We start from the raw sequence: 144,179 nt of genomic DNA, 5'->3' as shown, positions 1-144,179 counted from the left end.
GTCAAAGAATTTAATATTAATGGAAGGGTACGGGAGGGGGCTACGTTTGAATATCATAGCAGCACATTTAGCAACATTAATTTTTATTTTCCAAGTGATGAGCCAGTGCTCAAGGCTAGAGAGATAACTCTGAATGTTTCGGACTAAGTTTTCCAGGCGTTTGTGTTGAGCTAGGATGGCCGTATCATCTGCATAAAGTGCAAGAGTGATACTTGGTGATTTTGGTATGTCATTTATGAAAATGTTGAACAAAATTGGGCCTAAAAGTGACCCTTGGGGGACGCCGCTTAGTATAGGACGGGGTGTCGAAATGATAGAATTAACTCGTACAGAAAAAGATCTATTAGTGAGGTACGAATTAATTATATGAATTAAATGGGCCGAAACGTCAAGTCGTATGAGCTTGATAATAATTCCTATATGCCAAGTCCTATCAAATGCTTTGGCTATGTCAAGAAATAAAGCGCCAGTAAGCATTTTGTTACGAAACCCTTCGTGAATGAACTCCACTGTCCTCAGCAGCTGGTGCGTGGTGCAGTGTTTTGCTCGAAATCCAAATTGTTCATCAATCAGAACGTTGTGATTTCGGAGAAAATCATTCAGGCGTTTAAGTAACACAAACTCGTATATCTTAGATAACGAGGATAGGAGGCTGATAGGTCTATAATTTTGAGGGTTAGAAAGGCTCTGGCCTGGTTTTGGAATAGGCACAATAAGTGCTTGTTTCCAGCTTTGAGGAAAATAGCAATGCTGTATCATAAAATTTATAAGCATTACTAAGAAAAATAGATAATGGGTGGGTAAATTTTTAATCATACGATTAGAAATAGAGTCCATACCAGGGGCTTTTTTGGGTTTGAGCTTGGTAATGTATTCACTTACCTCGCTCATGGATGTATATTGTATTTCTCTCGCAAAAGGCGAGGAGAGGAAACGTTCAACATCCTGTGGGAAAGAACTTGCGCTGTTCGCAAAAATTCCTTCATTATGTGGTGTAAATTGAGTTTGAAGAGAATCCGCAATTAATTCGGATTTCTCAGCGTCTGTGTGAGCCACCACCGCGTCCGTAGCTAAGGACGGAATGCTAGACTTGTGTTTGCGTAGGCGGGCTGATGCGCGCCAAAGACTGTTATCATTGGTCGTTAGGGACTGAATGTAATTCGTGTATTGTGATTGGAAGAACTGGTCACATGATGCCTTGATCTCATTTTGGAGAGCACGGAGTTAAATTTTTAGACCTGGATTCCTATTTCTTATTATATTATATAATATCTATTATTATAAATTACCTGATCACATTAAAGATAAAATCAAAATTAAAAACCGCCTTCGCAGAGACTGGCAAAATACACGTTCGGAAAATTTTCGAGTGCAACTGCGAAGGATCCAGAATGAGATCAAGTCTGACATTAAGAAATACACAGACGAAAAATACGCAAACTATCTTAAGTCCTTAAAGACTTCCGATAATAGCCTCTGGGTTGCTAGCGCACGGCTTCGCAAACCAAAACACGACATTCCCCCCCTAATGGGCACGGTCAATGACCGGATGGCATTAACAGACACCGAAAAGGCTGAACGCATAGCAGACAGCCTTCAAACACAATTTTCACCTAACACTGGACTCATGTTCGATTCCTGTGCAGAGCACACGCATGAAGTCCAACACCAAGTTGAAGAATTTCTCTCCTCAGATACAAACTCTGAGGATCCCATCACCACAACAATGACTGAGATTGCTGCTTTGATTAAAAATCTCACCCCTGCAAAAGCACCCGGCCTGGATAGGATTTCTAATCGCATGATTAAAAATCTACCAGTTAAATTCATATTTTACCTAGCAGTTTTGATAAATTCAATGCTAAGGCTAAAATATTATCCCCATAGCTGGAAGAATGCATTAGTCATTCCTATTCTAAAACCTGGTATGGACCCAAAGGTCCCTCAAAATTATAGGCCGATCAGCCTTCTGTCTTCACTTAGTAAAATTTACGAAGCTATACTGCTTAGATACCTGAATGATTTCTGCCGAAACCGAAACATTATTATTCCTCAGCAATTCGGCTTTCGTGCTAAACACTCAACTCAGGCTCAGCTACTGAGGGTAGTTGAAATCATTCATACAGGATCTCGCAGTGGAAAGCCTACAGCTACTGTTTATTTAGACGTAGCAAAGGCTTTCGACAGATGTTGGCATATCGGAACTTTATTCAAGCTCATGCGACTTGAAATTTCGGCTAATTTTGTGCACATAATGCACTCTTACCTCACTAATCGTACCTTTTCTGTCAAAGTAAAATATTCTGTCTCTTCTCCTCGCCCTATCCTGGCGGGGGTGCCTCAGGGAGGAATTCTTAGCGCCACGCTCTTCAACTTGTATGTAAATGACATACCACAAGCACCAAGTGTCGATCTAGCACTCTATGCAGACGACACAGCCATCATTTCACAGCACTCAACATTACATGCCACTCTCAATCACCTACAGATGTATTTAACAGACTTGGAGTCCTGGCTCATTACCTGGAAAATCAAAATTAATGTCGCAAAAAGTGCCGCCACAGTTTTCTTTTCCAGAAAGAGGAATGTCCATAATCAACTCCCTCCACTCAGATTATTTGAAGAAAATATACCCTGGGTGGAATCCTATAAATATCTGGGAGTTTATCTAGATGCGAAGCTGCTCTGGAATACCCACATCAATTACGCCATCTCAAAAGCAAGGAATACAAGAACCCAGCTGATGTCTCTCCTCAAAAGAACCAGCAACCTCTCCCTCAACAATAAGATCCTTTTATACAAGAGTACCATTCTACCGATCCTGACGTACGCAGCTGTCGTCTGGTCTACTGCTGCCAATAGCCATCTAAAGAAAATACAAGTATTCCAGAGCGTCACGCTTCGTATCCTGACAAATGCTCATTATTTCGTCCGTAATGAAGTGCTTCATAACGATCTCAAAATTCTACCCCTAGATGCCTTTTTCCGGCAAAATTCGGCTAAATTCTTTAATAGATTAACGCAGATCGAAAACCCAGTCTTGCATTCGCTTCCTGCTTATGATCCAGCTGAGCCCAGCTCAGCTAAGCGACCTAGGAGCGTTCTTGAGAGAACTTATAACATCTTTCCTAGGAAGCCGAAGCGGAGGTGTCTGCTTGACTAGGAATTCTTTCTAAAATTTTTTTTTTTTTTAAAATTAACAAGCACTTCACGGGCCTAACCCGACGACCCTTAATTAATTCCATACTTCCACATCCCCGCCGGACCTAATCCGGCCTCGTTTCTCGGTGTTATATCCGTGCTGCTATAGGTAACATGCCCCTCCACTTGCCAAGACCTCATCTTTTCATAAAACACGGCCCAGACAATCTTAAATCCGACTTGGAATAGTTTTAACGTTACTCTAATATTCTATCACCTAAATTAATTATTCAACTTAAACTGCCTAATTTTTCTTTTGAAGTTTAAATTAATATTCTAATCTTCTCAATCTAACTCCCTCACATGCTACTCAAAACACTTTATTAATGTATTTCTGTTCCAGCAATCTGCACAAGTACAAGCTTGCATATCTTCAAACATCAACAGCAATCAGGTATTTTTGGTCAATTCTGTCCCCATTTTTTATTTCTTTCCACTTTTTAATCCACCTCTCCTCTCCAACTTTTAACGTTTTTCTTTAACTCCCTTCCCTTTAACTATCCTAAAACTTCTCCGTCTTTTCCACAGTTAACTTTCTCTCACGGTTCTTTCCGCTCCAAAAGTTGCTCCTATTGTACTCTCGCCACGGGCGGTAGGAGAACTTTTTCTACTCTTGAATCCTTTCCCCCCCTTCTTTTCGTTCCACCTTCCCCTGCTCTGCTCCAGTCGTAAGACTCTCTCCCCCCCAGCCCATCCCCAAGGCATTAGCGATTACTGCGGTTTTCCGTATTACCTAATATACCTTTCCCGAGCCCTGGAAAATTATGATTCCCGGCTAATTGTCTTTCAATCTTTGCGATTCCATTAATGCAATGCATTCAGGAATCTGCCCTTATCCGTCACCTCTCTCTCTTTCAACCTAGTAAAACAGGTTGAAAGCAGAAAGAATTTATCGTCCATAGAATGGACTCCTTATTCACTTCCTTCCCTGTCAGCCCATAATGGTCTCCTTCATTACCCTTCAGCCAGTGCTTTGTCTTAATCACCTCAGTTTTCTCCTTAACGAAGTTGTGGAGGTAATTGCATTAAGTTGCAAAGGTACTCCGGAAAATATCGCCTTGGGCCTTGGGCCGCGTCCGTAGCTAAGGACGGAATGTTAGATTTGTGTTTGCGTAGGCGGGCTGATGCGCGCCAAAGACTGTTATCATTGGTCGTTAGGGACTGAATGTAATTCGTGTATTGTGATTGGAAGAAATGGTCACATGATGCCTTGATCTCATTTTGGAGAGCACGGAGTTGAATTTTTAAACCAGGATTTCTATTTCTTTGCCAAAGTCTCCGTACTTTATTCTTTTCTTTAATTTTGAGTTTAATTTCTTGAGGTAATTTACGAAAATTGGGTCTGAGGGTGGGTTTTGATACTTCCTTATAAGTATCTGTTAAAATGGTCGTTAAGAGATCAACTGCCGAGTCTATATCATGGCTGGATTTAATTTCAAGGGAGGGCAAACTTTTACTTTTAAGTTTGAAACTAAAATTGTCCCAGTTTGTAGAGACGAGTGCCGGAGAATTTTGATTAAAGATAGTACAATTAAGGTCTATGATTACGGGGTTGTGATCTGAGGATAAACAGTTTTCCACAGTCACGTGATATCCAAAAGGGATGTTTCGAAAGAGTGGGAAATATAAAATATAGGAAATATAATATATAGGAAATATAAAACTTCTAAGGATTCCTCCAACAGATTAGAAATTGCCCTAGAGGCGTTACAGGCTTTTGAACATCAAAATGTATAATACAACCCGCATTAACCCAACTTCAGGAAGTAATCATATTAATCATGCAAAATTCATGGTTTTCAACAGTAATGGAATTAAACGACAGCTCATTGAACTCAAGAATTACATAGCCACCAACAGCATTGATATCATCCTTCTCAATGAAACTCACCTAAAACCAACAGACTCCTTCAAACTCCCAAATTACGATATTTTTAGAAGTGACCGACTCCACAACAGAGGAGGAGGTGTCCTCATTGCCGCCAATAAATATTTAAATTGTATCACCTACCCTCTACCTGCACTCCAAAGCATAGAAGCCTGCGGCTGCATACTACATAGCAATAACACAGATATCCTCATAGTCTCGACCTACAAATCTCCAAATACCACCTTATTAACCAGCGACCTGGACTCTATACTTAACCTTGGTTTCCCTACAATCATAGCAGGCGACTTAAATAGCAAGCATCCAAATTGGAACAGTAATGTCATAAATAGTAACGGAGCCATACTCAACAATTATATGCAATCCAGCAATATCATCATCTCTGCACCCTATGAACCCACTTACTACCCTATAAATCTGCACGGACTCCCTGACGTCCTCGACATAGTAATTACGCATAATATCAGCCAAAGCCCTTACATTTATGCAGATAACAACCTCTCATCCGACCACTTACCCCTCAGATTCACAATGTATGGACTAAAACATGGCTTACCTCCCCTCCGCAGCAAAATCAACTGGAATCTCTTCGAAATTAAAATGAAAAATAGCACTATATCTGCTTCCCCACCTCTCTCCACCAGAAATGATATTGAAAATGCTGTAGCACTTCTCACTCATAATATTAAATCCACACTTGCAAGCTCCAAAATAATTATTCAAGAAGACAAAATCTCCCTTCCCCATAATATCAAGAATAAAATCCACGAAAAGAATCGTCTCAGGAAGCAATACCAACGCTCACAAGATCCCCGCGACAAGAACAGATACAATAGATGCCACAAAGAGCTCAAAAGCCTGATGAAAACCTATAAAGACGATGCATGGAGAAATTTTGTAACTAACCTTTCTCATACTGACCATTCGGTCTGGAAAATAGCAAAAGCAATTAGAAGAAAACCTGATAACATTGGCCCGATAAAGAATAACAACCAAATTTTAACTAATGCTGCAGATATCGCGGCGCTCTTCGCCGATAACTTCAAAACTCAATTTTCCAACGACTCTTACCCCAACCACAACGATATCCACGTCAAGCTGCACGTCCAGAATTATATCATAGATAATATCAATAGCTCCAACAGTCCTACAAGCCCAGGAGAAGTCCAGAACCTCATTAATAACTTAAACATCAGAAAAGCTGCAGGATACGATGAAATCTCAAACGCCGCCCTTAAAAGACTCCCTAAGAAAATTATTGTTATGATTACTAATATCTTTAATGCCTGCCTTCGCTTCAACTACTTCCCAAATTCCTGGAAACATGCTATAATTTTCGTCCTCAAAAAACCTGGAAAAGACCCTTCATCTACCTTAAACTACAGGCCCATCTCTCTACTTCCCGCACTTGGAAAGCTTTATGAACGTATTATTGTCAACAGATTAAAATCTCACCTCACCAGCCATAGAATACTAAATCAAAATCAATTTGGATTCCGCCCAGGTTACTCCACCACCCACCAAATCACCAGGATTATAGAATTCATTAGCGACGGTTTCAATAAAAAACAGACCACTGCAGGCATTTTCCTAGACATCGAAAAGGCCTTCGATCGTGTTTGGTTCGACGGCCTTCTTATCAAAATGATTAACTACCAGTTCAATCCAGGCCTCATCCTCCTCATCAAAAATTTTCTCTACAATCGCACCTTCCAAGTTAAAATAAATAACCTCCTCTCTCCTAATCAAACCACCAGCGCGGGTCTTGCTCAAGGATCTATTCTTTCTCCAATATTATTTAATATCTACGTAAACGATATGCCAGTTAACGACAATATCCTTACAGCCTGCTATGCCGACGATACTGCCTTCCTCAGTAAATCCAGAAATCCACAGACAGCCAGAAAAAACCTCCAAAATCATATTAACACAATAGCCCAATGGTACAGAGCTTGGAAACTCAAAATCAATACTACCAAATCATCTCTAATCTATTTCCGGAAGCACAAGCTTAGAAACAATATTGGAAATATTCAAATTAATAACCAGGATCTCCCCATTGGAAACAATATTAATTACCTAGGAGTTAATCTTGATGCCAGACTCACCTTCCGCCAGCATATCATCATCACTAGAAATAAAGCCTTTAAAGCCTTCATGGCAATTTTCGCCCTAATGAGCAAAAATTCACATCTAAGTCTCACTACTAAGAAAATCATCTACATTCAAGCGATTAGACCGATTATTCTCTACGCATCTCCTGCATGGGCCTCTACAGCTAAAAGCAATAGAAATATCCTACAAACCTTACAAAACAAGATTTTAAGAATCATTACAGGAGCTCCATGGTTCGTCCGAAACAACGTAATCCACAGAGACCTCAATATTAAACCAATCAACTCAGAAATCCTACGCAATAGTCATAACTTCCATAGCAACTGCGACAACCACCAAGACGACATCATTAGAAGCTTAAATAACTACAACTATACTGAAATCCAGCGCCATAGACGCCCAAGAAACATTTTCCACGACCCAAATTGGTAGCTCTCACCCTGTACAATTTTGTATATACCTCATTTTATTATTCTTCATTTCTTATGCACTATTTAATCCTTATTTAACCAAGTTTACTATTTGAAAATGTACATGTTTTTTATTCGCTGCAAAAATTCACAGCAAGTCAGGTCACGTGACCCACACGGACCAATGGGAAAAATTTTTGTACATATCGACCTTGCATTATTTTCTTACGTTATTTATATTTACTATTTACACCTTATTACTCAAGAATTTTCATGATCTATTACCTCAGTTATTGCACCATGTACTATTTATCTGCATTTACTATGAACACGCAACTTTTCCAAATTCACTATGCAATGTTCAGGTCACATGACCTCTGCTCAATCCTAGTTCAGAGAGATACCCTACGCTAAATTCTGACCTCAAAATTCTTCCCCTGGATGCTTATTTCAAGCACATTTCGACAAAATTTTTCAATAGAAGAGAACAGATTAGCAACCCGGTCCTGCACAACATTCCTGCCTATAACCCAGCAGAACCTAGTTCTGCTAAAAGACCTAGGGCTGTCATGGACAGATCTTATAACATCTTCCCTAGGCGGCCTAAAAGGGTTTGTTTGCTTGATCGGGGAACCTCATCTGACTAAACTCTCAGTACTTCACGGGCCTAACCCAGCTACATTTAACCTATACCCCCAGACCTAATCTGGCATAGCTTTTCGCGAATCCATCACCGTGCTGCTATATTTTTTATTTAATACCCACTCTTGCCAAGACCTCTACTGCCAGAAGAATGTAAAATGTAATTACTTATAATTCCAAATACCTAAACCATCTAAAACATATCACTATTTAATTATTTTTATCTCTAGAAAGCTAAAACCTCAATAAGAATTAGTATAATTTCAAACTAAAAATTTATTAAATTATTAATCTTTTTTCCTCTAGCTAAAGCTTCATCTCTGCAATACAAGCTGCATTTCTTCAATTCACCCCTTGGTTCTTCGCTACTCAAAGCTTACTCCCTCCAGATTATTTTTTATTCTCTCCCGTAGCAAGCGCTTTTCGACTCTCTCGCTTTCTTCGGTCAATGACCTCGTCCCCCCACCCCGACCACCCCAAGGCTCTTAGCTAAAAGCTTGAATACATCTACCTTACCTTTCCCGGGGCCCGGCTTTTCCGCGCCTCTCTCCTTCAGCTGTTTCGTATCCATGGCAACCATTCACGCCCATGCGTGCTGGCTGTCCTCCTTTGTATCTGAGAGCAAGCGGTTGACTCGCGAGGGGGGCTAAACGCCCTCCATTGTGATCAACGCCTGCGCTCTCCTCCTGTGTCCAAACAAGAGGACCCTTATCGATTCTTGTCTTTTTGCATAACTGCTTCTTTCACAAACTTTAGCTAATGCTTTCTCTTAATCATTCCAATTTCCTGAACGAAGATGTGGAGGTAATTGCATTTAATTGCAAAGGTACTCCGTAATTCAAACGCCTTGGTCCTTGGTCCTACGCTAAATGCCACTGCCACCCCCTTGTTATTGCCTCCACCCCACGCCAGTTCTCTCACATGCCTTGTATGCCATCAAATTGCTTATTCTTCACTACGATGTCCAGATTCATCGAATTGCGTCAGGCACGCACCTTCCGCATATTAAGCGGATGAGATAAACTTCACAGGATCCCCTAAATAAGGGTACGATAATCATATACTAGTAAAGGCCCTTCTCAGGGCCGTATACTAGTCACTAGGCCTATGATACGGATACGGATACGAAAGAGTGCCAAATCGATGAATGAAGGGGCACCCCGTGAACCATATCTAGTAGGGGAATCCGGCGCAATAACTTTAATTTGGGCGCACTGAGCTCATTTTAGAAGGCCACGACCAGCAGGGTTTGATCTATGGCAACGCCAATGCTGGTGGTGACAATTTAAATCACCAGCTATGATTAGATTGTTGGAAAAGGTGAGCAATTTGTTAAAATCAACCACAGGTAAATTTCCACCTGGTGGAAGATAGGCAGAGATCATTACAAGGGAGGGCGAATTTTGAATGAAAATTTCGATGATTGTTGCCTCGAGTATACTCATACTCGGAGTGTCAATTCTTTTGTGTGGTATTGAATTTTTAATATAGACACATGTGCCACCATGATAAACATCACGAGTATTAGAAGCTTGTCTGTCATTTTTATATAATGCATAATTTGCAAGCTTGGGAGCTCTCCCTGGCTGGAGTTTGGTCTCTTGGACAAAAATAATGTCAAAATCTTTCTCTTCCACATAGTCTCGAAACTCATGGAATTTGGATAGAATGCCATTTGCATTCCAGGTGCATAATTTTAAGTTTTTCAATCCTTTCAAAGTATTGAATTTTAATGACTGGGGATATCAGAGAATTGGAGATTAATATAACTCTCAAAGATATAGTAAGCCGCATCAGCACCAGATGGAGCCACTCTGAGCTGCGGTAAGGCGTTTTTGAATGCCAAAAGAAGTCTGCTCTGGTCAATACCAGGTTGGTTTGAGATTTGAATAATTGCCAATAGGATTTCGGTGCAATTTAGCGTCGAATTAGCTCCTAAGGGGACCGATAAATTTGGAAGAATTTGGGGTGCAGCTTGTTGCATACCCGTAAGGGCAGCAGAGTATGATACTCCAGGGCGAGTATTATTTGCACTGGGAGTGTGTGCAGCCGGCAGAACTGGAAATGTATTATGTTGTAAGTTAAATTTGTTAGTGTTGTCAACGGTCTGACTGGGTTTGGTGCTTGGCCTTGGAGGTTGTCTGTTTTTGGAGCCTGGGAACTTCGGGCAGGAACGCCAGTTAGCAGCATGGTTTCCCGAACAATTTGCACATTTGTTCGGTTCTTCAAATGGTTTAGTACATTCTTTGGCTTGATGCGGCCCAGCGCATCTGACGCATCGTCTTGGTAATGTGCAGACTTCAGATGAATGAAAGAATCCCTGACAACGCCAGCATTGGGAGGGACCTTTCTGACCTTTGAAGTGTTCCATGGATACCTCAGTTCCAAGGAGCTCAGTTATGGAATAGATTTCTTCAGCTTTGAGGCTGTTGAAGATTTGTAGATAAAAGAGAGGCATTGGCATTTTTGTCTTCCATTTCTTAAGTTGAGAGATCTTGTGGATTTTGAAGCCAAGCACTTCAACCGCAGTCTGCACAACGTTGAGCGGTGTATTTGAGGGTAATCCCCTAATTACCACTTTAAGTGGTCTATCTGATTTGAGTGTGTGAGATTTGAATTCAATATTATTGTCTGTGAGAAATCTAACAACTGTTCTATAGTCTGTTTCGTTAGTAGTTGTGAGTTTTAGAAAATCAACGTTTTGTTTGGAAAGAACAGTTGGTGCGTGTCGGCGAAGCTGATTGAGGAGAAAGAACCAATCAGCTCGCGGTTTTATGAAAATTGGAGGTGGTGCTTGAATTTTTGGTGTTTGAGTGACAGCCGGCTGCTGCGTCGAGTGTTCAGTGTTATCAGAGTTTATGTTTGTGAAAGAATTGGATGTGGTGATGGTTTCATTACGATTAGTGTTGGGAAGTGTTTTTTTGGCAATTAAATGTTTTGGAGGAACTACAAATCCTTCGTTATCAGTTGGTCTGGTTCGTTTTTTAGAGTCAGTTTTAGGATTTTCTTTTGGAGGATTTTGATTGGCTGAGGATGAGGGTGGATTTGTATTTTGAATTTTAGGGTTAGAATTTTGAGTGTTGGAGTCCGAATCAGGGGTTTTAGAGGTCTTTTTACATTCTTTGAAGAATTCCTCTTCGGTGGCAGGGAGGGTGAATAAATTTATGCCGAGTTTAGAACATAGGGTATGTAGGGAAAATAAAACTTTCTCACCCTCATCCTGTAACTGTTTGATCATCTGGTCCTTATTCGGAGTGTCCGTTCGCTGTAATCGCTGGATGTCGAAAATGAGGTCTGTGTGCCGATTCTTTAGAGAGTAAATCTGGATCGCGCTCTTGGATAGCTCTAGCGCTGAAGGAGAGGCAGGTGGAGTAGTTGCAGATATTTCCATTTCAGTTTGAATCATCAACGGTGGTGGAGAAGAAGGTTGATTGCCCGCTGGCGGCGCCGTATTTAGGATACTATTCGCTTTGACATTACGGAGCTCAGAGCTCGTACGTCCGTCACTGTTAGCAGCCATTGCTCTAATCCAACGTTCAACTATGCCAATGATTTTAAAATTACGGAGTTCCTATGGTTCAAAACCATTTACCTCCTCATCAGAATTACTAAAAGCGAGCAGAAATGAGAAAAATTTTGCATAAGTGAATTACCTGATGCACACTAGAGGGAGCCACTGGCTCAAGAAAGTTTAGGGATAGAGATGAGATAATAAAAATTTAAGAATCAAAATATTTTAAAAAGTTTTAAGGTTTTATAATTTTTTTTTGTATTTTATATTTTATACTTTTTTTGGTTTTTATAAATTTTTTAATACACAATACAACACTAAAGCAGAAAGCGGAGAGGAAAGATTTTAAGATTAATAGGCTCATTGGCATGTGGCTTGTGTAGGATAGTGCAAATAATAAATATGAACGCGTTGAAAATATTCATAGGCAGATTTTAAAAAATCTGCGGGAGATGTGACTCTATGCGAACAGATTGATAACTTTGCTTGAAGATCTTGGTTGCAAGTAGAGATGGTAATAAGCAATTATATGGCAGCTCGCTGAAGAGACTTCCTTCCTTCATGGCGCGGGAGCTGGAACTGATGTTGAGAGGGCGTGTCTTGCCCTTTTAGATGGAGGGTAGATGCCGAACTCTCGGCCAATCACGGCTCTTGGTCTCTTCTGTGAGCTGCGAATAGTAGGATCATAGGCTGGCATCTGCTGAAGTGCTCGGTTATCAATCTGTTCAATTTTGAGGAATAAATTTTGACTATGTTTTTTGATAAGGTAATCAACTGGTTTAATATTAAGGTCCGAATGAATCACATCTGTACGGACGTACCAAGCTGCGTTTAGGGCCATACGTAAGGTTTTACTTTGAAAAGATTGAAGTTTTTTCACATGAGTTTTTGCAGCAGTACCCCAGATTGTACATGCATACATAAAGACAGGTCTTATTATGGAAGTATAGAGAAGGATTTTGTTTTTAATTGACAGATTGCTCTTTCGAGCTAAAAATGGGTAAAGTTGGGCTCTGGCACCTTTTGCTTTGTTGAGAACATTTTCAATGTGAAGGCGCCAGGTTAATTTTGAATCAAGTACAACTCCTAGGTACTTGTAAGAGTTTGACCAGGGAACATAGTCGTCAAAGAATTTAATATTAATGGAAGGGTACGGGAGGGGGCTACGTTTGAATATCATAGCAGCACATTTAGCAACATTAATTTTTATTTTCCAAGTGATGAGCCAGTGCTCAAGGCTAGAGAGATAACTCTGAATGTTTTGGACTAAGTTTTCCAGGCGTTTGTGTTGAGCTAGGATGGCCGTATCATCTGCATAAAGTGCAAGAGTGATACTTGGTGATTTTGGTATGTCATTTATGAAAATGTTGAACAAAATTGGGCCTAAAAGTGACCCTTGGGGGACGCCGCTTAGTATAGGACGGGGTGTCGAAATGATAGAATTAACTCGTACAGAAAAAGATCTATTAGTGAGGTACGAATTAATTATATGAATTAAATGGGCCGAAACGTCAAGTCGTATGAGCTTGATAATAATTCCTATATGCCAAGTCCTATCAAATGCTTTGGCTATGTCAAGAAATAAAGCGCCAGTAAGCATTTTGTTACGAAACCCTTCGTGAATGAACTCCACTGTCCTCAGCAGCTGGTGCGTGGTGCAGTGTTTTGCTCGAAATCCAAATTGTTCATCAATCAGAACGTTGTGATTTCGGAGAAAATCATTCAGGCGTTTAAGTAACACAAACTCGTATATCTTGGATAACGAGGATAGGAGGCTGATAGGTCTATAATTTTGAGGGTTAGAAAGGCTTTGGCCTGGTTTTGGAATGGGCACAATAAGTGCTTGTTTCCAGCTTTGAGGAAAATAGCAATGCTGTATCATAAAATTTATAAGCATTACTAAGAAAAATAGATAATGGGTGGGTAAATTTTTAATCATACGATTAGAAATAGAGTCCATACCAGGGGCTTTTTTGGGTTTGAGCTTGGTAATGTATTCACTTACCTCGCTCATGGATGTATATTGTATTTCTCTCGCAAAAGGCGAGGAGAGGAAACGTTCAACTTCCTGTGGGAAAGAACTTGCGCTGTTCGCAAAAATTCCTTCATTATGTGGTGTAAATTGAGTTTGAAGAGAATCCGCAATTAATTCGGATTTCTCAGCGTCTGTGTGAGCCACCACTGCGTCCGTAGCTAAGGACGGAATGTTAGATTTGTGTTTGCGTAGGCGGGCTGATGCGCGCCAAAGACTGTTATCATTGGTCGTTAGGGACTGAATGTAATTCGTGTATTGTGATTGGAAGAAATGGTCACATGATGCCTTGATCTCATTTTGGAGAGCACGGAGTTGAATTTTTAAACCAGGATTTCTATTTCTTTGCCAAAGTCTCCGTACTTTATTCTTTTCTTTAATTTTGAGTTTAATTTCTTGAGGTAATTTACGAAAATTGGGTCTGAGGGTGGGTTTTGATACTTCCTTATAAGTATCTGTTAAAATGGTCGTTAAGTGATCAACTGCCGAGTCTATGTCTTGGCTGGATTTAATTTCAAGGGAGGGCAAACTTTTATTTTTAAGTTTGAAACTAAAATTGTCCCAGTTTGTAGAGACGAGTGCCGGAGAATTTTGATTAAAGATAGTACAATTAAGGTCTATGATTACGGGGTTGTGATCTGAGGATAAACAGTTTTCCACAGTCACGTGATATCCAAAAGGGATGTTTCGAAAGAGTGCCAAATCGATGAATGAAGGGGCACCCCGTGAACCATATCTAGTAGGGGAATCCGGCGCAATAACTTTAATTTGGGCGCACTGAGCCCATTTTAGAAGGCCACGACCAGCAGGGTTTGATCTATGGCAACGCCAATGCTGGTGGTGACAATTTAAATCACCAGCTATGATTAGATTGTTGGAAAAGGTGAGCAATTTGTTAAAATCAACCACAGGTAAATTTCCACCTGGTGGATACAGTCTATTTCGAAATTTCAAATAAAATTAAACTACGGAAAAATTGGTGGGTGTTTTTCTTTTTTAAATTTATTTTCATTAAGGTGAAAATTTTGAATAGACACTGGTCAGCTTCGGACAAAATCATACTTATGATTTTCTTCTTTAGCAACAAAGTTACAGAGAAAATTACTATTTTCTTTTAACAAATTAAAAAAATTTTATGTCGAATCCATATAGACGTAATTAATAGAGGTAATATATTTTATTTTATGGAAAATGGCTTAATTTTTTTAAATAAGGTGTCAATGATATTGAGGTATTTGGTACTCAACGCTAGCAATCTCAAAATTTTATATTCCCTCCGTCCCAAACTAGTTGCTGCACTTAGGTGGAAAGTTTTGTCCTAAATTAATTGCTACATTTCAAGTAGGTGGAGTCATAAATAACTTTCCATGCAGTTTAGTAGATCGACATCAACACTGTATAGTAGGTTTTCATTCTCAGTTTTTACTTTTCACAAATGTAGCACTTATTTTGGGACAATTTATGGACGCAAATTTAGAAGGATCGCGCTTTAGCCACGCCCCATCTTGTATGGACTATACCGCCCATATATCAGAAACCTCGGGTTTATGTGATTAAGGCAAAGCCTCGGGGCTGTGTGCCTAAGGTGAGGGATGCCCCCTTGGAAGAATTTCTAAGGCAAACTGGCTCGTATAGAGGAGACAGATCATTGAATTTATATTTAATTAGCCTGAAGATTTTATGGCCTTACTGATGGAAGACGCCTTACAAAATGGGGCGTGGCTTAACAGCATGCGAACCCTCTACATTTGCGTCTATAAAATTGTCCCAAAATGAGTGCTCCTTTATGAAAAGTAAAAACTGAGAATGAAAATCTAATATGCAGCGTTACATTCCTTATAGCACGTTGTGTAATTTTACTGATGTTGATCTGCTAAACTGCATCGAAAGTTATATTGACACCCCCTACTTGAAATGTAGCAACTAGTTTGGGACTCATCCATCAGTAAGGAGGGAACATAACATTTTGAAACTCTTAGTGTTGAATACTAAGTCTTTCAATATCATTGACCGCATATTTTAAAAAATATAGCCATATCCCCTAAAACAAAAAAGTATTATCTCTATTAATTACATATATATAAGGATTCAACATGAATGTCTATTGCTTGAAGTGCAACCATAAAACATTCAACCAGGTAGACACGAATTCACGCACAGCATATTGATATATCACACTAATTAAAATGAGATATGCGCTTTAAAATTTTGAAGCTAGTACAGACAGCATTCAAATGTTTCTAGATCAAAGATAACAAATACGAGAGCTAGAAAAGTAATATATATATATATATATATTTAATGCATTTAAATTCATATGTATATAGATATATATCATATGTATATAGATATATATGAATTTAATGCAATTAAAATTTAAGAATGCATCAACGTATATATTTTATACGAAATGCTAATATATTTGATAATGTATAATGTATTTTATACGAAATGCTAATAATATGTATATACATATATATGATAGGTTAAAATATCATTTATGCAGAAAACAGATTATCTAAAAATTATGATATTTTTATTTCAGGAAGACGAAAAAATGACATGAAGCTGAACACACATACACACACATATTCAGAAGCTTGTTTACATACAAAAGTTGAGGGAAAGAAACATATTCAGAAGCTTGATTACATACAAAAGTTGAGGGAAAGAAACATATTCAGAAGCTTGTTTACATACAAAAGTTGAGGGAAAGAAACATATTCAGAAGCTTGTTTACATACAAAAGTTGAGGGAAAGAAACATATGAAAAGAATTTTAAAGCTCTAAAATTTTACGTGATGATGGCTTTTGTTTAAAAAATTTTGTATTATGTATTTGTATTAAATCTGTATTACAGGAAACTGATGGAAATGCTATCCGTCCAACAGTTATACGTTGGCAATAATTATTGAAATACAATCGTAAAAATTTTTTTAAAAGGGAAAAACTCTTCAGTATAGCACGGAACAATATTCCATCCTATGTTACTATTAGTTACAGCGGCACGTTTTAATAAAATACAATTTTTGTTAATAACAAGCCACATTACAAATAGAGAACGTATAGCAAAAGTGTAGCAGAATGCGAGCGCTACCTAGTGATGAATTTCGCGAAAGCCACTGAAAACTGGGAACGGGAATTTCGTTCAGTCTGGCAGGCCTTGAGTATAAGTTGGCCTTGCTCTCAAAATGCATATTCTTTGGCTTTGCTTTAAACTCAAGGAGATTCTAACCTTGTTTAAACTCGTGAAATACGTGACCGTCAAACCTGTTCTAACTTTGGGGGACAGATAATTCACGCATGCGCAGCTGTTTCCCTTTTCGTTCGAAGGGAGCCACTTCTGCATCTGCGAAGTTTTCCTTCTTAACAATACATATTCTTTGGCTTATTTTCTTTCCCTAGCTTCACTCGCATGGTACTGCGATAGCAGATACGCCGTATCTATACTTTCCATCTCTCATCTGCCATCCATGACAGGGAGATTTCCTTGTGTTAAGTCATTGTATACATCTAACTAAACGAGGTGACTTACAGCGTATAGGCAGCAAAACAAACAGTTATTTCTGATTTCCGTCTACTTTGTATGTCTTCATTGTTCCTGCAATACTGAAAATTTTCGTATCGTGAATTTCGAGATACGTGAAGAAGCGAACAAAGACTGTCTACTTTTTGTATGAGTCTCTCATACGTATGAAGTAATAAATGAGCAATATGTGTTGCAAATTAAAATGAATTTTGTTTCTCTCTAGTTACTACGCATTGCATAATGGACTTCGCAATGTCGTAGAATGTGCAAATTATTTAACACTTACATATGCAACTGTTAAGTGCTAACTAATAAATCTAGAAGAACCAAAACTCTATGTAATAAGAATGAAGCATATATCATGTATTGCGTAAATATTCTTCAGTAAGGAATCATATTTCTATGTAATCTAAGAACTTGATTTTTGCGGAAGTGCGCTTGGAAACCGAGCCAATCTTATTCAATACATGAGGTAAGTTTCACATACAATATGCATTTATAATTTCATCAAGATATGTACATGTGCATTTACGGAAGACACAGAAAATTATTGTGGAATATCCAGAAGTAGTTTTGGGTGAAATTCAGTTAACTGCCCCGTTTTACATCCATACAGAGCATAAACATCATCTTGACATACATAAACATGCATATGCTTATTCACACAAAAGAGAAACCTTACATATGTGAAGTCTGTAAAAAGACGTTTAGTACAAAGGGTGATTTAAACAAGCATATGCTTATTCACACAGGAGAGAAACCTTACATTTGTAAAGTATGTAAGAAATCATTTAATCGAAAAAGTACTTTTAACATGCATATGAGCATTCACACAGGAGAGAGACCTCATAAATGTCAAGTATGTAAGATATCATTTAATGGAAAAAGTCATTTAAACGTTCATATGCGTATTCACACAGGAGAGAGACCTTATATATGTGAAGTATGTAAGAAGGCATTTATTCAAAAGGGTAGTTTAAACAAGCATATGCTTATTCACACGCAAGAGAAACCTTATCCTTATATTTGTGAAGTATGTAAGAAATCATTTAGTGTTAAAAGTTATTTAAACCTGCATATGCTTATTCACACAGGAGTTAAACCTCATACGTGTGAAGTATGTAACAAATCATTTAGTGTAAAAAGTAATTTGAACGTGCATATGCGTATTCACACAGGCGAGAAACCTTTTATGTGTACAATGTGTGAGAAATCATTTAATGTAAAAAGTCATTTAAGCAGGCATTTGCGCATTCACACAGGAGAGAAACCTCACATATGTGAAGTATGTAACAAATCATTTAATCGAAAAGGTAATTTGAATGCACATATGCCTATTCACACAGGAGAGAAACCTCACATATGTGAAGTATGTAACAAATCATTTAATCAAAAAAGTAGTTTGAATGTGCATATGAGCATTCACGCAGGGAAGAAACCAGAAGCTTGTAAGAAGTTTAGTGAAAAGGGTAGTTTAAACAAGCATATGCTTATTCACATTGGAAAGAAAATTTGAGTGTGAACTACATAAACATTCATTTTCATAAAGTGGATTTACATATGGATATTAACAAAAGAGACAAATGTTATGAGTTATGTGTGTAACAAGTTATTTAGGGCAATGAAGAATTTTAAGAAATGTATCTCTTTTATCTACACAGAAGAGAAATGTCCTCTCTTTTTGAGCATATATTAAAAACCACTTTGACTTATCTTTGGAATAAGTACCTGTTTGTGCAGCTAGGAAACCTTAAGTTCGGATTTTTCTCATTGGACAGAATTTAGGTGTTGCAAAATTCTTATAATTTAGAGAGACAAATCCAAATATCATAAAGCCTAGGCAGCCTAGTAAAAATTTACAGTTAGATGCCCATTGTTTGTTTGGTGATTCTGTTTTGTTGCTAAGATCGGCACCAAGTAGGCACAATTTCAAGATGGTCACTACACAAAACCAAAATAAGAAATCGAAGATTTGCACAAACTCTGTGATCATGTACACGTCGATCTATTTTCACTTAAAAAATATCAGAGACTTGCACAAACTAGGCATTGTGCACTGCCTTAACTTTGTCAATGTACACATAAATCTATTTTCATTTAAATAAAATCAGGAAGTTAAAACTATCATGGTAACCAGAAATAAGGTTTCATCGCCAAAATTTATTGCAAATCCAAGGGACACCCAATTCTACACTAGAGCCTAAAAGCCACTGGAGATCCTGTGAGATGAAATATGTTTGAAGTTATTTTTACATGATAATTAGTGTTCATTGATAATATCTGCTGCATAACAAAATGTGTTATGTAGATCAAAACTTCAAAAACTGAAATCCTAAAAGGTGTCTAAATGTTTCATCTGATATGTGTACTGTAACTTATATGTGCTTTGTATTAAACATGGCTATTTCTGAATTTAGTGCAGATATCAGTTACAGCTGTGCCAGTACTGATACAAATATCATTCTTGTGCCTGTTATTAAAGTGTTAGGTATTTTCACTAGTGCTTAACAAGTATTGAAGATCATGCCTATCCGGCTCCTATATTAAATGTGCCGGTGTATAACGTTCACAAAAACCTGTGCAGGTTTCCACAGCAATGTTAGTAAGGCAAAATGAAATCTTAAATATTTTCAGTCAAATCTTGGACATACCAAGTAGCACAATTCCATGTGCGTAATGCATACAAAAAGAAATGATGCGAAAACATCATTTCTGTACAGGTAAGAAATCCATGTTTACTAGGTATTTATTTTTAAAACTGTTTTATATTTTCCCCATGTAATGGTGAAAGAAAACTAAAATAATTCCTTATGTTAAGATGAAATTATTTTACATTTTGGCAAAGAATATTTTGCTTCTGAAAAGTAAACAAAATAATAAATGTTATAAAGCACATATTCTGAAAAATAAACAATAAATGCTATAATTGGTAGCTTTTTTGCTAAATGCTTTGGAAATTATGGAAGTTTTGGAAACATTGCGCAAAAGCAAGAAAGCTACTGTAATTATTTAAAAATTAGTTTCTAGTTTCATTCCTCTTCTTCAATATTTATTCATGATATCTGTATCCTGTATAATTGTTTCTGAGTATTTAAATGGGTATAAGTTTTCTCTGTACAGTTTACATTTTTCTGATTTCTTTTTCTTTTCAAAATTCAAAAATCTTCTGTCTTTTTGCTCACACAAAGTTTGTAGAAATACTTTTTCTTTTGGATTTTAGAACTTGTATCCTCAGTATTTGAAGACATTATTTATAGGTATACGATTCCTAAAAATGTGACAAAATGATTAAGTCTTCGTGATATTAGGAAGGTAGTCGGCTACCTAACTGCTGGGTCTTTCTGCTTGGTTGCTAATGGATTTGCATTAAAAAGAAAAAAAATCACTATATGATAATGTATACCAGTTTTCTTTGCATAGATACATGTGTCAAACTTATATTTCGTGTTAAAGAAACATACTTTTGTCATCAGCTCATTTTGTCTGCTGTAAAAGTTTCCAAAATTTGAAAAATATATCCTTGTGTTTAATTGCTTCACAAAAAGAACAAAATGAAATGGGAGACCAATAAAATTTTTGTTAATTGTATTTACTCAGGGTAAAAAATCCATAGAACATTGTAAGAACAGCAAAATTAATTTTACCAGTAGCCAATAGCCTACATTTTTACATGTATGTTTCAGTACAAAACTGTAGTACCATTTATTGTTCTATAGTAGACAGCATCAAAAAGAGGAAAATTATTATCCATTATTTCAGGGAAAATAAATTAAGCAGTATGGCACATTTTAAAATGCTTTTATTAACGGACTTGTTCTTGAAAATATGAATATTGCTCTAACAGGTAAGGGCAACACATGTACTTTGGTCACTTACATCTTTATGTTTGGTCACTTACATCTTTATGTAGAAAACTATTTAGCAAATAGGGTCCTATAGCAATAAAGATCAATTAAAACTCTCATTTTTCTGCAAGAATCTAGAATAACTTCTAGGATTGCTGTAATGCTCTCAGACGGCATTTCTTAAACGTTTTTCATTTATGACTATCCCTGGGATTAAATATAAAATAAAGATAAAAAAAAATCTGAAAGCTTTCTGATTTTATATTATGCCCAAAGGGGTGTTATTTTAATTTACAAAAGTACTTACACGTTTTGGGAGCATTGGGGCTAAAAATATTTTTAAAAAGCATATCTTTAGAATTTCTGATAGACAGTCTTGCAGGCTGGAAATAAAAATCTTTTATTCTGTACAGTATTGCTATTACTTTCCTTGAAAGTTGAGTTTGTTAATTTGTTTGTTTAATATTCGTTTAAGTTTTACAAAATATGAAATAGTCAATGAAACAAATTCCAAATTAGGGCTTCCAAGTGATATTATTCAGGTGGAGGACTACATTATTCAGTATTGGATGGCTCTACGTTCGGTTGTTTTTTCACAGTGCGAGAAACGTACATACATTCATGCAGATTCTTCATAATTTAATTTTGTTAAATGTATTACAGCGTGACAATATTTGGTGACAACTATCTGAAAAGTTATACAGTCAAAAGTCTTTAATCCGGACTCGTCGGGACTTCTGCAATTGACTTTGGCAAAACTGAATTCACAAGTCCGATAAAAAGTGAATAAAATTTATACTTATCGCAACAAATAAAAACAAAATGCTTAGATTTCCTTATACATATTCGTACAATATCTCTATATCTCGCAGTAGTTATCTTTTAAACTACGAAAACGTTCAACAGAACTTAATTTAAAACAGAGAATGCTTTCGACATTGCTTAACACTTTAATTAGCATTTCCTAACTTCTGGCTTAAATATGAATTCTAAATTATTATTTAGTAACTTTATTATAAAAAGCAAATTACTTTATTATATATCATTTAGGTTATTTCATCATACCATTTGCAATGTGCAAACTGTTCCACAAGGGGTAGAGCCTTGTCACTCAGGTATCCTGGTATATCAAACACCGTTCCACGGAAGAACAGAGAAAGCTAATCTAATTTCCCCACGAATTTGCTACAATAAACAACAACAGTTATCCAAACAACTTAATTGATATGTTTTCGTTCAGATTTTATGAACTTTTTAAATAAAGCACGAGAATATTCAGGTATTTTCTCGGTTTTTCCGGAAAGCAAAAGATAAATTTCAAGAAATCTATTAAATGAACGTGCTCATGTATTTTTGATTTTTCGACATAGCTTTTTTTTCAAATAAGTCTCGTCCTGCATTGCAAGGGGATATAAAACAATTTTAATTAATTATACTAAAATAGCCAAATGAATACAAAAACCGTAACAATATATTACCGTTAATTTATAGCACTGGATTTTTAAATATCATTTTAAGTAAATAAAGTAATTGAAATAATTTTGGTAATTTAAATATGCTTATATGCAATGATTGTATAGGTTTAAAAGTAAAATTGCAGCATTTTTGTTAATATTTAGAATTATTGTTGTATATTGTAACCACAGTGGCTGATCATGTACTACAATAATCTTGTTTTTGCACTGTATGTGATGTAAACACACAGTTAATGTTATTCTGATAGAGATAATTTACTTTTTTGTTGTATGACACAGTTTGATGTTGATGACACAGATTTTGAGGGTGCACCGATAAGTTTGACTGCATCAAGCAGACTCCCCTTTCAAATGCACAAAATTCAACTCTCGCAAATTACCTGCAGTAACACTTATAACTAACTTCATAAATTCAGTAATGCCTTGATCCAGAGGTTGGAGAGGACTAACTTCCTATAATCATACACATCACTTGCCGGCACCAAAATTTTTTTTATGTTAACTGTGTGTTCGCCTTAAGCGAGTTTGTGTTAAGATGGTTTACTTTATTTGCATTATCATTTTCTATTTAGTTATAAAATGTGTATATTCCTACACATGATTGCAACAAAATATGGCCTTTTATTTCTGACTAGAGATAGGCTGTTATTATTTTTGGCTAAGGCCCTCTTAAAGCATTGCAATGATAGAGTCTAGTTAACCAAGGGCTATACATTTTGTTGTTACAGCGAGATCCTGCGTCAAGGTTCAGCCTTAAATTGTTTTAGTAGTTTATTTATGTGAATTTATTGCTAGATTTTTAAAAACAGATGGACACTAATATTTAATATTCCTTTCAGGAGGAAGAACGTAGAGAGCAGCCCTCTCCTGCCATTAGCGAAAATTTTATTTCTAGCCTGCCACTTCTAGATGTAAGTGAGCCCTCTCCTTCTCCTTCAACAAGCCAGCTGATGCCAGTTGAAAGGAAGAAGCGCAAAAGGGAGGACAGTGACATACAGGACTTCCTATACACTGCTTCTGCTGTACTTTTAAAAGTGCAGGAAACAGAAAATAATACAGAAATTCTGTTTGGGAAGTATGTCGCTTCCTCCCTTTTAGATATTTCCGATTTGCGGAAAAGAGAAGAACTGAAAATAAAAATACAAAATTTGATTTTTGAAGCAAAATTTTCATAGCCGACTTTTAAGGTGGTTTTTTTTTTTTTTTTTTTTTTTTTTTTTTTTTTTTTTTTTTGTGTGTGTGTGTGTGTAATTTGAAATATGGTTTTTTTCTTTATAAAATAAAATTGGCTTCTATTTTTGATTTATGCTATTCTGTAAATTTATTTTGCACATAATAATTAAATGTTCATTTAAACATTTTATTATTTTATTTAAACATTATTATAAAACACATTACATTAATAGAACAATGTGCGTTCAGAGAGAAATTTTATTGCATTTTATGTTTTTATTTTTAGGAATATAAAATATTCATAGTCACTAATAATATTTGATAAGCATTTCGATTAGATATTTTTAATTCATTTAACAGCAAAATCTGAAATCTTGTTCAGTCTCACTTTCTGTTAGCATTAATTTTATTTTTTTATACAGGGTTCATACGGTCCTTAAAAGTGCTTAAGTTTTTTTGGAATTGATTTTTGGTCCTTAAAAGTCCTTAATTTTGGCCAAAATTGGCAGAAGGTCCTTAATTTTAATCATCAGAAATTTCTGTCTATTTTTATGACTGCCATTTTGGGTGTGAATCAGCATTTTGCAGTACTATTTTTGGCGATTCACTGACAAATATGGCTATTTTTTGAGTGGGTTCATGAGTTATAATTTGTTCCTATTTGTAATATAAGTAATGGTGGGACACTCGAGTATCTGAGCAAGAAGTGAAACATAAGCATTTCAAAATTATTTCATTTTTTATAATGAAGAGCTCTCAAACAACTTTCTGCTTTTGGGGATGTGAATTCTTTTATTAAACGGTTCTAAATTTGGCGATTTTAAAATCGGTTTCTATAGAAAATTTTTAATTCCGAGATCTGAGAATTTTTTGACGATTTTTTTAGAACATTCTAACGTTGATAAATTTTATTAAAATAATGTTAAATATTGGAATTATATTTAAGAAATAACATTAAAATAAAGCATTTTTATTTTTCACTGTCATATCATAAAGTTCCATATGTGTACTGTAACACATATTATACAATTTTTTGAATATGAAAAATAAGCAAGGAATAATGCTATTTAGCACAGTTTACAAAACAGTTTTTAGCAAAAGCAAAATAGCTATGTAATTAATTAAAAATGTCTTTTTTTTTTTTTCATGGTAAGAATTTTCCCATTTCTCAGAATGATTAGAATTCTTGGAAAATGCATCAGTTTTCTCTATAAAATTAATTTCACACTTTTTCCTCCGATTTTTTTTAAAAACATTTCTGGATTTTTGCTGTTACAGAATTGGCAGGGGTAATTTTTCTTTATGATTTTAGACATTGAATCTTGGATAGTTTAGAAAGATTTTAAGGCAAATTTATAGACCCACGATTCTAAAAGAATCCAGAAAAATGTGATAAAATAAAAAATGTCTCCATGGTAGTAACATGCAGTTTCTTACATTTTGGAGAACATCTGAAAGAACAATGAAAACATATAGTTGAATGTTTTACTTCTGATTCTATAATCGCTTTCTTAACATTTTTATCTTCCCTTTATTTTCTCTACTTTTCACTAGATACAAGCATGGAAAATATCAAAATTACTTCAATCTTATCATATGGACAGGCATTATAGAAATAATTTTTTTTATTAGTAAAGAAATTGAAAGCTGACAATTCAAAAGATTCATCTAATATGTCTTAATGCATCATACAAAGAGCTGGCACTAGGCATTTTGTCACCTGATGCAATCTCTGTGGATCCTAAATTCTGCTGCCTGGTACCTTTCTAAATTCTGCTTCCAATGCCTGCTCTAAATTCTAAAAAGTTTTGCCATTTCTAGATTTTGTTACTCAATATGTCCCTAAATTCTAAAAACTATGCCACACCACCTCTGTAACCAGACTTTACCATATGTATTTCATATTTCTTCTGAATGTTCGTATTAATTACTAAAGAAACAAAATTAGCAGCTTTTTGCATACACTCTAAATGCATTTAGTCTTTTAGAATAACAGAAGTCTTTAATTAAAACCCAAAAATTTTAAGTGAAAACGAAACGTGTTGAAAAACGAAACTAAATATGTAAAGAGAAAGAAAATTATTCTTCAAATATATGTATTGTTATTATTATGTAAATTACGTGTTAAACCTTTAACATGGTCACAAGGTAAAACACAAAAATATAAAAATTCATGTGAAGCTTATTCTTGCTTCTAGTGAAACTTAATGCAAAACAACTTATCACCGCTAATGCTTTAGTGGCTTAATAGAACCTTAAAATATATAAACTGAGTTACAACATCTGGAACTCTACACAAAGCTATAACACTAACAGCGTCAGGTAGAGGTCAGCTAACTTTCAAAACTTGCTAACTGTGCCTACATCAGGCCTTTCAGGTTTGTTCTGATCAGCAGGTCTCTCTATAGCCTTACCTTTGCCATTGTACACATCAATCTATTTTCATTTAAATAAAATCAGGAAGTTAAAACTATCATGGAAACCAGAAATAAGGTTTTATCGCCAAAATATGTTGCAAATCCAAGGGACACCCAATTCTACACTAGAGCCTAAAGCCCACTGGAGATCCTGTGAGATGAAATATGTTTGAAGTTACTTTTACATGATAATTAGTGTTCATTGATAATATCTGCTGCCCAACAAAATTGTTATGTAGATCAAAACTTCAAAAACTGAAATCCTAAAAGGTGTCTAAATGTTTCATCTGATATGTGTACTGTAACTTATATGTGCTTTGTATTAAACATGGCTATTTCTGAATTTAGTGCAGATATCAGTTACAGCTGTGCCAGTACTGATACAAATATCATTCTTGTGCCTGTTATTAAAGTGTTAGGTATTTTCACTAGTGCTTAACAAGTATTGAAGATCATGCCTATCCGGCTCCTATATTAAATGTGCCGGTGTATAACGTTCACAAAAACCTGTGCAGGTTTCCACAGCAATGTTAGTAAGGCAAAATGAAATCTTAAATATTTTCAGTCAAATCTTGGACATACCAAGTAGCACAATTCCATGTGCGTAATGCATACAAAAAGAAATGATGCGAAAACATCATTTCTGTACAGGTAAGAAATCCATGTTTACTAGGTATTTATTTTTAAAACTGTTTTATATTTTCCCCATGTAATGGTGAAAGAAAACTAAAATAATTCCTTATGTTAAGATGAAATTATTTTACATTTTGGCAAAGAATATTTTGCTTCTGAAAAGTAAACAAAATAATAAATGTTATAAAGCACATATTCTGAAAAATAAACAATAAATGCTATAATTGGTAGCTTTTTTGCTAAATGCTTTGGAAATTATGGAAGTTTTGGAAACATTGCGCAAAAGCAAGAAAGCTACTGTAATTATTTAAAAATTAGTTTCTAGTTTCATTCCTCTTCTTCAATATTTATTCATGATATCTGTATCCTGTATAATTGTTTCTGAGTATTTAAATGGGTATAAGTTTTCTCTGTACAGTTTACATTTTTCTGATTTCTTTTTCTTTTCAAAATTCAAAAATCTTCTGTCTTTTTGCTCACACAAAGTTTGTAGAAATACTTTTTCTTTTGGATTTTAGAACTTGTATCCTCAGTATTTGAAGACATTATTTATAGGTATACGATTCCTAAAAATGTGACAAAATGATTAAGTCTTCGTGATATTAGGAAGGTAGTCGGCTACCTAACTGCTGGGTCTTTCTGCTTGGTTGCTAATGGATTTGCATTAAAAAGAAAAAAAATCACTATATGATAATGTATACCAGTTTTCTTTGCATAGATACATGTGTCAAACTTATATTTCGTGTTAAAGAAACATACTTTTGTCATCAGCTCATTTTGTCTGCTGTAAAAGTTTCCAAAATTTGAAAAATATATCCTTGTGTTTAATTGCTTCACAAAAAGAACAAAATGAAATGGGAGACCAATAAAATTTTTGTTAATTGTATTTACTCAGGGTAAAAAATCCATAGAACATTGTAAGAACAGCAAAATTAATTTTACCAGTAGCCAATAGCCTACATTTTTACATGTATGTTTCAGTACAAAACTGTAGTACCATTTATTGTTCTATAGTAGACAGCATCAAAAAGAGGAAAATTATTATCCATTATTTCAGGGAAAATAAATTAAGCAGTATGGCACATTTTAAAATGCTTTTATTAACGGACTTGTTCTTGAAAATATGAATATTGCTCTAACAGGTAAGGGCAACACATGTACTTTGGTCACTTACATCTTTATGTTTGGTCACTTACATCTTTATGTAGAAAACTATTTAGCAAATAGGGTCCTATAGCAATAAAGATCAATTAAAACTCTCATTTTTCTGCAAGAATCTAGAATAACTTCTAGGATTGCTGTAATGCTCTCAGACGGCATTTCTTAAACGTTTTTCATTTATGACTATCCCTGGGATTAAATATAAAATAAAGATAAAAAAAAATCTGAAAGCTTTCTGATTTTATATTATGCCCAAAGGGGTGTTATTTTAATTTACAAAAGTACTTACTCGTTTTGGGAGCATTGGGGCTAAAAATATTTTTAAAAAGCATATCTTTAGAATTTCCGATAGACAGTCTGGCAGGCTGGAAATAAAAATCTTTTATTCCTTACAGTATTGCTATTACTTTCCTTGAAAGTTGAGTTTGTTAATTTGTTTGTTTAATATTCGTTTAAGTTTTACAAAATATGAAATAGTCAATGAAACAAATTGCAAATTAGGGCTTCCAAGTGATATTATTCAGGTGGAGGACTACATTATTCAATATTGGATGGCTCTGCGTTTGGTTGATTTTTCACAGTGCGAGAAACGTACATACATTCATGCAGATTCTTCATTATTTAATTTTGTTAAATGTAGTACAGCGCGATAATATTTGGTGATAACTATCTGAAAAGTTATACAGTCAAAAGTCTTTAATCCGGACTCGTCGGGACTTCGGCAATTCCAGATTATCGGTTTTTCTGGATTATAGATCATCAATTGAAATCTGGTAAGATGGATGCAGAAATTATAAAATTAAAAATATGAAACTGTAATTTATGAAATAAAGAGTGATTATGATCTAAAAGGTATCAAAGTTTACAAAAAAAAAAAGAGCTTAATATTTATTTGTTTACTTTTTTAAACATTTCTTTCAATGCACGTATGCGTAAAGCATACATTACGCATAGTCAAAATTAGAAAATTGCAACCAGAATACTATTTGATTTGTATTCATGATATTTATAATGATGAGGAATTTGATTTAAATCATATCAAAGACGGAGTACATCGAGATGAATTACTACATTTAGTAAGGAATTATAAGCCGAATAAAAGAAAAACATCTACCCTGGAGATAAAGATAGTGCTGACAGATCCACTTCAAATTCATTGCGCGCCGCGACGTTTCCGCCCCTCCCACAGAGCAGCGTGAAATTGATAAACAGATTTCGGAAATGGTTAGAGAAACAAAGGATATATATCCATATTTCGCAGCAATTCCACTTTTTGTTTGATGGACATCGAAACATGCTTTCGCTTTGTAGATCCTTTGACTGCTCCAGAATCAGAAATTCTTTTTGACATGATCGAAAGTTCAAACTTACTTTTATAAAATTGCTCTAACAGTCTGCAAAAAATAATAAGCCGAATCCAATTAGAAGATTAAGGAACAACACAATCTGAAACATTACCTAAAATAGATAATTTTAGCTTAGCTTATACCGTCCGTTATACATTAAACGCGCATGCGTAAACGTATTACGCATGCACAGAAATTTTCTAGCTTTGAGGTCCGGATTATGGATGTCCAGATTAAAGACTTGACTGTATAACATTTTCAGTGATTCAATGCAAAATGTCATTTCGAGAATAACAGTCCTGTGTTAATGTCTCTATGGGCTAATAAAAATAAATGTTTACTCATTAATCATTAACTTCTTTGCTAAAAAATATACAAAAAGAAGTAGTTTTGGAATTTGTTTCAGATATACAAAAATATATGAAAGAAAATCATATTTTAATGAGATCGATGTGCTTATTTTTTGCTGCATAGCAAATTAAATCTTGTTCCAGTATTTGACACCGTGGGACATAAAGCATATTCAATATCTAATAAAGTAAAGCTGAAAAATCATGTCATGTAAGTATGTGGTGCTGAATGGCAGAAGAACATTCAGAAATTGTCGAAAATTCAGTCCTAGCTCCAATCCCGAATACTTTCAAAGATTTTTGTGGAACCCCAAGTTTAACATTTTAGTCACCCAGGAGCTGAATAAGTTCCTCTTGGTCTTCACATAGCAGATGCTTAATCTCATTAATGCCAATCAAAATATTCTTTTTTAATCCAAGACTTAGACAGTTCTATACATATTACTGAGCTATTGCAGGTACAACATTTCCGGCTCCTTAAATTAAGCCCAAGGGCACATGACATAATGAATTCTGGAAATGGAAAACATCTAGGATGAGAAAATGGAGAAAAGAAAAGTGAGAGGGGTACCAAAAGGAAAAAGGCCAAAGACATCTAGCAGTGAATGGAAATTTTAACCCAAGCTATCTTTTTGAAATTTTATAGAAATTATTTGCAAAACTGTGTCTATATGGTTTTTAAGTGATCTACAATAATACTTTTTTTTCTTTCCAATATTAAAATAGTCAGCTGCTGAACACATTTTGAACGAATCATTTTCCATCCTATTCAGTTTTATCATTCAAAGTAATTATATTGCTATTATATTTCAAAGAGACAAATTAAAATTATCTGACGAAAAACACAGGTTTGATAGCCATTTTCAAAAAGAACATCATCAGATTACTGTTCAGTTAAAAATACAATAATTATATATTTTATTAATTATAATGCTAAGCTTTGCCTTTTTGACATTCATCTGACTTCTGTATGTAAAAAAAAAAAAAAAAAAAAAAAAAAAAAAAAATTGTATTTGTATTCCATGTGTTTTACACATGGAACACATTCACAGTAGCCTGTAATTAAAGACAATGCTTTTGCCCTTTATCACTTTTGTGCATAATACAGAGCAATTTTTCTATTCTAAACCGTAAATTAAAAAAAAATAAATCTACAACTGTGCGGTATATGGCTCCTCCTTTTGTGTGTTCTTCCAAAAAAAAAAAAAAGAGAAAAGAATAATTCTATTAATATTTTCTTAATAAATTTATCTGATATATACTAACAGCTGAGGTATTTTTTAACCCGGCGGAAGTCACACCAAGAAAAGTTACTAGAGTGGGCGTGTGGGGTATCAAATACCCCAATAATTAAAATACGATATAAAATAGTTTTATTTAGTTTTAAAGCTGTTTTTCTTGTTCTCGTGTATTATAAATACGTGAATAATAATTGGGTTTCAAAAAATTAATTTCCAAAATAATCTTAGAGTTAAAATTAAGATAAAATATAAAACAATAAACATCATGCCTCTAAGTTTCATTGCATCTCTAACACACAATGCTTATTTTATTTCTTTACACTTTGAATGAAATACATTCATGCTTTCCTGGCATCGAATATTTTTACATTTTAAACATTGCATTCACGTTCTTCTGTCCTTAGTGCACGGGCAATTTATCACATCTTTCATCATCCTCGTAATGAGTTGCTTGAATTAGTTGTTTTGAATTTCATGTATTTGTTTTAATTCTTCGTCGAAACTTCTGCTTTTGTTTTGCATGCAGTACGTCAGTTTCTTGGTAAAGTATTAATCTATGATCTTTGTTCAATACGTTTTTTCATTAATTGTAATGCTAAGTCCTTCATAAACAGACTTCTGTTTCTAGTTGGCAGATTAGCAGTTGAATATAATATAATTCAAGTATTTATTACAGCAACATTCAGTGCAGGAAAGAAAATTATCTTTGGCCACCTCCTGGCAATTGAATAATTGGCTGACATTTCATTCCCCATATCCACTACTCCTTTAGTCATATTATAAAAACATATAATTCCTGATGTTTTTTTTTCTTCAATAGTATCATCTATAGTATGATCATTATATAATGTTGAAAGCATAAGAACAGTTTTTTCTTTTTTAGGAACATTAGGAATTAATGTTTTACCTTTTTCGAAACCAAAACAGTGTAGAAAATATTCCTAGTTTCATCTTCAGTTTCCGAAATGCAATCTTCATCGCTTTCAAATATTTCTAATAAATCTCATAGGTGTTGCATCTCCTATTCCCTAGGAGTCATTCTTTTTACCATAATGCGGTTAGAAATTTTTAAGAATTTAATGTCAAGTACTTTAAAATCACTTGCGAGTAGAAATATTTACTGTTACAGTCTAGAAATAAATTTCTGAACTAAATATTCAGTCAGAAAAACACGCGGACAGGCGCGTGGGGTGTGTCATACCCCAGTTCCAACAAAATACCGAATAAATCTTTTTCTGAAACACACAGGCAAAGAAAAAGCAGTTCTGAAAGTCAATCACAACTAGAAACTCAGCTACTGCACACAGAATTTCAGTTTCACACAGTTTGCAGCACAGAATTTCAGTTTCACAAGTTAGGAATATTCCACTTTTATGTAGGGGTGGGATATGATACACCCCACGCGCTTTCCTGCGGGTTAAATATCAGTCGTTTCGTGCAAATGAATTGTAAATTTGGTTTTTCTTTAAGCCCCTTGTAATGAGTTGCTTGAATTGGCATTTGCTAATTTAAAAAAAATTACTGTATGAAGGGAAGGAATCCTCAAAATTTCTTCACCAAACTCACCATTTTAATACTGGATCTTCTCCGATGGTATGCCTAACCAGTGGTGAGTGGTTTAGACCTCTGAATACTTGTACTATGACCTGGATTGGGTTTGATCCCAAGGGAATGCTACGTGGTTAGTTTTCCTGGACTTTTCGATGCATAACGCAATTACGAAGCAGTTCCGCTCAGTAAGTCCTCTACTAATATATCCCTTCTCTTAGGCAGATAGCTGTCGTAGATTTATTCCAAATAACCGAACTTCTCAAATAGTGTATGACTTTTTATTTATAGCAAATGAATATAACACATTGTATGGCATGAGCAAATATTTTTTTTTTATTTTTTTGCTACCAGCAAAGTTCTCAAAATGTTTCTTTATTTGAAGATTTTAACAATCTTTCGAAATAGGCTTATGTTTATTGAGGTATAGGTGATGCTTGGATTCAAGATGCCTTTTCAATTTTGATGATTTCATACTGTCCACCTTGGCATGCCGGTGTAGCAAAAAGATGTTACATACTGCATGTTTATGGCATATTCTGTTTTTGGAATCACTTTATGCTGAAATCGTAATGTGATATCATTATTATGATGCTCTTGGTGGTATTTTCCAATATGTAAATGTAATTTACAGCTCATCTTAGACAGTATTATGAATTTTATAGTACCACAGAGAAATATTTAATTTCTTTTAAAATGGAGGGATTACGATTAACGTTTTGTTAAATTCTTGTATCTGAATCTTTAGGAATATAGCTTTCCTTTAGCCTTCGAGGACAAAACCATCGAACAAAACAAATTTGGTGTGTAAGTCTACTGAAAAAAGTTACTTAAAACTTTTGCCTTTTATAATTCAGGAACTCCACTTCCCATACCCTAAATTACAAGATTTTCACATAGTGGGCATTGAAAAACCTTTCACTCCTTTGGGGGGGGGCAGCTTTAAAAAGGTTGAGAATCACTGCTGTAGACTATAAAAATTCTCAGATTTTCAAAGAAGTGTTGCACTGCCATTGCTGGAAAGGAAAGAATATTCTAAAAATTTGCAGCCTTTTCATCGTGGTGCACTTATTGTGTTGGCCGATCATCTTTCTTTGAAAATTTAACCTGAAGCAAAAGAAGAAAGGATCCCACAAATCATATTTTCGAGAAAAGTTAAATAAAGAATAAAGATGCAAACACTATGATGGTCGAAAGATAACTGTTTATAATATATGCAATGTGCCTTTGTATAACAAATGTCTCGTCACATTTTTTCTCTTAATTAGATTCTAATAGGTCAAATAATTGATTTTTGTTCAATTCAAGTGAAAGGTAGTGTGGTCATTATTGGGTTAACATGTGAGATGAGAGAGGTTTGACTAATCAGAGACTTTAAAATAATTCTAAGTGTGCAGTGTGCCATATAAACAAAACATGCATGTAAACAAACAAAATATCCAAAAGTGATTCTCTAGCTAAAAATAGTGTCCCTTATTCTCAATATTAACTTACTAGAAAAGTCTGAGGAGATGTATAAATTTAGCCTTTCAATATCAGTGATGACTATATGTTAATAGCTAACTTTATTAGGTCAAAAGAAAGGTAGTTAAATTATAAATACAAACCACTCTAGGGTAGTTTGCCAATTTTTTACAAGTGAAAGTCTCTTATCAGATGCAGTTTGGTAATTTTCAAAATTATTTCAAAAGATTTCCAAACTATCTCTATTTGTTGTAAATGACTAAGAGACTGTTTTAAGCATGGTTGCCAGAGTTTGGCATATTCTGATTATTTGCGACTTCTAAGATGGTTGTGAAAATACATAAACTAAACTCGGTGGTACAACAGCCCTAGTGGGCCAAGGCCAGCAGTGTCTCGAAATCTGCTTTCTTGACTATGGGCCTCGGGGTGCATAAGCATATGTGCCCTGAACAAGTGGTCAGCTTGGGGTCACAAGACGCCCAGTGTTTAGTCTCGAAACAAACTTGGTACTCATTTTATCGACCCAAGGTGTGAAAGCCTGAGTCGACCTTGCCCAACCCAGATATTGAACCCCCGGAACTGTGGTGCTGCTGCACTAGCCACTGCGCCGACTGGCCTCTGTGAAAATACATAAGTACAGTCAAAAGTCGTTAATTCGGACACCCATAATCCGGAATGATCTATAATCCGAACCTCAAAGCTACAAACTTTCTGCGCATGCATCGCGTTCACGCATGCGCACAGGCCTTTACGAGAGCGCATAAGACCCTTACGGCTGCGAATATGTTTGTGCGCATGCGCGTTTAATGTGTAACGGAGTTATACGCTAAGCTAAGATTATCTAATTCAGTTGATGTTGAAGATTGCGTTGTTCCTTAATCTTCGAAATGGATCCGGCTTATTATTTTTTGCAGACTGTTAGAGCAATTTTATAAAAGTAAGCTTGAACTTTCGATTATGTCAAATAGAATTTCCGATATATATTTACTACAAAGCGAAAGTATGTTTTGAAATCCGAAATCTGTTTATCAATTTCACGCTGCTCTGCGGCAGAGGGGCAGAAACGTCATTATTAGATTATGATAGATTAGAAAGATTATGTCAAATAGAATTTCCGATATATATTTACTAATATGTAATTTGTATCTACAAAGCGAAAGTATGTTTTGAAATCCGAAATCTGTTTATCAATTTCACGCCACGGATTGGAAGTTGATCTGTCAGCACTATCTTTATCTTCAGGGCAGATGTTTTTATTTTATTTGGTTTATGATTCCGTACTAAGTGTAGTATTTCATTTCGATGTACTCCGTCTTTGATATGATTTAAATCAAAGTCCTCGTCATTATAATTCACTTCCGATAGTGAAGAAAGTGACACAGAAGTTATTGAAAACGAAAAAATTTCGATTGACAAATTAGTCGGTATTCTCAACACAGCAATTATAGGACTTGAACAGCGGAACTTTGTAACTAAACAAGAAATTATGTCTGTTTAATAGAATTAAAGAGAAAGTATTATCACATGAAACAAAGCAACTTACATTGAAAGAAATGTTTAATAAAGTAAACAAATAAATATTAAGCTTTTTCTTTTTGTAAATTTTGATACCCTTTAGATCATGATTGTTCTTTATTTCATAAATTACAGTTTCATATTTTTAATTTTGTAATTTCTGCATGCCATCTTACCAGATTTAAACTGATGATCTATAATCCGGAAAAATCGATAATCCGGAATCGCCGAAGTCCCAATGAGTCCGGATTAACGACTTTTGACTACAAAAAATAATGCCTATCATTTATATATATAATTATATAGTTATATGAAAAATTGCATTTTACATTATAAATCATATTTAAATAAATAATAGGATGTGATATGAGTTTAGATAATTCAGTATAATTTGATATCAAATGAAAATATTGAAACAAATTTTTTTAAATCTACATTTAATCAAACAGTACTCAAGAATAATTCAGAATGTTATTTATTAGTCTTTCTTAAATGTTCTAATTAATCTTCTTTTTATTATTCTACTTATTTTTAATCTGTCAAGAAATCTTATTTTTAAACAATATTCTAAAAAGGAAGTTTTTCTTATTTGTATTTACAGTTTGAAAAAAAATTGCATCATGGTGATTAGTATAAAGGAGTGTTGTGGAAATCAGCTGAAATTTCAGAACAGATGCCAATGTAACATGAAAAATTGAACTTGTATAACATTTTAAGATTGAATTTGAAAGGTCCTGTATAAAATTCTTAGCTAAGTCACTCTTTCATGCAAATAATGTATTGAATATAACATTTTCGTATGATTTCTCATGAGAATAAATAAGCACATGTATTGCTAAATGACCTTGGAATTTAAATGAACTGTCATATTTAGAACATGTTTATGATTTCTTGTGGGTGTGGATAAAAATACATTTGTTAAACACTCATTTAACTGAATAACTAGTTACAAATATCACATTCATGTCATTTCTCATTGTTATGGGTAAGAATTTGTATCTTTAATGCACTTGTGTGTGCAGATGATTTACAAACATTGCATTCATGCAGTTTGGCTCCAGTGTGTGTAAACATGTTTATTTAAATGATGCCAGCATGCAAATGATTCATCACATGTAACTTCTCTTCAGTGAGTGTGATTAAGATATTTTTTATATGACTTTTGAGAGCTCATGCTTGTGGTCTCTTACTTGTATAGATAGCAGTATGTGTCTTTAACATACCTGCATGTGCATATACCAACTGTATGATTTCTTTCTGCATTTGCTAAAAATGTCTCTGTCACTTCAATAAAACTGACATTTATGTATACCAATGGTATTCAAACTTTATGGCAATGTAACCTCTTAAAAAGGCAAACCCTAAAAAATAATTTTACGACTCAAATCAAAGCTCCAAATTCATTGCATAGAATTAGAAAATTTTATAAAAAAAGTATTGATAAAATGAATTATTCTGGAATTTTGTTTGATAAATTTACTTCTGTTTATCTCATCCACAACCAAAATCAACAAGAATTAAGTACAGTACAAAGTCCGTAATCCGGACTCCATTATCCGGAATGATCTATAATACGGACCTCAAAGCAGTAAAGCGTTTACCCATGCGTGCTTCCGATAGTGAAGAAAGAATATAACAGAGAACGTTATTGAAAACAAAAAAATTTCTATTGACAAGTTAGTCGGTATTCTCGACACAGCAATTACAGTACTTGAACAGTGGAACTTTGTAACTGAACAAGAAATTATGTCTGTTTATAGAATTAAAGAGAAAGTATTAGCACAAAAAACAAAGCAACTTAAACAACTTACATTGAAAGAAATGTTTACTAATGTAAACAAATAAATATAAAGCTTTTTTTTTTTTTTTTTTTTTTTGTAAATTTTGATACCTTTTAGATCATAATTGCTCTTTATTTCATAAATTAAGGTTTCATATTTTTAATTGTATAATTTCTGCATGCCATCTTACCAGATTTAAATTGATGATCTATAATCTGGAATTGCCGAAGTCCGGATTACGGACTTTGTACTGTATTAGATTGTACAATTTCTAAAAAATTATAATGTGAACTGTAAAAAATTGACTGTGGTTTTGGAACATGGAAAGCATGCAGTTTATACTCTTAACTTTATGGAGAAGTCAATGAGCAGTATGCAAGCATTCTGCATTAAATAATAAATATGAATGTTTTTAATCAACTAATTATAAGTTTGAGTTTTTAAGACTGTGCATTGATGATTGTTATCGAACATTAGCTATAACTCCGATAGCGATTGCGATTTTGTTATTTTAAAATATTTTGTGTTCATTCACACTGATTGATATTTTCTGTTGCTGTAAAAAGTAAAACATATATCATGTATAACTGTTTTTTATTGGATAATGTGTGAATCCTTAGTTCAAATTTTCATAGCTCTCGACTGGATGTATAGAAGTAATTGCTTACATCAAACAACAGAGGCCTTTTCACTCATAGTAACAGCTTTTTCTTTTATATCTAATACAAGTAACTTGAAAGTATATTATGTACACCTTTTCTTTTTAATAGAAGCTTACAGTATGTTCTTTTAAACAAATAAATAACATGCATTTCTCAAGCTTACTTACACATTCTCCCCCCCTTTTCAAAATATGATTTAGAGATTTCTGATTTATGACAGCAATGTAAAATGTATGCACAAATAGTAGATTATATTCAGGAAGTAAAAAAAAAATATTATTGATCAAGAAAATGATTCACAAATGCAAGTGTTTTTTCAGCCGAAAGAGCGTTAGCTCAGAAGGGCTATTTCATTTTGGCATTTTGCGTTGATTCACTATAAACGGCAATCTTTTTTTTTTAAATTGTTGCCACCAAATATTAAAGCTTTGTATTATATTTAAATAATGAAGAATCTGCATAAATGCATGTCTCTCACACTGATAAAACGATACCTAGAGACATTGAATTTTTTAAATAACGTACGTCTCCACCCAAATATAAACACCTGGAAGCCCGAATTTGTTTTATTATCTGTTTAATATTTTGTAAAGCATTCACGAGTTTTTGATTAAGAAACGGAACTATTTCAAAGTGAGCAATGGCAACACTGTATGTGGAGAGGGGGGAAAATTTTTTATGTCTAGTGCACAAGACTGCGTCAAATTCTAAAGATATGCTCATTTTAAAATTTTGCAATATTGCTGCTGAACTGAATTTTATGGTTTAAGTGCAAAGAACATGATATTTAATAAATAATGGTAACACACAAAACATTTTAAAAAATCCCCTTTGGACATAATATAAGATCTGAAAACTTAAAGAATTTTCTTAAAATTTTATTACTACAGAAATTATTTTGCCGATTGACTGATTGCTTCACAGTTGCAAAAATTCACGTTAATAAATTATAAGATACATGTTATAGATAAAATATTTTGAAGTACAAATATCTAATATTTTTTCTGTAGCATTTGGTTTTATTTCTTAATTCTAATTTTCTTCATGCAAATCAGTTAAAAGTTTTGTAAATTGAAGCAACTTTTTGAAATAGATTATTGGACTTGGAAGAGGATCTCCATCCATACTGTAATATTCTTTCTCAATCTCTTTTTCTTATTTAAACATACAATGTACAGTTGAATTTAACGAAATGAATGTAATATGATTTTGTTGAATATTTTTCACATATACAGAATTTAAACAAAAATCCAGTTGCATCAAATCACATTAATATAATTAAACAATGTTTAGTCTTCCTAAAGTGAAATACTGTTATTTACATAATTTTGGAATGTAAAAGAAATAAAGCTAAGCATTTACATAGTTACAAAAAGTATGCATATGCGGTACATTCACTAATTATAGAGACTGGAAATATCATCATACAACTTTATTCTAATTTACATTCCATAACAATTTAATATACATTAAAAAATTCTTAAGAGCAGTGTAGTGAAATACATTATACATATACAAACATGTACTATTTAAAGTTTGAACAGCATTTCTTCTTTCCATATACATTTTTTTCCCGTCTGCATACATAGTTGAATATCCATACCATCCCTTAAATTTTGTCACTCAGCATTGTTCAAAATGCCACTGGAAGCACATTGTTGCATTAAAAAAAATCACTTCTTCCTAAGTAAAACGAAATAAAAAAATTAAAACATATTCTTTTCATTTAACTTTATTTATAATTATCATATGTGCAAGAAATTATTTTTTATCCTAAAACTAATAACTTTATACAGCAATAATCTATTCTTTCAAAAATAAATGCTTAAATGTGCTGAATTCTGATTATTTGTTTACAGATTATGTATTCAGTGACTCCTTTTTTTTAAAAAAAATAGTATTTCGAGACTGGTATTTGAAGAAGCTAAAACTTTTCAAACAAAATATGATTTTTGATACTATGATTTATTTCATTATTTAAGATACAAAATAAAGTTGGAAGCATAACATAATATATATCTGGGGAAAAAATTTTATTCCTGATATTATGAAAGAAGAATGTTCTGCTGATGAAAATTAGCAGTATTATATTTTTTATGATTTCTGATTATTAAAACTTTCAAAATCAGTAGAGATACATGGAAAAGTGGTTGCACAATGAAAATACTATGGGAGTTAATAACATTTTATCAGACTAAGACATTCTGGATGCTCATCTTTCAGACGTATTTCAGAGAGAATGGAAAGAAGAAAAATGGCTGCTGGAATACAGAATCAACTTTTTAGATCATACAAGTTAATACTAAAATGAGTCCTATTTTAATGACGCTATAACTTTGTGTGATATTTACGATAATGTCTGAAAAAGTTAACATACTTATCCCTGAGAACAGAACATATGACTCTCAGCTTGAAAATTGATAAAGTATTTTAATACGCATGCTCTTTTAAAACTTCTGATGATTTTTTTTTTTTTTTTTTTTCTTGGAGTATGCAAGTCATTTTGCATAAAGTCTTCATATTTGTACATTAAATTAGCATAATTAATCAAGACCTCAATGTGTTTATGTGACTTTTGTAAACATATGAACTAAAAAATTTCTCACAGAATGTTTTCCACTTAAACACAATTTCATAACTCTAAAAGATTTTTAGAAGCCTAAAATTTAAGAAATTTTGACATAAAAAGAATTTAACTTTGATTTATAGGTAATTTCTTAGTATTCTGCTGTCTCGGAATATTTGGCAAGCCACCAGCAGTGCAAAAAGTCTTCAATACAAAAGAGTGCACAAGAAGACACTTTTAAAATTCTTTTACATATTAAAATTCTTACTGTGCTTATGTAATTAAACCTCTCATTTAATGACATTAAGAAACATAACTTGCATGTAAATTAAAATAATAATTGGAATAAAAAGCATAATTTTATTAATTAATAGTATAAAAACAATATCGTGATGGCTTTCTGGCATTAATCTTTTAAACATTAATTTACAAAGTCAAACAAATAAAACAAAATATCTCTTTGTTCTCTCTCTATATATAAACAGGAAATAGAACTCCAGGAATGGTACAATATGCAACCTATGCAACTCTTTCAAAACAGTTTGTCACATTATACCTGCATTATTATTTGCATTCAGTGCTTACAAATTTAAAAAAAAAAAAAAAAAAAAAAAAAAGTTAATTTCTTAATTTGTCTCATACAAAGCATTTTTTTTTTCTCAAATGAATTTTATTGGCTGCAGGTCTTTTGCATTTACATTGTTTGACTACGCTCAGGTAAGTGTCATATCAAATCTATTAGTACAGTTTTCTGGATGGCAAGACTTCCACTTGGGTCCGTGACACTTAACCGACACGGACACTTAGCCGGCAGGACATTTAGCCGACAGGTCATTTAGCCGACACGGACAGTTAGCCGACAGGACATTTAGCTGACACGGACAGTTAGCTGACAAGAACAGTTAGCCGACAGGACATTTAGATGACAAGGACACTTAGCCGACAGGACATCTGGCCGACACAGAGAGTTAGCCGTCAGAACATTTAGCTACGGGACACTTAACTGTCAAGACATTTAGTCAACAGGATACTAAGCCCACAGTAACGTTTAACTGGCATGTACCCAATAATTATTTAAACTTACTATCAATTACAAAATTTCACGACTTCTCCATAAGTTCAGTATTTAAGTTATTTTTTCACCTATCAGTAAAATTCATTTTTCGATTCTTATAGATCTCATATGTGCTTTTAATTATTGTGTTAATTTAGCATTGTTTGATATGTATCGTGCTGTTTGGTATATATTGGCCAAACTGAAAAAGCGCCGAAATTTCTTGTCAGGGAATATGAATTAAATTTTGAAAGGAAAAAGAATTTTTTAGCTAAGGTCACTTAATTACATTTGGGATCTTCAAAAATTATCCGTAAAGCTTCTTCATTAAATCAACTGGGTTCTTTTGAACACTTTCACATCATTAATATTTTTTCTTGTTTACTTAACGATATTAATTTTCCAATCTCGCTCTTCCAAATGCTTTCAAATTTCTAATACCTTTACGTTTCATTACTATTTTACTCAATACATCATGTTACATTCTTTTCTTTACAAAATCATTTCGCTCCTCGCACAAATAAAATTTCCTTTCCCTGTCATGAAAAATCTAAATAATGCAATAAAATCTCGGAAGAGAAATCGGAGGAATCTGCAGATGGAGGAGCACCAAGTAGGGCGGACCAAAGCGAGACATCCTGAAAAGTCACCTTAATGTGGTGCCATCTATCAAAGCTAGATTTAACTAGATCAGTCATGTAACTATATAATATTATGTACACTGTTTTGAAAGTCGTGATGTGTAATTTGCAATATAATATGTTATATTGTGTCATGTTTTTCTCATAAAATGTAACTTTCTCAATATCTGTTAAAAATGTATAAATTTTCATTTCACTTTTCATTAACTTTTTTCTCCTTCACGTTTCTGTTATAGCTACATGGTAATAGGGAAATGTTTGGTGTCCATTCTCCTGAATGCATTTATAAAGTTCTAGCCTAAAAAGGCAATTTTATTGAAAGAGACTGGTTATATATTAAGTAAAACAGTCATTCTATTTCTGTTAGACCGAGCAGCAGCCGAGCGGTAAAGTCACTGAACACTGGCAGTTCGGTCTGAATTTTGAATCCTGCGGTTTCCCCCATGTGTAAGACGTATACGAGCCATTTTTCCTCAGAAAGTCCTCCACGAAGGTATTCCTCCCATTAGGCAGATAGCCATCTGGCTTTGCCGTAATTACATAAACCAAACCTACTTCTGGCCACAGGCCATGAGGTACGAATTCCCGTGCCGAAGTACTATCCCATATTAATAAATATGCGATGCTTAACCTGTAATTGTATAGGGTGTAAATAGCATTTTAGATAAAAAAAAAAAGGTAGTTCCAGTATGGTGAGGAGTAGGGCGAATCAATCTACTTTCTGACAGGGAAAGGAAATTTGATTAGTGGGAGGAGCGAAATGACTTTATACAGGAATGAATGTAGTGTGATGTGTTGAGCAAAGTACTAATGAAATGTGAAAGTATTAGAAATTTTAAACCATTGGGAAGAGTGAGACTCATCGTCAGCTTAATGTCATGTTGGCTAACTGTCCGTGTCGGCTAAGTGTCCTGTAGGCTAACTGTCCTTGTCGGCTAAATTTCCATGTCGGCTAACTGGTGTCAGTTAAGTGTCCGTGACCGCTTCCACTTCATATATGGAAATATTCCACTGCATGTTATTCTGTAGAAAAAAGGCCTCAAAATCTGTTCATTATTCAATGAGAAGAGAGAGAGCAAGAATGGTTAATTTAAACATGGCTTAAATGCTGTGAAACAGAGGGGGATACCTATATATACACTGGTGTGCAAAAATTAAGGACAAAGTCGAAAAATTAGCATATCAGCTGAACGAAGAGGCAGAGCAGACAGAAAGACCAATCAGGAGATTAAGTAAGGTGATGTACGGTAGCACATGCGCAGATATGCAGGTAGACATAATGGGGGAGCGTCTGAGTAGTATAAAGCATGTTGTCGATGTAAGATCAGTATTTCTGGCAGAGATTGCACGTCGTATAGCAGTTAAAATCACACCGAGTTGCTGCCTCAGCGAGAAATGGCGAATAATCAATCTGTTAGACAACATCTGGATGCTTTTACCCGAGGTCGAATCATTGGGAAGTTGGAGGAAGGCCGCAGTGTGACAAGTGTGGCTGCAGAGTTCGGAATTGCTCACAGCATCGTTTCATGACTTTGGAGACAATTTCAAACTACAGGAACAGCTATCCGGGGGTTTAGTAGTGGTCGCCCACGAGGAACCACACCCGCAGATGACCGGTATATTGCCTTACAGGCCAGAAGAAACAGGCGGCAGACAGAGGGAGAAATCGCTAGACACATGACACAGGCGACTGGACAACCGATATCACGTTTTAACCGTGGCCAGAAGACTGCACGGTGGTGGTCTGTTTGTACGACGCCCTGTACGGTGTGTACCTCTAACGCCTGCCCATCGGAGAAGGCGTTCTCTGTGGTGCCAGGAACACCGGAATTGGAGAGACAATGAATGGGGACGAGTACTCTTTACAGATGAGAGCAGATTGAGTAGCGATTCTCATCGCATATTCATCTGGAGAGAGCGGGGAAGCCGCAATCATCCCTCGAACATCATTGAAAGGGGCAGGTATGGAGGTGGCGGTGTTCTCGTTTGGGGAGGCATCATGCTTGGTAGTCGTACAGACCTTCACATCTTCGACGCAGGTTCAGTCAACGGGACCCGTTATTGTAACGAGATTCTTCTTCCATATGTGCATCTTTTTAGAGGCGCTATGGGTTCGCAGTTCCTTTTCATGGACGACAATGGACCATGTCATCGCACAGTAGCTGCCGAACAGCTCTTAGAGAGTGAGGATATTGAATGTATGGATTGGCCGGCACGATCTCCGGATTTCAATCCCATCGAGCATGTATGGGATTTTCTAGGCAGACGCTTGGCAGCTCGTACTTTACCACCAGTAACGATTCCGGAGCTTCGATTGGCGCTGCAAGACGAATGGGCAGCAATGCCTCAACAACTCATTGACACCCTCATTCTCAGCATGGGCAGACGCTGTGAAACCTGCCTAGCAGTCAGGGGAGCTCATATCCCCTATTAAAGACCGGATGTTTCTTGCTGGACACCCATCACAGGGATGTTTCAGCCTTCAGTCGCATTGCGCTCCATGCTACTTTTTCAATAAAGCTTCTTTTTATCCCTCTGATTTCTCTTTTAGTAAGTGTTGCTTACATTACTCATGTCCTTACGTATTGGGGATCTAACGGTATTAAATGTGTTGATTTGGAAAGCTTTTGTACAAAGTTATATTGAAAAAATCATCTCGTCCTTAATTTTTGCACACCAGTGTAGAAATTTATGCTGAAGTCAAATGGTACAACGTTTGGCGCAAATTTGCAAAAACATGTCTCATTTTTTTCCCAAGGCTGTGAGATGAATGAAATTAGATTTATATTTCAATATTTATTTTTATAAAGTTTCACTTGGTTAATAGTTTAATGTAGATGGTATGTGGAGGCTGCTTGTCTGAAAAGAGATATCTTAAAAGAGAATCTGACTTTTTAAATAATTATTAATATCTTACTATTGCTCAATTACAGTAATGAACTCATTTTTTGTAAACTGGTTCTTTTTTTTAAAAAAATTAAAAACTGGCTTTCAAGTATATTGGTTATTTGCATTTTATATTATTAAATCCTTTCCTCATGATAACTGACATATCCCTTTTCATTCTTCATATTACAGATTACATAATTCATAAATGTTCTTCAGATTATATGATTAGCATGCAATAAAACTGTGTGAAAGTATGATAATCAGCTGCACATAGATTTAAACAAGTCTTAACTATACATAATCTAGAAATGCTAAAATTTCAATTATGAAGTTTTGCTGTTTATTAAATTTTAGATAAAAAGTAATTAAATATTCACACACATACTATATTCTTAAGGATGGTAGGATATATGAAATATTATCCAATTCAGATAATGTGAAAAGAAAAACTTACATTATTTTTGATGGAAGACCATGGCATTCAACTGATACTGTGCACTGTAAAATAATAATATTTTAATAATAATTAATATGTAATAAAAATAATTAAAACTGAAATAATTATAAAAGTTAACCAATTTCATTATTTAAATAGTAAAATAGGGAGAATTATACTTAATGAAAATAATATATTATAGTAATATACTATACTTATTTAATAAAATTGATGTTCCAAATAATATAAAAAAACAAAACAATAATAATAATAATAATAATAATAATAATAATAATACTGAAAGAAATAACTGATTTGATTTAATTAAAAAATAAATGAATTTAAGGAATAAGAGAGCACAAAAACATCAAACTGCTAATAGACATAAAGCAAATTATTGCCATCTCAGAAATGAACTGTAGTCTTGAAAAGGTGTAAAACAACATTTTTATCAAAATAGGACTTGAACATAACAGCACATTTTGTGCTTAACAAAGCAACGTCCGCTTGTGGCGATAAAACTGAAGTAACAGTGAAATTTAAAATGTAGGGTAGTAGTCAAAGACACCAAAGTAAATTTAAATCGAAGTTGGCACAAAATTTCAACCAGTGTAACAATTTAAATGATGGCAGCTATAATGCAAAGCTGAATAATTACAATCTTATCAGAGCTAGCGAAACCTAGTAACATGGCCTCAAGAGGCAGAAACACGCTCTATTTTACAATCCAAGAACTACATCTTAAATATTCTCAAATTAATTTGCATTCTGGTGAGGAAACGGAAAGGAAGAAAAGATAGTAAAGGTTGAATTTATAAATAACTGGTAATGCAAAATATCAGTAACTTTACAAGATTTTAACGTAGTTGCTTCATGCAATTACAATGGTACAGACTGAGATTTTTAAACTCAGGAATTATATCATTCATATGCCAGTGTTTACAGCTTTCTCACTTTAGCTTTTCAGATGAATATGGATCTTCATTGTGCACCCTGCTCTTTAATAGCCCATACTGAAAGATCACAACTCTAGGCTATATGGAAGTCATTCAAATGTCTTTTCTAACGTTCATTCACCAAACATTATTTGCCAAGAAAAAACATTTTCAATGCTGTTTGTTTAAAGATTACCCTGTTTGAATTAGCAATGATGAATCATATTGTGAACAACTTACAGTTGTAAATTCTCATCCCAATACAATAACAATACCTTCTAGGAATACTTAGCCATTTACAAAATACTGCACATCCTATGAAAAGAAACAAAAGTGGTATGATATTGAGGTGTAAATTCCGAGTTCTTTATATTGCTAATGTAGATATTTTAATTAATTTTCCCATTTTCTTTCATTCTCAATGTGCAATTTACAAAATTTATTAGTTTTTGACATCTCTTCTTTAGAGACAGATTCGACCTGTAGCTAAAACTGGTTCTTCCAACATGTCGCCTTCACATGGCGAACAAGCATTAACTGCCTCTTGGAATTGGAGGCAGAATGTTCCTACCTCTCTGAAGTAGGGCAAATGGGGAGATTTCCCATACTGCACTGCACGATTGGCAGTTTACTTAATTTTAATAAACTACATAGCTGATGTGCAACTGACTGCTCATTGGGCTGTTAGCAAAAAATTGCTTTGATAGATATCTGAGGATGCGGTATCATCTAAAAAAATTAGGTGGAACCATATCGTTTCTCCTCAATACACACAGTGGCTGTGAGAATGAGTGCTGCTTGTGAGCGGGGCTACAGAACAGTATCTTTCACCGAAATAATCTCGCAGACTAATGACAGAAATAGTCATTAGTTTTCAACAAACTTTCATTAAATTTCCAATTGTAATGAATACTTTCATATTCTTTTTAATTTAAAGGAAAATTTACTTAGGCAATTTACATTTTTGTTTCATCATAACATAATGCTCGTTTCCAAATCCTACATTTTCTACATGAGACTGACTGAAGTTTTGCTGTAAAACTAAAGAAAGTGGAATACAGTTATTTCTGCTAGTTAAATCAACATCTTTTTAGGCTTAAAAATTTTCTCAACGAGAGGAAGGGCGGTGGAACTTACCTTAAATTTTTTATAAATATGGAGGAATTGTCTAACGAAATCAATAGAAATGCAACTGTGAAAATAAACACTAATACCATGTACCTAGGCTACTTTACAAATAAAACTGCTTAACGTTTCTTTAGACTTATTCTATATTATTCAGCACTTGTTTGCAGATCAACACAATTTTCATAATTTATATAAATTTTGTATGAGCAATATAAACATTTCATAACTTACTTTAAAAAAATAAGATGCCTACAAATCATTATACTCTGTTTTTCAGCAGAAATATTCTTTTTGTAATAATAATTACCTATTATATTTTACCATAAATGTTTACCATATAGTAAATGAAAATTATAATTTCAATAGCACCTTAAGTCCTTATTTTTAATTTGGGTATTTCCATCCTGTATTCTAAAAATAGTAATAACTATTTCTGATCTGCATCATTTCCAGATCAAACCATATAATATGGCTTGCATGATGCTGATGACATAGCTAATTCGGAGCTTAAACTCAACATTTCAAGAACTGAAACTTTTGTCTTGGTAAACTGCCATATTGGATAACTGTGCACTTTTACTTCTAGCTCTCTTGCAATTAAGATGATGGCATGCTGCTTTCCTTCTTGTCCCAATACTATAAAAAAAATGTAGATGTTCTTGAATAGGCATGATTCAAGTGTCAAGTGAATGGTGGCTGCAAATGGCAATAGAAATGCAATGAACATTTAATCTTCCTTGGCAGCCAAGTTTGCTGTTATTATGGATAAACATCTATGCAATTTTTCTTGCCATTCACTCCCACAAAACAAAAAAAAAATTTTTTTTGACTAAATAATTAAAAGCACAGATAACGAGGGGTTTATGTATTTGCCATGGCAAATGACATAAAGAAAATTAGCAACTACGTTGTAACAGTGTAATGGAAACTGGATCATTGGGTTCCAGGAGCTATAAGAACAAATAGTGTGAAGGAAATGGCATATAAGTACAAAGTCCAAGATCTGGACTCGTCGATTCCGGATTTGGGGTTTTTTCGTATATTAGATCATCAGTTTAACGCTTGTAAGATGGCGTATAGAAATTATAAAATTAGAAATATGAAATCATGATTTATGAACCGAAGGTTAACAAAATTTATTCCCCCCAAAAAAGCTTAATATTTATTTGTTTACTTTATTAAGCATTTCCTTCAGTATAAGTTGTTTAAGTTACTTTTTTGTGTTAATATTTCTCATTAATTCTGATGTAGACAGACATAATTTCTTTTTCAGTTACAAAGTTTCATTGTTCAAGTTCTGTAATTGTTGTGTTGAGATTTCCGACTAATTTGTCAATTGAAATTTTTTTGTTTTCAATAACTCTCTGTCACTTTCTTCGCTATCGCTAATACTACTTTCTGGATCTAGAACCATACTACAGATTTTGCCATCCGTTAATTGATTGATAATTGGGCAATGTCATCGCAATGAACGCTCTTGTTCTATTATTATTATGTTATATCATCGAAAATATAAATCTCAATGAATTCTTTGAAGCAAAAGACTTCAGAGAAGTCAGAAACTACTTAGGAATCAACATCAAAAAAGATGAAAATGAGTTCTTATCGAGTCAAAAATCAAAAATAGAAAAATTGAAGATCTTACACACCAATGGATACTTCTTATCCAAAACAAGAGGACGTCTCTCCACCAGCGGGCAATACCAAGTACACTCAAGCCATTGGAGCCTTATTATACATAACCACTGTAACCAGACCAAACATTACCCTAGCAGTGAATATGTTAAGCAGGGAAAATGAATCTCCAAATGAGAAGGACTGGAAAGCAGTCCTAAGGATGATTCAATACCTCAACTCTACAAAGGACATTTGCCTGAAAATCGACTCTGATAGCCCACAAACACTTATACGGTTACTGACTATGCATCTGATGTAACTACCAGACGATCAACCGGTTGGAATTTATTTTTCTTAGGAAACAGTCCGATATTCTGGTCCACAAAGAGACAAAATTGTGTTTCCCTATCATCTGCCGAATCCAAGCTTATTTCTGCAGCCGCTGCTGCTCAAGAGCTCAAATGGATATTAGATCTCCTTAAAGATTTTGGACTACCTCAAAAACTACCCATTAAGATATTTGAGGACACAATAGCTCTTATAAAACAGAAAAAAAAAAAAAAAAAAAAAAAAAAAAAAAAAAAATGAATACCAGGCTAAAGCATATTAATGTTAAATATTTCTTTTTAAGAGAAATGGAAGAAAATTATAATAATCGAGATAATACTGCAATACAAATTCCATGATTGCAGATATTTTTACTAAGCCATTGCCCAAACCAAAATTTCTGAAATTAAGAAGATTAAAGGGGAAATTGTTGTAAATTAATTGAACCTTTGAGCAGAAAATAAATAAAATGTTTTTTCTAACTCACTTCTGGTAACCATAGAAATGCCATGACGCGCACATCAACCATGTCAATCGCGTGATATTATTTTATTCCATGATCCTCTTGTTTTATTATTATTAAGCTTCTGTATGTGCTTGTATTAACACTAATGTATTTGTTGCTTATATTATTTTAGTTGCAGTTCAATAAATATGTTATTAGTGTTTAAATCTGCATCTTTTATTGATAATGTATCCCTCATAACATCAATTGAGTTTCGGAGATTTACTGTGCTGCTGAATGCACAAAAGGTAAGCGAAATTTTGCTATCTTTATTTTTCACCAAAGGTGCGTGTGTGTACAAAAAAAGTGTTGGTAATTAAATATTGGAGACTGCCCTGAAAATGCCCATCAGCTGAGAAGTTTTCTGGAACTTTGCACATACTATAGGAGATTTGTGAAGGACTTTTCTTCAATCACAAAATGACAGAGAGCAAAAAGAAGTTCTGGACAAAAGAAAGTGAGGATGTATATGACACTCTAAAGGAAGCTTTAACAGATCCGACAATCCAGATCCTCAGGTCAACAAATCATTTATTCTCAAAGTGGATGTGAGCAATGAGAATGTTGTTGTTGTCTTGTCCCACGAAATAAACAGTCAAGAACATGTTGCATACATACACAGCACAGTATGAATATATTAGAGCAAGTGTCTACATAAACTGGAGATGAATAACTGTGTCACCAGGGAAGATATACTCACCATAGTTAAAGCTGGAGAATATTTGAACCATTACCTCCAAGGCAGAAAATTTCTGTTCTGCACAAAGTATGCAGCAGGCTCTTAAATTTCAAAAATCCCAAAGGCCAAATAGCCAAATTGACATAGAGATTCTAGGAATCATGACATGGACATATTGACATGCTGTCTAGAAGAGTCTGCCCAGAAAACTCCCAGTATTGTTCCATGGTCCAAATGGAAATACTGGCTGGTTAATCTGGGCACACGTCAAGTTACAACTTTACAAATTCAGCATCGGCTGATCGAGACCCATGGAGTGATGAAGTCAGGAAAGACCAGTTGGAAGATGATGATACTAAATAACTGACTGAATGGAATCTTCCTGTAGGAAACCTATCTGGTGGGATATTTTGATTTATAGTCCTCAGACAAAACAATAGTGGGCTCCCAGGACTGGGTATTTGAAAAGGTGTCTTGTACCGGAAGTTCGAATCCATTCTATTGGCAGCTGATGCTTCCAAGATACTGAAACCTGGACATCCTTAAAGAACTACATAGCAGCTCAACAAGAGCTCACTTTGGATTAATGAAGACTTTGGAGAGAGTTCGAGACTACTTTTACTGGAATAATGCAAGGGCTCATGTACAAAAGTGATACCAATTTTGTGATCCCTGTGAAGGCCAGAAAGGACCAAAGAAATGCAGGAGAGGGAAACTGCACATTACAATGCATAAGCGTCTTTTGAAAGCTTAGACTCTGATATCCTAGAACGTCTGCCACAATGTGCTAATGGCAATAAATACAACCTTATTTTAATTAATTATTTCACAAAATAGACTGAAGTGTATCCTGTCCTTAATCAAGAGGCTGTCACAGCAGCAGAGGTAATGAATGATACAGCATTGGATTTGCATGTTTGGAGTGCATCTTCAATTGCATTCTGATCAAGGAAAGAACTTTATCTGGTGGTAACAGAAGTTCTCTGAAAAAAAATTTCAAATAAAGTTAGAAAAACAAAACATGAAAGCAGTACCCTTAGTGAGAGTAGCAATCACCATCCAAATCTGTGATTTTGTGCCAATGTTTTGATAGTTTTTCAAAACTTTTGGCCCAGAAACTTGGTTGCTGCAAGTCTAAAAACAGATCAACTCATTTTGGACGTCCTGTGCAGAATGGAAGATAGCACCAGAAAGATGTAGCTACAGGTGTGAAAAAAGGTAAAAGTCTGAAGAAGCGATGTCCAGGCTATATTGTGGGTGTGGCAAGAGATCCCATTCGAGTCTGTACTGATTCCAGCTAATGAATGCAGACACATGTGGTTTTGCATTATCTTGATGGTACATTACCTTTCTGCACTGGAACTCACTTCGACATTTTCCCTTGATAGCAGCATCAACAATGACTAGCATCTCGCTCAACATCTTAATGTTGAGGGTTTTACCTTTTTCCAGATACATAGCATGATCTTTTTGTTACTCAAAGTGCATTTTGCGACACTGCCGATGAGCTCATTGGGCAGAAATCAACCCCCTTTTTGGACTGTGTTATTGAAGTAAATCCACTTTTTATCACAAGTGACGATCTTGTCCAAAATAAGTCAAGTTTATGGGATGCATAGCACAACTAATGGACATGGCATTAATGTCTAACTTCCTGGCAAGCTCTCAAGTGGTTGTAGACTAATCTTCCACAATTTCTCGCAGGCGGACCCTTTTAACACCAGTAGGCTGGCCAGAGCGCTCTGCTTCTTGAATGTCCTAGTCTTTGTTTTTGAACTTTCAGTACCAAACCTTCATAGTGTCATATGATACAACATTACTACCTAAAGCTGTACACAGAATTCTGTAGCTGACTCTTTGCAACATAACTGGAAATATATGATGGTTTTTATCTGGTAGCATGAAATTTCCATTTCAGACACCTTGCACGATAATGATAAATTTTTTTTTTTTTTTTTTTTTTTTTTTTTTTTTTTTTTTTTACAAATTTTACAACACAGTGTTCTAAAGCAAATCTCTTTCTTTCAAATGCCAAAAATCGTTTCACAAAATATGATTAAACACATTATTGTTTGTGCAGACAATATTTGTGGTAGCAGAAAACTGTCGTTAAACCTAATATTTCAGTTGCAATCGAAGAACTCTGTAAAGTATTTGGCAGACAGAAAACCCAAATGACACCTTTACATTCACAGTCAGACAGCATGATAGAGACATTTAATCGAACCATGCTTAACAATCTCTCGCTGACAGGACTGGGGCCAGACATTAACTCTGTTAGCATATCTCAGTGCCTTTTACTAGCCTATCTCAGTGCTGTTCATGAGAATACCGACTACTCCCCATCTCGCATGCTCTTCAGTCAGGACCATCGCCCACTTGTGATCTCTAGCTTTGTAGCCCTCAGAATGTGCCTTCATTGCTTGAGTACTTTAAAGATCTGGTTTGAAGTGAAGCACAGTTTCGCACGAAAGCGAGTCAGCAACGGAGAAGGAGACTTGATAGGAAGTGACAGCTACAGGACATCAATTGAACAAAGGTGACATGGTGTGGTTATGGAATCTGATTCAATGGAAAGGACCATTCTCCTAAGCTAGAGTTACCCTGGTATGATTCTTATACAGTTCTAAGCAGGCTGAAGAATTCTTTGGTCTGATCCAAAACTCAAATTCTATGCCTAAAGTAGTTGATTACAAGAGACTAGCTCTTTACTATTACCATAGTACATAGTCCCTATATTGTATATAATGTAAGTAGAAAACCAAGACTATGGCCCTATTTGTATATAAATTTGTAAATTTAAACATTTAGTATTTGTTTTATGCTATTCATTGAAATTATTGTTTTAGTATTGCACTGATTTTCCTTCCTTATAAGTATGGCTTCCTGTTCACGGATTGTACTGCCTGGGATGTGCAGTCCTTGAGAAGTAGTATCTTTGTATTATGTTATATGAAATGTCTGAAGAGACCTATGCTAGAAAAATGAGATTACATGTGCAAGTCTATTTAACATTAAGGTAAATGGCTATCCCCTTAAATTGATGAGATATCAGCGATGGTTTAGGCGACTAATTTTTGTCACCAAATTTGGTAACCTCTTTGTCCAGTCCATGTATAACTATAACTGATACTGTAATTGAGTAACTGTAACTGGCTCTTATATGCAACTTTAAATGTATATGCCTCCCAGTAAATTTGAGAAATGGAAAGTACTAGAGATTTGCTGGCACGGGGAAGGGGGGAGGAGAACTATATAAGACCAGAAAGATCAGACTTGGCAGAAAGATCAGTTCTCAGTTTTTAGTGCAGAGTAGTCTTCGGAGTATTAGTCAGCATAGCTCTTTAGATGTGCTTTGCATTGCATTCTGCTTCACATTCTTAGAAGTTCAAAATGGTAACTACTGATTTTGCTCTCATACTAAAAACATATAAGTACTTTTCTGGAAAGTTTTACAACTTTAAAGTATTTCCTTTTGTGAAAATAAAATTTATCAAGCTATCATCAGTTCTGTGTGCATTCAATCTATTAAAACCCGTATGCAACAATATGTTGTTCAAGGTCAATATTTTCTCATACATACTTCATCTGTAACCAGCCACAGGCTAATTATTATATCTTAGAATTAAAATGTGCAAGAATGGAATGAAAACACCTAAGTTTCAATGTTTCAGGAAATCTGATGGATCAGGCCAATTTCATGAAAACATTAAAAGTAACATTGGAATATTTATGAGCTGATATCAGAATTATTATCTTGCAGTGATTTAAAAATGGTATTTAATATTCATGATATTTGCCTAAGCATGACTGCTTCGATTCAGAAAACTTTAGTAACTTTTTTAGTGGGAAATTTGTAACTGTCCACTGTTCATTTGAGATAGGGCACCAAGTAATTTTCATCTCTTAATTCTCAAAGATCATCCTTCATGGCAAAAAATTTTGGAATCATGAGGGAAAACATTTGGAACAATAGTGGTATGATGGTTCAGTGTGTAGTATACTACAATGGGAAATTTGCTATAAAAAGTTCATTTTTGGTTACATTATGCCTCAGATGTCATGGTGAAATTACATAAAAAAAGTTCATCACTGAACATATATGATTTGTTATGGCCAAGATTTTTTCTCTTTTTTTGAAATAAACCCTGTAAACATATTTTTTTAATGCCACATTACGAGTGACAATAATGGTCGCTCATAATAACATAAGTAAACTTTCACATTAGTTTACTTATGTTATTATGAGCGACCATTACAAAAATGTACTTTCTTCCAAAACAGTAAAACATTATTTTAAAAAAAAGTTGAAACCTTTGATATACAAATAAAATACACATCCAAAGAATACCATTTAATTTGAACACTCAAACAATAATAATATACTGCATGGCTTTCGCCGAAGACAGTTCCTGACGTTTAGGAAATGTCAAAGTCTACAATGGTACATGGTCAAAGTTTCTCGGACGTCACTGTATGTCAAGGGGTTAAATGAATTTATGTTAAATCCTACAAACAAATTCATATTACAGTATGATCTACAAATTTGTGTATATCATGCTATTCTACGTGACCAGTTCTATCACTTAATTCAGAGATCAAGCATCTTAGAAGCATAAACAAAATTTTAAGAAAATGAATGAAATTAGAAGATATGTGAATAAATGAGAGAAATCAATTTAGAGTGAAGCAACATCATAAGAACTTAAGATAGTGTTTATATTATTTTTCATTATAAAAATACTACTTTTAAGAACATATCACCTGCCACTATTTAAAAATGTTAAATTGTTAATTTTTATTTACAAGGAAAATTGAAGGATATGTTTAAATTTTTAATTAAAATGAAATTTTTTAAACAAAAGAGCTTTATAGGATGGATAGAATAAGCTAAGTAATTATTTTTGTTATTAAATCAGAGTTGCCAACTCTCCCGATTTCCGACCGCTCTCCCGCCAACCTGATTTACAATATATTTCTCCCGACTTTTTCTTATTCTTAAAATTTCTCACGATTTTTATGGAACTTGGCTTTGTTATATGTTATATGTTATACTTTGTTATATGAACAAAAAAAGTAATTTTCGACAAATTGAATTCAATTGAATTCTGAAACAAATTGAATTTTCTCTAGATTATATCTAAAACAAATTAAATAATTTCTGCTTTGTGAGTGAGAGCATATACATATCCAGAAACATCGTTCTCCAATGGGCATCGTGCTCCACTGCGTGTCACCTGGCATATATTAACCAATGAGGACAAAGCAAGCTGTTATTTGGATGTTCTTTTAGTTATTTCAGTCATTTTGTCCCAAGTTGTGCAAGTACACGTGCCTTCAGAAATTAGTTTTAGAAATTATCCTCTTTTGTAATGTCTGCGAGGAAGGTGAAATACTCGTGTACGTTTCAAAAATCGTACACACTAGACTTTCCTTCCATTATTTCCTCAAGGAAATATAATAAATTTGCGAAATCGAAAAACTGCCTGTCATTGCGATTTTTCAATTTTGCATGGTGGAAGGGCGGATGTTCTCAAACATGTGCATACACAAAAACACAAGGACAACACGAGTTTTTTGAAAAAAAAACGAAAAATTAAATTTTTCTTCAGAAACAAAGGACCAAAAAGTTATTAATGCAGAATGTCTGTTCTCTGCCTTTTTACTGGAGCACAACCTGCCACTGAATGCATCGGATCATGCTGCAGCTTAATTTAGAAAAATGTTTTCCGATAGTGAAATCGCTAAGAAATACTCAAGTGCAAGAACCAAAACAGGTGCAATATTTAAAGAAATGGATTTGAAAAATAAATCTTCAGTTATTGATTGCATTAAAACAGCTCCGTTCTGCCTCTCTATGGATGGAACCAATAATACCGATTCAAAACTGTATTCAATTGTTTTTTTAATCCAGAGTCTTCAGAAACTGAGTGCAATTTGCTTTCTGCCCCCACTTTAGGACATTTGACAGGCTTTAATATAGCACAGCTAATTATTAAAACTTTAAAAAAAAATGTAGTCCCTCTGGATAATTGCTTAGCACTTGGTGCCGATAATGCACCAGTATTGGTAGGCTTGAAGACTGGTGTTGCAGGCATCTTAAGAAAGGAAAATTCAGATTTGCAGATTATGAGATGCACCTGTCATCTCTTAAATTTAGCAGCTGAAAAAGGGGCAGCTTCTTTACCAATAAATGTTGATGACCACATTGTGGATATTTACTATTCTCTTGAAAGGAGTTCTAAAAGGAAGGAAAAATTGAAACATTTCCAACAGCTGCATAACAGTAGTTTACAATTAGAAAACTTGGATGAAGTTATAAAATCAGCTAGGATTGACACCCAGTGGAGTTTAATTGGAAAACTGAAAGATGCTGATGGAATTTTAAAATATAGTGAACTGTCTAGAATTATGTTGGCCATCTTGACAGTTCCCTATATTCATGTAGAGTGTGAGAGGATTTTCAGTGTTGTTGCGGAAAAGAGGACTAAATTTAGATCTAATATTAGTGATGACACATTAAAAAAAGTTTTATTAGTGAAAGCAGGCTTATGTGGCAATTGCTATGAACAAAATTATGAAGTTTCTTTCTTAAAGAAAGCAAAATCTGCCACTGTTTATAACATTTGTACGAAAACTGATTAAAGTTTTTTTTTTTTTTAAACGATGCAAGTAATAAAAGTGTTTTTTATGTGTAAGGTATTTTTGTGTTGCTTGCATTTAAGAATTAGTTACTATTTAAAGTTAATTCATTATTAAAAACTATATTTTCATCATTTAAAAAGTCTTTTTAACATTGTGAAAAATCTCCAGATTTCTTAAAAAACTCTTCTGATTTTTGGGTGTCATAGTATGATTTTGGGTGCAAGTCTCCTGATTTTTGCGTGCAAGTATGTTAAATACAAAACTTATTTTGTATAAAAATTCATTATTTGAGTACTGTCTGATGTGAATTCACCTGACATGAGGTCATTATTATTACTTTCAAATGAGCTCAGATATCTAAGAAATGATTTTTCATCACTTATGTCAAATATCTGTCCATAGCTTTTAACTTTAAATTCAACATATTAGTAATAAAAATAATCAGCTATTATTGCTCACAATTCATGAATTCTGAACAGTGAGCTATTTTCATGATCTTGTCAATAATACATTTTGAAATGCTTTACATACAACTAGCAAACGAAAAATCATTAGGCTACAAGGCAGATAGATATGATTTTTTGTAAAATGTTAAAAAAAGATTTCACTTACTCTATCCTCGACCTCTCGAAGAGGTAAATTGTCTCCACTTCTTTTCCTGGAAAAATTATATCATTTGATTATTAATTATTATGAAAAAATTATATTGTTTGATTTTAATTATATCATTAGATATTTCAGATGCTAAAATAGCATTTTGAAATAAAACTAGCACACAATGTTTAAAAAATAAATTAATATTTTAATATTTTTTCTAAATATACCATGAATATTTAATCAAAATTAATTATATTATGTTTTAATTCAAAAACCCAAGTAACCTTCAAAGATGACCTAAGACTTTTCTAAAATTCTTTCTTAGATAAGAAAGTTTCCAAAATAAAATAATTATGCCGAGTTCAAACTTCTACATATTTTATTACTAAATACTGACCAGTGCATGTCATAAAAGAGCTTTCAAGATTATATCTGTAATCATGTTGAAACAGTAATCTATTAAAGCATCACCAAACTCACCCTAACCACTGAAGGCACGTAAATAATCATGGTTTTAAAAATCTGCAATTTATTTTTGTAATTATACCTCATAAATAAGCTGCTTAAAAAACTCTTAACTATTATAGTTATGAAAAGATTCAGTTAGATATTAAGTATGAAAAAAATAAGCACAACTATCAGAAAACGGCCCACCATTGGCCGAGCGGTAAAAGCCGCTGAACACTGGTAGTTCGGTCCAGGTTCGAGTCTCGGCAAACAGGCTAGCTGTATGGGCATTTTCATGGTTCTCCCCATGTGTAACATGGATACAAGCCAGTTTCCTTTAAAAAGTGCCTAAAAACGGATCACAAAAAAAAAAAAAAAAAAAAAAAGAAAGCCTTAATTAAGGCATTATACAATTCTAATTATTTTAACTTCACGTGCCTGGAAATTTGTTCTTTCTGGGTGAAATGAAATTACACTTATAATTAATTTATATGTATTTTTAACTTTTAGCTAATATAACAACCACATATGTATAAACCTTAAGAGGAATATATTTGCACATACAGAAAACGCTGTTTACGGAAACAAACACCCTGACAATTAATCTAAGGTATGAAAATGTTGGAAATAATGAACTGAAGCAATGGTGGCAAGTCATTGGAGAAAAAATATATGCATGAGTTAGGCATAAGTAATGAACGTATCAAAAGAACTTACTAATGTCCTAGAAGTTTTATTCCTTAGTAATTAGGGAATATGTCCACCTTAAACGTAGCACAGTAATCACAATGCCATAGCATTCTCATTCCTAAGCGATTCAGCAGGAATGGTACATGCTACAGCGGGTTATTTCATTCCTCTTTCATAGCACAGATTAAATTTGCTCTTATTTTTTGTAGCAAAGGATTCCAAACTGCAGTGTATCATTTTCATGCATTAAAAAAAAAAAAAGTGCTTCACCAGCATATCATAGAAAAAATAAATATGATGTTCAACAAGCTCTTTGCTACAGTAGTACCATCATCCATTTTCTATAGTTCTCTATATATATATATCAGTCTTCCACCCACACCATGACTTCTGTAACAATCCCTTTCTCGTAACCTTCCTGCTGGTATGTTTCATCCTTTCCATGCAAGATGAATTGATATCTGCAAACTGACTACAGACTGAATTGATATTTATATAAGAGAACAACACATTAGCCCATTAATACATTGTTCATTTTAATGAATCTGACATCATGGAAAATGCCATCTACATTATAGTGCCACAAAAGACTAGGTACAGTAATGTAGTTCTTGTTGTAACAACCAACAGTTTTATTTTTGAACTATGATTGCAATTTGAAACACATAGTTTTTTTTTTTTTTTTTTTTTAATTACACTATGTGTAAATTGTAATCATTTTGATCAATTTGAAATCATGCACCACATGTGAATAAAGGATAAATAATTATTTTTCAGCAATTTACTGAGCCATACTTCTCTCAGAAGAAAAAGAACAGTAGAAAATACATTAATAACATGCTACATTGATGGTGCATCTCACATGTCACTGACTGCTTGTAGTGGACTTTCTGGTGTATAACCTGACAGGTTATATTCATGAAACACTTGTTGGATACTACCACTCGTATATTATTGCCAAACAGAAATTTAAATCCAAAACAGGTTTACGAAATAATAAAATTAAAAATACTGACATGAACAAGTAAAAAAACTGAGATTTCACATATGGAATAAGAATAAAATAAAAAACATGAGATGTGCAGTCTTGACTACTGATATTCAAACTGAATTATAATTTAGGCACAGCAAGAATCACCAACGAATAGCTAAATTTACTGCTTTTATTTTTTAGCAATCAATATGAGCTGCTACTTTCAATACAATAACAACACAATCAAAATTCAAAAACAAAATAATCACGAATAACTACTTGTTGCTATAAAAGAATTACAAAGATGAACAAAACAAAGTTAATTTTACAAAATAATTAAACACACACAAAAATATAAAATACTTGAAATTAAAAATAATTATTACTCATGCAGTAACTAGGCCACTACAGATGTATTAAAATACGTAGTATTAAAATACCAAGGAACAACTTCAAAATTAAATCAAAGTAAATAATAATGACACCCAGATTATTCGTTGAAGAGGCTAGTCATAAGTGCTAAAATGCTTCAATCAAAGTCTGTTAAGATTAGGACACTCAGTTAAAAAGAAATAAACAGATAGAACAGCATTACAATTGGGACAAACAGGTTCACTTTCTTTTTTTAAAGGATATCTGTGAGTGACTCGAGATTGACAAGTTAGCAAGACCTCCATTCTTTTAGTTTCTAGTATTCTCTCAATATTTCACTTTAGGTTTCGTGGTTATTATTTATCAGAATATCCCAGAGTTGCTGCACGTCCAAAATTTTTTGTTTCATGACCGTGCTGGTATCACTATAAGGAATCGACACAGTTCAAAAATTAAATTTAGACTTTGCAGTACTGTCTGCCAGCTCATTACCTTTTATACTAATAATACCTGAGTATCTAGCAGTAAAGGATTTTGTATCCACAGCTCCTTAAATTTAGATGTTGTTGCGAGCTGCATGATTTATATTTGCCAACAATATTCAATGGCTGTTATTTCCATTTTATTTTAGATGGTGCTTCGTTTTTGTTTTTTGTCAACAGGAAGAAAGATTAGAATAGTAATGTTTCGATTTCCTTAAGTATGTAAAACGTGTGAAAAACAGTTTTGGCTTTCATAAGAAAAAAAATGTAATTTTTAAATATTTCTTTTCAAGAGTTAAATGGAGTCAGATTTAATTTAGAGGTGAGAACGAATGAATGAAATAATATTCAGGTAGATTCAATGCGATATTAGTGGTGAAACGGGACGTCATTTCATTGGATTTTGAAGGTAAATACGGTTAAACTTTTAAGCATGGAATTATTAGTAAAGAAATGCTCCCCTGTTAGAGCCAATTTTACTAAATGTTTTAATGCCTTGAATGATTTAAAATAATCTCTGCTCTCATGTGCTTTTTCACAAAATACAAAAGCTGCATTTTGCTCTTTCCGAAAACTTCAGAAAATAAATCTGCAGCTTTTTCCCTCTTCTCATATTTATCTGAAAACCCAGATTTCACTCCTCTCCTTCTACCTCTGTTTTCATAAACAGTAACAAGCTTTTAAGCTCTTCACTGTATGAAATTCTCCATTCTATTTACATAAATGTCTACTTTTACTGTAATACTATCCATCTTCTTAGTGTATTCCTCAATAATAAAATACTGGCACTCATATTTTTCTGCATTAGAATCTGCAACTAATAAATCACTTATTTCAGAATTTAAACTAGAAAGCTGAGTATATATCCTTTTTAAACGAGCAAACTTTGATTGAATTTCCACTTCATTAGGCTTTTCTTGATTTAATAAATCATTCAAGGCATTAAAAGATTTAGTAAAACTGGCGTTGATTCAACGCGATATTAGTGGTGAAACGGGACGTCATTTCATTGGATTTGGAAGGTAAATACGGTTAAACTTTTAAGCATGGAATTATTAGTAAAGAAATGCTCACCTGTTAGAGCCAATTTTACTAAATCTTTAAATGCCTTGAATGATTTATTAAATCAAGAAAAGCCTAATGAAGTGGAAATTCAATCAAAGTTTGCTCGTTTAAAAAGGATATATGCTCAGCTTTCTAGTTTAAATTCTGAAATAAGTGATTTATTAGTTGCAGATTCTAATGCAGAAAAATATGAGTGCCAGTATTTGATTATTGAGGAATACAATAAGAAGATGGATAGTATTACAGTAAAAGTAGACATTTATATAAATAGAATGGAGAATTTCATACAGTGAAAAGCTTAAAAGCTTGTTACTGTTTATGAAAACACAGGTAGAAGGAGAGGAGCGAAATCTGGGTTTTCAAATAAATATGAGAAGAGGGAAAAAGCTGCAGATTTATTTTCTGAAGTTTTTGGAAAGAGCAAAATGTAGATTCTGTATTTTGTGAAAAGGCACATGAGAGCAGAGATTATTTTAAGGCTCAAACTCTGAATTTCGAGCAGAAATAAGGCATTTTAAAGTATAAAAAAATCTGCTTTATATGTTTGAGAGCTGAACATCAATCAAAATTTTGCAAGACAAATATTAAATGTATTCTTTGTGGGGAAAAAATGTTTGGTTTTAATGTGTCCAGAGCTGAAACTAACAAATTAATTAATAACTCTCTTAAATCTGAAGCATTAAAACCAAGCGATAACAGCCTATCAAATTTTTGTTACTGAGGTGAAGTTTAAAGTGTTCTACTACTCGTCAACAGTGGTTTCCAGCATTCATACCTATTGAAGGCAACTGTAGAAGAGATGGATATGGAACCAACTATAACAGGTTTTAAATTTGCACTCTGTTTGGAGGATTAACGATACAGATGAAGGAGACTCGTCAGTATGAACTCGACATTGAATCCTTAAACAATAACTTTTCCTGTATGATAGAAGCTCTAGATCAGTGTATTATTTTTTAAAAAATTCCACGACTAATGAAAGGAGGATCATGAGAAAAAGAGTTAAAGGAAAAGAAGATATGGCTTAGTGATTGCAAAGAGAATTTTTCGGATATCGAGATATTGATTGGATCTGATTTTTATGGTCATTTGTTTACAGGGGAACTCATTATCTTAAGTATCACTTAGTTGCATATGAAACACTTTTTGGTTGGCTGATTATGGGAAAAATGTTTGATGATAATCCTGTTAGTACCTCTACAAACTTAATCACATCTCTAGTGATAAAAAAATGCATCATTTGCTGATCTGTGGAATTAGGGTACTTTAGGCATCGGAGATCCTATTGAAATAAAATCTAAAGAAGAGACACATCAATTAGTTATGCAATAGTTTCAGCAAACGGTGAGAAGGGATAAAGAAGTCGGTACATTGTGAAGCTACCTTAGTTAGAAGAACAGGAGATTTTGAAGGAAAATATATTGTTTGAAGAACACAGATGTGCATCAACTGCAGAGAAACTTATAAAGGAAGGCAGATATGCAAATTATAATGTTGTTTTCCAGGAATGGTTAGCGGAGAATATTATTGAAGAAGTACCACCTGAGGAACAAAATAAAATTCCATGCCATTATTTACCCCATCGAGGTGTTTTCAAATAAAGCACCACCACAAGTATTAGACTTATTTTCGATGCCTCTTGTAGATACGGTCCTTCTCCATCCCTTAACGATATTAATGACTAAATCTCTTAGGCCCATATCACACAGCGTTTGTTTCACACAAACAACTCTTTCGGACAATTTTTCTCCTCAGTTCACTATTGAAAGAAAGACATGCGACTTTTTCCTTCCTTTCGAAAAAATTGCAAGTTGTTCATTTTCAACCAATCAGCTATCAGCTTGTTTGTAATGGGGAACCAGTTTCTCCTGTGTTAACCCCAAAGCGATGTATGGTGATTGGCTGTTGTGACAAAGCTGAAAAATTGTTCCAAACAGTTGTTCTGCTGAAACAAACCGATGTGTGATCCGACGCCTTAGAGAAAATATTTCCACTACTACTGACGTTTTGGTAAAAAGTCAATTAGCATCATTTCAGATGTAAGAAAGGTCTTAGAGATTTCTATTGCTGAAGAAGATCAAGACTATTTGAGAATTTTATGGTTGGAGCATTTTGAGAAAAGAAAACTGAAAATTTATCGTCATAAAAGGGTAGGCTTCGGACTCACATGCAGCCCATTCCTCTTAGCTGCAGTCATTAATTTTCATTTGGAGGAATGCCATGATGATTTTCCAGAAACTGTCCATAAGTTAAAAAATGTCTTCTATGTGGATAACTGTGTAATATCTGTATCTGATGAAAAGGAACTAGTGCAATTTTTACATAAGGCTAAACAAATTCTAGATTCAGCATGATTTGACTTTCATGGATAGAAATATACTTCTTTAACATGAGATAAAGGGGAAAAGAATTTTCCCCTTTCTTGGATTATTGTGGAACAGAAATAAAGATATCCTTTTTTGAAACTTAGAAAATGTTTCCTTTGAAATGTTGAGAAAATGTTGTGAAAGAACCTGTACCAACAAGAAATATTCTTTCAGCTGTCAATAGTATTTTTGATTCCATTGGAATGTTGTGCCCAGTAACCATCTGCATGAAGATGCTAATACAAGAAAGCTGGACTCTTAAATTAGGCTGGGTTGTGGTATGTCCTGAAAGTATTTGTAAAAGGTTTTCACTGTGGATGCTTCACTTATTACAGTCAAAAGTCGTTAATCCGGACTCGTCGGGACTTCGGCGATTCCGGATTATCGATTTTTCCGGATTATAGATCATCAGTTTAAATCTGGTAAGATGGCATGCAGAAATTACAAAATTAAAAATATGAAACCGTAATTTATGAAATAAAGAACAATCATGATCTAAAGGGTATCAAAATTTACAAAAAGAAAAAGCTTAATATTTATTTGTTTACTTTATTAAACATTTCTTTCAATGTAAGTTGCTTTGTTTCATGTGATAATACTTTCTCTTTAATTCTATTAAACAGACATAATTTCTTGTTTAGTTACAAAGTTCCGCTGTTCAAATCCTATAATTGCTGTGTTGAGAATACCGACTAATTTGTCGATCGAAATGTTTTCGTTTTCAATAACCTCTGGGTCACTTTCTTCACTATCGGAAGTGAATTATAATGATGAGGAACTTGATTTAAATCATATCAAAGACGGAGTACATCGAAATGAAATACTACACTTAGTACAGAATTATAAACCAAATAAAATAAAAACATCTGCCTTGAAGATAAGGATAGTGCTGACAGATCAACTTCCAATCCGCGGCGTGAAATTGATAAACAGATTTCGGATTTCAAAACATACTTTCGCTTTGTAGATACAAATTACATATTAGTAAATATATATCGGAAATTCTATTTGACATAATCTTTGTAATCTATCATAATCTAATAACCTTCAGATTCACGGCTATCATCTTCATCGTCCTCACCACGAAATATGGTAGCTGACCATAAATTATGCCAAACATTTTTTTAACAGGGTTCGTACACATTTCCTTACATGAAAATTAAGGACTTTTAAGGACCATCAAAGAAAAAATTAAGGACCTATCAGCAAACAAAAAACCGACTAGAATAAAGCAAGTATCCATACAACCGACTTCATGCTTGTAATTTCACTTTAAGAAACTAACAGAAGTGTGTATTATGCACTATTATTAAATTCAATTTAATACTTACCATAAAACAATTTTGAAAATTAAACTAACTCCCTACACGTTATGAAGTAGATAGATAACATTAAATTAGGAACATAATTTCTTGAAAAACATGTATAAGTGTATTTTACACTAATAACAGTCACTATTTTTGAGATTTAATGATTATTATTTAACTTACTTGATATTTATTTAAACACAGTCAACTACTATTATAATCACAATGTAAGAATATTTTGCAGATTAAAATAACTGATTTGTAAACATACAATTTATTTCTTTGGTTTTTTGAAAGATACTAGAATAATAAACAGTACAATAAAAGATACAAAACATTTGTGCTTTTTTTAAATCTGAAATCTTTTCAGCTATTTTAACATCTAATTTATTTATGTCTATTTCCTTTTCTTTAACTATTCTTCTAAGTTCATTTGCTTTGATAAACAAATCAATGTTCCTGCTGGTCTCAGCTTCATCTGCTAAAGCATCTACTTCTTCATTAATATCTTTAATGTTCCTTTGAAGAAATTTTTTCTTCTGCTTCATATAATCAATTTCTTCCTCAATAATATTTCTTTTCCTCTTTGAATTTTCAGATTTAGTTAAACATTTTTGTTCTTCTAAATACTGCATATATTTAGACCTTGCAGAAGCTGCTGCTGATCTCATTTCTTTATTAATTTCGATATTAAGAACACCTCCAGAAAATTTTATGTAATCAAATACTGTAAAATGTATGATGAGTCACTTAAATTTTCAATTTCAATTGCTTTATTTACAGAGAAGCCCCTTTCCACAGAAGCCTGTCCATGTTACAAGATAAGAATCATTTCCACTATTTTCCATACTTTTGAATAGTGAAAATCATGAAAATAAGAAGCGAGAAATGTGTCAAGAGAAAGATTTTGAGGATCAAAAGTAGAAAATTTATGTAAATTTGTCTTAACTACTTTGTCTAGAAACTCTCCAAACTGCAGCAAAATTTCATCACAATCATCTTGTAAAACGCGTTTATTCCGCATTAATACCATTAGAACTATTTTCATTTTGTTCTGGGCTTTTTCTGGACTTTTAACCATCAACCGCGGGTCTATACAAGATGCATTTCGAATAAGAGAATAATTTATTGGACATATAGACATAAAGTGTTGTACCATTGTTAAGACACATTGTTGACCTTCTTGTTTCAATGCAAAACTTTCAGCTTGTGAAATGTCCTTCTTGCGGCATTTATCATTCATTAACTGCTCAGCAATGAATCCCAAATAAACTTTACTTTTATCATTATAACAATTTGGATCATTAAAATTAAATTTATAAAGATTTTCTGCTTTAGTTATTTTTAAATATTCTAGTTTCAAAATTTTAAAGTGCTGAAGGCAATCATTTACAAGTTTTAAGATATCTTCAGCAAAAAAGGGAATAAGTGGTTTATCACTTTGATAATATTCAAGGAAAGGCAATAATATTTTCGACAGAGAGAGAAAAAAATTAAATTTTATAAGAAATGTTTATCTTTAGTTGCCTCCAAAATATTTAAGAAGGATTTTGATGAATTTTTTTTAAACTTCCCCATTTCAACTTTTTTAATGTACAGTAGCAAGTCATCCCGTATTTCAATGGCTCTTTCAACTGCTGGGACATTTTGCAACCATCGGTAAAAGCAGAACTTCACAGGTAGCTTTTTTAAGCCAGATATACCCAGACCTCGGACTTTGTACTGTATAAATACATATATATATATATTCCGTATATTTTATATATATATATATATATATTCCGTATTATATATATATATAATATATATATTCCATATTATATATATATATATATATATATATATATATATATAATACAGAATGTATATTTTCAGTTCAACTTCTACCCAATAACTTTAGTAATAATTCATGAAAGTTAATTTTGCGTCTAGTTAATTCAGGTAAATTAGTTTCAATTAGTTGTTTTCAGCTTTAAAAATATTAAAAACTTTTTTAATTAGTTAGTTGTTTTCAACTAATAATTGTATTGCCATTAGCAAAAATAATGCATTGCTATTAACAGCATAGGATTAAACCAAATACTTAATTGTCTATTGAAGCTTCAAAACGTATTTCCGAACTTCACTTTTTCTCGGCTAGCGTTACCGAATTTGCCCTTGGCGACCTAAAATCGAAATGGAGCCAACTGATTTCCCGCGAAATCGATAACAGACCATCTGCAGAAATAAACTCATAATCCCGATATCCCATACATATAGTATGTGCAAAAGAGAATAAACTCCGTAGAAGGTGATAAAAAATTAATTTATGGCTTAATTGAAACAAACACAGAAAATTAAGCTAAGGAAAACCGTGTAAAAACAAATTGAAATGATAAAACGAAGCTTAATTTTCATGTGAATTTTCAGCGCCGACTCTCCCATTCTAGAAATTTTAATTTGTTTCAAAAACCACATTTAGCTTTATAAGGATTGTCATCCATTAATATCCAGTTATAAGGATAGTCAGCTTGATGAGGCCACAGTTTATTAAAAACGCACTTTCCAGGCATCTCTTTCCTATTGGCGTCGGAAGGGTTGTGGCCTTCCAGGTTGGGACTGCTCTAATTTTGGCAAATATTTTCAGAATCCCCCCCCTTTTTTTCTCGAGCACCTTCATCATCACTTTCACCTCTTAAAAAACTTCCGGCTTCAACGCTTTCGTCACAATCTGCCTAAATTTATGGATAACACCTGTTTTGAAAGATTGGGTGAATAGCCAATTAAACACCGATACTTTCGTTCGGGTAGCTGTTTTTTTTTTTTTTTTTTTTTTTTTTTCTTTAAATCGTTTGCAACGCAAATCCGCCAACAGATTGGTTAAGAGCCGTGTAATTTTAATTCCATATTCATGAGAAATCGCAATTCACAATGAGAATGGCAATCATTAGAAATGATAAGAAATGTCAAATGAGCAAAATTAAGGACCGTTTATTCATTTTGGCCAAAATTAAGGACTTTTAAGGACCAAAAATCATTTTTGAAAAAATTAAGGACTTTTAAGAACCGTACGAACCCTGTTTAACGTATCTGGAGACACATCTTCCCAACGCGCATGCGCAAATCATACAAAAAAAAAAAAAAAAAAAAAAAAAAAAAAAGTCAGTGACTTTGATGTCTGTATTATGGATCATTCCGGATAATGGACGCCCGGATTACAGACTTTGTACTGTATAAATACTATTGATTGATAGTTAAGCGAGGCTTAGAAGCCTACACCATGACTCATATGATCATTAAAAACCTTATCTTTCCTATTAAAAGAGTATTTTGAAAATTAAGCTGTTGATTTAGAAATCAAACAATAAAAATCAGCATTATATTTTCAAATTTTCACAGGATTAGTTTTGATGGTAGTCCTGTAAAAATTTGAAAATATAACGCTGACTTTTCTTGTTTGACTTTTAAATTAATACTTGTTTGGCATGTTATTGTATCTTAATTAAGCTGTTGGTTAGATACGTTGCAAGGCAGACAGGATCTTACTATCAAGCAAAAGACTAGAGCTAGAATATCCAAACTAGAGTAGTCTTAAAAAGGTCGTTTTCGTGAGCTGTTCAGCTGAACTTGTGATTAAATGGCAGAAAAAAGAAATGACTGTAACGACTAATTTTAGCAGCACCATCTAAAAATAACTAATTAAATGTGGTAGATGTCCTACTACATCATTACCAGATATTCCATTCAGAAACATAGGAATGAAAAGATTCAGAAGGGATCAAAATTTAATTTCTGATTTGATCCCATAGAAATCAGGTTAAATAAGGCCACTTCAAACCTTTCTTTTTATTCAAAAACGTTTTTTAATTTTCCAAACAGTGTAAATACTTAGTTGTGGCTCATGGAAGAGCTTGCTACAGTTCTTGAATTTTCCTGAATTCAAACATGTGGATCTAACTGTCATGAAATATGACCAATCCTGATATAGATGACTGCTCTTCAAACTTTATGTGCTTCAAATAGTGTTTAATGGGATATCATCATTGCAGTTCTGTAATACAAGTTATAGACAAGTTGGCTGCAGCATAGCTTTAGGTGATACCATTAACAATGATCTTGCATAGTCACAGATAGAAGGCAGCCTTCTGTACTGCATCTGGAACACAATATATTCATTTGAGATGCTGCCCTTAACCTGCAAGCAATACTTTGTGCAACTCCAAACTTCTTCACAACCCTGGTGATTGTAAAGTCTTTTGAAGCCTTTTCTCAATGTGCATAGTCCTTCACTATAGAGATGTCTTTGAAACATGAAAAGTTTTATGTTTGAAGATTTATTCTTTTAAATTCAGAATTTCTAACAAGTACAGTTTCTCAATAATGCTAATCTTTTTTTTTTTTTTTTTTTAAACCTTCTTAAGCCCTAAATACTTTTTAATGTTACTTGACCAGATGACTCCTAAATAAAAGAACCAGTTTTCATAATCACTGGGGTATGTGAAATACCATATTATTTCTTGTTTAGTTCATGAATCAGTCTTTAGGCTTAATAACCATTGCCCTTTTAAAAGATAATAAACAAATATACGAAGTTCCCTCCATAAACAAGGAATTTTTAATTTATAATTCTTTATGTGTGTGATGTTTTACAGAAATTTTTTATTGGATAATACTGATGGAAAAATATGAAAAAACATAAAAAGATAAAAATTTGAATATTAAAAAAAAAAGACTACTGAATTTTCTCACTTGCAGTGCAGTAAATGGTACTTACGTATTAACGCAACCAGGCCAAAATTTGCATAAATTGCCAAATTTAGCGACCCTACTTATGACAACCCTACGTGTTATACATAGTTTTGTAAAAAGAGCATGTGGAGATTCACAAAATTTTCCTTCATTTTCGTGCAAATTTTTGTAATTTATGAGAAAATAGCAGTGTACATGGATAAAGTCAAGAGTGCGCGCAATGCCATTTTTGTGCAATTCTGGGATGTTTTTTTAAGTAAAAATAAGTCGACGTGTACATGGTTATGGTGAATACAGTTTTCAATCAGTGCTAAAAGCAACAGCCAAAAGATTTCCGCCGAAAAAATAATTCTGCAACTTATTCAAATTCGAAACCGGAAGGGTTTAATTGCTATTTTATATTTAAAAAAATAAATAAATAAATAATATAAAAAACTGTATTAAAAATTATATGAAATTAATAAATGTACATTTTCTTTCTATTCATACTTTTTTACTCAAACTTACAAATCGTGCCAACCTGGTTGCGATAATACGTAAGTACCCAGTAAATTACAGAAGAAGCACAATTATGCAGAATTTCCAATTTATACATTAAGAACCCCCTTTAATTCAGACATTTAGAATTCTACTATAAACATTAATGATAATATAAGAAAGTTAGGAACTAACCTTAAATTATATGCTGGTGGTGACACTTGTCGTAATTTCTCAACATCATTGAAAACTACTTGAACTCCACCTCCAGCAGATGGTATCACATCAGCCTGCAGATAAATATTTACAAAAGCTTTCACTGAGCAAAATAAAGATCCATAATGCAAAAGTTATTTCAAAATAAATATTCTTTAAAACTTAACTGTCTAAAAACATAAAAAACTTCTGAATACAGAGCAACAAAACTGCATATGCAATTTGCAAATATTTTTAATGCTTAGGCTAATTAAGTTATTACTAAAATTAATTATAAATCCCTGACAAGAAATCATTCAAATAAAATTAATCTCCTCTATCCCCTGAATTTTACAGTTACTATTTTCTGTGATAAGTGTATTGTCATTTTTACCTTATTTGTAATGTACAGTGTTGAGTCATACCACAATTACTATTTGTTAACTATCTGGAATAAGGCTGTTGCAAGGAACATTATAGCCAATCATCATTGAACAGACAAAGTAAGTCAATGCAAATTTATGGGCATATTTTTTCACAGCCAGGCATACTTTTATAGATTTTGTACTGCTTTGCCAGCCGAAAGAGACTGGTCACGTGATTTACTGATCGCTCCGATTTGTTTCTCGGAGTGAAAATAGAGAAGATGGGTAGCTGCGGATGAGTTCTGTTGTGCAATATAAAGAGTCTCTTGCTTAAATGCCGACAAGAATAAATAAAAACAAACAACGTATAAAGGGGAGATGCATAAAATGGAAAATTACTGAACAAAAATCAGTTTAAAATTATCACGAAAATAACATACACACACACAGAATAAAAGACACATCTATAATAAACTTTTAGAATTTATTTTAACAATTGTAAGCTAAAATAATTGCTGTAAACATGTCTGAAAAATTAATTACACTAATTATTTACATTAAAAATTAATTATTTGCATTGAAGTCTTTAAAATAGTACAAAATTAAAGAATTTCTTACTTTGGGTTTCATTAAGCAATTATGCAAAAACAATAATAAAAATATTTCAGTTGGAAATTCAACCTTCATTCTCTGTCGAATCGTCCAAAAAACATTCTGAATCGTCATCATCATCCAAGGAAATAACTAAAGAGTCGCACATTTCTTCAAGTATACTATCTTTTTCCCAGTAAGCGTTTTCCAAGCTTTCTACATGTGCACAATAGTTCTTCCATTTTTCAATTGTAACATTTTCTATAGCGTGTTCAGTAAGCTTTAAGAGTTTTTCCATGTTTATATCTGCCGTTATGTTTTGTGCACGAATAAAATGTTTGATATCTGCCCAAACATACTCTATAGCATTTATGTCACAGTGATATGGTGTCAGTCTCAATGCTGTGAATCCATGTTCTTCTAACATGACATCAAATTTATATGTTCGGATTATTATTTTTCAGAGGCAAATGTTCTTTAACAATGTTCAACAGTTCGATCTTTCGCATATTTGGTGAGCACACAATATTGTTTGAAGTAAGCCAATCCATTATACTCTGCTTATTATGAGATGAATTTGGGGGCTTGTTCAGTTGCACTGAATGGTAGGGAGCATTGTCTATTACAACAATGGAATCCTTTGGTAAATTCGGAATCAATTTTTCTGTTGCCCATTTCTCAAATATATTCAAATTCATTTGCCCGTCTGTGGTAATCTCCTGTGCTACAATTAGCTTTATAAATTAAGTTTGTGTTTGGAATAAATCCCATTTCCCTACCTGCGCATAAAACAATGATTCGCCTCGATGCTGCTCCCGTCTCTACAGCTCCAAATACTTCCTCCGACTGCCAACATTTTCCAACATGTCAAATTACTATCGACCCAAGTTTCATTTACGAAAATAAGAGGCCTTTTCTCTTTTTTGAATCTGTGAATATTTCTCAAATATTTCGTTCGTGAAAGTACTATATCATTTCGTTCCATGATGACTTTTCTTTTATTTTTACAATTTGTCCCGACTTCCTTGGATAGACTATTAAATTGTAAACATTTTTGCTGTATTTCATTTAAACTTATTTCCTCAAATTATTCCAACTTAATTTACTGATCTCTCAAGGCAAGTTGAAAAGGATATCAAACATTGCAAATTTTGAAATTAAGTATCCGAGTCAAATGAACAGGAGTCAAACATCCTTTATTTTTATTTTTTCATGTACAGGAACTGAGAGACTAAATTAAAAATTTCCTTATTTGCTAAAAGTAAATTTTTACTTTCTTGTACGGAGTAAAAAGGAAGTATCGTAATCGCAAAAAGTTTCAGGCATCATATTTCAATGCAAATATCCATTTTCGTCGCTATCGAATACAATTCAACGATGTTTTTGCGTGACATCTGTACGCAAGGACAGGATAAAGGACTCTTTTCCCCCCAAAAAAATTGTAAAAGTAATTTAAAATGAAGTCTAAAGAAAATTTTTCGTGCCGTCTGTTCCTACGTATGTATGTATCTCTCATAACTCAAAAACGAGTAGCCTCAGAACATTGAAATTTTCTGCTATAACATATAGATGAGCACCTCATATTTTGGTTGCAATCGGCTGCACAAAAAGTATATAAATACATGTATATACATATCCACTCTGTTACTCGTCTCGGCGATCTATTTCTTTATTTTCATATGTTTGTATATTGTGCATTTTATGCTTTAAAAATGATTGAATTATGTTCTTATCTTCCGGTTAAGGTTTTTATACCTTTAGTAAATCTGTATGCACACCCGTGTGTGAAAGAATAGTCCCAATGTAGCTCATGCATGTCGTAAAAGGCGACTAAAATGGGTACCCAGCATCTGGGGTATAGTCGGGCACCCTGCCCGATTTTAGATTTATTTAGTATTTGAATAGATCATGTGGCAACGATCAGATAATTCTTGATGTAAATTTTGTGCATTTTGAGTTAAAAAATGAATGAAATGTAACGCTGTTAAGTAAACCTAGGGCCAGAAAAAAAAAATCATAAAAAAATCTTTTTTTGAATCCATTTTAGCAAAAACAGTCCTTTACTCTGTCTATATGTACATACACCCAACTCTTTTTTTTTTAATGGTAAATACATTTCTTAGAAAACAGCGCAAAAAACAAATCATATAAAAATACATTTGTCAAATGGTAAATTTGGAGATATGTGCCTCAAATTTAAAAAATCGTGAAGGATTAAAAAAACTTAATAGTTTCCAAAAAAACTGTGCAAAAAAGTAATAATGAAATCCATATTACATATATATAACACAAAAACAATTTTTATTACAAATATATATATATATATATAAATTAGCGTGCAGTGAAAAAGTACAGATTAGAAACAGATTTTTTTTTAAAGTTTTTTAACAAAATTGTTTGTCTCTTCAGAATATTCTGTTGTTGTTTAGGCATTTTATTAATAAGGATACTAGAACTTTTCTAAACCGAAAATTTAACACAATATTACCATTTTAGTAGTAAAAATATTATCATCAATACAAATTATACTGGAAATTTCACCATCGAATTTTAAAAAAAAAAAAAAAAAACTTTAACGTGAGCATCAACTTTTAGAACTTTACTGAAATTTTTTATCGCATCCTCCGAACTGAACATTTTAACACTATATAATGAAATGCTGAGTTCAAGTTGAAGTACAATGAGATAAAAGAAAAAAGTGATAATAAAATTTGGGTATTCTCTGTAACGACCGGGATACAAAGTAAACAAGTTATGAAATCCTTTGACAAAACAGACAAAGTCACCAAGAAATAGACCACACTGTCGAAATTAAAATAAAAAAGGGGGGAACAAAAAATTCATGTAAAAAAGTGTACTTGTTTTCTTGTTGGTGAACCCTATTATTTCAAAACCGTGTAAAAAAAACAGGAAAAAAAGCATTCAAATGAATTTGGGAATGATGAAAACGGATATTTCTGTTGAAATTATTTGCTCTTACAATAAATACTTCCTTTACTTCATACAAGGAAGTAAAAATATCTGATGTATATACCATATGATTTCCTTCTACTGAATATTAAATTATAAGCACTTTTTCCTGCATTTCATTTAAACTTATTGAATTGAATTAAATCTACTTTGTCGATAGTACATAAAACACAATAGAATAAATGCACTCTTTAAAATTCATATATATTTACTACAGCGACACTCTGGCGCTAGGTTCACTTAACAGCCTTACCTTTGTTTCATTTTATAACTCAGAATGCACAAAAAGTATATCATCTGATCGTTGCCACATGTTCTATTCAAATACTCTAATAAATTTAAAATGATGTATAAAAGAAATGAAACAAATATAAAAGAAACAGTTTTTCACAGACGCCGCCCAAGTCAGACTGGCGACAATATTTGCTGCTAATACTTATTTCCTTGAATTTTGTTAAAGATATATTTCTCGTTCAATTAATTCAGTTCTCACTTCACAGAAAAGTACATAAAAACACAAAACATTTTCATTAAAAATTGCAAGATATAGGAAACATGATACATCAAATACAGTAAAAACAATTTTAAAAAAATTATAATTAATTTGGGGGAAAATAGAATCCTATATTCTGTCCTTACGTACAGATATCACGGAAAAAATATCGTTGAATTGTATTTGATAGCAGTCAAAATGGATATTTTTGTTGTAGCAGGAATTTTTCGTGATTACAGTACTTTTTTTACTTCGTACAAGTAAGTAAAAGGGAATTAAATTGGTGATCAGTTAAAGCAAATAAATGTTAACTACTTGCCTATACAACAGCTAGTAGGTTCATATTTTATCAGTTGGAACACACCCTTGTGTTCAATTCAACTGATTTGCAGTATATCAATTAATGTGAAGTTTATGACACAGCAAATGCGAAATAAAAAATGAAGCTTAGCTTCATATTATATGTGGCAGTTTTTTAATAGACTATTAAAAAAAATTCCTGTTTATAATTTACGTTTTCAAAAATATATTACCTTATAGAGCTGTGTTTCTACTTCTCCCTGTGAATCCTGCTCTTGATGCTCAAGGACATATTTTGAGACATCAGACTTCATGACATCTTTTACTTCTAACTTACTAACTGATTTCTTTTTCCTCATAGTAGGTTGTAAAACAGTGTCTAAAACAAAACAAAACAAAACAATTACTCAAATCCCGATTATAGAGAACTTAAAAAAAAACAGGAAAAGTAATTTATGAGAGGAATACAAAATTACAAAATTATGACTTATTACAGATTTTTAACCATTTCTGTTTCAAAATAAAAATTTGCAAACTTATCATAAGAACAGCACTGTAAAATACATGCTTATACTTAATATAACTAGAACTCCATCATGACACAAATTCACATTTCAAAGAAAGACACATTTTAAAAATAAAATTTTTAAAAACTGTATCCAAATAGTTTTTATTAACTGCAATAAAACTGAAGTTATGTTGCCTCATTCGAGAACATTAGAGTGATTTTCTACTAACTGCAATACTAAACACGGATGCCTATCTCCACAGCAGAATAAAAAAATAAAAAAAAAATCTGATTAAAAAATTACTGCTTACATCAGCAATTTCCAATTTTTTTTATTCGTGGAGTCCTTTTTAGAATCAATATGTATGGCAGAGCATCTTGGGCCTATTATGTCTTACAAGTTAATAATATTTAGAAGTAGCATTAAGAGGGAGGGAAAAGACAAGTATTAAAGGAATGTAAAGTAAAAAGGTATCTAAACAATAGTGCAATATCTACAAAATGAAATTACTTTTGAAGCTTTGAAATATACAATAATAGCTCTACAAACTATTATCCATGGCTTTGTCACAATTTTGCCACATAAAAAATTATTTCACAATTCAAAGCATTAGTATTATTAAACCAGATTATTGATGACAGCAACAATAAAAAGGATTCATACTATAAATATGGCTACTTCAGTTTAACCCTTTAGGAGATGACGTGCCATTGTTCAAGACATTCCCTTGAAACGGATGGTATCAAAAGGAATTATCCCACAGGATAGCGGTTTTGTGTTGCTAAGCTTAACTTTAGAAAGAGAAAAAAAAATCTTAAGTTCTAACATTTTTTATTATTACCTAAGATATCATATACATTAAAATTAGCATTGAATAACCTTTTTCCATTATTTTACACATATATATAGGGTGACACAGAATAATGAGAATTTTTGAAATGGCTAGTGGCAGCCACGAGCAGGTGGCAGTACTGTGGGACAATGACCAAATGGTGGAAATGCCAAAACTGTGCCTAGGTCTGTTCATGATTAATCCAAATATTTTTTAAATATTTTTCAAATGCCTTTTTTTCCCTCAACTACCTTTTTTTGCCAACTTGCTCTTTTTATTTTTAATTAGAAACACATTGCAAAGTGCTAATAGGCATTATAAAAAATTTATCCATCCATGTAATGTAGATATTCCGAATTGTGTAAGCTTTCGACCTTTTTTTTTTTTCACTATTTCCTTTCATTCTGCCACTAGAATTAAATTCTTGTATTTTTACACTGCAGATACAGTCAAAAGTCGTTAATTCGGACACCCATAATCCGGAATGATCTATAATCCGGACCTCAAAGCTAAAATCTTTCTGCGCATGCGCCGCATTAACGCATGCGCATAGGCGTTTTACTCGTGCGCGCAAGACATTTACGACTGCGCATATGCGTCTGCGCAAGTGCAGAATACGTTTTCGCGTGCGCGTTTAACATATAACGGACGGTATCAGCTAAAATTATCTATTTCAGTTAATGTTGATGATTGCGTTGTTCCTTAATCTTCGAATTGGATAGGGCTTATTATTTTTTGCAGACTGTAAAAGCAATTTTCTAAAAGTAAGCTTGAACTTTCGATTATGTCAAATAGAATTTCCGATGCTGGAGCTCCCAAAGGATCTAGAAAACGAAAGTATGTTTCGATGTCCATCAAACAAAAAACGAATTGCTACAAAAAATGGATAAAGGCATATTCTTTGTTTATCTAACCGTTCCGAAATCTGTTTATCAATTTCACGCTGCTCTGAGCGGGGGGGGGGGGGACGTCACGGCGCGCAATGAACTGGAAGTTGATTTGTCAACACTATCGTTATCTTCAGGGCAGATGTTTTTATTTTATTTGGCTTATAATTCCTTACTAAATGTAGTATTTAATTTCGATGTACTCCGTCTTTGATATGATTTAAATCAAATTCCTCGTCATTATAAATATCACGAATACAAATCAAATAGTTTTCTGGTTGCAATTTTCTAATTTCGGCTATGCGTAAGGTATGCTTTACGCATCCGCGCGTTGAAAGAATAATTTAATAAAGTAAACAAATAAATATTAAGCTTCTTTTTTGGTAAATTTTGATACCCTTTAGATCATAATTGCTCATTATTTTATAAATTACGGTTTCATATTTTTAATTTTATAATTTCTGCATGCCATCTTACCAGATTTAAACTGATGATCTATAATCCGGAAAAATCGATAATCCGGAATCGCCGAAGTCCCGACGAGTCCGGATTAAAGACTTTTGACTGTACAGCATTACTACATACATAAGCTATTAGTGATAAAGTTACATACCTTATCACTGATCATTGAAAAAATAAATTATGACTGAGGGATGCTTGCAGTGTGTCATAATATAATATACTATTACGTAGATGTCTCATTTCATTCCTTATATTTTTCCCCCCTCCTTTTGCAGACATGTCACAAAAACAAAATGATTTTGTGAAAGGCCTACAGTATATACAACCCTTTGTACCAAATTATTTTACAATTACTATCATCAGGGTCACAAACTAAATGAAATTGTATTTAAATGTTATGAACACAGCTTAATCACTGGCTTCAGATTCACAGAATATTTGTAAGAAATGTATCTTACAAATAGATTCTGTAGCTGTTGATTAAATGTTGTAATTTAATCAACAGCTACAGAATTTCCACTCTGTAATTAAGAAATATTTTTCCAATTCTTTTTGGCTAAATGAATTTACAATATTTTTCTATTCAATAATAAAATATTTAGCAGTATGATGAATAAATTAAAGTGCATCATTTCTGTGATAAATACGAGTATTTATCATCATCACATAGTCAGAAAAGATCAATCTTACACAAAAACTATACTAAAAGATTTAGTTTTTCTTTTTTCTCACAATTTATGAGGAGCGCTTTAAACCTGCAAATTTTAACATCTGCAATTCAAACATTTTATTACTGTGTACAAAATGTTAAATATATTAAAACATAATCTCTTATTTGACATATCTTTGAGAAATAGTCAAATTTGTCAAAATAAAATAATTATAAATCAGATCAAACATCATGCAAAACATCAGCATCTTTCTCGAAATTTTCCGCAACAGACAAAAGTAGCACAACTGGCCATTCAACTATTTAAGTAGTGAGAAACGGAAAGGTACTGAGGGATCCAAAATATTTGCTTTCACATGTTTCATATTATAAACAATGGGATTATGTCACAAATGATGCAAAGCTAAATTTATCAAATTGCCTTTCAGAATGCAATTTCTATTTCTTTAGATTTGATTCAATTTTTTATTTCTTATTCTTTAGTTTCATCAATTCTTATTTATTTTACTTTCTTGGAATAACCACAGAGCACTGTAAAGTGCACAGATTGGGAAACCACTGGCTTAGATTATGAAAACAGGTTACTAAAAAATAGTTTAAAAACAAAGTACTGCTACACATTAAGAAATATATATATAATTCATACAAATCTTCTCATTTTATTTATTGCATTAAAGCTGAATTCTGATTGAAGATTTTTGCACTTTATATTAAAATATTTAATTGATATCAGAAATTGCTTAACTTTCCTGAAATTTTTTGTTATATCAGATTTTCTGCAATAGGCATGCTCCTACACAGAATATTAAAAAGAACAATTCTTGGGGTTATTAATCTCCAGTGATTCTAGTTCTACAGAAGTTCATCTACTAGAAGTTTGCTACTTCTATTAACTATAAAACAATCAATAATTATTTTTGTAGTGCTTGTAACATGAGAACTTTGTATTCTATATTATGCTTTTCATCAATATTTATTAAACTCGATACTTATTAAAATATATGTGACAGTTTCAGAAATAATATTTTCTTCTGGTAATTCTAGTAGTGTGTTGTTTTAAATAAGTGAGCTTAAAATGGTTTTACCCTTGGAAGAAAAAAAAAGAGCTGATGTAATTAGGAGTTAAGAAAGTGAAATTTCTTATCAAATGTTGTAAACAGGCACGAAAACAAAACTAATCACTGCAAATTGGTACTCAATTCGATATCTATAGATACCACAATTTAATTAATCTATACATACCAAAAGTAATTTAATACAGACTTGTATTTATTATTTTTAGTCCAAAGGGGCAATTTGCCCAGAAAGACTATTAATTTCATTTTGGCATTTTGCATCGATTCACGATAAGTGTTGTTTCACTTTTCAAATTGTTGCCACCAAATATTATTGCTCTGTTTTACACTTAAAGAAGTTAAATAATGAAGAATCTGCATGAATGTATGCATTTTCTTGTATAGTAATAAAATAACAGTACCCAGAGCCATAAAAATTTGAATAACAATCTTCTATAGAATATGGGCATGTGAAAGCCCTAATTTGAATTTGAAATTTGTTTTATTATCGATTTCATATTTTGTAACACTTCAACGAATTTTTGATTAACAAACTAAACGATTTCAAAGCGAGCAATGGCAACACTGTATTTTTTGGGGGGGGGACATTTTTATCTCCAGTGCACAAGACTCTGTATCGGAAATTCTAAAGATATGCTCATTTTAAATTATTTTGCAATATTGCTGTTGAACTGCATTTTATGGTTTGAGTACGAAAAACATGATATTTAATAAATAAAGGTAACACACAAAATGTTAAAAAAAGCCCCTTTGAACGTAATTTAAAATCTGAAACCATTCAGATTTCATTTTATTCAAAACAATTTAGTTAAAATGAAATATGTAAACATAACAGAAAATTCATTTTTAACACACACACTGTTTAGCAAATGCTATTCATGGTGTACCAAATGCATTACCATAATCATGCCTGAACCTGAAGTTTTCTAAATATATGACTATAGATGACGGTGAGGTGTAACCCTGTGTGTTTTTTGTTTCAGAAGGGGGGGGGGGCGATTCCCATTGTCCTATTTTCTGGTTTAAACATCCTTTTCCATCAAAAGTAGATTGAAATTAGTGAGCATATTAAAATATGAAATTAGTGAGCATATTAAAATATTTAACAAAGCTAAACTGTTACATTTTAAAAATAATATTTTCAAAAGCTGAGAAAATTTAAACCATGTGCATACACACAAATCAGTAACCCTGTTTCTTTCCAAAGCAAAAAGATGCATATGAAATACTCAACAAAATGTTGTCATATCTGGAAAGAAAATTTTCACTAGCTCAAGAAATATAAACAACATACATGTACAAATCAGTAACTGTGTTTCTTGCTCAGGCAGAAACACATCAGTTTGTCCCTCTTGCCAAGGCTGTTATGAAAGGGAAACACTTAAAATTTTGCTATTAATTGGACTTGTCTGCTTGAAGACATTTAAACTGAAAATATAACATTATCTGTCCCCTAAAACACAAATTTAATTTTAATGCTCACTTGAAAATTTTGCTTTCTAAATTACTTTTATTATCAGATTTAATCCATGTTGACAAAATAATTTGTTCATAAATTACACATTTTATTTTCTTTAAACAAATCCAAAAGATATTAATGTATTTTAAAAAGAACTTCTTTTAGTTAAAAACAAGACAGTTTAAGGCTAATAATAAAAATCTTCAAAGAGTCAAAAACCTGTAACAACATGCTTATGATAAAGCTTTTTAAAAGCAAATATCTCTTGCTTGTTTGTCTGGATGTACAGTGTTATAAGACTTTTTTGGAGGAAGTCTTGAGCAAAACTGTGGTCCAACAGGTCCAGCAGTGGCTATACCACTGTATGTGGTTCCAGTATGACAGGGCCACAGTCCATTTTGGCTGCGACATTTGGGAGCATCTAAAGATCTGGACACCAGTGGATCAGGCACAATGGCTCCTTTCATTTGCCAGCATAGTCGCCAGATTTATCCATACATTTTCCCCCCAACTAGGGCCACAAGAAATGTTTAGCGCAAGATATATCTAGCACCAACAAGAAGGATCTCAACACGAGCATTTGGATATTTGCCATGGTGCTGAAAGATGCCTTAAATATTTCCAAACATTTGTGATTCCAGACACAATTAATGTCAGGCATGTATTTCAGCTTGTGGATAAAATACCGAGCACCTTCAGAGATATACCTTAACCCGCAAAGACGCGCGCTACTTTCAGCTACGCGAAGATGCACGTCAGGCTCCATAGGCTAGAAGCATTTTTCTTAACAAAACAAAACAAAAAATTGCTTGTGTAATTGAAGAAAAACATTATAATAAAAAAACAGAGTGTATAAAATGTAGAAATATACTTTTAATTTAATAAGTCTACTAAAATTGTATTTTAAAACAATTTTAAGACTGAAATTATTTATCATTAACAACAAAAATTAAACTGATTTCTTCTTGGGTGCAAATGAAATTTAGTACTAATTTATGTAATATTAAATTTTTACAGCAATAATTTCAAAATAAAACTTATATTTCACATTTTTTTGCAAATAATTGTGCTGTGTTTACCACAAACATTTTTCTTGCACATAGCGCAGAAAATTTGTGATTTTTGGTCCGTTACGCTAAGACTGTAAACGTTTTTGCAATTTTCAATGAACTTTTCAAAGCCATATCTTATCGGAGCCAGTTTATTTATTTCCCTTCTAGAAAAGCGATCTCTTATGTAATCAAATCTCAAACATCTCATTAGAAATTTAAAAAAAACTTTTATTAGGCATTGTTCGATGAAAAATGTCATGCACTGGTCGGTCAGTCACCCAAAGGTTGAGAACATTTATGTTAGAAGCCTTGTGGAGTTCTTCAAAATAAAGAGGACCGATAAATGCTCTAATTTCTGTAATATTTGTGGATCAAGCATCTCTCTATCTTTCAAATTTGATGGCGATGAATACGATATAAATGTTTGCACAATCTACTAGAATTTTTACTGTTATTTTATCGATAAGCAGTTGCCAAGAATTCATAGGGGAGGACACAAATTTTGCTTCACAAACATTTCTGAGCAATTTTCTCACAATGCTGTGAGCAAGAGTTCTCACAGCAAGTCTTGGTTCTTTTTTATTCCGTTCTGTCACATTATATTTGTCAAGATAACAATTCGCTGACGGACACAAAATTACTTAATTCATTACTAGATTTATCGCTTGAGTCTAGCCTCTTCAGAATTCGATTGGTGATAATTAAACTGTTCTTCAAAAACTATTTCTTCGTTCTCTTCATTAATTGTATCTTCATCAGTCGACACTTCGGCTAATAGCTTCTGTAGTCCTTTCATTTAATCCACATAGCTCAAATATCAAGACATTTTTGCAACTGCCTGATCTCTTTCACAATTTTAAATGACAATGCGAGCGCGCGCCTCGGGCCTGGGAAGCCCAGTTACTCAGTTTCTGAGGAAAGATGAAGGGTTAAATTCCGGAAATGCTTGTGAATGACAAGCACATGATCTTAAACACAGCTACTGAGAAGGTCGAAAAATTTCACCAAAGGGAGAAATTTTTGTATTACGTTTTTGTAAAGAGCGGACCTCGCTGCCCCGACGCGCGTTCTCGTGGGTTAACAATTGTTACATTAAATTAATAAAATAACTTCACTTAAACTTTTCTCATTTTTTGTTTTCTCTGCACACTTGTGCATGACAGCTGTTTCTGACTCTGCATTGTTATATTTGCTCCCGTATGAACTTTGAGTAACTGATCCCTCTCAGTAGTTTGCACATCTAGTACTGTATATGTGTGCATACATATATTACATAAACTACAGTGGTACATAGTATGTATATAGATATATACATAGTAAGTTTTGTTAATTCAAAATCCCAATTCAGAAGAAATGATTTCTAGAATATTTTTGATAATTTAAATAGTCTCACTTTATCCTATCAGCTTGAATTACATATGTATTATTGTGAATAAATTAAATAAATTTTTATAAGGTACCTGATAAAATTTTTTATACAGAATTTCTGATCTTAAAAGTTTTTTTTTTAACAGAATCAGTTTAATATGTGCCCTATACAAGGTACAAATACATTTCATGTGTAAACAATGTCACAAGTAAAGATATTTTAATATACAAAATGTAAGCGTACTTTCAATAAAAAACAATTTTTAACTTAGTCTAAATATATTAAGACACTTTTAGGTTATATAATATTAAAGGAACATAAAGGATCAAACCATACTTAGTTCAAGATTTCCTACAGGTTTGTGTTCTATCCATACATCACCAGAACTGGACTGAGACCTTCTGTGCCGGGGATTTGCAATAGCTATACTCTAAAAATAAAGAATGTATCACGAAAAAGCTGCTTAAAGGTCAGAAACAATATTATGGATGATGAAATATTTTGCTATAATTTGTGAATGAAAATCAAAGCATAAGGTAATAAAATATATCCAAATATCAAAACAGTCTAAAAGAATGAGACTAGACAGATGAAAATTTAGGCCATTAACCTAATTCTATGGTCAGTGAAAACTTCAACTGATGCCTGAAATATTTTAGCATTAGCAATATCTGCAGCTTAGTTTTCAGTTTTTCACATTTCTTTGATAGTATCATAGGCATCATGCATCTAGACTCACGGTTGTTGCCATTCCAGGAGACACAAGAACTTTGTCATCCACGTATCTTGGCAAACTCCCTATTCTTAGATGTGTTGCCATTTAGAAAGCCATAAGATTTTAAAGATTTTTCAAATTAAATACATGACTTAATTATTCGAGTGATTTTAAAGTAATACAAATATTTCTTAATTATTTATACCTTTGTACATTTATCAATACATCTTCAAGGCAATTTTTGACAAATTTATTTCACATGGCTTATTATACATTTAATTCACAATTTTATTAACCTTTGCTCCAGTATTATAAATAATTAAAAATGTTAAAGTATGTTATGTCACAGAATAATTATGTAACACTTAAACAAAACAAAAAAAAATTAAGCACATTTTTTTAGAAAAGCTACTTATTGTTAATTGAAATAAATATTTAATAAAGCTGCATTGTACTAAAATATGTGTTACAGAATAAAAAAAGCCACAGAAACTGTACTTGCTTGATGTTTGTTTCAAATACACTGGCTTAAGCATACAACGAACATTCAAGACTTAAGCATACAACACAAATTAACAATTTTTAAAAGCATAGTTGAATTTGAGTGGCTGAAAATTGTTGCAGATGCAGATGACAGTATGCAAATATTATATGTTACAGCCAATTATAATTGACTACCTAAACATATATTAATTAGCTAGTTGTTGAAGATGCCAGCATACTGAAGAATTTGAGAAAGTTAACTTAAATGCTGATACAAAGTGTTTATCACTTCCATAAAGTAATTTCTTATATTTGTTTTCTATAGCTGAAAGCAAATGAATGGTAGATAATGAGCATAGGTATGCTGTCAGACACACTGAACTATGACTGTCAAGCAAAGATGTCACTCTTTTCTTGACATTGATTATTTGGTTATTTTGCAAATATAGAAACAATTTCAAATAAGTTGTCCGCAGACTTGTTCTTGATCAATCGAGGGTTGTAAGGGTTAACTTATTGCACTGTCACATGTGCGTTACTGTTTGCTTTTTGTACATGCACAGTATATTTATGAGAAACTATTGCTTGCAAAGTAAGCGTTATCCGAGGAAATTAGAAAAGCATTTAAACTTACTCTCTGAGATGTGCTTGGTGGTTTATTTTCTTTCCCAGAAGTATAATCAGTATCTGCTTGAAAAGTGGAAGCATTCTGTTTGCCAACTCCAAGATCTAAATATTAAGAAGTACTGAATAACTGTTTAAAATTGACGACTTGACTTATGTAGTAAGTAAACTTACTTACTCTAAGTATAAATACTACCTTCAAAATTAAAAATGTACATAAATTCATAAACTTTTTTTTAATGCCTTGCACTGCAGTTACATTCTAGTTTAGCTGTTACTTGATAGCTAGTGGAAACAGGCATTTTATTGATTATTAGATTTCACAATGTAGTGAAGAAAAAAAAAAAAAAAATTCACAACATAAAATCTTTGAACTATCAATACAAATTTTACTTTTATATAAAATAACACAGTCCATACACTATGAAAACAAAGTCAAGAAATTTTCAAAGATTTATTTTCAAACACTTGAGTTTTTTCTTTAATATAAATCAAGTTTTACACATTCATTTTAAATGTAATAAAAGTTAAGTCTTCCACAATACAGAATGATCAGACAATATACAAATAATCTCTTTGGTTTCATGTCTTGCTTATGAATTTTCATTAACATCTTGAGGGGACCAGTGTGCGGAGAACGAAGTGCAGTCACGGAACAGACCCCTCCCCTCCCCTCCCCGAAATGGCACGTCACCACTGGTCCATGCATTTTCAGCGGTTAAGCTCAATTTTACAAAGACCAGCATTTTAATATAATGACCTCAACTTTTGAAGTTACGTACTTAATATACTAATTCTTAATATGTATTAACATAAAGAATATCGCATAAACAGATATAAATAAAACATGTGAAATACTAAAATTATAACTATAAAGATAAAAACAAAATTATAAATATGAAATGTAAACGAAAATTAAGCAACAATTATCTATAGGTAATTAAATTCAAATTTAAAAATTCTGCTGTGTTTGGAATAATTCAAAATGAGGATCGACCCACAAGACAATGATGGCTTTTTTCACCAAACATATGTCGAGCAAGAAAGATGCATCATGCATCGGGAAAGCTGATGTCTTTTGCCATCTGTAATAATGCTGTAAAGTTGCTTTATAATTAACCAAGAAAACCCTATGCTAAGTTTTAAAATATATATAAAAAATGATAACTGGTCTGAATTTTTTCATAATGACCCATATTACAGCCACTATAGTCAAGCAGATGAGTTTTCCCACATTTTCCCTAAAAAAAAAAAAAAGAGAGAGAGAGAGAATGATTCCACTTCTCCACATTCTAATAATGAAAAACAAAATTTCTAACAAAATAAATAAAAACGCTGCTGGTATCCCTTTAACTTAAGCCCACCAGCGGCCGAGCGATAAAGTCGCTGAACACTAGTAGTTCGGTCCGAGGTTCGAATCCCGCGAACGGGCTGGCTGCATGGGTGTTTCCGTGGTTTTCCCCATGTGTAACGTGTATACGAGCCAGTTTCCCTTAGAAAGTCCTCCACAAAGGCATCCCTACCCTTAGGCAGATAGCCCCAGTGTGCTTTGCCATAATTAAATACACCACACCACACCCTTTAACTTAAAAAGTTGTGATTCTCAGTTTGTTTACACCAATAAATCTATCAAAACCAGAAGCACAGAACAGAAACTGATGCTCACACATGAAGGTCAAAAGCCACATGGCTTAACCAACGTGAAAACCATTACCATTTAGCACCATCTACTGGCATTTAAAAATTCAAATAAATCGTTCCACTGTCAAAATAAGCATATGGAAGCTGGGCTGAAGAGAAAGATTGGAGCTCTTCGCATATAAGTGGTGTTAGTCTGGTAAGAGTGGAATCATTGTGTCGCGCCTACAGGACATGGGTCTTGAACAGGTTAAGCAGTAAAAGCAAATAAAGATCTTTTAAGATCATCTTAACATTTTAAAATGATTGACTGAATTAGTCAAATTTTATGATGATTTTAACATTTAAAAAACATGTTTAAGATATAATTAAAAATAATGAACAAAGAGATTATTTGCTTGAAAAGTGAATCAACTTTAAGTAATCAATCAAAAGAATTAGAATGTATCCCTTATCTTTCATCGTTATCCTTCAAATATGTTATTTATGCAGGAAATCACAAAAATTAAAATGATATCTGAAAAAATATTTGTTGAAAGATGATTGAACAGATTTTGCTGAAATTTATAATTCCATACAGAAAACAAAAAATTATCTTACATTTTACTTGTATGTAAATTCAAAAGGCCAATTAGCTTTCATCTCCCCTTTAAATAATTATTTGATTGCAGCTTTTAACACTGAAGAGAATTATTATATATGATGAATATATTTAATGGAAATAGAAAAATTTGGGTTTTAGCAACATTTAATCTAATTTTCAAATTTTCCTTTAAAAACCATATTTATTTTAATACTATAGCACAATAATACTTATTAACAATTCTCACCAAATGCTGATTTTGCTTTAGAAAATTTTGTTTCTGGAACTGAAGGTTCTTCAAGAGAAGATTTATGCCTCTTAGATGACCTTGTCTCAGGCTTAGTTGATTCATATGTTGAAGATGAAGTGACACTAGATTGTGCTGGAGCAGCAGCAGCACCACCAAATATATCTCCATAATATTCCCAATCATCAGCATTAAGAATTTCTCGTAACTGACGAAATTTTTCATCGGTGATACACATTTTTCTTTCTAATTCCGCTTGTTTAGCAGCTAATCTCTTCTCCTTTAAATATAAAATTTTAAACATTAAAATGACTGAAGACTTTCTTCTAATGGTCTGTCCATATTATTAACACACTAATTTTATCCTTTATCATTTTATTTACAATGAGAAAAATACTACATTAAGTAAATAACATAACTAAAAGAACTAAAAGAAAAATAATGAATTTTGAGAAATATCTTTTAAACATGCTTATAACTAATTACGGCAAAAAATAATAGCATTAAGGCTATGATCCAATTTATTAATAGTATTAATCATTAATTGCATTAAATACATTATCAACAAAGTGGATCCAAGTTTTGCTTTATATGCTTTATTAGCTGAACAAAGCAGCTACAGTTTCAACCTAAATTTATGGTTTATGTGATCATATTCCTCAGATGTATAATTTTGCAACCATCACAGTAACAATTTTGTTTATATCTTACATTTCATTTAATATTCTATATGGAAACTTATTCTTCTAAAAATTATGTTACTGCTGAATCAAATTAATATTACTGAAAAAACTCTTAATAAAATAAAACAAAAAAGGCAGAATAGCGAAAAGGTGAAATACAAGTTGTAACTTTATAATCCGATGCTCTGTAATCCAGCAACTCCAATGATCTAACACCTTCTTAATCTACCACTGTTCGCAGTAGATTCAAAAAGTGGGTTTAGCATTAGTGATTCTGTTAGCAGCCTTCAGGATTCAAAATCTGTTCATGCTGCATCTCAGTGTTTGGGTTTTACAATATACTCTTATATTCAATGGTAATATAGCTTTTCAGAGCAAATTTGAGAAGAAATTTACCAAATGCTGTTAAACTTCCATTAAAGGACAATATTTAGTAGGCATTAAACAGATCACTTCCAAGTGAAAATATCTAAGATAATTAAACCTAACATTAATATACTATACTTACAACTGATGTGACATTCTTTTTCCTAGAAGTCCTTTATTTGAATTCTAAATGCGTTAGTGAAAATTCTCACTAAAAAGCCTATTGCATAAAATTTTTTTACCAATATTTATTGAACCTCCCACTTACTTCATTTGAATTTCAGTTTTCTAAGCCAATGAACATGTATCTAAACAGCAAGAAGGACTCGTTTGGGGAGCTCTGATAGTTCCATAGCAGAAACAAATAGAAAATTCCGTTTTTAATAACCATCTCAATAATCCTGTTGTGTGGAAAAAATATATTGATGACATATTTGTCCTCTAGAAATACCCAGAAGAATTTAAGACATTTTTAGTGTGTATTTTGGAAAACATCTCTGACTTGCAGTTTACTGTTAATAGCGACAAAGAAGGAATAAAAATCTTGGGGAGAGGATAAATAACAAGTAGGAGCTTTCACAGATGCCAGTTCCATCTGATGGGTTATCTCCAAAAGCTCCTGCACTTACTTAGGTTTAAATGTGATTTTAGCATCGCAACCTAGAACACTTGATCTTGTTTTTGACTTAATTTTGCTCTTATCGCAAGATAACACATAAGCCACATATTTCATGTTATATAACAAATTAACTGTCAAGTGACAACAGCTGTGATGGCAGGCATTTTTGGAGAAACTCATTTCCAGTTTTTATCAGTTGACCAACAGCAGTAACATCTTTATGTCATATATCAGGCTCATTATCAAACTGCTACAATATATTTATAAACTGGTTATGAAAATACCGACTATGGTAACATAATGCTTCAATTAGCAAAATTTTGCACATTAAGCAAAGCATTAAGTTTAAATTAAAAGAATATAATACCAATACCATTATTCTTCTCATGCGATCCTTTTCTAGAGCTAGCTTTTCTTGCATTTTTAATTTAACATGTTGAACTTCTTTTTCTTGCTCAGAGAGGATTTTATCTTTGGTGCTCATCTACAAAGAAATTCTTTTCAGATTTTTTAATACAAAGTATTAAAAAATGATTTAATGAACTTTTTATAACTCAAAATTTTTAAAACACTTCGATGTTCAATGAAAAATAAAATTTATATTTTGAACAAAATTAATTATGAACACTCATTTTATTGGAATATTATGTGCACTTACAAACATTAATTTAAAAAATTAATAGAATAATTAAATATTTTACCTCACCTTCCACAAAGTGCACAATTACAAATAAATGCTTTTATTAAATATATTTGAAAATTTTCATCGCAGATCTGTTAAAAATTTTAACTAAATCTGTTAAAAATTACAAATTTCTGTTAAAAAAACATACTTTCATTTTCACATTCTAACTAAAAATTGTACTCCAGGTATAAAACTTTTAAAAAATTGTAAATATCACAATTATGGAGTAGCCATGAGTTGAACATAAAATCACCATCTTGCAAATGTTATTAGGAAATGCAGAAAACAGCTTTAAAACCTGAAATTTTGCAGCTTCTACTTCATTCTTGGCATCTGATAATTGTTTCTGTAACATTTCTACAGTCTGTTCTGATGCAGAAAGTTTTCTTTCCAAGGATCTAACTTGTTGTTCACGAGCATCCAAATCCATTTGTAAAATAATTTTTTCCTATAAAAATTCACGAATGGTGATATAAATAAAAATGCATACAAAGTATGTAAGTTTTACAATCATATTATAATGAATTTTTTTATTCCAATTTAAAGTTTGAATGCATACCTGTTTTAGTTGGACATTTTCTTTATCTATATCCATCAAATTCTTTCTGAAATCTTCCTCTAACAAAGAAAGGAAAAATGAGTTTTAATGAACATGACAAGACAAATTTCTATTTTGAGCTTAGACTCATTATAAAAACATTCTTAAAATATGAAATTCTTACGCCTTCGAACTAAGTCTTGAACAAAGGAATTTCTACGTGCTATTCTATTCCCGAGGAATTCAATCAAATTTATATAAACTGATTCATCATCAGAAGTATGAACCTAGAGAGAAATATTTCCAGATTTAGAAGACAAAAGTAGAAAGTTAAAAGAAATAAAAGTATTTTAATCTAGTTTAATACACATAAGGTTAATTTATATATAAGGAGGTAATTCTCTTTAAGCAGTACTTCCTTCATAGCTCATTACAAATTACATCAATTGAGATTCCGTGTATGTAATACATTCACTACTTGCTTTGTTTAAATTAGTCCATTAAATTATACAAAGAAAAGATTTATATCATCTTAGATACAGAATGATTGTACAATGATAGACAGCAGTTAATAAATAATGTTCTAAAGCTTCCGGGAAAAAAATTATATCACATTTCTTTTACATTAAGATCACCAACTGAAATCAGTCTGATACTGTCTGGACGAATTCAGATAAACAGCAAAAATTATTTGCACATGAAACATTTAAATTGCAATCACATGCAGAATGTTAAGAAAATTAACTTAAGTGGACTTTTCATACTCTTGAACATGCCAAAAATAAAATAAACATTTCAGATCATGTTGAATATACTTTTAATTTCTTCTTCTTTATAAACTTCACAGCCTGTTACAGGCCAGGACTCTCTCTCCAACCTTCCTCCACCTGACCTTATTCGGCACAACAGCCTTCCATCGGCTACCTCCAATTAACCTTAAATCTTGCTCAACATCATCTATCTATCTAGCAGGTAGTCTTCCTTTTCGTCTTACTCCCTCAATTCTTGAAAAGGTTATTGTTTTGGTTGTAAATCCATCATCATATCTAAACACATGGCCCAGCCATCCTTAGCATTTATGCTAAAATATGTTTGCATTTTTAAATGAAAAATTAATTACAATTTTTAAATGCAGTAATAAAGCATGTTGTAATCTCAAATAAATATTAAAATTTACAAGCAGCTCATGAAAATTTTGTCAGGGAGGCTTTTGACCCATCTTTGCTTGGGCTTGAAAGCTCCAAGAAGAGGGACATTCATGATTTAAGGATAATGATTTAAGGATAATAATTAAGTATAAAAAATTGATTCAAACTGGATCCAGTTTTAAAGGAAGTTCTTAAGGATTTTCTCAGAATTAAAATGCAATATATAAAGAACAGTCCTTAAGGAGTTCATACCATCTTTCGATCATATAAAATATAATGATTATAATAATTTATTAAAATATAGACTTACAATAAGCTGGGGAAATTCCGGACCCAAACTGTAAACTACTGGTGCCAAAATCTCAGATACTGGAACTGAAATGCAATTTATATTACAATAATATTAGCTTGATCTCAAAGCATTTAATATAGTTACATTTTATATATTTTTCTATGCTAATATATGTATTTAGAGAGAGAGCATATACACAATTAAATGTAAGTAAAAAGATAAACTCAGTACTTTGTAAGCCTTATTTTATGCTTGTAACAATAAAAATCTCACAAAAATATAAATTAACTGGAATCAAAAGAATTCAAAAGATAAATTTATTCCTACAAATTTTATAAGAACATATAAGAAATTTTGATATTTAGAACAAAATTAAGAAACATTAATAATAATAAAAATATCTATTAAAAAAAGTAAACAAGGAAATCATCAAATAGGGAAGATAACATAAAATAAAACCTTAGGGGAAAAAAAATATATATATAGTACAGTTTGACTACATAAAATGCTTCTTTCATACTTGAAAAATAACTATTAATATTTGCTTTGGCAGAAAAAAATTAGCGGTTAGATTTGAAAATATGAACTATTTTAGCCTAGCAGATGATTTTTTATTGGCCACTTGCAAGTAGTCCAACTTAGAATAAATTTTAGGCACAAGGGAAAATGGAGTTGGTGCGAGAACATTTTCGTACATTATGATGATTTTCCACGATTTTAAAGTGGGATTAAATTAAGAACGCATTCATCGTTTACAATTAGCATTTGGAAATGAAGGTCTATCTTGTTCTACTATATTTAGATGGTTTAGAGAATTTCACAGTGGTCGCAATTCTCTTCAGGATGAAGAATACACAGGAAGGCCATTGTCAGCAGTAATCCCAAATAACGTGTTTGCTATATGGATGATGTTAATTGATGATAATCACTGCACCAACTAAATAATACAGAAGGAACTTAACATTGGATCTGCCTTCATACATAAAATTATGCATGAAGAATTGTATGTGAAAAAACTAGCTTGTCTTTGGGTTCTGCATAATTTAACTGAGCACGAAAAAAAGAAACATGTCAGAATCAATAAAGAAACCCTTAAATTACTTAAAGAAGGTAGCCACCACATTATTTCTAAAACCGTAACTAGTGATGAAATATACATACCATTTTTTGACTTTCGAATATGTCAAGACATTAAAGTACGGATCTTTGAAGATGATCCATGGGCACAATGTTGAAAAGACATCATTCCTTAAAAAAAGTAATGTATGCCATTTTCTTCAGAAGTACAAGACTGGTTAAAGCCATCAAGCTAGAAAGGCATAAGACTATCACAGCCAACAGATACACCACTAAGTGTCCTCCAGAAATTCTTCAAGAAGTGAATGTTACAGAACTCATGTTCTGTTATGACAATGCGCCCTGTCATTTAGTAAGATTAACAGTTGAGTTTTTTTAACAAAAATAGAGTGATAGAACATCCACCCTATTCACTCATTCTAGCTATGTCCGACTTTTGGCTATTTCTTAATCCAAAAAAGAACTTATATAGACGTTGCATTCACTTTGAAGATGAGGCTATAAATGCATTGTTTTCATCAGTTCTAAGAAATGAATGGCTTAAGGCATTTAATCTTTGGAAAATTTGCCTAAAGAGGCGCATTGATGCCAGAGGAGACTACTTTAAACACTCCTAAAATTTGATAAATATAACTTTAAAAACCTATGTGTATCTCTAAAATGACCCTTATAATTTGGTAACTTTAAAGTAGCAAGATATTTGAGTTAAATATGGCAATTAGAAGAAATGCCAAATAAATCCTCTATTGCACATTTTCACAACTGGCTATTACTTTTATCTTGTAAGAAATTTGAAATCATACAAAGTGAGTTTTACTTTATACATGTATTTTATTTCACATAATTTGAAAAATAATATATATGATTGTGTAATGACATACTTAGAGATACTGGCATCAGATTTTACTAGCATGAATTTTAAATTTATGCATAATCAGAATATATTTGCTTGTGATGAAAAAAAATCAGAAAATATAAGCCAATTCGACCACAAAAAGACACTTGCATCTTAAAACACGAGTGCCGATATTTAAAAAATAAACAACCATTCTTGTTAGACGTTCCTATATTACAGTATCATATGGTTATACTATACATAATTTGCCAAATTCTCATATGTAAATACATAAGCATAATGGGTCGATAAAATGAGTACCAAGTTTGCTTGGGGACTAAACACTGGGGGGGGGGCCTGCGAAAAGCTGACCACTTGCCCAGGGCATATGCTGATGCACCCCAGGGCCCAAGGTCAAGAAGATTTCAGGGCATTGCAAGCAGTGGCCCACTAGAGCTGTTGCGCCAATGAGTTTAGTTGTAAATACATAAGCATAAGGGCAAATTATTCTTCTAATATTCTTAGTTTACTCTTCATATAATTAATTTTGAATATACTTTTAAAATATTTAGATGTTACATGTATATAATTTATGACATCGCAATCCAGACTACTTTAAAATGATAAGATTGCCTGTAAGACTATGCATGCGAATTTTGATACTTTTATACTACAAAGAGGATTAGTTTTACCTCTTTGTTCTTTAGCCTGTTTGACAGCTTCCCGATAGATATTGCCTCTTCCTGATTTTAAGCCTAATATGGTTGGCGTTGATACTGGAGTTGGTCTTGTAATCAATACATCTTGAGTCATTTCAGCAAATCTCATAACATGCTGTAAAGTATTTGAATATTAGCATGCATTACATTAAACTAACATGCCTTTTCAAAATATAATCTTTATAGGTAATCACATTTAACATAAAAAAGAAAGGTACAAAGTACTGTTTACCTCTTTAAAGTAATCAAAATGAAACATGATAATCTCAACAATTGTATGAAAAGGAAATAAAAAGAATTTTTATAAATATAATTTGATTAACTAATACTGTTTAATTTCCTTTTCTTTAAATTAAATTATGTAGCCAGCTTCTATTGCAACAGCCCTCTAAAGAGAGATGAAACAGAATAGCTATTGTACGGAACCTTATATGACAGCTATCCAAAACATGACAACATTCCATTTGATTAAAATATTTAATTGCTAATGAATTACACTATCATAATAATTTATATACATAAATGTAATTCAAATAATCAAACAATTTTATGTTCAATCAATCAATCAATGTAATCAAACAAAAAATTTTTAGTAAAAAATTTATCAGTAAAATTAGTAAAAATAACATGCTGAATAACAATATTAGGGAGTTCAAACAACAGGAATCGCAGGTAATTTTTATAAACTAGTCTTCACTCCTGCAGCTCAAAGATTCTATATACAGTCAAAAGTCGTTAATTTGGACACCCATAATCTGGACCTCAAAGCTACAAACTTTCCGCGCATGCGTCGTTTCGACGCATGCGCATAGGCGTTTACGCGTGCGCGTAAGATTTTTACAGCTGCGAATATGCATGTGCGCAAGTGCATAATACGTTTACGCATGCACTTTTAATGCATAACAGATGGTATAAACTAAGCTAAAATTATCTAATTCAGTTAATGTTGCAGATTGCGTTGTTCCTTAATATTCGAATTGGATCCGGCTTATTATTTTTTGCAGACTGTTAGAGCAATTTTATAAAAGTAAGCTTGAATTTTCGATTATGTCAAATAGAATTTCCGATATATATTTACTAATATGTAAAGGATCTACAAAGCAAAAGTATGTTTTGAAATCCAAAATCTGTTTATCGATTTCACGCTGCTCTGCGGCAGGGGGGGGGAGAAACGCCATGGCACGCAATGAATTGGAAGTTGATCTGTCAGCACTATCCTTATCTTCAGGGCAGATGTTTTTATTTTATTTGGCTTATAATTCCTTACTAAATGTAGTATTTCATCTTGATATACTCCGTGTTTGATATGATTTAAATCAAGTTCGTCGTCATTATAATTCGCTTCCGACAGTGAAGAAAGTGACAGAGAAGTTATTGAAAACTAAAACATTTCGATCGACAAATTAGTCGGTATTCTCGACACAGCAATTATAGGACTTGAACAGTGGAACTTTGTAACTAAACAAGAAATTATGTCTGTTTAACAGAGAATTAAAGAGAAAGTATTATCACATGAAATGGAGCAACTTAAACAACTTACATTGAAAGAAATGTTTAATAAAGTAAACAAATAAATATTAAGCTTTTTCTTCTGTAAATTTTGATACCCTTTAGATCATGATTGTTCTTTATTTCATAAATTAAGGTTTCATATTTTTAATTTTGTAATTTCTGCATGCCATCTTACCAGATTTAAACTGATGATCTATAATCCGGAAAAATCGATAATCCGGAATCGCCGAAGTCCCGACGAGTCCGGATTAACGACTTTTGACTGTACAAACCTTTGAAACTAGCATATAAAAATTACTGCTGATTTCTGTTGCTTGAACTCTTTAAAACTTATTGACTAAAAATGCATTTATAATTTCATTTAATTTATTAAAAAAAGACTAAAGTAATTATTTAAAATGTACATAAGCAAAAATCAATCTCAGTTGATATATTCATTCACATTCATCAACATACATTCAACATAAGTTGTTTAGGGGACATCACAGATGGTCATTTAATTTTTGAAAGTATTAATTAATGTAAATTGTTTGCTTGCATTTTTTTCTCTCAAGGTACAGCTGCATCAGTGATCAAGTATTTAAGACTGTTGAATGTTAGTAGTTCAACATGAGTTTGAACCAAAGCAAACAGTTTGACTGCGTGGTTGGTTTTTTTACAGTTTGCCATATGAGCCAGTTTCCCTTAAAAAACCCTTCACACTGGCATCCTTGGATAGATTCACAAACAGGTCTTCTGTGCTTTTTCATTATTCAGTTTATTTATCCTAACACAGGGTTCATAGCCACATTTTAGTTAAAAAAATAAGCACCTATAAGCCCTTTTCAAGCACATTTTAGGGGGAAAAAATAAGCACCTGTCTAATTACATTATACACAACTGCATAACCTTAAAAGAAAAATAAGACTTGTAATTTAAAATATGAGAAATTCAGTATTTATTAAGAAAGAATGAGCATTACTCAGCCATGGAAAACAATTACATACGTTTTTTTAAATTTTAAATAACAGTTCAATTTACAGAACTAGTTTACAATGACAGAAAAAAAAAAGTATGCAGAACTAAACTATATTACAAGATTTTAATGATGAAATTTCAGTTCAAAATAGAGGAAATAAATAATAATAAGGCATATTTATTCTATTTTCTTGAAAATTAATAATAAATGCAATTTATTTTTCCATTCATATTGATATTTAACTAATTTAAATCTAAATTCTGAACATTTTCTAAATTTTCATCGTATATCAGTTTTCCCTTCACAGATATTGCAAGCAAAGTAATTTAATTGAAAAAGAGGAACATTTCTGAAATCAGAAGACAGAAATTTGCTTCGTGCAGTCATCCTTTAACAGTAAAAGCTTAACTAGCCACATACTTGAAAATTGGCGAATATTCGGACAGTCGAGCGTAACTTGAAAAAGAGGAGCGGAGGGGGGGGGGGTAGACTGTAGCCGTTCTTTAGATTTTTTTACTAAACAAATCCTTTTGACATTTCGATATGTGCATCATATAAAATCAAACCAACGGAACAGAAAAATATTCTGCTTAGCAAGCACAGTAAAACTCTTTTAAGTGTTCATAAACAAATCTCGGACCGAACATCAAAATAAATTATCTCTACAAAATATCGCAAACGTTATTGCACAATACATGCGCCGTAATTCTTCCCTACATAATATTACGCAATCGGAATTAACAGCTGCTGGTATTGGGAGAATAAAGAACTAAATAGAGGAAAAGAAAGAGACCTACCAATCTGGGGTGTTTTTCATTTAAATTTTGAACAGACTGTGATAAATTTCTGGAATAGAATCATTCTTCGCTTGGGTTGGTAGACTGCAGAACTTATAGTCCTATTCAATCCAGATTGGAAAGTGACAAAGAAAAAAAAAAAAAAAAAAGAAAGAAAGAAAAGGGTCCGTTGCTTGTTTTGCAGCGAACTGTAACAGTTTCAATATTCGAGATTTTGCGAAGAAAGGGGAGAACCTCCCAACCTTTCTACTGTATAATGTACTGGCCAAAAAAAATGAAATTATTTTGACTATTTGATTACTTTCCCTTTATTTAAGCCATTCCGAATATTATTCCTTAGAAAACTAATCTATGTTAAAACACAACCATTTTTGGAAGTTTACTATACTTCAGCAGTTACTGCAACTATGTTATTATAAACATTCATACATATACTCATAATATAAGCATAACAATCATAATAAACACGAATATGAACTGACCAAGCGGAACGAGAATGCAAATTATTAAGATCTTGATAGAAATTCAAACGTGTGTAGTATTTGGGTGGGAGGAAAAGAATGCCGAATGTACCGGAATTTTCTACTGCTTTCGAAATTCTTTGACCAACAGAATGACGGGCACCTGTCTGTACTCTCCGCGCACACCAAAAGTTATGTTAATGCAAAGAAAGGCGGAAAAGCTATTTCCGGAAATATGATTCACCATTTGACATTCCATATTAGGAAGAAAAGTTGTTTATTTAGTTTCGGCTTTGGTACGGGGAAAAATTGCGCGTTCATGTAAAAAAAAGCATTAAAAGCAAAAAATAAGCACTAAAAACAAAAAAAATAAGGGTTTTAAAGAAAAAGTAAGCACCTATAAGGGCCTTTATATTTTATTTTCAAATATAAGGACTTATAAGCACTTATAAGAACCGCTACGAACCCTGTAACACCTTAATTTGCACTCCCACCTTTATCAGAAGAAGCCCTTGTATTAGTTCAAAAAAAATTTTTTTTTTTTTTTTTTTTTTTTTCCCCTTTATCAGAAAAAGCACTTGTATTAGTTCAAGAATTGAATGAATTTTAAACCTTCTTCAGATAAATCCCTTACACACTGAATTTTTTGTCATTTGAAATATAATCTTTAAAGGAGAAATTTTCTAAAGTATCAATGTTTATTCATATCAGTGAGCAAAAAGATAACTTGTGACGTTTTACGAAATGTCAAGAAATTTTTATAGAGACTCTTCTCAACATACTGCCTAATGAAATTCATTACTACTCATTTATAAGGAAACTTAACCCAAATTGGTTTTACTAATTAGAATAATAATTAGTACATACCCGCAAATTGTTTTATTTCTTAATATATCAATAATTCAATTTATATTTCAATTTTCCATAATGCTTTTTGAAGCTCTGGATTAATCTTTGATCTGTAAGTTGTTAAAAAAAAAAAAAAAAAAAAAAAAAAAAAAAAAAGAGGTGACATGGAAGAAAAAAGAAAATTAAATTTTACAGATAGCTCCTTCAATGCCTTGAAAGATTTGCAATGCAATTATAAAGGAATCTTGTTTCTCTGATATAAGTTTTCTGGATGGACCAAATTTTACACCTGTTCTTGAATATCACATTTCCTTGCTACTTTTTAGTCTTTGCATAATAGAGCATAGGCAAATTTTTTATGCCTTCAGGCAATCAGCTAACAATTTAAAATATAATTCCACTTTAAAATTCCCCCCCCCCCAAAGAAAAGCAACTTTAAATTCACATATACATTTTAAAGAGTTTCTATTTTGTCAGCATTCAATTTATTACTTAAATGCATTCTTTCCAGTATTAATAAAAGTATTTTCATTAGAGTTTCCTTTAATAAGAGTCTACAATTTAGAATTTTAAAACTAGGGAACTGAGGTTGTGAATTCATTGTCAATACTGAGCAAATATCTATGCTTTTATCTTTAAAATCTAATCATTTACAAGCATAAAAATTTTAGTTTGTCTACAGATTCTAAAATCTTCACCGCTAACGGATTACCAACACTAAATGCTTATGATAAGTCTCCACCGTTTGACAAAAAAGGCACCACCACCAAGTTAAGGCTAAAATTGATGTAAAATGTCATTAGTCATTTTGTATCAGCATCATATATTTTTTCATGCAAAAATGCAGAACTTTGAGATGAATGAGCATCATTTGTTTGAACTTTTGATTTACTTCTTTAATTTGAAGAAATCTAAAGCTGAGACACAGTGATTGCTTAAAGAATCATATGGGAGGCTAGCTTAAGTTTGAGAAGTTGTCTTGAGTGGTTTCAAAAATTAAAGAATGCTGAATTTGTCATCCAAGACAAAGAACATAACAGAAGGATGAAGGTGTGCAAAGATACAGAATTGGAAGCATTATTAAATGAAGACACATGCCAAACTCAAGTAAAACTTGCATTTGCCTTAATAGTGACTCAACAAGCAATTTCACATCTTTTAAAATCATTGAGAATGATTCAAAAGCAAGGAAACTAGGTTCGATATGAACAGAAGCTGAGAAACATTGAACACCAATTTTTTACACATGAAATGCTGCTTGCCAGGCATAAGCAAACGGGTTTTTTGCATCGTATAGTCATTCAGGGTTCATACACATTTCTGAACACGGAAATTAAGGACTTTTAAGAACCATTAATGAAAAAAATTAAGGACCTACGAGCAAATGGGAACTGAATAAATTCAATTAAAAATAGTGCCCACCAGCGGCCGAGCGGTAAAGTCACTGAACACTGGTAGTTCGGTCCAAGGTTTGAATCCCGCAAACGGGCTGGCTGCATGGGCGTTTTCGTGGTTTTCCCCATGTGTAACTTGTATACGAGCCAGTTTCCCTTAGACCTGCAAGAAGGGGGAAATTACATCTCATTTCAATGAACAGCCCGAAGAACAGGTCTCATCAGGTTTATCTATTTCATTGTAATACAGTACAAAGTCGGTAATTCGGACTCTCCGGGACTTCGGTGATTCCGGATTAGGGTTTTTTTCGGATTGTAGATCATCAATTTAAATCTGGTAAGATGGCATGCAGAAATTATAAAATGAAAAGTATGAAATCGTAATTTATGAAATAAAGAGCAATTATGATCTAAAGGGTATCAAAATTTTTTTTTAAAAAAAGCTTAATATTTATTTGTTTACATTTCTTTCAATGTAAGTTGCTTTGTTTTTTGTGCTAATACTTTTTCTTTAATTCTATAAAGAGACATAATTTCTTGTTCCGTTACAAAGTTCCACTGTTCAAGTCCTGTAATTGCTGTGTCGAGAACACCGACTAACTTGTCAATAAAAATTTTTTCGTTTTCTATAACCTCTTTGTCATTTTCTTCACTATTGAAAGTGGTATTTTCTGGATCTAGAATCATACTACAGATTTCGCTGTCTGTTAATTGATCGATGATTGGGGCATTGTCGTCGCAATGAAAACTTTCTGTTACATCATCTTCATTTATTACAGCTTCTCCACATTTCTTTACAAAATCCAATAACTGGAAAATTTCACCTTAAGTTTGCGATGGCCAAAAACCTTCAAATTCGCAGCTATCATCTTCATCATCCTCACCATGAAATATGGTAGATGGCCATAAATTATGCCAAGCATTTTTTAACGTATTTGGAGACACATCCTCCCAACGTCCATGCGTAAAGCATACAAAAAAAAAAAAAAAAAAAAAACTGTGGCTTTGAGGTTTGCATTTTAGATCATTCCAGATAATGGACGTCCGGATTACGAACTTTGTACTGTATAAATTTCAAAACAAGCTAAAGATGACAAGAATTCAAACTGCTCAATGAAATATTAAATTTCAACTAAAACTTTTGAATTTCATGAAAATCTGTTAAATTATGTGGTCTAGCTACCAGTAAATTTTAATATATTAATTCAAATAATATGCATTTTAACATAAAAACGAAGTTAATTTTTTAATTAAAAATGCTTTCATCCATACATATTAACAGTTTTTATAACATCAAGCTAAGTTTATAAACTTACAGTTGTTTCATCATAATCATCAGCTCGAGGATTTATACAGACAATCATTCTGATTCTTCCTTCGCCTTCAAAAAATGTTTTGAATAAATGAGTAAGTTTACTTTCTCGATATGGGACCATCTAAAAATGAAAGCATTATATAAATATATACAGAATATTAAAATAACATTTAGCAAAGTTAAACTACAAAAAAATATTACCTTTGATGCTCCTTGAGTTTGTGATTCTCTTAAAACTTCAATGCAGGTTCTCAAAGCCATTAATGAAGCATTTATATTCCCTGCAATATAAGCAATATACTTTTCCCCCATATAATTATCATAAAATCGGTATTAAATGCAAAAATATTTACAAGCAGATGGAACCAAATTAATGTATAAAACATCTTGAATTTTCATGGTTTAAGATATTGGTTTGTGAGTTAACATATCATGAAAAGATATGTCCAAAATGCTAAGTGTAACATACTTGAAATAATAATAAGAGTAATATTGAAAAATATAATTGGTCATTTAAGGTGAGCATCTACCCAGATAAAACTCACTCTTTAAAATGCTTGGCAGGAAAAATGCTAATTTAGGAAAGGTTAATTGAGTAACTGACTAAACAAAACAAATGGGGAAGGGTATCTACTTTAGGACAGATACGATTATGAAAAACTTTATGAGAATTAGGTTGCATAAGAAGGAAAACTCTAATGCAGTCTACCTGTGTGAGAAGAATTAAACAGGAGACAAAATACTGCTGTTCAATGGTACGCAAAAGTCAGTAATGGGAAAACTGGTTCCAGAGAGCCAAAGAAAGAATGTTAAACTTTTTTCTGCTTTCTGAGTACATGCCATTTTGATATAAATGCAACATGGCCTTGGTCAAGTGAATTAGTTACCATTTTTAATAACGGAATAGTATCGCACCCATACATTCAACTCAAAAAGAGGGAGCTATTTAGAGGAGCACCTAAAATTTGAAAAGAAAATTTCAGTACAAATTTTAACTCTGAAAAAATGGATTTTTAAAAGTCCGGTATTTCTTCACTAATTACAGTATTTAGAAGTTGACATCAAAATGCATATAATTTTATTTTAAAGGCTGACTTCTGATATTACTGTGGAAATTAATTCCCACATTAATACTAAGCCAGGGCTTCTTAAAATTTTTTTCAGTCGCAACCCCTTTTTATCACTGAGATTTTTTTGTGACCCCTAGGATCCCATAATATTTACGAAAATTTTGTGGGACCCCCCACAAGATTGCACAAATCCGACACAAGCGTGTGTGAAACTGTCAATTTTTTTTACTTTACTGCATTATACTATTGCAGTTTTAGGTTATTAACTTTAATTCCTAATGTTAAGACAGCAATGTGAAAATTTTAAATAAATAACAGACAAAATGACAGAGTCACGTGCAAAGCAAGTAAAATGAACGTTTCTATTGTAAAAAGAATGCGTTGAAATGTTTTCTTTTTTTGTATTGTCTTATCTTTATCTATTTTTAGAGACATTGTATAAAAATATTTGGCAATTGTAAAATTATTATAATAAGGTAAAGAAATATCAAAACTGCTAAATTTTTTGGCGGCCCCCTGCTGCACGTCCCACAACCCCCACGGGGGAGGGGGTAGCGATCCACAGTTTAAGAAACGCTGTACTAAGCAAATAATGATTTTTGACTTGAAGATTATTCTGAGCTGCCACATTTGACTACTGTTTGTTGTAATAAATCAGCTATGGTATCTTTATAACAAAGAGTCATCCTTTTTTTTTTTTTTTTTTCCTAAGATAAAAAGAAATTTCCAGTTTTGCTTAAACAGGGAATTACAACTTTGTTTTGTTCCCTTTTCTTTTTGCTTATTTTAGGAAACTACTAATTTAGACATCACAGTTCAAATCCAAGCAGACTTAATTGATTAAATTCTATCTCTCACAATTCAGTTACATTAATGGGAATAAAAACATTATTAATTTATTTGGAAGGTGCAACTACATTTCTATGCATCACAGACAATTACATAATAAATTATAAAAATACATTTCTTGTTTATATTTAACTAAATGTATTTTACATAGCTAACTTAATAGCTAATTATTAAAACACTAACTAAATACTAAACTGCATACTCTGTCGTAAGACATTTTCTGTCATAAGATGACAAATATAAAACAATTTCTACAGAAAGATATACGTGCCAATGTTGTCTACTTGCTATCATTAAATTAAATAAGTAATTCTTATCTCTCAGAATAAAGTCGAAGCATTTAAAAAAAATTCTTTATACAATAAAAAGTAAATTTCAACTTAAGTGCAAGGGGGAAAAAATGAAAAACACTCACATTTCATATACTTTTATTCATCTAGATGCTAGAAAAGGAAAATCATTATACTCAAAAGAGATGCTAAGTTGGAATTAACTGCCTTCATCATATTAAGAAAATTCAAAAATTGCAGAAATTAAACTAGCAAGTGATAAGCTGCAACAAATGGTCTTAAAATAGCAACAAATATTTCTACTAAACAAATAAGAAGTAAATATTGTTACGATAGGTCTTAGACAGTAGGATTTTCTACCACTTCTGGATATCCTACAATACGTGATGAAAAGGATTTCCAACAGATGAAAAATTGCTTATTTTTTCCTCTGACATCTACCAAACAAGAAAACAGAAATTTTGCATTTTTATGTTTTTGAAATATTTTAAAAATTTGTTGTTCTTTCTCCTTCATCTCTGCGTTTCTATAATATTTTCACTTATTTCTTTAAGATTCATAAAAAATAATTAAATTAAAAACAGTATAACTGCAGCAAATTAGCAGGAAAACTCAAGCATACAAATTCTAGCATGAAAACAAGATTAAGTTATATAAGAGAAACTAATGTGATCCATGATAAACTTTGCTAATCATTAACATGATACAAAACCTGCTTCACGTAGTTTTTGTCCTGTATTCCTAGTTCTCAGAGGGCGTTCACTGCCTGCCAAATCAACAAGCGATAATTGGCTGACAATTACTTGATCTTTATCCTGAAGTAAAGAAAATAAATATTATTTAAAAAGGAATATGAAACACTAAAGAAGTGAAACATTTATTTGTCTCATATATTTATTCAAAATAAATACATTAATTATAATTTCATAAAAAATGTTAGATTTTTCTATTTAAAGCAGTAATTCTTTTCATTCTGCCCATAAAATGTTATTTCTTGTTTTAACATTCATTATATTATCCTAATAATAACTCAAAGTCACACACAAATTCATTTATAGACTTTTGGTCATAATGCAGAAAAAAATTTCCATAGATGTAATGTTAAAACAAGGAGAGCTGTATTAAGAAATCTTCAGGGGGGGGGGAATACAAATTTTAAAAAAAAGTATATTTATTTCCACTTAAAGAAAATTTTAACATGCAGAATTAAAATTTGAAAATTCTGCATGATGCAAAGTTTATTAATACTCATATTTATGAGTACTTCCTAACATGGTTATAAAATAAAATTAACTTTGACAAGATAAAGATTGATTTAATACCAAAACTCAAAAAAGAATCACTTTATACAAAAATAAGAATGAAAACACAAATAAATTTCAGTAGGAAAACACGACTTTTTAGGGAATATTCCACCTCTGTACACATATTTTAAATACTGATTTATTAAGTACTCATTTACTTACAAAGATCCTATTTTATTTACTTTTGTAACTATTTTAAAACTGACCTGTATTACAAAGGAGTTATAATTCTTCAAATTTACTAGTATCCAGCATAATGGTTCTCAACCAGGAGGAGGAATTACCCCAAGGAGGAATTTCATTGTTTCAGGGAGAGAATGCTAGCCTTTTATTTTAGCTGTTAATATTTTAGTTTTTGATTATGAACATAAAAAGAAATCACTTTTATTCAAGTTTTAGCATTCATTAGCAGTCTTTACACTTTTTCTTGTTGAAACATATTAGGAAATAATCCAAATCTAAATAAATGTATAAATGAATTTTTCAGGGTTTGGAAAGAAAGAGGGGAATAAACTTTATAAATGCTGAAAGGGGTGCATGGGCAAAAAATGTTGAAAACCACTAGTCTAGAAGAAAACCCATCTCTTAAAATGATTACAATGTTCAACAATATTACAATAAATAAGATTTCTAATTTCCCTTTGCAGATATTTCTTACTAAAACTGTAAAAAGATAAAACTGTAAAAGTTACCAATCTTGATATATGAAAAACTGAGAGGTTTTTATACCCCAAACTGGGAGTGCATGGGGGTTTTCATGCTGGACAGCAAGTTAAAAGAACTTTAAATTGAATTAAATGTGTTTTATAATGCACGATTCAGATTATTCAGCTATTTAGAATATAATTCTAACATAAAATAAATTAATATTTATTTATATATTCTAAATTTCATGTTCTTTGGGTAATTTCATTTTAAAATTTTCTTAGACATTTATGCCACGAAAATTCCGAGCAAGGGAAGAAAGCCTTTATTTATCAAAGTGCTTTCAAACATGCAGAAAATTAAATTAATAAATAATGTACATTCTATCCTGTTACATCCTATCTAAATTTAATAATGTATCACATATTGTTATAAAAAATTAAATACAAATATTAATCAATTTAACATAATAACACTTGAATCTTCATAAAAAAATCTCAGAAATGTGTACAGTAAATTGAAACAATTCAGATAAAATAAAATTTAATAAATTATCTGAAAATTAGAGAGTAGTAAGAGTAGGGAGAAATGGTATTTTTACCACTTAAATTTAATTCAGCAATTTTCATTTACTCCTGAGAAATATTTTCCTTGGTTATTTTTAATAAAAATAAAAAAACTGGAGTTTTAATTATCTGCTGAGAGGTAAAATAAGGTAGGTAGTGCTTCCCAACTTTTTTCACATTACAACATACCTCACAAGCAACAGTTTCCTGATGTCTATGCTTGTAAACACAGTGAAACTGTCTATGCTTACAAGCATAGACACACTGTGCTCATAATAATAACATTCACTGTGCTCATAATAATAACATTCACTGTGCTCATAATAAGCATTAATACTTTCACACCATAATACAAGAGAACATTTAATATGACTAATTTCTCCTGTTTCATATTAAGGATTTCATTAATAAGATCTTTCTTTCAAACATTTTTGCACTATAATATACATAAATATTGAAGCTATACATTGCTCTCATATAAGTCTTTTTACACAGTCAATAGCACAGAAATAAACAAAGGGAATGAAAGTACTTAACCAATACATTTTCAATGGCTGATGCCTGACATGAGATTTTTACATCCCATCTTTAAATTGTCAGATTTGGCTGCTTGGTGATTATATTTTCAGAACTTATTTTATAAAATTATGTGAAAATACAAAAGTAAAATTAATTACATATAAAAGAATTACTGATTACACATAAACATTTTAGAAAAGCTGAAGAAAAATGTATGTGGTGTGGATGCACTCAACTGATCTTGCAAGGTCAGAGGAGAAAACTTCTCTCCTGTCACCCTGCAATGTGAGAGTGGCCAAATTTTTCCTATCTGCATGCTTATCGCATAAGTAGGAAATACAGTCTTTAGCATTAAATTTGGCACAATTTATTACCACACTTTAGGTATTATCATTAACATGCAACAATCTTTTCAGCCAAAATATTGCATACAGTGAAATTTTTTATTAGTTTCAAGAGTTGATGTTTTATTAACTTTACTGCTCATCATTGCACAAAGTTTAATTATGCTGTGAAATAAAATAGTAAAATAATTGATCCACCTTCGTCTAATATTTATTTAATATTATTTATTTTCTTTTAATCTTAGCACCAATTACCAAAATGTATGTACAACTTTAACGTTGGATTTATTCTAAGGTGACCAGTTTTTCTGAAGGACAAAGCAGGACGCAGAGGGATACAAATTTGGGTGGTGGGGGGAGAGGGTGGAAGCCCCCTCTGAAGGTGAAAATTTTTAGTGAAGTCACATTGTCCTGCAAAGAATTACCCATCATTTGAAAATAAGCATGTGTGTTAAACAGACTCTATTATTGAAAGAAAAAATAGAATTTATCCATATTTCAGACTGAATTAATTATTAAATCAACAATCATGGACTTTGGGATCTGGACTGAGACAACTCAGATGCGCTTTCAGTAAGAGTAAGAGCGAACAAAAAATTTAAAAAAAAAAAAAAAAAAAAAAAGCAGTTGGAAAATAAAAGTTTGTAACTTCCTACCTTTCTGCTTGAATCTGTCCATCCAGCACATGACGCCGCAAATGTATTAATTCAACGCGAACGATGGGCCTTCCTGATCAGCCGCTGACCTAAAAGGGTCATCCTGTGTAGGTGCTCCGTAAACGTATTTCATTGACGAAGTAATGCTTCTAAGAAGTTCTGGCTCTTGTAGAAGTCTTTCATAGACTTCATCACAGGAACTGTCAAATTCAAAATTGCTTGTCACCATTAACATTGCTTGTAGTGTTTCCAGTTTTAACTGTGTCTTTTCAGTTGTCCATATGATATTTATAGAAGAGAAAACTCTTTCACTGGCGGCGTTTGTCCCTGGAAGATGCAACAAAAATTCCCCAATTTTCTGGATTTGCGCACATGGCACGTTTTTCTCCTTGAAATGACGAAAAATTTCAGCCCATGGACAGTCAAGACTAGTTTTCTGACAATTCCAATCTGCAATCTTTTGTGATGAAGTAAATCACCTAATGTAGCTTACTTCGTCAAATAACTTGTTATCATCAATGTCAACCTTCGGAATCTTCCACTCAAAAAGTTGCATGCTCTCTTGTACTTTTCCCATGACGTTGCCTTCTTTAAAGAGGTTATCACACATGTCTACAGTCCCTGCTAAATGGGACTTTTCTTAAAAATGAGATGCTGGTAGCACTAGTTTAAACGGGAGGATTCCAAGAAAAAAGAGCCCCAGATAGCTACGGAAAGAATGTTGCGGCTACACGAGATTTTTCAAACCTCACCGAAAATGTCTCGGCTGGACTTCAGTCTCGGGTAAAGACAACCAATCAGGCAAAAGTTCTGCTTCTGAAGCCTCATGTGATCCCAATCTGAGCGATAATCTATTAGTGTTTGGCCTTCAAGTCTTTGTAGTAAGTGAAAATGGTAACCTAGCTATGTGGGTTTCCTGGAATTGTGGGGGTTCTGAGAATTGTCCCTTTCAACGTCAAGTCCCACGTAGCCGAAACATAATGTGTTTGGGACTTAACACAACCCAACTAAATGCATTTAGATCTTCGAATTGCTCAATCCTCTCTTTCAGATATTCAGCACAGTTATTGTAAAAATTTACAATGGTACCTATAATGTCATTTCTTCTCACCAATCCTTTTTCTTTTTATTGGGTAATCAGCATAAGTACTTCATTTGGCAAAAAAGGTTTTTGCACTTCTCTCAGTGCATTTATGTATCAAATCATCCAGTTCAGAAGATACTTCCAATGCTCTTACAGTCTGTGCTTCTGTGTGCAGAATTGCCGCTTGAAACACCACAGCAATGTTATGTACGGAATAGAGTCACAAGTAAGCACAGGGATTCTCAAAAAAGTTGCGGATTAGTGTGGGGCACTTCTCTTTCAACAAGAAATAGGATTTCAGTGCAGGAAACAATTTTAAAACTCTCTCTACTGCAAGCATCAGTGATAACCATCTAGTTTTCCCATATCGTAAAATGCACTGGTACTCTATACAAGCAAAGTCGCAAAATTCTTTGAATGACTCAACACGAAAAGTCTACATATAGAAATAATAATAAATTTTCATAATAACTGCTTCCACATCAATTTGCAAGCAATCTCCTGCTGTTTGGATTATGTTATGGACGATATGAGCAGCACAATCAATACCTACCAGTTTCCTCCGAGGGCAACTTGTAATATTGCAAAAACGTTGTTTCTAACTCTTCTTTTTAATCCCCCGAAATTCATGTTAGTGTAGTCTGCGCAGAAGCCAACAACCTTTTTTGTCAGACCATGCCATTGTAATGCATTTACAAGAAAAATGCAAATCGTCTGTACTGTTTCTCCAGAAAGAGATTACATGCTCAGGATCTTAACTTTCACACCTCACAGTGGCACAAAATATCTCACTATCACAGGAATTATCTTGATATCCTTATGGTTTGACGCATCTGTTGACACTGACACAAAATCCGCGACATTTAATTCTGCCTTGACTTGGTTCATTACATATGGAACAAAGCACATTCGAGGCAATGCTTCACATTTTGTTCGTGCGCAAGTGAATTTTGGATTAAAATACTTTTGCATTAATCTGGAAGTACAGTCCATCGACCTAAAGCTGCGATTGTGATAAATCATATGGTACGCAAAGGTACTTTCTGTAGCAACCAACCGAGCTTCCTTTTCACCTAACTCAGATCTTGAAAAATAGTTTGTAATTGTGCGTGATGATATCGACAATTTCAGGGCATTTTTGTGCCGCTCCGTATTCAAATACTTTATATCTCCACGGCTAATGTGAGCGATGCAGAAATGTGAGCCACATTTGTTGCACCCCACGTCACTATCGGTGTTGCTTCTAACTTTTATGAATGGAAACTCGCCTTGTAATTCCTTGCTGAATTTCTACTTTCGTTTTGGCATAACTGATGCTGAATGGAGACTCGGGCAGTGAAGTAGGGAGCATAACTGGAGCCTGGGACAAAATAACCTCTTACCGCCCCCCAAAAAAACACAGTGATATGATGAAAATCTTGTTTGAAGACCATTTGGCGCCCCTCTGCGAGCGGTGGCCGCGGGGTATCATACACCCCCTTGCCCTTTCCCTCGCTACGCCATTGGACTCGGGTAATGTCACTCACATAAGAAAATAATAAATAACCACTGAAACACGACAATCGTGTGCACAAACCACTTTAGCCAAAGAACATCTAAGAAGGAAAGGTTCCATAGAACATAATGTACACCAGTTTGCCATTACATCGCTGGAAAGTGGAGGGATTTGGCGATGGACCCTGGCTGCGAGAATTTCCCCCTCCACGATGTGTACAGGAAATTTAGGAACACGGTGTTAATAAGAAATGTTCTTTGACAAAACATTTGTTTGACTTTTCGTGATAGTTTAAACTCGAATTTTCACACTTTTTTTTTTTTTTTTTTTTCTGAAAATAACTAATCCATTAATTAATTTACTTGTGCAAAAAATATTTCCTTTTTCATTAAAGTTTAAAGAAATTTAGAACGATATTCATTTTATGGACTCTTGATAAACGTGACCTTCGAACTTCGACGCCAGCTTCGAGCTATGGCGACAGATATTTCGTGCATGCTGTTTCTTTACCTTAGCCACCAAACGCGGTCGCCGCCCGGGTTTCTGAGTGATGACATCATAGCTTTATGGGAAGCAAGCATCAGCGAGGCATCACCAATGCGCTGTGGCGCCGAATTTAAATTAATTGACGTTAAGTCTCTTTTGCAGAAAAGCGGGACAAACAGGCGTACTGCCGGGACAAGCGAAGGCCCTCGGGACATGAAGTCTGAAATCCGGACTGTCCCACTTAAATCGGGACGTCTGGTCACCATAATTTATTTTCTAACTTTTAATTCTGCCATTCTGACTCGCATGCAATTCATACCACAGTGAATTTCACATGTTTGCTTATTTTATTCGTTAGAGAATCAAAGGCATACTTTTATGCTAATAATTTAATGGCAAAATAAATATTTTAAGTATTAATATAAACATATAAAATATTCTTCTGCCACAGTTAATACACATATTACCTTCTTATTTCAGTGAGATACTTGGATTTGTTTATGTCGCCACAACTTTTTTTGTATCTGGGTCTACTGTCAAAATGGTTACACACAGTTCATGATTAAGACTTTTTAATGATCTCCAAACTCTTGACAATAAGCATAAGACAGAAACTTTGTTCACACATGTATTTTGTAGCAAATGGTGAAAGAATGTTTACGGTTTTTATGCTGATGCAAGGAAACTTTTTTTGTGGTTATCCAGAACTCAGGTTAGGGATAACTTTCCATTCAAAGTTGGCATTCTATCCTTTAACTCAACTTTAAGAATATGATCAATTAAATCTTCGCCTCTCCTTTAAATAATAAATGAAATGCCAGAAGATATAACGAAGATGCAAATGAATTTCAAACCCAATTTTTAGTCATCTTTAATTCATAGTAGGAATAAAGCTTTCTCTCAAGCATCTACAAGTTCTTATAGTTCTTTAGGATTAGAATGAATTAAACATTTCGGGGAAACCATTTTCCTCCACATCTTTGCAAAGTTAACTTCGTTTTTAAATCCAATAAATTTGTCAGTACAAGTCAATATACTAAAGTGATTTTTTTTTTCCTAAATTTAATTAGATATTCAAACATATCATCTAAGAAGGCAATTTTTTTGCAACCGCTAATAGTCTTCCGTATTATCTGAATACAGAGAATTACCCTAAAAAAGTACTTCCAACTGTCATTTAATTCATGAACTCTGAAGAGAACTCTTGCTTTCGACAGCCAAAGAACTTCAGTTTTGGAAAAATATAGATTGATGCTCTACTCCATAAAGAAAAGGGGATGAAAAAAGTCGCAATTGAACTGGTCTAGTTTGACTTCATTAATCACTTTTATTGCGCTATCACTTTTAAGCGTGAACTTTAATTCTAAACTATTTGATATTAAAGATTCTCTGTGAATAAAACTGTGTATTATTTTAACACCAGAGTTTTCTGATTAAACTTTCGACATCAAGCCTCTGACCTTTCCTGTCAACTGCAGCCAATAATTCAACTTATGTTCCATAGACTATCACATTTGTCAAAACACAAATTGAGAAAAAGATGCAATAACACATTCCTTCTAAGGCGTTTTATACAGACAGCTTAGTTATAATAAACATCTACCTGAACCAAGTTCTTACAAAAATGACATAATCTTGAAATACAGGTGCTCTCAGTTGAGTTGAAATTGAAACAGAGTAATAATATTCTGAGTTGTAGATGCAAAATGTGTGGGTAATAGTAATGAGGCCCATATTTGTGCATCGGTAGAAAGGATCAATGAAGCAAAAAGGAGCATTCAACAGTCCAGCTCTTTGATATTGTTGCTCCATACTCAAAACTTAGGGGTTCAATTTTTCACTGCACACTTGTATGCTAACACATTAGTTAGGAAGCACTGCTTTACACTTAAATGTCAAATATGATTTTATAATGCCAAAACAAAGATATATATGACATCCAAAAAATCTGGCTTAAATATTGCTTCAAGACAATGTACTTTGTATAATAAAATAACTTTGTATTTCTAGAGCTTTATTTAATATCAAAGAATTACCTGCAATATTTCTGCTCCTAGAGGATCAAGAGGGGCCTGCGCAATACGGATTGTAAAAACACTATGGCTACGACTAGATTCTGTATTAAGTGCTGTATGGGATACTCTACGTCTTAGCTGTCCTTTATAAAAGAGCTCAAGAGCTTCTTCAACAGTTTTCACTTCACTTTCAACCACACCAAAAACATACATGTTTTTAGAAGCATCTTCTCGTAGCATTTTTGAATTAAAATTCCTAAAATAAAACTTATTACTTTTGGAATAATATGAAGAAATTAGAATTATATGAAATGATAAAAATGAGGAACTAAATAATAGAATATAATATGAAACATAATAGATAGCATAATATGTAACAATACAGTAGTGATGGTGGGTGGGTGGGTGTGTGGGTGTGGCAAAGCCTCGAGGGCTATCTGCCTAAGAGGAGGGATGCCTTCGTGGAGGACTTTCTAAGGGAAACTGGCTCGTATACACGTTACACATGGGGAAAACCACGAAAACGCCCATGCAGCCAGCCCGTTCGCGGGATTTGAACCTCGGACCGAACTACCAGTGTTAAGCGACTTTACCGCTCGGCCGCTGGTGGGCCAATACAGTAGTGAAGAGGAACACAAATACAATGCCATAAATTTTGCAAATGCTCCAAAAGTATTTTTAAGCTATTAATATAGTGCTCAATTGATGAATAAATCCTTCCCAACAAATAAAATATTAAATTTCAATATTGTATTATTAGAAAATATAAAACTGCTCGTTTTTTCTGATAAAAATAGATACAATCATACATACCAAATGAAAAAATTTTGAAAAGTATTTTGTTGATTTGTGAATACTTTAAAGAATACTTTTGTAAAAAGCAACTAACCTTCATTTCAGTTTTAGAAATTATTTTTGAATAACAGATTATCTATTAAAGCTTTCAAATTAATGAAGATTACATAAAAATATATAATAATCTAGATAACATTGTCATGCAGATATATAAAAATATATAATAAACTAGATAACATTGTCATGCAGATATATAAAGTAGCAATCACAGTCATGGGCTATTTAAGATTTTTTATTTGTTGACATACATGTACTTAGTTTAATGCATGCAATCTGCACATCCAATCTTGATCCCATTTGTGCTTTTTACTTCTTTGTACAAAGTAAAGGAAGTATTGTAATTGCGAAAAATTTCGGGTATCATATTTCAATGAAAATATCCCTTTCAACCGTTCTCGAATCCATTTGAACGATGTTTTTATGTGACATTTGTATACATGGACAGGATAAAGGACTGTTTTGCCGAAAAGGATTGTAAACTGGATTTAAAATGGATTTTTTTGAGTCTGTATGTACATATGTATGTATCTCGCATAACTCGAGAATGGGTAGCCGTAGGACGTTGAAATTTCGTATATGGGACTGCTGTGACATGTAGTCGTGAACCTCCATCTTTCATTGAAATCACTGCACCAATTGTATATAAATATATTTTTCCTCTCTGTTACCTGATTCGGTGAGTTTAGTCTTTTTGTTCTTATATGTCAGTAAATTGTGCATTTTTACTTTAGAAGTGATTGAATTACGTGATTTTTATGCTTTTAGTTTTAGAAGTGATTGAATTGCATGATTTTTATGATCTGGTTAAGGTTTTTATACTTTTAGTTTTAGAAGTGATTGAATTGTGTGATTTTTATGTTTTCGTTAAAGTTTTTATGCTTTTTGTTAATCTGCATGCAATAGTTGTAGAATTATCGACAAGTGGAGAGTTAAGCCTAATGAACCGCCATTTGTTTACATTTCAAACTTGGTAGAATAGTAAATTAACTCAGTTTCTGCCTCTTCAATGTCTTTTTTGACAAGCGGGATCAAAAGTAAACTTTCAATTTTGTACACCAAAATATCTGCCTTCAGGCCTGCTGGCCGTATAGTTTGTTTTTGCATACAGGCTAATTTTAATTGTAAAAATAATTTTTTTGTTTTAACTGTATTATGGTGTTTCATGTTTTTCCCTATTTTACTATTTTTAATGATGATATTTTGAGTTCTTATGTATTTTTGCTTTGCCATGAAGTGAGAACAGAATTAAATAAATGAGAAATATATCTCTAATGAAATTTGAGGAAATAAGTTTAAATGAAAAATAACAAAAATGTGTATACTTTAATACGTGATAAAAGGAAGTCGTGGTGTCGACATCAGATTTTTTTACATAATTATGATATCAAAATTAACAAAAGAGGGGTAGGCGACAGGCAGGACAGCAAGTGATAGAAGGAAAGCAACATGGCTCAAATAAATCCCCATTCAGATTGGTTTAGCTTTATTCTGATTAATTAAGTTCAGTTCCCAAACATGAAATCATTTTTGGCTGAAGCTAATCTGCATCATTAACAATATCTAACAATATGACATAGATTAATTTTGAGATGATGATGCAGTTAAAGATCTCAAATTATTACATACATATGTAGCATTCTTATAATAATTTTAAATGTTACATAACTTCATATTTTTTAAGCAATGAAAGAACTTGCAATTATTTTATCTCTAATATTAAATTTTTTAAACAACATTTAAATTAACAAAGGGCAGAATTGAAAATTTACATTCAATTAAACTAATAATTTTGGAAAAGAATACCACTAAAATTATCCTGAATACAAAAGATTAAAAATGTATTTTGAATTAAAATATCTGAATATTATGCTCTGAATTATCAGGGCTAATGCACGGAAAGCAGGTCACAGATAATTTAAAAACAGGGATAATCCAAACTATCAATTTTTATGCATATTATGTATGTTTCTTAAAAAAAAACGAAATTTTATTTTGCTTCTGAGAACATTTAAATATTTGTTGAATTTCATGATATATTTTTCAAACTGCTTTTTTATCACAGTATTCAAATCTCCTTTGGTCAACGAAGTCACACAAAGTTTCGACAGAAGTCACTGCGGTCTCAGGACTAAAAGTAATTGTGAGTAGCTTCTCTGTTTATGTTTTCAGAATCCTGCTCTTCCTCTTCTATTCTTGTGGCATTTGAAATGATATCCACATCACTCAAGCACTTAGCTCAGCCCATCGAATCGCAACTTCTTCACAATTAGATAAATCCATGATTTCTGTTAGGAAGAATCTTTCTCCATGATTAAACCGGTATTATTGATTTTACTTATGATCAAGCTTCTGCTATTAGCACAAAATGATATTTAGCAGAGGTGCCCGATACCTAACAAACTCAATCTGAAGAAGAAGCTTTTGCTAGTAACTGGATGTCAAAAGACATTCAGTAAACTTTTTCCAGAACTTCAATTAAATCCCCCTCTTCCTCGGCAAGAGTTACGAAAAGAAATCTAAATATTAAGAAACCTAAAGAGTAACTTACAGTTATTGAAATTAAACCTAAAGACATAATACAGCACCTTTTAGAGCATGCTTGGACTTATGCATGTTTGTTTTTTACAGTCTTGCGCATAGTATTGAGTGTACATACATGGGACTGCCATGCATGGATAAGCCGCAAACTGAATAATTGAAAATATATTGTACAGTGAATTCTAAAAGAACCACTCATAATTTTGGACAATTTCGGTCTTTTGTTAAGATGGTCGTCACAGAGAAGAAAATTATAGGTAATGGTGACCAAAAGTTTGGGTGTCCGCCGATAACATCGCGGAGAAAACAACACAAGGCAAAAATGTTGTGCTACAAAACATCGTGGTCGAAAATAATGTGGTTAAAAAACTTTGCAGTTTAAAAACATCGTCACTGAAAATATCGTGGTAAAAAATAAAGTATCTACAAATCATTACATGACGATAACATCGCAGACATACTTTTTTCAGGATTTAATAATTGTAAATGGATATTCCGATAATGATTTGTGAGTGTAAGATGCAAAGAAGGATAATTTTTACTTTACATTTTTTTATTAACTTACTTTATTAACTAATAAATTTTTACTGGAAAAGTAAGAAGGAAACTTAAGCATAGAAAATTAAATGCAACTTATTATACTTTTCATGAAAAATTACCAGTAAAAACTTTATAAAAAATTATTTATTAATGGCCTTTTTTAGTTAACTATGTCAGTTTAAAATTCTATTAAGTGCTATAAGTTGCATTAATTTTCTATGCTTAAGTTTCCTTCTTATTTTCTCAGCAAAAATTTATTATTAAATAAAAAATATGGAAGTAAAAATTATCCTTCTTTCCATCTTGTGCTCACAAATCATTATGGGAATACCCATTTACAATTATTAAAGCATGTCTGCGATGTTATCGTCATGTGATGATTTGTAGATACTTTAATTTTTACCACGATATTTTCGACGACGATGTTTTTAAACTTCAAAGTTTTTTAACAGCTTCATTTTCGACCATGATGTTTTGGGACTGCGATGTTTTCTCCCAAGATGTTTCTCCGCGACGTTTTCGCCTTGCGTTGTTTTCTCAACAACGTTTTCGGCTGGAACCAAAGTTACATAGTGGATCTGCCTATTTAAAGTTCTTGGAGTCCATTCAAGAAAAATACTGAAAAGTGATCCATATTGGTTTATTAGTGACTGAAAAGTGATCCATATTAGTTATTCATATCATTTATTATCGGAATTAGAAAAGTAAGTAGCGAGCGGCAATGCAAAGCAGCAAAATGAAGCAAGAGAAAAGATGGAAGAGAGGGAATTGTGATGCAAATACATATTAAATGATGCAATACAAATTAAATGACTGATCTTTTCCCTTTAGTTAGAAAATTTATAGCTCTGTTATTTTTAGAATGAAGATGGGAGTTAAAGGGCTATTAATTTATTATTTGAAAGATAGATTTTATATCTTACATATATATAGTAAAAGATTAACTCTCCAAAAAGCTCAAATATTTTAGAAACTGTCCTACGTTTCAGAAATGTATTAAAAAAAAAGGATATACATTATAAAAAAAAGGTTTCTGTCAGAGATTTAGGCTGATACTGAAATTAAGTAATTTTGGTAGTCATGAGCCATTAATATATTTATGATGATCTGGGTCAGGTCAAACGATAGCCTTCTTAGAAAGAAAGATTATAATTGTTCGTACAAGTATTTGATTATGCTGTCACTTTTAGATGTGGTCATCACTAAAAGTACTTACCCTGAGAGGGTTCCTATATTCTGATTATTAAGTTATTAATTTTCATACACTGAAATTACAGATATGAATAATTCCATTTACTGATTAAAAATAACACATAGGTCACAAAGTAACTTACTTAATTCTTTTAGGATCAATAGGAGATTCCTCTAATAGATCATAGATATAATTGTTGTATATTTCAACATAGGACACAAACACTGCATAATGCATATCTGGCAAAATTTCAGTTATTACAGTTGAATCTGGAACTCTGTTACACCAGTCACCAATAGTTTCTTTCCTATAACATCCAGCCATTGAAAATATTTAAATGAGGCACACAAATTATTGTTTTCGTGATACAACTATTAACACAGTAAAAAACTAAATGCAAAAATTTTTTAAATTAAAGTTTATTATTAAGTTTATTTTATTAAGTTTATTAAAGTTAGTTAAATATTGAAATGTCCAAAATAAATCATGCTTTAAATTCCTCCTATTTTCGTTTACCACAACCAATAAAAAAACAATTTTTTTAATTGATCACTGTTATAAGTGAACTAGGATGAACTTTTTTTCACCAACAAAAGAACTAACTTATTAATAAATGAAATTTATCATTAAACATTAGAATAACATAATAAAAAACAGAATTTTTATCAACAATGAAATATTAACTATCATACTAGCTAGAACTTTTTAATTTAACATTAAAACTTTAATGTTAGTTAAAAAAAATATGAATAAAATTCAATGCAGTGTCACAAACCTGTTTTTTTACTTTAAAAAATATATAATATTATTTTAATCTTTTCAGAAGTACAAGACAGTACAAGACTGATGAAATAATTAACACTACTAAAACCATATTTATATTATTAATTTTTGAAATGTAAATAAATTTTTCTTAAACATAATTTTATGCAATTTTAAGATATTGTTAGTTATCTGCAGAATCATTTAAAATTATGAATATATTTCTGCAGATTTTTAACAGCCACTTGATTTGCAATATTTCATTTTAAGAGGTATGTAAAAATAAGTTTATACATAAATTTTGTCACATAAGAAATACCTTTTGGGTTTGGGAGTTCTGTTAAAAATGCCAAGTTCTTTTTGCTGATCTAATAGGGCTTCAGCTGTAGACTGTATATCAAAACCATTAAGTCTATCAGGTTTAAAGACCTAAAAATAAATAGATACATAACATAACCCATACTTTCCAGTTAACAATATTTGACTCCATTAACACTATAATAATTTATTTCTATTAATAACATCCTGCTCCCAGAACACCAAAATGAGTCAAATATTTGCTTGATAGCAATTGTTTATACAGCTTCCTAAAGTCCCTATCACATATGTTTCCGCTATATGGGAGTGAACAAGGGAAGGGGATACTTCTAAGAACCCTCTTATTTCCACAAAACTCATGTAATTAGGTTTCCATTTTCACTGACTTGAACTCCAAACAGTAATCGATTATCACTCAGATTGGGATCACATGATCCTTCAGAAGCGGAACTTCATCATCATCTGATTGGTTGATCTCTACCCGGGACAGAACTGCAGACGAAACATTTTTGGCGAGGTTTCAAAAAATCCTGCACAGCCGGGACATTGTTTCTGCAGCTAGACGGGACTTCGCTTTCAGCTGAGCTGTTTCTTCAGGGAATCCTTCTCTTTAAACAAGTGCTACCAGAATTTCGTTTCTCTGAAAAGCTCAACTAGCAGGAACCGTCGCTAGATGTTATAACCTCTCAAGTGACACAAAAACTTGCTTACATAGAGTAAAAAATTAAAATATAAGAAGTATAACATTCTGTATTTAAATCTATTTCTGTATATTCAAACTGTAACTAAGCGAATGCTGTATTTTACTAAATTATCAGCTTAATATTCAAATTTGTGCATACTATACTGATAATATTTGTTTAAATGTATTTTTATTTCAGCAATCAGATAGCATTAATTAAGCTGTTATTCTTAGGCATAACATTGTTAATAATAATTAAGTGTTTGTTTATATGCTCGAACTATTCACAACAACAGACAAAAAACAAAATCATGCAATTGTAGATTACATTCCAAACATTCAACAAGACATTTCAAGATCTTTCCTTTGGAATGGTAGCAAAGTTTTTCACAATAAATGTTACTTATGGAATACCAAAATAATTAATAATATTAAATATTTCATTTTTACTAGGAGTAATATTTTTAAGAATTAAAAATTACTTACAAATTTTGCGGCTTGAAAATCCTTTATGCTGTTAAATATAACATCAAGACTTCTGGGCAATAATCCCCCATCTTGAGGATTTCCAGTCATAGTGTGTGTCTTACCCGATGATGTTATTCCATACGTAAATACTAAACCTAAGTGGGGGAAAAAAAGTTTTAAAAAAGTGCATTTGGTTTCACTAGTAAATCCTATAATTGTAAGCAGAAAGACCTTGAAAATATATTTATATTTTAAATAAAAAAGATCAGTTTTGCACAAAATAGCAAAGTGCTGATGTTCAAAATTCCAGGTGGCGCTTCAATTGAAAATGATATTCAGAAGCAAACCTGAACCAGCAACAAAACAGTTGCTTTCTTAGTTTCCTATAAAGCTAGCTAAAATATTTCTTATAAAAATGATGGATGTAAAAGTACTTCGAAAATAATAACTTTTTTTTTTTTTTTTTTTTTTACTATTGTCAGATTGTTTTTCAAACTATCTTGACAATAAAATTAGTAAATTTTCTTTTTCGCAATTATAAGAAAAGCAGTTAAAAATTTATCAAGATTTCAAGCGCTGTACTATGTACAGATTTTAAACTTGAAGACATTACTGATACTTTAATTTTTATTAATACAATTGCAAATTAAATAACCTATAATTTCCACTAATAAACAGTAACTAAAAATTCATCCTGGACAATATATTATATTAGAAAAATGGCTGAGCTTATGAAACGAAAATGTGTTTGAAAGTAGAATTACTCACCATTGCTACCTTGTAGAAGATCATTCACTAAAGGCAAAGCCACATGATCAAAGAATTCTTTTTGTGTTGTTTTCTCATTAAATACTCGTTGAAATGAATAATGCACCTACAAAAATTTCAGTATTAATATATTGTTTTTTTCTGTTCTAAAAAATTACACAAAATTTTGTAAGAACACTTTATACTAAATATACCGACTGTTATATATGTAACTGTATCTATTATTATCTTTAATCATAACTATAATATAGAATAGTAGATGAGCAATGTAGAATAAACGATGTTTGTGTACAACTTGTAGTCATCACTGAGCACGTACCCAACATATATAAAATACAACACATGGCTCAGCCAGTAGTTGATTAAAAAAGAAAATCTTTTTTGAAGCACCATGCAGAAAGATATTCTAAACAAAAACCTGATGGAAAGTTGTTTACAGTGAAATCGAAATTTATATCGCTGGTAAGTGCGTTGTTTATTTTTATTGGAAGTGGCTAAAAATACGTATATATATATAAACTATTTAAAGTCCTAAATTAAATATGGATGGATGAAAGCCACCAAGTAATCTAAGTTTTGAAGGTAATTTAAGCGAAAATTGGAAGAAATGGAAACAAAAATTCCAAATTTATATGTTAGCGTCTGGTGTTATTACTAAATCACCTGAAATTAAAGGTAGCTATTTTATTGCATATTATTGGTGAAGAAGCACTTGAAAAGTTTAATACTTTTAATTTAAGTGAAGAAAATAAGAAGGATGTTGACAAAGTAATTGAAGCTTTCGGAAATTTTTGCGTACGGAAAGCAAACGAAAGTGTCGATAGACATATATTTTTCTGTCGAACACAACATGTAGGTGAATCATTTGATGATTTCTTAACCGATTTAAAGAAATTAAGTAGCAACTGTGGATTTGGAGAATTAAAAGATAGTTTAATAAGAGATAGAATAGTAAGCGGAATTCTAAATAAAAATCTCAAAAATAGATTATTAAGGGAAGATCAGTTAACATTGGAGAAATGTATTAAAATGTGTAAAGCTTCTGAATTAGCAAAACTTCAGCTGAAAACTTTAACTGAAGAAAATAAAATAGAAGCGATCAAACGTAATAAATTTCGACCTGCAGAGGAAAAATGTCAGTCTTGTAAGAAAAACTATCATGTAAAACAAAAGCAACAAAGTACTAAATCTACTTCAAACTATCAAGGAAATAAGTACAATAATCCAAAACCATGTAGAGAATGTGGAACTTTTCATAAGTTATACAACTGTCCTGCTTATAGTAAAATTTGCTTTACTGTAAAAAGAAAAATCACTTTTCTAAAATGTGCACTTATAAAAATGTTAATGTCGTACAGAATAATTTAGAGCATGACTTACATAATAATGGTAATGAATATATTTTAGGGTCAGTAGAAGATACAAATCCATTTTCTAAAAATAAAACTGAATGGTTTGAAAAACTAAAAGTAAACATATCTAAATATTTATTTGTTAAGTTGGATACTGGAGCTCAGTGTAATGTGCTACCATTGCCTAAATTTAAATAATTAAATTTAAGAGATAAATGTTTGACTAAATCAAAAGTCACTTTAAATAATTACAATGGTACTACAACTGATGTAGTCGGAAAATGTAAATTATTATGTGAAACATCGAAAGGGGACAAGGATGAAGTAGAATTTCAAGTTGTAGCATGTGATAAAACCGTTCCAGGTATTTTAGGTTTACCTACTTTGCAAAAATTAAACCTAATACAAAGGATTTGTACAGTAAATCCTGATTCCAATGAAATGTTACCAGAATCTTTAAAAGGATATCAAGATTTGTTTAAAGGAACTGGGAATTTAACTGGATATACATATCATATTAAATTAAAACCAGGAGCTGTTGGTAAAATAGAAGCCTGTAGGAAAATTCCACTTAGCTTATTAAATCCGTTAAAAAAGGAATTGGCAAGAATGGAAAAAGATGGTATTATAAAGAAAGTTAACCAACCAACAGAATTTGTGAATTCATTAGTGGTAGTAAGGAAAAAGGATGGTAATTTAAGAGTGTGTTTAGATCCTCAGCACCTTAACCAAAATATACTGAGAGAACATTATCACATACTAACCTTTGAAGAAATTTCATCTCAAATGACAAATGCAAAGGTCTTTAGTATTTTAGATGCAAACAAAGCATTTTGGCAAATTAAACTGTCAGATTCAAGTTGTGAATTTACTACATTTAACACTCCGTTTGGTAGATATTGTTTTTTGAGGTTGCCATATGGACTGAGTTAATCACCAGAAGTTTTCCACAGAAGTTTTTCTGAAATTTTTAGTGATTTAGAACGAGTTCAAATATATATAGATCACTTATTAGTTTGGGGTAAAGATAAAAAAGAACATGATTTAAGGTTAAAGAAGTTGTTGGACAGAGCCAGAGAAAAGAATGTTAAATTTAATTTAAATAAATGTAAATTTGGGCTGAATGAAGTGAAATATATGGGACATATATTTTCTAAATATGGTTTAAAACCAAATGAAGACAAAATTAAGGCTATTCTAGATATAAAACCACCAAAAAATGTGAAAGAATTAGAAACTTTCCTAGGAATGATTACATATGTTTCTAGATTTATATCTAATGTATCAGAATTGACATCATGTTTAAAAATTTGTTGAAAAAACAAGTTATCTGGAACTGGAATGCAACACATGAAAAAGCATTTAGAAGACTAAAAGATGTCTTAGTAAGTAAACCAGTTTTACAGTATTATGATATAAACATGCCAGTAGTTTTATCTGTAGATGCATCTCAAAAAGGACTAGGAGCAGTCTTACTTCAGAATAATTTACCAGTAGCATATGCATCTAAGGCATTAACAGATACACAGAAGAATTATGCTTAAATTGAAAAGGAAACTTTAGCTACTGTATTTGCATGTGAGAAATTTCACCAGTATATATTTGGAAGATATATTATTGTGGAAAGTGACCATAAACCACTGGAATCAATTTTCAAAAAGCCATTAAATAAATGCCCTGTATGATTACAAAAAATGTGTATAAGATTACAGCCATATCAGTTTGAGATAAAATATAAACCAGGAAAAAAACTTTTTATAGGGTATGCATTATCAAGATCATTCACTGACAAAGGATCTGATTTCTTTGAAGGAGACATAGAAGCTCGTGTTAGATTAGTTGTAGAATGTATACCAATGTCTAATGGTAAAATGGAAGTTTTTCAACTGGAAACAGAAAAAGATGAAGAACCAGAAGTTTTAAGAAAATTAATTGAAACTGGATGGCCAGATGAAAAATGTATGGTTCCAGAACTGGCAAAACCATATTTTAACTTAGAGAAGAACTATCAGAAGCAAATGGATTAATATTTAAAAATTTTATTGCTAATTTTATTTTGAATCTTAGTAATAATATAACACACCACTATGCAGAACACATATCCACATATAACAATCTTATGTGACAAAGCAAAAGTCCATGCAAGCAATACTGCTCCAGCATTTCCAGTAAATTTATTTGTTATATTCACAGGCAATTAATAAAATAGTTGGGCTGAATGGTACTTTAAGAAACTAAAATTTATTCGTAAAATCTGTCCTAAAAAAAAACCTTTCCCTAACTTGAACACAGTTTAGAAACATCATCAAGCCATTCGATATTTAAAATTTCAAGATCTGACTTTTCAATAGCTATTTCATTTCTGCTAGCCAAAATGCTGTCGTTATATGATGTGATCAAATGCAAAGCTATATTTCTGATTCACTTAGGATTATGAATGATTGATAATAAAACTCTTATCTGTTTAGAATACTTTTGAATCAAATTAAAACATGTGAGCAATGGGAAAACAGTGCTCTTGTTTTCTTGACTACTATATAGTGATAAATAAGTTTAATAATTTTAACCCTGAGTGAAAAAAATGGAAAAACTGCACCAAATGTTAGTTTATTTTCTTTGAATGTGATAGAGTGCAATACAGAAAAAGAAAAATATGTTTGGAATTAATATCATGTTTATTTTTGAATAATGTATTATTTATGACTTAAATAAGGTACCTATTTTTAAAATATCTTTCAATTTAATAACATTTTGTTTAATAAAAGACTTTAAAATTAAATAATTTAAACTCTATGTTCTTTTGTTAATACAATAACACAAAGTAATAGCAAATATATGCTTACTTCTTTGAATGTTCTAGATGTCTGAGAAACATCAGGTGGGAATAAAACAACAGTTTTCTCATCTTTTGCTCGAACACAAACTTGATCATATTCATTGTCTAAGGGTCTGATTCTACAATACACTTCTATAGGATCTTTCACAGTAGATTTTAACTTTGCCAATGGTTTTCTTGGAGTTTTAGGACGTCTAGAAGATTAAAAAAACAACAATTCTTTTTAAACATGTCACCTCTCGCATCTTTTTAAACAAAAAATAATCCACAGAATAACTAACATAACATATCAAATACACATTGTCAAAGTCTGACCAGTTATATATTAACTACCTATGTTCATTATATCCCATTAATTGAAAATTAGTAAACACCTACTTAAAATGGCATTAAGGTTATTTATTATATAGAACTATATACAATCTAACTAAGTATACAATCTAAATTAGGTCTTCATTTGCTGTCTATGGTTTACCATAGCTGAGATAAAATATCCCTCTTCAAGTAATAACTAAATGCTACACAAAAGACGTTGCAAGATTCCTAATTTCCCCCTTCTATTACTGCATTAAAAAATATTTTAAACAAAATTACACTAAGCACAGAAAAAAATTACAGAAAATTATACCACAGCAAACTTTGAAATATATATATACATATAAAGTTTCTTTGTACCATGCAGCTTTAAAAGAACTCCAAATTGGCAAACTTGGTTTAAATTGAAACATATAATTTAGGTTATTTAACAAGGTTATTTAATGCAGTTTTAATATAGGATATATTAAATTAGAATTTGAAATAAATAAATACTAAGCTATAATTTGGGCTTATTTCAGTTGATTTTGTAGCTTTTCTAAAATTTTACTGATGAAAACCAGAGCAAAGAAGAAAAGACTGTCACCAAAAGTATTTTTAACATAATAAAAAAACAAAATTAATGCACAAATAATCATATGTATAAAATTTAAAAGAGACCTCTTAAAAATCAAAAGCAAAATTAAAAACAAATATTTGCATATTAAATAATAGTTATATCTTCATAAAATCCTCATTAAATATCAATAATATACAGAAGAAATAAAAATTACGGAAATAGTGCAAAGTCGCCCATTGTTTGGCCCGTTTTTAAGAATTGCACATACTCGGTATCTATGTACACATCGACTTATTTCACTTTAAAAAAAAATACCAGAATCGCACAAAAATGGAATTGCACACTCCCTTTACATTATCCATGTACACATCAACCTATTTTCACTTAAAAAGTCAAAGAAAATTGACAAAATCCAATTCTTCTTACTCTTGTAAAAAGCACCAAACAAATAAGTGGGCAATTCTGCACTTTAGCCAAAATTACTCTAAAATCCCTTGGGAAAAACAGAATTGTCATAATTTAAACCTCATTAAGTAAAGGCTGAATTATTATCTTAACAATTTTTTTTAATATTTTTATTTTTTTATACCAAGGGGAAGTAGGCCAAAAGGGATATTAGTGTCAAAACATCATTTTGTGGCATTTCACAATAAACAGTGAGTCACTTTTTAAATTGTCGCTACCGATTTTTAATGGGATATCAAATTCTCACTTTTGATACTTTACTAAATTCTCACCTTTGATACTTTGCTAAATTTTAAAAACTACATGCTGATAGATCTAAATAAGCAAACAGGCTTCAACTACATCAAAGTTAGTTTTCTTGCTTATAATTTTAATACAGAAATTAAAATACTGAGATATTCTCATTAAAATATTAAGTAGATATATATTAATATGGCTAAAATTCCATAAGCGGGGTAAGTTAGCACCAAACTATTTTGGCCTTCAAAATTTCGCGAATTTTTTAGGTGCACTAAATGAAAGCGCTAAAATGTGATGTTTAAATGTAAACAGAATAGTAACTTTTAAGTTTTGAGGTAGTGAAATGCCGTTATTTTATGTAAACAGAATAGTAAAATGAGATGAGAAAATACTAGATGAGTAAAACAAAGTCCAACAGCTTTGCAAGTAAAAGCATAGTCCTATATAAATGTAATTCATCATAAAATAGTAGAATGAACAATTCTTGTAAACAAATGTATACACTTATCAGATCAGAGCACTGCAAAGTCAGTTTTAAACGTAAACAGAAAAGCAAATTATGTGTATTCAGCATCATAAACTAACTAAAATATTTAAGTTACTAACGTCGTGGAATTCAACGCACTAAACAACTTTCATTCAAAGCTTTAAATATTCCACATCTTTCGATTGCCACATGCAAGAAACAAGACTAAAAAAAATCAACTAAATAAAATTAAATGAAAACATTCATAAATTATAAACTCCATGTCATATGAAATCCAACATTCTCCCACCAACAACAGCTTAACCTTCTGCAAATATTTATATAAATATAATATTAAACATATAGGTTTAATCCTAGTATCCGGTGCACACGGGATTTGACTACTTCTGGCGACTTTTATGATAAGCATTAAAAACGGAACATATACGACAAGTAGAAACGGGTATTCAAAGAATATATATAGTTATACATAGTATATACTATGTATATAGTGATAGTATATAGTGTACTTTAAGTATATATATAGACATTCTTTGAGTCTATATATATATATACTTAAAGTACACTGAAATTGTATATATGTAAAATTTTTTAGTACATATATATATATATACTAAATATAACTTTTATACTACTATAACTTTTTCTTTGGGTCATTTTTGGGCGTTGGCGATAATTTTCAAAATCGCGCCAAGGCTGCACCGTATACAGTCAAAAGTCGTTAATCCGGACTCGTCGGGACTTCGGCGATTCCGGATTATCGATTTTTCCGGATTATAGATCATCAGTTTAAATCTCGTAAGATGGCATGCAGAAATTCTAAAATTAAAAATATGAAACCGTAATTTATGAAATAAAGAACAATTATGATCTAAAGGGTATCAAAATTTGCAAAAAGAAAAAGCTTAATATTTATTTGTTTACTTTATTAAACATTTCTTTCAATGTAAGTTGTTTAAGTTTTGCTTCGTTTCATGTGATAATACTTTCTCTTTAATTCTATTAAACAGACATAATTTCTTGTTCAGTTACAAAGTTCCGCTGTTCAAGTCCTATAATTGCTGTGTCGAGAACACCGACTAATTTGTCAATCGAAATTTTTTCGTTTTCAATAACCTCTGTCACTTTTCTTCGCTATCGGAAGCGAATTATAATGACGAGGAACTTGTTTTAAATCATATCAAAGACGGAGCATATCGAGATGAAATACTACATTTGGTAAAGAAATTATAAGCCAAATAAAATAAAAACATCTGCGCTGAACATAAGGATAGTGTTGACAGATCAACTTCCAATTCATTACATCGCGGCGTTCCCCCCGCCGAGCAGCGTGAAATTGATAAACAGATTTCGGATTTCAAAACATACTTTCGCTTTAGATCCTTTACATATTAACAAATATATATCGGAAATTCTATTTGATATAATCGAAAGTTTAAGCTTACTTTTATAAAATTGCTCTTACAGTCTGCAAAAAATAATAAGCCGGATCCAATTCGAAAATTAAGGAACAACGCAATTATCAACATTAACTGAAATAGATAATTAGATAATTTTAGCTTATACGTCCATCATACATAAAACGCGCACGCGAAAACGTATTCTGCACTTGCGCACACTCATATGCGTAGTCGTAAAAGGTCTTACGTGCACGCGCAAACGCCTATGCGCATGTGTCAATGCGGCGCATGCGCAGAAAGTTTTTAGTTTTGAGGTCCGGATTATAGATCATTCCGAATTATGGGTGTCCGAATTAACGACTTTTGACTGTACTACGATTTTGACTGTACTAGGATATATATAACAATAATATTAAACAGTAAAACTTTTTAAAACAAACAAATATTTGCATATTAAACAATAGTTTAAACAAAATTTTAATTAGTAATTAAAAGTATTTCAAAATTAAATTTTTTAAAAAATCTGGCTACATTAAATTCGTGCTCTTACAGTTACCAAGATAAAGCTTTAGGTCTGCCACAAGAAAACATACAGCCGGAAACCACAGCCAAATTAAAAACTCACGCCAAGCTGGGCGCTCACCCCGATTATGGAATTTTAGCCATTAATATTTAAGTATGAAGTCTTTAAAAGTAATGGATATAAGTACTCTTTCCACATCACCTACAGTAAAAGATTAAATGGTACTTTTCCGTTTTACCGGTGCAGGCGATAAAAGTCGTCAGTAATGGTATAACTGATGCCAAATGGAATATCTTCTCTGGTAACCTTTTATTCCTCATCTTCAAAACAAGTCGCAGCCATTTCTTATCAGATTGATTGTTTCTTTTAATACTGGCATACAATTGCATAGTATTTTTACCCAAATAGTTCAATTTTATGCCCTAACTTAAGGGCATTCGCCGTAATTAAGTCAATTAGGATGCAATCACACCGCTCACCCGAAGGCCAAAATATAGAAAAAGTAATGTCAAGGGTTAAATTTATCAATTCTAATGAGAATGCACTAATGAAGTACAGCACTGCGGTTTTACATAATTTCTGAGTAAGCTATTCGTACAAATTGAAATAATTCCTGCATTTAAACATATATTCTAAATTAAGATTTAACTTGAAATTAATGTAGATAATTGCTAGGAGAATTAGATTTTTGTAGCGTAGATGAGATCACTTGAGGTCACGTGATATGAACCTATGAATCAGGATGCTGAACCATGAAAACATAGTAAATTCTTAAATTAATTTTTTTTTTCAAATTTACTGTTTTTTATTTATTGGCTTTTTACAAAATTTTAAACGATATTAAAATGTTTGTGTTTTCAAAATAAAAAGTTCTTAGAACTAACATTTGTTAACATTTTTTATGTGTATACGTGTATACGGTATGTTGTCGCCAATAAAATCTGCTTGGCGAGATTTGCGCCGGCGAAACGGAAAAGTACCGATTAAATTTATCAAATCTTATTATTCTCTATAAAAATTTTGAATAAAAAATGAAAATGGTTTAATCCTAGTATCCGGTGCACATGGGATTTGGCTACTTTTGGCGACTTTATGATGAGCAGTAAAAACGGGACATATACGATGAGTAGTAAACAGATCATTCAAAGAATATATATAGTTAAATATAGTATACATTATGTATATACACACAGAGTATATAGTGTATAGTATATAGACGTTTGGCTAATCTTTAAAATATGGTAACAGGTAGTTTGGCAACATTTTGGTAACGCGATAAAGGTTACTAGCTAGGACATTAGCAGTGTACATGGATAAAGTCAAGAGTGCACACAATGCCATTTTTGTGCAATTCTGGGATGTTTTTTTAAGTGAAAATAGGTCGGCGTGTACATGGATGATACCGTGTATGTGCAATTCTTAAAAACACGGCAAGCAGTGGGCGATTCTGCACTTTCTCCCAATTTCACACCTAATATACGTCATGATTAAGCACTTTTGTTCCATAAAAGTTCTAGCATAAGCATAATTTGGCTAGCAGATTGTTGGGAAAAAATTGTGAGTAAAAAAAAAAAACATGCCTTTACTTCGTGGAAACAAAATGGTGTCCAAAACAAAACTAGCAGGTTGCTATAGAAGGGTTGGTCGCCAAATTTTCGCCAAGTTACATAATTTATCCATATTAACCAGACGTTGTTTGGATAAATTTTTGGTTTTGGCGATAATTTTCAAAATCGCGCCAAGGCTGCACCGTATACTAGGATTTTACCAAAGAAAACTGCCAACTGCTGATAAATTTAAAAAGAAAAATAGATATGTTATTTTACTATGGAAACTGATGCACTGGCGCATAACAGTCTTCCTTTCAAAAAACAGAAAAGAAAAAAAAAAAAAAAGGGAAAAAGATAAGAAAATAAAGAGAAATAAAAATTAAAGTTCTGAAATTCCTATTTTATTTTAATCACCTCCGTTTTTTGATTGCATAACTTTTTTTTATGACAGAATACAGCCAAGAAATACATATATGTTATATTTTGTGAGTAATGGGAAATACATTAAATATTTCTTGAAAATCAATTCATAAATGTAAAAAAGTTCATTACAAGTTTACTTCTACCATTTAAGCATTGTATCTTTCTTTTCAGCCATATTATAAATTCCTTAAAATATGGAAAATTGTGTCACAGTAAAATTTCATAACAATTTCCAATTTTTAATTTTGCTGTCCTTTAAAAATTATGTAAAGATACATGAAAGATATAATATATGGCTGATCTTATGACATGCACAGTTATTTCATATAAGGAATAATTTACCTATGATTTGATAAAATTCTCTATTCAATCTTAAATAATTAAGAACCTAAAAAAATACAACGTTTTTGATTAAATATATAAAACAGTAAACACGCCTTAGCGCAAAATATCGTGCCAAAGGTTTGGGTTAAAGCACATTTTCACCGTACAAAGGACATCTTTTGTTCGCAAAAGGCAGTATTTTTGGACACGTACCTAGTAAAACTCTCTCTTTACACATAAAACAAACACATATTAAAGACTACGACTTGAAACTAGTCAGTAAAAACCGTTTTGGCAAAAATACAAATAATATATTTCAAGGAAACAATCAATGGAGAACCGGAACTTGAATTTAGAACCGGTAACTTGAAATACTCTTCGAGTATATCAAGTTAGCTCGCATCCTATTTTAAATAAAACTAAAAAACTGACTTACACTGGTTTCATTTTATCTGAATTACAATCCAATTCATATACCCATTCGAAATCGCGCGCATATAAATAAAAGTCAGAACTTTTTGCCAGTTACAGTTATTAACTTTCAGTACATATAATTACTACAATCCGCTACATTTTTAATTTCTTAAATTCAGAATACTGATACTTGTGTACACAGATTTGTTTTTCAGTCCACGACACTCAAATTTATTTTCATGTTTTCAGAGCCTTTCAGTAGAAACCAGTTTTTTTTTTTTTTTTTCCCATCACTTTGACGAATGCGGTTGGCAACTCTTCTTGTTGTTGTGACGCCTTTCTGAGCTGTTTATTAACTGCTGTAAAAGTAACGATAAATTGTGCACCCAAGTGCATTCGTTACTAAAACAAGCTGCAATCCTTATTATCATATCGTTACTCGTTACTTCCGGTACAATCGAGTACTAGTATAATAAGGTTCAATGTTGCTCCAAGACACGGAGGCAGGAAAGTTATGCCAAAGTTTTTATGCTACAGATGTGTTAAATTTCTTTTACGATGTGAAAGTTATGCTTCAGATGTTAAATCGCTATTTTACCCAAGTTATGCCACTGTTACATACTGCCACATTGGATGTCATTCAACACTTCAAGTGTACAGGTTTATTCCAATATTTGGAATTTTTTTTCACTTTTAGGATTCCTACTAAGGACAGTTATAGATAGGTAAAGACTTCAGGGTCGTATACCTATTGAATAAGCGAAGACCTGAGACCTAAGGCCTGATTTTCGCGAAAAAAAAAGATATCGGAGATTTCGCGAGCTGAAAATTTCGTGAAATCTGGTAAGTGAAAAATTTTAGATTTTTTATTATTATTTGAGGCGAAAAAAGTAGTATTTCACGAGAGTTTTATTTTCTCGCAATAATTAAAACCTAACGAAAATAAGTGCTTAAAGAAAATAAGTGCTTTGCAAACTCTTAGTAGTTGGGGCCTTAATAAAAAATAATGGAAAGTTTTAATGAAAAATTAAATATAAATAAATGATAATGTAATAAATTTGAAAAAAATAAGAATAGATCGTTTTTCCCTTGTATTTAGTTTTTTTTTTTTTTTTTTTTTTTTTTTTTTTTTTTTGGCTTGACTGGCGCTGTCTCTTGTGGTCGACGGGATTTTCAGCAAGTACCAATATTTCTAAAAATATAAAATCAAAAGGGTAAAACCTGGGAAATCAGTCTCCTTTGCTTAAAAGTTCAAAGTGGGCGGTACTTAACGTCACAAAACACACTGGGCGGGACGAAGAAAACTCACTAGATTAATTTCCATCAGCAAAAAGCTGTCAATAGCTTAATGGCTTCAACTCCTACTTTAGGTTTTTTCCATTGGAGATTGCGCTTCTTGTATTTTCAAGATAAAATGAAAAAGATTTTTCATTAAGAGAATGATCTTCTGATCAAATATCCAATTTACAGGCAATTTACCAGCATAACCTGAATATTTCTTTTTGCTATCTTTCAGTTTTTTGCTGCATGAAGACTTCTCGCTATTTGCTTTAGACTTTACGAATTTCTTCCTATTTCCTTTAGGCTTCGAAGAGTCGGGAATTCCTTAATATTGAAGGGGGGTTCTTTTCGGACTTCTGATTTTGCTTCTATTTTGGAAAATTTCTTCTGGTAGGCCTTACAGCATTAATAGCTACTGACGTGGTCTTCTGCGGCGTCTCGTAGAACTATGTCCATTTTTTCAGGCTCCTGAGTTCACACCCTATCCCAATGTAGCTACATAATCTTTTTTCGATCGTTGTGCATAGCATGGGAGGTCTTCTCCGCAGAAAATATACGTCGGCTCCTTATCAGCTTTCTTTTTGCAGTTGCTTGTCCTAGAAGTTTCTCAACATTTGCAACATCTTTCTTGGCTTAATCACAAGTGGTGGGTATGGCCTTAGGCCTGATATCTATAGCATTGTGTTGGTCTTTTCCTGGAGTGTACTTCTCAATGCAATTATTGAAATTGTACATATTGTTCAAATCAAAAATGTTGTTACCCTCTTTGTTTCTGTTGAGTTCAAGAAAGAAAATTGTTTCTCCCTCTCTCCTCTTCTGGTTCTGGAAAATTGTTTCACCCTAATGATGGGGAATTTTCTTCTCGCTAGATCGATTCTTCCGTGACAGTTTCTGGAATATTTTTCATGATGGTCCGAATGTTCAATAGTTGATATGTGTGGTGACCTTGTTCTCCTAACTTCCTCGTCATGTTTCTACAGTACCGTATGGTACTGTCTTGTTCGTTCCGTTGGTTGTAGTGGAGCTATATAGTCAGATATTCATGGTTGTCCGGAGGGAATCACGCCCGTTGAGGGAGTTGGCGAATTCAGCGAGGGGCAACTGGGGCCTCAAAACTGCATATTCATATCGTTCCTTGGTTTCCCCTGGGGGCGTCTAAAGCCGACATCCGTATACCACGACTTAGTGTTAGCAGGCTGGATTGGTGGCACGGTCTGCCTGACAGTGTGTTAAATGTCTTCGTTATGCTGTCCGGGGTTGGGATCTCTGTAAATGGCAGATGTTTTTACCATCGCTCCAGAACAGGGACGTGGAATGTGAGTTGCTGAGTTGTCCTGTCGACTCAGCTTAGTCTTAGCTTGTCTACTGGACCGATAGGTTAGCGGCCTCTTGGATCGCCTTTAGAGGTTGAGGCGTTTAACTGTGTTAGGGCAGCATCGGGCTTGCAAACTCTGAGTACCCTTTCCTCCTAGCACACTATCTTATTTGACCGAGAGTTATAACCAGGGTAGGAGTTCGTCTCTGGTGTTCTCTTCTGTGTTAGTTGAACGTGCAAATACTTGATGCCGATGCGTATGTAAGGGTAGACGCATTCGACAAATTGCTTAATCCTTATTTTATGTCTACTTTTGCAAACGTAGTAATTTTTGCAATCACTGGCATTAGGACCGCATTAAAATACCTACAAGCTGTCCTCCTGAACCTTTGCTCGGAGATCAATCTACCTCAAGCGCTGATCTACGCAAAATATATTAAGGCAGCCGGAAAACATCTTGCATAATAATGAAAGCTAATCACGGCATAGAAGAGCGGTAGTTGGAGTTCGAGAACTGCATTAAAAGTTAGATATCTTTATTTGTCCAAAATCAATTTTTTTAAAGCTTGATATTGCCAAATCATGAATATTTTCGTCATTCAGAACACTTCTGTAATAAAAAAGTATATGAATACAGCCAACGACTGGGAAAATAAAGACCAGTTAAAGGAGGTGGGATCGCGGATCTTCTCTTTGGCTGCTTGCATGAACTACTTTAAAGTTTTTGCCAGCACATTAAAATGTGCCCTAAGCAGGCTCGCGCCGACAATCGGTACAAGGTCGTGCCACGCACGACGGCGGAGTCAAAAAAGCGCCCGGGTATCATTAAAGCAAGCAGTTCGTCTCGTTGCCGGTTTGAACAGGAAAATTCTGGTCTTATTTGAAAGCCCCTCCTGAGGTCGATTCAGGTAAAACCTAGGTAACAACTGATTATGATCTGTACCTAGGTAGTCTCGGCCTCGGATGCTTAAAATGAGTTTCCTCAGGACTGGAGTCATTGCTGGCAATGGCTATTTTAGGCTCGGCAGGAACAGTATGGTACTGTCTTGTCCATTCCGTTGGTTGTGGTGGATATAGTCAAATATTCATGGTTTTCCGGGGTGAAACCCACCCGTTGATGGAGTGGGCGAATTCAACGAGCCTTTAAACTGCTTGAAGTTTCCAGTGCGCCTGGAGCCTCAAAACTGCATATTCATATCCTTCCTTGGTTTCCGTCTGGGACGTCTAAAGCCGACATCTGTATACCATAACATAGGTGTTCAGGAACGTGCACGAACTCAGTTAATACGCAATAATTTAATATGTTCATTATAATGTAGATTTTTTGTGGCAACAGTGATGTTTGTTATACATTACTTTGAGCGTGATAACGCATGGAATGTTGTTCTTTTTGTAATGTTTAGAATGCTAAATAAATAAGTTCGTATTTAATTAAAAAGGTTTTCTCTGTGAAATATATTACCATTCGTCCGAAGTTATTAAATAAGTAAAAAAATTAATCAATTTCAAACAACTGGCGTCCGGTGACAGGACGGAATGGCTATTTGAAGAAAACGAAACATCGATTTCGCATTGGAATTTATCAAGTGAGTTTATGATTTATTTGATTATATCCTTTATTATTTGAATATATTGGACATATTGAATTTAAAATCATGGAATTTTTATTACGAAAGCGTAAGCCTCTAAGGCAATCGTTTACGATTACTGCCAGTGCTTGAGATGCTGAAATTCTAAAGCCTGACGTGGAGATTAATCAGCTCCAAGTATTGAGCTCACAGCTGGAAGGAAAATTCAACAGATTAGATGAAGTTCAATCACAAATTTCCGAACTTTTGTTGAAAAGTGAAAACAAAAGTGAATATTTGGCTGATTTTGTCACGAATGAAACATATCGTGATAAATATATCAGTTTAAAAACAAAAGTAGAAAATAAAATGGTGAATTCCACTCCTGTAATTACACCTGGGACTTTAAAAAATTCCACGAAAAGGAACTTTAAATTACCAAAGTTGGAGCTTCAAAAATTCAATGGCAAAACCCGAAATTGGTTAGGATTTTGGGGACAGTTTAAGAAGATCGACGAAGATGTAAATATAGATGACGATGATAAAGTTCAGTACCTATTGCAAGAAACGGTCGTTGGATCCCCAGTGAGAGAGCTCATAGATAGTTATCGTCCCTCAGGCGCGAATTATAAAGAAGCTATCAAGCAGCTAAAATCTCGATTTGCACGAGATGAATTACTGGTAGAAATCTATGTCCGCGAATTATTAAAGTTGGGTTTGGCTCAAGCTAGCAAAAAAGGAAATATGATTCTGTCCAACTTATATGATAAGTTAGAAACGCAACTCAGAGCTTTGGAAACGTTGGGGGTAAAAAGTAAGATTTATGCAACTATGCTGTATCCCCTTGTAGATTTTAATAACTACCTGAAGAAATTCTGAAGGCATGGGAGCGATCTCGCCAGCGTAGGAAAAGTGTTGCACACACTGAAAATTTGGAAAATTTATTGCATTTTCTCCGAATTGAAGTTGAAAGTGAAGAGCGTCTTCAGTTGGCCCGTACAAGTTTTTCTGCTCCAGACAAATTTGACTCGGTTCCAGCCACAGCAGCTTGTATTTATGCAGGAGCTTCAAAGAAGAAACAGCTTACTTTTGGTGTTTGGTGTGACAAGGAAACACATAATTCTTATGAGTGCTTTAAGCTGCATAGCTTTTCATTGTGTGGTGTAGTGGCCGAAACCGCTATGCAAACCCTGGGTTGTGACATCAGGTTCAAAACAAAACACAGCATAAAAATTTTATTGAACGCAAAAAAAACGGCTACATACAACTCGACAAGAGAGAAACTTACTATTTTTTCAAAAATCAAATTCTATACATTTTACGTGGGAGAGCAATTCGTGGCTCTCGAGCCTGCGTTTTTAATATTGCCAACGATTTAATTATTTTAATAAAGACTATTTTAATAACTATTGAACACGTATTTTAATTAAAACGTAAAGTTAAAAAAATGATAATTTTCAGCTTATGCTCACGAGACACCCTTGTCCATATAAATCTTCAGTCTCTTCTTCTTTTATGTAACCTTATCACAATTGGAAGATAAGAAAAATTTACTAAGAAAGAAAAGAGGTTTTAACTGCCTAAAAATTGGGCATACTGCCGAAAAGTGTAAAAGTTCTGTGAAATGCCTATTTTGCAAATAACGTCACGTAACGGTGATGTGTAGAGAACTAAAAGGTTCTAGAAGTTCAAAAAAGGAAGTACCTAAAGTAGCTAACGAAACGAGTGAGACTTTATTGTCTAACCAAAAACTTCAAACAACTCTTCTCCAAACTGTTATGGTGAAGATTGTCCATAATGGAAAAAAGGAACTTGTGAGAACGCTTTTTGACAGTAGGTCACAAAGATCTTACTTACGGAAAGACATAATAAAGGGACTAGATTTAGTCCCATTAGATCAAGAGATTTTGAGCCACAATTTGTTTGGTGGAGTTGAAACTGAATCTCAGGTCCATGGTATTTTTGATATCGAAATACAAGGAACGGAAAATAAATTCAAATACGGATTATCGGTTTTAGATAAACACAAAATTTGTGGATACATGCCTAGAGTGAAACTCAAACATATATGTTCCTCGCTTCGAGAACATAAAATCAAAATCAGTGATTCTGGTAGAGATACACCAGATATCGGATTGTTAATAAGAGTCGATTATTCCGGACTGTTGATGACGAATAATATCATTCCAATTGACAAAAACCTTATTGCCATTGAAATAAAATTGGGTTGGACCCTACAAAGCCCAGTGCATAATAGCTTAAAGTCATAATACCTTGCTTGATGCTGTCGGACTTTGTTATTTGGATCTCACAGAACTATGGAATTTAGAGACAATTGGCATAAAAGATCCGGCGGAAGTTAAAACTAAGGAGAATTCAGACACTGACACGATCAAATTTTTCCTAGATAACATTAAAGTAATCGAGGGCAATAGGTATGAAGTCTGTTTGCCTTGGAAGGCTCATCGGATTCTTGGAGATAATAAAGATATAAAGTGGAAAAAAGACTTTTCCCCAATACACGAAGACTGCAGAAGATGGTATTTTTCGAAGAATATGATGGTATTATTAACGGCTGGCACGAAGAAGGTACAATTCCGGCAACATGCAATTGGTGTTACTGCCGATATAAGGAAAGCTTTCTTACAAATCAGTTTGTGTGTCAGAGACAGAGACTTTTTGAAATTCCTGTGGTGGAAAGATTCAAACAAAACCGAGATTGTTACCTACAGACACTGTCGTGTCGTGTTCGGCATTTCTTCGAGTCCATTCCTGTTGGGAGCAACGATTTCTTACCATTTGGATAATGCTCCACAAGATTTAAGAGGAACGGCACTTAGATTGAAGAAATCCTTTTATGTCGACAATTGTATAGCTAGTTTCGAAACCGAAGAAGAAGTAATCAAGTTCAAAGAAGAGTCCCAAACTCTAATGTCTTCAGGAGGTTTTGACCTTAGAGGGTGGACTGCTGCACCATTCAAAGATAGAAGCATGACTTCCTATCAGAAGGTCATTCCAATTCTGGGACTCTCATGGGACACCGAGAATGATAAAATCTATTGCAATTTAACCCCTTTGACATTTTCGGAGAGTGCCCACACGAAACGATCTCTTCTGTCAGTCTCACAGAGGATATTCGATCCCATCGGATTTACAAGTCCAACCACGTTAATTCCAAAACTCATTCTGCAAAAAACGGAAGATGAAACTTTCCTGGGATGAAAATCTTTCACAAGGTATAGAAAGAGAATTTCAGGCTTGGCTCAAAAGACTACACTTCTTGAATTTTTGTAAAATTTCAAGAAGACTTGTGATTGAACCCTTCGATGCTCTATCTCTCTACGTTGTTTTAGTGATGCTAGTAACGTATCTTATGCAGCATGCATTTTCTTACGCGCATATTTTGAGGGCAAAACTTCAGTACAATTGGTATTATGTAAATCAAGAGTAGCGCCTACCAAAGAAGTAACTATTCCCAGATTAGAGTTGCTTGGAGCACTTATAGCTATTTGGCTGTACCGTGAAGTCATTGACGCTCTTAAATTGACAAAGTGGCAAGTGTGCTTTTGGAGCGACTCGTCTGTAGTTCTGACATGGATCAAAAAAGACTCCCACTAGAGTGTTTTTGTGGCCAATCGTGTAGCTGAAATAAGGAGATGCACAAATCCGGACGACTGGCATTATGTACCAAGCTTAAGCAATCCAGCTGATCTTCCCTCTTGAGGGTGAGATGCCAAAATGTTGCTACAGAGCAGATGGTGGGAGGGGCCGGATTGTCTTAAACAGGAGCCGAATAAATGGCCTCTCTCTAAAGAGTCAGAACTAGACTCTGATGAAAATACAGTTAATTCAGAAAAAAGGGAAAGTGTGGTTTCTAGCATTTCCTGTAGAACCCCAAACTTCACAGAAACATTTACTCGATTTTCCGGATATTATAAAAATGTGAGAGTATTAGCTTGGATCTTTAGATTTCTTAACAACAGTCGTTATAGAAAAAACGAAAAATTTAATAAGGAATTGACCTCAGAAGAAGTGAGTTTTGCAGAGAAAAGGTTGTTATATTTAATTCAAGCCGAAAACTTTCGGAATACTGATGGAAAAAATTTGAAAGGGATGATTACATTAAAGGATGACTTTGGACTTCTTCGAGTAAGAACCAAACTAATTTTAAGTGACGAAGACGAAAACTTTAAGTGTCCTATTCTATAGCCAGGGAACCATGCACTAGTTCATCGCCTAATAGAAGAGAAACATCGGCGACTGCAGCATGCAGGTACAGGGACCTTGATCAGCAACTTGCGAGAAGATTATTGGACTGTCGGTATGAGACGTCTTGTGAAGAGAATTTGTTCAAAGTATGTTATTTGTAAAAGAATCAAAGGGAAATCTGTTCAACCACCAGTTGCACCCTTACCAAAGGACCGCATTAAATATGCTGGAGCTTTTGAGGTCACTGGCATCGATTTGGCTGGCCCATTGTATGTATTGTCTGGCGAAAAAGCATGTATTGTGATTTTTACTTGTGCGATCTATCGTGCTGTGCACTTTGAATTGACGAAATCTTTATCAGCAGATTCATTTATAATGGCACTCCGAAGATTCATTGCAAGAAGGGGTAGAATAAGCATCTTATATACTGACAACGGTACCAACTTTGTATGAACGAATAATGCACTAAACGAACTTGATTGGGAAAATATAATGGAGTTCTCAATAATTGAGAAGATTAAATGGAAGTTTAATCCTCCAACCGCTGTCTGGTGGGGAGGATTTTGGGAGAGGTTGGTACGGATGCTAAAAGATTTTTTAAGACGAGTTTTGGGTTCTAAAACGGTCAGTTACATTGGGCTGGAAACTATACTATGCGACTGTGAAACAACAATGAATTCACGACCCTTAACTTACTTAGAAGACGGGACTGCGGAGTTAAAGCCATTGATACCTGCATATTTTATACAAGGAATCCCTCATCATGATGTAAAGGATCTGGATACTATAGACAGCAAAAGTTTAAATCGTCGCTTGCGGTATTTACAAAATCTTCGGATTGATTTACGATCGAGATACAGAAATGAGTACCTAGCCATGCTAGTCCATAGAAGAGAACGAAAAACAGACACTTTAGAGGTGGGTGATGTGGTGCTGATTGGAACTCCGGAAAAGCGCATCAACTGGCCACTGGGACTTGTTGTCCAAGTATTTCCAGGTGCAGATGGTCATGTAAGAGTGGCAAAAGTAAAAACGGCTGACGGAGAAAAAATAACACCCGTCCACAACCTGTATCCTTTAGAAGTTACTCGTCCCTCAGAGCTACCTCAGCCTCAAGTCTCGTTAACTCCAGATGAAGATGCGGATCTTAGAAGTTCCAACTATCAACAGCTCTTGGATGGTCAGATTGATACCTCAAGGATAGTTGAGCTTCTGACTGAGTCCCCTACAATAGGCAGACCCATAACCACTAGGGTCGGAAGACAAGTAAAAGTTCCTCATCCACTGAATCTCTGAACTGAGTAGAGAATACGTTGCAATTTCTTAAAAATTGCAAGGTGGGAGGATATTCAGGAACGTGCACGAACTCAGTTAATACGGAATAATTTAATATGTTCATTATAATGTAGATTTTTTGTGGCAACAGTGATGTTTGTTATATATTACTTTGAGCGTGATAACGCATGGAATGTTATTCTTTTTGTAATATTTAGAATGCAAAATTAATAAGTTCGTTGTTAATTAAAAAGGTTTTCTCTGTGAAATATATTACTATTCGTCCAAAGTTATTAAATAAGTCAAAAAATTGATTAATTTCAAACAATAGGTTAGCAGCCGGGATTGGTTGCCCGGTCTGCCTGAAAGTGTTTAAGTTCTGCTGTCAGGGGTTGGGGTTGATGGCAGATGTTTTTACCATCCCTCCAGAACAGGAACGTGGAATATGGGTTGCTGAGTATTCCTGTCGACTCAGATTAGGCCTAGCTCGTCGGCTAGACCGATAAATTAGCGGCTTCTTTGATCGCCTCTAGGCATCCTCTCGCCTTGCAACGTTTATCTTTTGGGATTCTTTGTGGTTATTGTTTCTTTTTACATAGAAAAGGTAAGTGTAGTTACATATTATGTTAAACTTTGGTTAACTTTCTAATTCGGAAAAGCGACGATTTGAGCATAATTACTCGAAAATTATAACCTCTCATGTTTGAACCATTGTCGTATTCTTCGCCGCGTAAATTACTAATATCTGAATCATTTTCCTCTAAAGTCTTTCTGAATGTTGTTCGTCCTCTACCGGGCTATCTATTGTAATAAAAAATACTAAAAAGCTTTCTTCAATACTCTGTCTGTATTTTCTCTATTAAGACACCTCATGCAAATTGATATCTGCTCTTGATGGCTGGCATCAGGTGTGCAATCAATTAAAATAGAAAAATGCTTTGCCTGTTTGACCTTATTTAAAATAATCTACCTTATATTATCCTCCAATAAGCTAATTGTTTTATTTTTAATTTTTATTTTCAAGGTAATGAAGCATATTTTTTTAGTTTGAATTTTATTAATATGTACAGATAATGATAGGGTCAAATATTGTGATAATAATTTGTGATATACTTTAATAAATTAGTATTTCTTTCGAACAATTTGTTTCTGGAACCACGGAAGGCTAAGTTTTGTTTGGCTAAAAACTGAATGGCATAGGTAATTCGTTCAATAACATCGCACCAGTGCTTAGTCTCTTTTTTTTTAATAAAATTTGAAATTTCGAATTAACGGGTTTACTCTTTCATAATTGTTCTAAGAAATCGTATCAACTCTTTCGTTGTCTAGCAAGATTAGACATGAGTACATCTAAGAAAATTTACGTCCAGTTTTGTCTTTTGGGAAACTGAAACTCGAAACCAAGTTTTGGTAATATCCAGGATCATTTTCTATTAACGTTTGAACTTGAGAGGGCAATAATGGATTTGGGCCATAAACCGGAATCATCAGGCGCAGGCAAATGCGTATCTAATGCAGGAATTGTAGATTTCAATAGTACTTTTTCTGGTGTTTTGACCGGCTG

The 144,179-nt window shown here is 32.7% G+C and overlaps 2 protein-coding genes across 3 annotated transcripts; one reads left to right on the top strand and one right to left on the bottom strand.

Annotated features, from left to right (window-relative positions):
* The first annotated feature begins 16,944 nt into the window (after nt 1-16,944).
* Nucleotides 16,945-23,950, top strand: LOC118191673 (uncharacterized). Of its 2 annotated transcripts, none has more exons than XR_015044144.1 (2): nt 16,945-17,800; nt 23,488-23,950. XR_015044144.1 is itself a non-coding variant. In XM_085827289.1 (2 exons), the coding sequence occupies exon 1, from the start codon at nt 17,975-17,977 to the stop codon at nt 18,842-18,844; it is 870 nt and encodes a 289-aa protein (XP_085683415.1). In that variant the 5' UTR covers nt 17,807-17,974; the 3' UTR covers nt 18,845-20,048; nt 23,488-23,950. The 2 variants fall into 2 exon arrangements, 1 of the variants encoding a protein (XP_085683415.1); XM_085827289.1 differs by lacking the exon at nt 16,945-17,800 and adding an exon at nt 17,807-20,048.
* A 15,406-nt stretch (nt 23,951-39,356) lies between these two features.
* LOC118200562 (kinesin-like protein KIF23) lies at nt 39,357-133,223 on the bottom strand. Its single transcript, XM_085827288.1, has 24 exons — nt 132,990-133,223; nt 126,275-126,461; nt 122,080-122,185; nt 121,330-121,466; nt 120,163-120,272; nt 119,224-119,388; nt 113,978-114,212; nt 105,555-105,657; nt 102,835-102,914; nt 102,635-102,754; nt 95,321-95,462; nt 92,735-92,799; nt 91,461-91,563; nt 91,298-91,356; nt 91,037-91,186; nt 90,427-90,537; nt 88,386-88,665; nt 85,928-86,022; nt 84,432-84,525; nt 76,013-76,158; nt 71,061-71,155; nt 57,974-58,019; nt 45,544-45,587; nt 39,357-39,622 (listed from the first exon to the last, which is right to left on the bottom strand). The coding sequence occupies exons 1-24, from the start codon at nt 132,998-133,000 to the stop codon at nt 39,613-39,615; spliced, it is 2,694 nt and encodes an 897-aa protein (XP_085683414.1). The 5' UTR covers nt 133,001-133,223; the 3' UTR covers nt 39,357-39,612.
* Nucleotides 133,224-144,179: the final 10,956 nt, after the last annotated feature.

This window comes from Stegodyphus dumicola, chromosome 11 (genome assembly GCF_044657685.1).
Source record: "Stegodyphus dumicola isolate Sdum_Otavi_A_Nest chromosome 11, ASM4465768v1".
NCBI classification, from domain to species: Eukaryota; Metazoa; Arthropoda; class Arachnida; order Araneae; family Eresidae; genus Stegodyphus; species Stegodyphus dumicola.
Note: the sequence above shows the minus strand (reverse complement) of the source record. Positions and strands in the feature narration are given on the sequence as shown.

What these genes read in the sequence shown, in the direction of transcription:
- LOC118191673 (XM_085827289.1), top strand. Translation starts at nt 17,975, where the DNA reads ATGCATATGCTTATTCACACAAAAGAGAAACCTTACATATGTGAAGTC.
- LOC118200562 (XM_085827288.1), bottom strand. An exon ending in AGAACTCCCAAACCCAAAAG is followed by an intron (nt 119,389 to 120,162) that starts GTATTTCTTATG and finishes TGGATGTTATAG; the next exon opens with GAAAGAAACTATTGGTGACT. An exon ending in TAGAAACACAGCTCTATAAG is followed by an intron (nt 71,156 to 76,012) that starts GTAATATATTTT and finishes ATTTATCTGCAG; the next exon opens with GCTGATGTGATACCATCTGC.